The sequence below is a fragment of the Coptis chinensis genome, chromosome 3 (assembly GCF_015680905.1).
Source record: "Coptis chinensis isolate HL-2020 chromosome 3, ASM1568090v1, whole genome shotgun sequence".
NCBI classification, from domain to species: domain Eukaryota; kingdom Viridiplantae; phylum Streptophyta; class Magnoliopsida; order Ranunculales; family Ranunculaceae; genus Coptis; species Coptis chinensis.
Window position 1 is genome coordinate 121,942,116 of NC_141458.1, and position 108,365 is coordinate 122,050,480.

The window sequence follows — 108,365 nt, forward strand, 5'->3', positions numbered from 1 at the left end:
TATTTAAGCCCAACGTCTATTTTAACTAAATCAATAGTTATATAATTTATTTAAGCCAACGTCCGTTTTAACTGAATCTTGTTTATCCGCTAAAATTGGAAATTATAAAATTCATAAATTTAATTAGAATATATCGTAATTATTGTGGCATGTGGTTTTTGAAATCCTTAACTATGACTAAATTTTACACCTCAAATTGATTCAACTTTATTTGTTATGCCCATATATATATTGCATACAATACAATTTTATTTGTTTTTGGTGTACACTATTACTTATTTTATGATTAGTTTTTTTTTTTTTTTTTTTTTTTTTTTTTTTTTTTCCTTTTTTTCCAGTTACATGTGTGGTTAACAAATGCATAAAGTAAGGGCATGTTTGTTAAATTTTAACTAATGGAAAGGAAAGGAAATAAGTGGTCCACTATGGAAAGGAAAGGAAAGGAATGGAATGGAATGGAAACATTTTTAAAATTGTGTCTGTTTGGTAAACTGTGGAAAGGAAAGTAAATTGTGCCTGTTTTTTTCTTTCCTTACCTTTCCCTAAAATTTTTAGGTCTGGACCATGGACTCAAAACCATTTCCATTTCCTAGTTTTTGTTTAAAAGCGGAGCGGCCTTTCCTTTCCAGTGGGCAAACAAACAACAAAAACTATGGAAAAAGGTGGACCACACCTCTTTTCCTTTCCTTTCCCAAGCATTTCCTACAGAACAAAAGCAGGACCCTAAATGTTCAAGCAACTCAATTCATTTTTTCCTTTGTTCTTTCATTGTTTCATTATCATTTTCTAGAAAGAAACTTTGTTATGTTAAACTTCGTCTGAGATTAGTGTGGAAACTATTATTTGTGGCGTAAGGATTTTATGAAAATCGTTTTTGGTTGAAAATATTATTTTTTGCAATTTAGTTTCTTTTTCCCGTAATTAGCTATATGTTTTAGAAAAAGTTGGACATTTTGTGAAACTTTAGATGAGATTGTTTATTTATTTATATTATACTTTTTTATAATTAGTAATAGAGTTTAAAAAAAAATGGAGTCTCTAAAGTGCTCCAAAAAATAGATTTTGTTTTTTTTGTTTTTTTTGTTTTTTTTTTCCGTAATTAGTATTAGAGTTTAGAAAAAGTTGGAGACTCTGTAAAGCCTTGAAAAATAGAATATATCGTAATTATTGTGGCATGTGGTTTTTGAAATCCTTAACTATGACTAAATTTTACACCTCAAATTGATTCAATTTTATTTGTTATGCCCATATATATATTGCATACAATACAATTTTATTTGTTTTTGGTGTACATTATTACTTATTTTATGATTAGTTTATTTTTTTTCCCTTTTTTCCAGTTACATGTGTGGTTAACAAATGCATAAAGTAAATGTTCAAGCAACTCAATTCATTTTTTTCCTTTGTTCTTTCATTGTTTCATTATCATTTTCTAGAAAGAAACTTTGTTATGTTAAACTTAAATGCGAGATTAGTGTGGAAACTATTATTTGTATGTAAGGATTTTATGAAAATCGTTTTTGGTTGAAAATATTATTTTTTTGCAATTTAGTTTCTTTTCCGTAATTAGCTATATGTTTTAGAAAAAGTTGGACAATCGTGAAACTTTAGATGAGATTGTTTATTTATTTATATTATACTTTTTTATAATTAGTAATAGAGTTTAGAAAAAATTGGAGCCTCTAAAGTGCTCCAAAAAATAGATTTGGATTTTGTTTTTTGTTTTTTGTTTTTTTTTCCGTAATTAGTATTAGAGTTTAGAAAAAGTTGGAGACTCTGTAAAGCCTTGAAAAATAGAGCCAAGAGGGTATAGCTATAATATATATCTAAGGATTTCTAAATATATAGTAATTTCCGATGGTAAAAAATAACAAGTGTTTGGGATACAGCCAGCAATGTCATGGTTCTGGGCATTGTCACCAAATACGGCGTTTTTTTGAAAAAAACGCGTTTAAAACCCGAGATATTAGCTAGGCGTCTGGTTCCAGTTTAAAACCCGAGTTTTTCAAAAAAACGCGTTTTAAACGTTTGAAACCCGTTTTAAACTTAAAAAACGTTTAAAACCCGAGATTTTGAAAATCTCCGGTGTAAAACTTTTTTTTTTTTTTTTTCCTAAAAGAAAACGTTAGAAAAGAAAAGGGTTTTGGAGTTTACCTTTTTGAAGAGTGGGCGTTAGATTGACTTATTGAGACAGTTCTATTTTGTTTTGGACTATTAATAATTAATTGAAAATTTTAAAGTTATTAACTTATTTGTGGTACTTAATTATGTCATTATGGTTGGTAATTAGTAGTATCTTATTTTGAGTCGTGTTTTGGCACTGAATCTAAAACTTATAGTATTTGGATGAGTAATGATAATTTGATACTTTCATGTATTTGAATTTTCTTTCATTTGTATTATTATTATTTTTTATTTTATGTGTCTATTCTTTTTCCACTCTTATAAAAATCAAACTCCTTATATATTATATTATTTATCATCGGTTTTTACCGTTTATTTTACATATTATACGTATTATACGTTTTAAACCCGTTTTACCGTTTTAAACCCATTTTTTATGCCCCACGTTTTTTTACGCTTTTTTTTTTCCGTTTTTTTCCCGAGACATTCCATTTAAAAAATCTGAACTAAGTTTTTTTTCAAATACACCGCTTTTAAACCCATTACCGTACTTGGTGACAATGGTTTTGGTAATTCGGTAAGCATGAGCACATTAAATCTCTACCAGGACTTGGAACAAATCCACAGCAATGCTTCCAAGAGTTGGTAACTTTTATGGATTGGGGCCTAAGGCATTATGATCTTTGGGCTTTTTCCTTAACAACTAGCCTGCCATTAACCTCCTAAGGATGTTCCATCAAGCCTAACCTGGAAGCTTGTTAGCAAAAGGTTTGTCTTTGTTCCAATATAGATGCACTCAGAGCTAATTCATCCAACAACGGACATGTGGAACACCAAATGAGATCGGAATCTGTTAAAGCATCCATTCCGCGAGCCATGTGGTTAATATGCGTAGAAGAATAGCTCCACTTCCACCCTTGTTCAATCCATTTTCTGGAAATCTCAGTTTGTACGATGGCAGCATAAAAAATGGAAAGCACCCCAGAATTGCATTGCTTGGTTGGTCAGTTGCAGGAAGCATTTAAGAAGATTGACAGTGACTATGTTAGATAACTTCAAGCTGATGATGGTCTTCCAATGGTTTACAAGTCTTTCATAGAGGTGAACGAACAATATGCGAATGGCAAACTGGAACGTTTCACGTTTACTAGTTAGTGCAAGTTTCCTTAATTTTGTTAGTGGATACTAAATGTGGCAATTGAGTAGAAGCATGGGCATCCTTGGTTGTGAAAGACATGGCTAGATTTGAATGTGAGCCTGTATTTTATATATAATTTTTAGAAATTTCCTCCATGCGTTGTGTAGGACTGTAGGCTCATGGCAGTACAAGGCTTCTAAGGCTATAAATTACTTTTCATTTATCATGTGCATACAGAAATGAATAACAGGATGTATACCTTGATCACTTTTCAACCTCAACTGTTCTAAAGTGATATTCTGTTTTCAATGGCAAACTTGATTCTGCTAACAAAGTCGTCTATGCTCATGGTTCCAAGTTCGCCACCGAATCTTGATCTAACTGTAACAGAATGGGTATCCACTTCTTTGGGCCCAACGACTGCCATCAATGGAATCTTCAGCTTCTCAGCATTTCTTATGAGCTTTGGTAAGCGCTCTACATGAGAAACTTCTGCTCGAATACCATTATCTTTTAATGTTCTTGTGACTTGGTTGCAGTATTCAAGCTGAAAATGCATAAAGAGAATTGAGTGTCAAGATAAACAAAGGAACTTCAGCGTGAACTCATAAAATCGCAAATCAGAGTGAAATCCAACAAACCTGGGTGTCTGTGACCGGTAAAACACGGGTTTGGATTGGAGAAAACCACAAGGGAAAGTCACCGCATAGTGCTCTATATGGGACTCCAAAAAGCTCAAGGATCCAAGTATCGGCTCTATGAATCATAATAGGCGCTTCTTCTCTGAGTTCGAGTCAATATGCGTAATGTCAAGCGTTGTGGCAAATTAAAATCAACCTAGTCACATCATGAATTGACATTTGTTAGGCCAATAATCCATACATGATCCTCTTGCAATCAACATAACAAAAGGCGAAGACCACAATCCTTGATCAAATCCAATACCCGACTCTTGGCACACCCAAACTTTAGATTCTGAATGGGAGGAAGACCAAACACAGGAAGGAAGGACATGATTGAAAGACTCACTTGCCCTCCCAAACAAGTGAGAAAGTTACCACAATCACTCTTCTCCCCTGTGGTAATATTTGGCTAGGATATGCTCTGAGGACCCTCACCAGGCAAAGAAAGCAATCTCGGGACTTGTGGGAGGCTTTGCTTTTAGATTGTTCTTGTAGTAGGACTTCTCAGTCCACTGTGATTTATTAATGAAAATTCATCACATTACTTGCTCACTAGCAATAGAGATTTCTCTTGCCCGTTGACTAGAATAGCATACCTGCACAGTTGAGCATTGCCACTTTCTTCCAAGGGCATCCTCTATCTTAAGATCAATCTTGGGACCATAGAAAGCACCCCCACCTTCATCAATTTGGTAGTCCCAACCTTTGTCTTCCAAGGCATCTCTAAGGGCCCTTGTCGCTTTTTCCCATATATCATTACCTCCAACAGATTTCTCTGGTCTTGTGGAAAGGTTGACTTCATACTTGTTGAAACCAAATTGTAGCAAGATTTCTTCTGTTAGATCCAACACACCTCTAATTTCATCTTTGATCTGATCCTCTAAGCAGAATATGTGTGCATCGTCCTGCAATGAGTAAAAGGTGCAAATATGTTTAATTACGTAGCAGTAGCATAAGCCTCTGCTTCTTATCGGTAGCGACTAGCATTATCATATACCAGAAGCAAAACTAATACATGCGTTAGAGAATAATATAGACGATGCACAAGAAAGGATGGGGGAATTACTGAAGCTTCAGTCTAGGGTTCTACGCCTCTGCAGGATGTTACTCACTGATATTTTTGACATTATAGAGAATATATTTACTCAATTTGGCTCTTCAGTCTCCTTAGTGAGACCAGATAAATACTGAGGAGCCTAGACTTAATCACAACCCCTTGCATCTTGTATAGTGGCACTCTAATGATGGAAAATATATTGTTCCAGCATAGCATATCATATGATATCTCTTATGATATGATATGGTATCATATCATATCTTGTCTGCTTTCCTTATTAGTATTATGTCATGAGTTGTAAACAGTATTATAAATACAAGGTGATGGGAGAATGAACACTCAAGTTCTCTCCATCTTTCTCCATCTTCTTCCTCATTTGTCCATAATCTTTTTATTATTCTATTATTAAATAGTGGTGACAAGTTAAGAATTACAACATGGTATCGGAGCAGGGTTGCTCGTCAATCAAAAAGGTTTAGGGTGGGTCATCAAGCCCTATAACCACCACATAAATCTGTCTAGATCTAATGGAAGTCTTGTCAAAGATCTAAAGAAGTCTTATTCAAAGTCGGGTGATTTTTATTTCTTTAAGCAATGCCATCCACTGAGGATTTATCTTTTTCTTCTCCTAATCCACCAACAGACGAGGGTTTGTTGTCACATGGTACCCAAGCAGACCATAACCCACAACTATGTATCACTACGGTGAAGCTTGATGGGTCAACTACCTAGAGTGGAAGACGTCTGCCGAGATGTATATTGGCGGAAGGGGATTTGATGATTACCTCACTGGTGTTCTTTCTAAGCCAGCTCCAACAGATAAGTCATACAAGAAGTGGCACCGAGAAAATCTCATGGTGAGTTCCTGGCTGATCCACTCTATGCAACCTTCAATTAACAAAGGTTTCATGTTTTTGAAATCTGCAAAGGAGATCTGGGATGCATTGAAACAAACTTATTCCCAGGAGGGGAATTTCGCAAAACTCTATGATTTGGAGCAGGAGTTACTGGATATTCGGCAGGGGGATTTGTCGATAATAGCTTATTATAAGCCTTACGAAGCAAGTGGCAAGAAATAGATCATTATGACGACTATAACCCAGTATGTGCAGAAGATGTAGCCTCTCTACATTCTCAAACTGAGCGGAGTCGCATATTCAGATTTATTGCTGGACTTAACTCTCACTTTGAGCATGCAAGAGTGCAGATTTTAGAGAGGCAGCCAAAAACTTTGGCAGAAGTATATTCCTATATACAGGGGAGGATAGTCGACGTTCAGCTATGCGTGTCCGAGAAGAGACTCATGATCGATCTGCTTTTTCCTCCAGCACTACTCAAAAGACACCTTCAGGTTCAAAGAGATTTGGTGATGATAAACAGCCATACAAGAGTCAACGACCTAAATGTGATCATTGTGGTCGTAATGGCCACACTCGTGAGGGTTGTTGGGACCTACATCCTCATCTTTGAGGAACAATTTCCAAACACGGGTCCAACCCTAAACGAGGTTCTTCTACACAGTTTGCAAATCCTACATCAAATGTTGGATCACAAGAAATCACAACTCCCTCGCCAGATTCCAAGTTTTCTGTTTCAGACTTGGACCGACTTTGTCGAATGATGGCCCAACTTTCTGGACAGTCTTCTACACCCACTTCCACTTCTACATTTGCTCAAATAGGTATACCATCCGCATATAATGTCGCATCCACCTCATCCAACTCCTCCTGGATCATTGATTCAGGGGCGTCTAATCACACGACGGGTATGTCTTATGTGTTTTCTAGTTGCAATATCCTTTCTGGTCGTGGTACAGTAAGGATAGCGGATGGAACTTATTCCTCCATATCTGGGAAAGGCAATGTTAGGGCTTCTCCATCCTTGACCTTGGCCTCAGTCTTGCGTGTTCCAAAATTTGCCACTAATCTCTTGTCTGTTCCCAGTTCTGCAACTCGAATTGGAAAATCTCTGTAAGAATGCTGCTTCCGTTTGTAGATAAGAATATGGTAAGGGCAATTCATAGGCCGAAGTTGATAGAGCTCATCCTCAATCTTCATTTGCTCAAACATATTCTCTCTGTAAAAGTCCAGGTGACCACTGATCTTCCACAGATCCGCCTTTGCCACATGTGGAGTATACAGCAGGCCATAACCATGTTGAGTATGCATTCTTTTCCATGTATCTTCTATAATGTGTCTAACAATCGCCCCCTTGGGATGCCAAAATACTAATCCACCACCTGCTTCATCCTGCAAAAGGACATATTCCAATGCCTTGATATCTTGATAAAAGAGATGTTGTTGTTCAGTAGAGATTGCAAATAACTATTGAAGAATACTTGGACTGTAGTATTTATTTTTTTTTGTGAAATATTTAAGGCAGACCCACACCAGTTACATTGAAGGACCCTAGCCCGAAGGCTCATCAACCCCGAAGGCTCTTGCCGATGTGCCATTTTGAGTAGACCAACCATACTGTAGAACTCCAAAGAATCAAATTACCATTACACCAACCATACTGTATTAATACAGGGAAACAAGTAATAAGCCACAATTGCAACAAGAGAACAAGTGCAACTACCTGTATAGAGAACAGATCAAGATCAAGACCAATACGTCTATGATCACGGCGTTTTGCCTCCTCTTTAAAGTGAAGGTATGCTCTCAGCTGTTCTTCTGTCTCCCAAGCTGTGCCATATATCCTCTGCAGCATTTGGTTGTTTTCATCCCCTCTCCAGTAGGCCCCAGCAATGGATTCAAGTTCAATAGCTTTCTTGTTTATTTTCCCCGTTGAATCAACATGGGGACCAGCACAAAGATCCCACCATTCATTTCCTAGAAACGCCAAATAGGATAATAAGAGACATGCAGAAAGAATATAAAGGTAACAAAATGGATCGGAATAACACGCTTGATCGTCTGCTTACATAACAATTGTCCAAAAACCCAAATCTAATAAAAATCAATTACCTAGCACTTTACAATTATTAAAACACGTATAGCAAGAACCCCACACAAATTTAGTATAAGACAACAGAGAAACTGATCCAATCACAATTACAGTAACGAAAAACTTGACGAATAATGTACTCAAACTCAAATCAATTCGCTCCCAAACTAATTTGGTGAAAGGCTTACAACTCTTTAAATAAAAAGCAACTTCTAAATTGGACTTCTAACTAGACTGAAAACTCTCTAAATCTGATATGAAAAATCCCTAAATCACATCAGAAGCTTCTGACGAATTTTGAAAGAACATAAATTCTATAAGTTATATGTAACAAACAGGATTAGGAATTAGAGTTGTACGACCACAATATCAATATAAGGGGGATGTATGTACCACTGTACTTGTACCCCTACGAACGACAATCATTGGGTACCACTATAAGAGCCGGCCACTAATGAATGAGGGCTTGCTAGCCCTTCTGTGGCAGTCCCGCTTGTCTACTAATGTGGCATTTCGGGCATGCCCTCTATTGAAGCAATGACACTGCCCACTAATATGACACCCAAGTTATATATAGCAGGTCCGGAGATATGTCAAGGGATTTTTTCCATATGAAGCTTTAGGAAAGATTTCATACAAAGAGGGAAATATCTCGTCAAATAAGGAAAGGGTATTTTTAGCAATAAGATTCCTATAAATACCCAACAATCATTTCAAACAAAGAACTACGTGCATTTTTGAGACTTGATTCCAGAGAACAATTTGGATACGTAGGCAGCCATTGGTGATACAGTCTCTCTCACTCCATATCAACCTCTCCAACAAGATCATTAGTGTGTTTGCGTGAGTTCTCACCCAAACATAATTGGCGCCGTCCGTGGTCCTTATTGACGGGCTCTCTTCCACGTTCCTTCTTCCAAGCACCATTAATGGCAAAACTACAAGGTCTCGAGGGTGAACAAGAATGCAAGAACACAACAACAACAAGGCGAAAATCCGGAAATACTAATCAATCGGGGAGGTGATAGAACAACCGGCTGCAACAGATCTGCAAGATCAGCCTTTTCAACTCCCAGTGCCACGACAACCCAGATCTAGACGTCCGACATCTCAGGCTCCAGTAACTCACCTTCAAGATCTAGATGTTACAAATGCAAACGAAGTAGATCCGGATAACATGGAGATAGGAGATGAAGACATGCCGTTAAAGTCTTGCGTCGAGGGTTGAGAGAGAAGGAGCATAGCAACTACTTGCGTATAAATTTGGACAAAGGGAAGCAAGTACAAAGGGATGGCGCCCGATCTTTGCATCTTCCACACCGGCAAGAGCTCCCAGATCCGGTGAAAATCGGAGTGTATCCAACCGACTACAATTTAATTACGGTACATCCCGTCCATTGGAAACGGTCCCTGAGCATCGTCACCCAAGGTCAAACAGACATTCATCTCATTCAAGAAAGGCGATCCGGATCTCGAAATACCAACAACACTAGGGCGTATAAGTGGTCATAACATGACAAGATCATTGAATGTTGATCATAAGCGTATCGAAAAGGTGGACAACATCCACCATAAGGCGAAATCTTTGAGCGCCAAGATCGGGGACCTCGAGAGGCAATTGCAACATGACCTTAGACATGGCTTGAATGCACAAACCGATCTGAGCGGGTTAATGACGGTCAGCCCGAATATGGCCACACCAAAGAAATGGGTCCCCGGTTCGACCGGCTAGCCCGTTTTATCGGCATAGGTCTCTCGCAGCCCAAGGAACCGACCAAATATAGAAGCAAAGCAACAAGGGGGGGCGACAACACCGTGAGATGCAGCGTAGTGAAGTTACTCCTCAAGTCGTGAAGTCTAGAAGCCCGCGGGTGCACCATTCACGGAACAACAAATCAAAGACATCATCAAGAAAACAATGACTAATGTGGGTGTCTGAAGCCGCGATGGAAAGACCTTGCGATGAAATGAAGATATCGTCGGGGAGATTTTCTCTAAAAATACAAAATGCAGAGCATCAGAAAGGATTCAAACAACCAGACCTTCCTACGTTCAACGAAGCAGGAGGAGACCCAAACGATCATGTTATGGAGTTTAAAAGCAGGGTAATTCTATGGCGCAAAGATGACCCCCTACTGTGCAAACTTTTTCCGTCTACGTTAAAAGGAGAAGCTCTACGTTGGCTTTCGGTTTACCCGACTCAATCTATCAGCGTCATTTCGAGGAATTAGCAAACCCGGTTCCTGGATCGGTTTAAGCATAATTGGACACGCCCTAAGGATGTCAACATCTTGCTCAACACCAAGCGACAAAAGGATGAAGCATTGGCAAAGTTAAGTAATTCGTTTCCGCCAAGTGCAAGCAGAGGTCACCGATGTCCCGGCGTAATGATCATTCATGCATTCAAGGAAGGAGTCCATTTCGATAAAAGCGGAATTTACAACTCCCTTATGCGGGACCCCCACAATCAAAATCCGATTGTTTTTGCACGAACACGCCAGTTCATTGCGTGGAGGAAGATGTTAGATCAAAAGCCTCAAGAGACAAAGACTGCCGGAGTAAAGACTCAAACGAAGGTAAAGCCAAACGAAGCAAAACATATCGGAAGGACCACAATGAAGTTAGAATACAACAAAGGTTAACACGGTTAAGTGAGGAAATGAAGCTCGCTCCATTAAATGCCAAGTACAATGTGATATATGAAAAGATCAAGCGGTATAACTTACTTTTTCCACCACTACCCTTTGCACGAAAACACTAAGTCTACGCGTGACAAAAATCTTTGGTGTCACTTCCACAATGATTTCGCCATGAAAAGCGGGGAGAGTGCGAGATCCACCAAGGGAAAAATCTGAGAGGCTAGTCGACAAGGGACAATTAGATGAGTTTGTGCTTTCAAAAACGGTGAAACAAAATGTAGCAATGACTGGCCACAATGTCATACTAGCTGGTCATGCCAAAATCAATGATGTTTCACGAACAAGGCAAAAGTGTGAACAACGAGCAAAGTTTGGTTTCTTACGGGAATTTTATCACGTCAATAACATTGATTTTGTTGAAGGAATTCGTTCAGAAACCACAGAGCTTGGTCCCCTATGTTTTAGTGATAGAGATCTAATTGGCGTCCATCATCCTCATTATGATGCTTTGTCGTCATTTCAAACTTTTCGTTGGATTATGGCGAAGTTCGGTAGCATCATGATAGATCTTGGAAGCTCTGTCGGCGTCATTTTTGCAAAGTTGCTACAAGAACATGCGGTACCGCCGAAAATTTAATTACTACGAAAGTACTCAATCATTGGGTTTGGCCGGAACCGCAACAACTCCGGTAGGAAGAGTCTCTACCGATCCACGCATTTCATGGACAAGTCTATTGACATTGAATTCCTCGATGAATTGCAAGTCCCCGTCACAATGCAATCCTAGGAAGAGCGGCTCCACGGCATGGGGCGCGATAGTCTCTACCTTTCACCGGCGATAAAATTCCCATCTCGACAAAATTTGTAAGGTCTTGCGGTGACGGATGGCTTCCCATGGTATAACCGAGAAAGTCTTGGATGAATATCGTCGGTCGGATATGCGGGGAAATACAATTCTCGATGAATTCGCGAAGCGGTGTCTAAATCGAGTTAGCCGCCGCGGTATTTATCTTGCTAGTTCACAAAATGAAGGACCGCCGACTATCGACCGCCTCTTAGAAGTTCAAATTGGGAATTTAGGCGGACAAACAACTTTCATTTTTAACGAAGCCCGACGGAAAATGAACAAAAAAAATGGTAGCACTCCTCGGAAAAACAAAAAGATCTTTGCAATTGGTCGGCGGATGCCGTGGATCGACCCGAAGTTGCATGCCACACACTTGACATGGATCCTACCATCAAGCCGGTTCGCGAAGCTTAAAGCGCATGGCCCCGGATAGAAAACTCAAAGTCGAGAGGAAATTGATCGGTTACTCTCAACTTCGGTTCATCTGACCGGTTTCATATCGCGGTGGTTGTCGCGTGGTTGCGGTGCCCCAAGAAAGATGGTAAAATGAGTGTGCATTGATTTCACGAACCTTAACAAAGCTTGCCCGATTCATCCCTACCCTCTTCCACGAATATCGAATTGGTAGATGCCACGTCCCGGCTACCCACGCTTATCATTTATGGATCGTATTCGGGATACCACCGGATCCCGCTTAGGCGTTAAAGACCAAGAAGCAACCGCATTCATCAGCGACCAAAGGGATTTTTGTTACCAAGTTATGCCTTTCGGTTTAAAAACGGGGGCTACGTATTAAAGGATGATCAACACCATATTTCGGAGATATGTTGGGCAAAGACAATAGAAGCTTACATTGATGACATGGTTGTAAAATCCAAGCGATTGGCGATCACATCTCGACTTACAATCGTTTTTGCCCGGAATTGGAATTCAACATGCGGCTAAATCCTTTGAAATGTGCTTTTGGTTGATATCGGGAAAATTTCTAGGGTATTTGATGACTTCGTCGAGGCATCGAAACTAACCGAACGCAGATCCGATCCATTCAATCCATGCCCTCTCCAAAACAAAAAGGAGATTCAACTACTCGCGTAGGCGTTTAGCAAAGCCTAAATCGTTTCATCTCTAAATACTTTCGGACCGGTGTCATCCTTTCTTTCGGGCGTTAAAAGACTTCGGCAAAGTGGAATGATGATTGTGAAAATGCCTTTCAATCAATTAAGAACTACCTTTGTCGCACCACCAATCTTGGCGGCCAATTTCTGAGGCAACTGTTGGAGCTTACTTTGGCATTACTGATCTGGCGATAAGTGCGATCTGTTCATCGATGGAGAAGGCGGTCGTCCAATCTTCTTCATTAGTAAAACACTAACGGGCGGAAAGCGGATATTCGAGAATTGAAAAAATTGCTCTAGCCTTGGTTCATCTTTGCGGGCATACTCAAGCCATATTTCCAAGGAAGACCGATCAAAGTGTACGGAATATCCCTACGCAAAGTTTTCCGAAGTGCCCAGGAATCAAGTAGACTCGCGGAATGGGACATCTACTTAAGTGCTTATAGCATCAATTTTGAACCTCGCATTTCAGAAAAGGGTCATGCACTTGCATCCCTAATGGCAGATTTCCCTATCGACGATTTTGTCCCGAAGTCAACCAAGACGGCGGTATCTATAGTGAAAGCGGCTATAGTTGAGGCGAAGAAGCCAAAGCATATCCGACCCTTCATCCGATTCATGGATTGTTTACGGATGGCTCACACAACAAATCCGGCTCGGATTAGGATGTGTTTTATCAAGCGGATAAGTCAACCATTATTTCGGTTCGTTTTGGGTTCAAGGCCTCAATAATGTAGCGAGAATATGAAAAGCCATGTCATATGCCTTAATCTTGACTTTGGACTTAGGAGTTGAAAATTACAAATTTTCAGCGACTCACGGTTGGTGGCGAGGCAATTCTCGGGCTCTTTTGAAGCCCGAGAGGCGATAAAATGGCGGCATACCTAGACCTAATTCCGCGGACTTGCTCACCGGTTTGAAACCATCCAGATTATACAAAGGCCACCGGAATGATGTTCGACATCGAGGCGCTTTAGCATATCTATCCCGCGATGGACATTGATGGACCAAGACAAGTTAACGTTGATTTCCAAAGACCGAGCATTGACTTGTCCTTAGAACAACTCACGGACATCTACATCAACGGCGTGTTGCTTTTTCGGTATGGATAGGGAACATCTACCATCGGACATTAATATTGTCAATACGAGGAAAAGGAAGTATGATATTCCCTACAAGACAAGCCCGGTGAAGAAGACGCTTCCCGGAAAGATGGAAACATGACTCTCCAAGAAAATGATGCGGACTCTGCTTTCTATACCGAAAGTAACGATCAAGGTGACGACGAAATTACGGAAGATCCCGACAACTTCACTTACCCAAATATAAATTGGCGGACATCGGACGATTGGCGCACACCGGTCATTGCATTTCTCGAATGGCATAGTCCCCGCAGAGCCCAAGATCGCGAGATAACGTCAAAAGAGACTCATGGAAGTTTATACTCAGATCTTCATCCACGGGAACTCTGCGAATTGTACAGGAAAGGTAATTCATTGTCTCTATCTTTGAGGTGTCTCACAACACGGAAGGAAGACCGCGGCTACAAAGAAATCCATCGCGGGGATATCGCGGAAATCATTCGAATTGGTCGAAGTTTGGCTCATAAGGCAATGACCTTAAGGATATTGGTGGCCTCATATGCAATTGGATGCGAAAAACATTTCCCGGACATGTATTCCTTGTCGTAAAACACTATCATTTGGGTACTCTTCCGCCAGCCGAGCTAGCTACCCGATTTTCACCATGGCCATTTGCAAAATGGGGTTTAGACATCATTGGGCCCCTACCAGAGCTCCGGGGAATGTTCGCTTTCTCTCATAGCTACTGATTACTTTACCAAGTGGGCGTAGTACAACCTTTGGTGCACATACAAGCCGGACGTCGGGCGGTTCTATGGAAGGATATAATTTGCCGATTTGGTATCCCGTACCGAGCTAATATCGATAATGGAAAACAATTTGATGCGAAGAAAATACACAGGCTTTGTGCTAGTCTCCATATTCAACTGAATTTTTTCGCACCCTATCACCTGAGAAGCAAATGGGGGCCGGGCGACAAATAAATCCATCTTAGCAATCCTCAAACGTCGATTTCGAACAAATTTAAAGGCAAGTGGACAAAGGGAGTTACCAGCCGCGTTAATGGGTATAGAACAACTCCAAAGCGCCGACGGGAATGTCACCATTTAACCGGGCGTATGGAGCGGCGTATTATTACCCGGAATTTTTTTTGACGGCGACCCGCGCTGCTTTAAATGATGGCCATAATGACGAATTAGTAGCTCATTCAAAGGCCAATCTAGATGAAGTGCGGCGAGGAAAGTATTGCTCGTCTCCTCCATTACCAAAGCCATGAATGAAGAAGCAATATGACAAGAAGCTTCGGCGAAAGTTTTTCATCCAGCGACCGGGTCTCTTGTGTAGACAATCAAAGATCATCGGCAGGGGAAGCTAAAACCGGGAAGGACCTCTTATCATTGACCGTCTTGCCTCTAAGGGCGATATTTCCTTCAAGACAATTTGGGAACCCTCTCCCGAAACCATGGAATCGCGCTCCATCTTAGGCGTTTTTATCGTTAAATTGGTTTCCCATTAGTACAAATTGGTAGCTCGAAAGTGGTGACTCCTTAGTGTTTGTCCATGAGACGGACTAGCTATGTTGTTTCAAATTTGAAAGCATCAATAAAATTTCATTCTTCCATATTTGACTTCCATTCGACCAAGACACGCATACGGTGTATATAAATTCCTCAAAAGCAATGTACAAAGAAAGCACTCTAGTTCGATCCACCACCACCTTAGTTTAGGTGAGGTTGGTATTTAACCTACACAAATTCAAAGTCGTGGAGTTTTCGTTTGCAAAACCTTACTCCCGCGATCAAAAAGTCGTGGAGTTTGCGTTTGCAAAACCTTACTCCACGCATCAAAAAGTCGTGGAGTTTGAGTTTGCAAAACCTTACTCCACGCATCAAAAAGTCGTGGAGTTTGCGTTTGCAAAACCTTACTCCACGCATCAAAAAGTCGTGGAGTTTGCGTTTGCAAAACCTTACTCCACGCATCAAAAAGTCGTGGAGTTTGCGTTTGCAAAACCTTACTCCACGCATCAAAAAGTCGTGGAGATTGCGTTTGCAAAACCTTACTCCACGCATCAAAAGTCGTGGAGTTGGCGTTTGCAAAACCTTACTCCCACGCGTCAAAAGTTATGGAGTTTGTGTTTGCAAAACCTTACTCCACGCATCAAAAAGTTGTGGAGTTTGTGTTTGCAAAACCTTACTCCACGCATCACAAAGTCGTGGAGTTTGCGTCTGCAACACCTTACTCCACGCATCAAGAAGTCACGGGACTTGCATATGCAATATCTTGACCACGCACTGAGAAAATCGTGGGGTTAGCATTTACAATACCTTACCCCACTCATCACAAATCACATAGCAATCAAAGCGGGAATGACTATATAAATGCAAAACCGGTTTATCGTGTCTATCAACAAAATGAAATTTACGTTTTCCCAAATTTTACATTATCACCTAGGTGTTCTTCAAGATAAAAGAGGTTGTAACGATCGACGGCTTTAATTCAAAGCATTACGAAGTTAAGTACCTTAACTAAGTTATTCGCGTGGCATCGCGAGAAATTGTGACCACACTTTGTTTCATTCTTTTATAGTAATATGATGTCTATTCTTCGCCGTAAGGAACTAATTCCATCCAAGAAAGAGGGGGCGTGTATGTACCATCGTACTTGTACCCTACTTAACGACAATCATTGGGTACCACTATAAAGAGCCGGCCATTTAATGAGGCGGGCTTGCTAGCCCGCCATCGTGGCGACCCGCTTGTCTACTAATGTGGCATTCGGGCATGCCCTCTATTGAAGCAATGACAACGCCCACTAATATGACACCCAAGTTATATATAGCGGTCAGGAGATATGTCAAGGGATTTTTTCCATATGAAGCTTTAGGAAAGATTTCATACAAAAGGGAAATATCTCGTCAAATAAGGAAAGGGTATTTTTAGCAATAAGATTCCTATAAATACCCAACAATCATTTCAAACAAAGAACTACGTGCATTTTGAGACTTGATTCGAGAGAACAATTTGGATCGTGAAGGTGACCATTGGTGGTACGGTCTCTCTCACTCCATATCAACCTCTCCAACAAGATCATTAGTGTGTTTGCGTGAGTTCTCACCCAAACAGGGGACCACAACAAATCAAGAAAAAAAAATTATCGTAAAAATTTGCCTTGAAAAGCGGCGTGTGAGCAGAACATAGAATTGTGTCATTTTGACTTTCCCATAGAACTACACAAATCTTTCTGAATTCTCAGAACTTTGCGATGATTCTTGGAGAGCCTCTCTATATTCCTTCTTTTATCTCTCTCTATCTCTTCTGTTTGCTTTGAAGTCTAGAAGTCTATCTTCTCTTTCTCTGTCTCTAGAAGTCCAAACATTGAGCGGTAGATTTCTATGAAAATTTTACTTCTAAGAAGAATTAATTTCCTTTGCTTTCACTGTTGCCCCTATAATCCAATCACTGTATGAAAGATCATTCTGACAGCACATTTGATCCTACAATACATTATAAGCCTTTGGCGAGCCCTTGTGACCAAAAAAGATGAGCGCGTGTTGGCTACCAGTGGTCTTCGTCTATTGTTATCCATGTAAAACTGTCCCCCGTGCTCCAGCTTTTCATAGGTTAAATCTGGCGGCATTCAATATGTTCCGTACTTCCATAGATTGTTCTTCTTAGTTTCCAAGGGTCCAAGGGGAAGACGACCAAAGTTCAATTTTAGTGAAGAAACAAATAAAGTGGCTACAGTGTTGAAGTTCACTCGGTTTTATTCACTACCATCATGTTGCGTGATTTTTATTATTACTTTATTTTATTTTTTGACCTCTCTCCATTCTACTGTGTTAAATAAGAAACTGAAACTATACAAAACTACTTAACCGGGCGTAACAGTATAAGAAATAAAATGTTGTTACAAACACACCAAACAAAATGGGATTGCATGAAATTGTGTTAGATCACATACACAGCAATAAACTGAGAGAGAGAGAGAGAGAGAGAGAGAGCTGACCTATATGATAAATGGTAATGGGGTCTTGGTTGATACGATCCAAAATCTCCATTTTGTAAGGTTCATTAATAGCAGATATTCTCTTCTCAGCTTCATCTCTAGAAATTTCTTCTCTAACTAGTGGTAAATTGCGGTTTATAATCCGATCCTACATATTGATGTAAGAAATAAATTCTCTGTACCCTGAAACAATAAGCTAATAAATATACTTCCTCATCAACTTCTTCTATAAAAAAAAAAAAAAAATAGAAATGAATATAAAATTACTATCTCTTTCTTAATCTTTTTCAAGTCTTTATCCGACAAAGGTTCCATATCAAAATCATAATAAAACCCATTATCTATCCATGGTCCAATAGTCACTTTAGCCTCTGGAAAAAGCTTTTGCACTGCCATAGCCATCACATATGCACACTGCACTCACTCACATCATTAAAAACAAACTTTGGGTCACCATATATACATTACACCAACTCATTATAAAACAGTAACTAGTGCCCCATCCCCATAAGTAACAAATATACATTGACAGCTTAAACTTAGTATATACATGAACAAATAAAAGAAAGTGCTTACTGTATGTCGAATACGAAGTAACTCCTCAGAAGAATCATTAGTTGGAAGTACAACTGGTGAGTCATCTGAAGAGTTGTTTTTTCCCACTTGTTTAGTTTCAACTGAAGTTGGGACTGCTACTGAAAGTCCAAGTTTCTTCTTGGTTTGGTTCCTTCTTGAAAAGGGTATGAAGAGAGGGAGAAATGAGAGAGCTTTTTGAGGAAAGCGCTGCCATGAGGATATAATCTTGTTGAAATTTCGTGTTATATTTATTTCGGTGCTTTCTTTTCGGCTTTTCTCGCAATATTGACCAAAATCGAAATTTCAAGTGGCCATTACAAGTTCAAATAGGAAACGGAGACGTACATAATTCTTTTATTTATAGAAACACCAAGTGTCACCAACACAAAACAAAAAAACGTTAACTTGGAGCGCAAGGAGAAGGTAGATAGTACCGCAGTTGAGCTCGTATATAGAAATTTGGGGATAGGATTCACGATCAGGGTGAGAAAAAAAACACATATAGTTTTGAGAGATGGAAGAATTAGAATGGACGAGGGGAAAGAAACTGGGGAGTGGTGGTTTTGCCAGCGTTTACATGGCGACCACCAATCCAAACCAAACAAGTTTCATGCCACCTGTAATGGCTGTGAAGTCAGTTGTACTCACAAAGGCGCGTTCTCTTGAGCGAGAGAGTGACATATACTATCATCTTCAAGGCTCCTGTCCATATATACTTGGCTTTTTTGGCGATGATGTTACTATCGATAACGGGAAGGCATATTTTAATGTGTTTCTTGAGTATGGGCCGTTTGGATCCTTAGGTGATCGAATCCGACAGCAATATGGTAATTATCGTATTGGCTTACATGAATTTGAAGTTAATCGTTATAGTAAGGGGATACTTGAAGGGATTAAGTATGTTCATCAGAAGAACTATGTGCATTGCGACATAAAACCTGACAACATCCTGCTTGTCCCTACTCCATCAGATTCTGCTAGGGTTAACGTTGTGCCAAAGATTGCCGATTTTGGTCTCGCTGAAGAGGGTTGGGAAGAAGGTTGAGAATAAGAACGAGGATGGCAGAATTAGCATAAGGGGAACTCCAATTTATATGGCGCCAGAATCAATTCGTTATAATGAGTATGAGCCTCCTTCTGATATATGGGCTTTTGGACTTGTTGTTCTAGAGATGCTAACTGGACAAAAACCGTGGAATTCTGATTGCGACACTCCAGTAAATAGTCTCTTGCAGCGTATTGGTTATAGTGATGAACTGCCGTCAATACCAAGCTATCTTTCAAGTGAAGCGCAAGATTTTTTGAAGAAGTGTTTAGTGAAAGACGTGGCGTTACGGTGGAGTGTTGATAAGTTACTCAGTCATCCATTCGTGACTCGTTGCTGGTGACTACAACAAGGAGGTGGTTAAAAAAAACATAAAAAAGGGAAGCATCCGCAACAGAGGTTGTTCTGCCTCCAAGGTATCTTCTGCTTCCTACTTGCCTTTGCCAAAATGGCATTCCTATATTAGTATTCACTGCAGTAGCAGCATACAATGGCACAAAGAGGAGAAGGATAACAGATGAAGTTGAGGTGGTGCTAGTCAGTCGTAGTCATCCATTCCCTGGCTCTGACAACAACAAGGAGGTGCTTAAAGAACAAAGGAAATAGGAATCAACATTGTGGAATGCTGAGTATCCAAGGAGATGAGATGATATGATATGAGTGGAAGAGAGTTGAAATTGAGGAGATGATATGATTTTTTTTTCTTTGGCATGTAAACGTTCTTTTTAAATACGTCAATGCTCAATTGTACTAATTCAACAATTCATTGTAATTTTAACATTAATACAATCAATTGGTCCTCTGTTATTTTTATTACAGGACCTTTTTGTTGCTAACTACTTGTTTTTCCATATTGTTCTTTATATTTAAAATTATGGATGTGTTGTCTGATCGATATTTTTAAAACTTTTCCATATTCAGTTAATAAACTTTTCAGTTTATAGTGAGTAGTGTTGTAGTACCCCTGCTTGATTTACTAGTCATCATCATAGATAACTGAAGTGTTTGAGGGGAGCTTAATACTTTCAGAATACTATCCATTGGCCAAGTCCCAAGAGTGTCTGCAGTGTTCACAGTAGAAACAAAGTTGTTCAGTGTGTTACAACTATTTGGAATTTCCTTTATGCATCTTAATAAGATTAGGATGTTGATGTGCCCACTACATGATATAAGATTCTGAAATATATTCAGAACACTCCCACCCATTCACACCATTTTATGGAATACCACTATGTAGGGTTGCTCTAGACGGAAATAAATTCAGCAGTCACTGAAAGTGGCAAAGTGACTAGATTTCATTCTCTTTATAATGTTGGAATTGAGACATCTAAATTTCATTTTCAATAACATCCCTTGACAGCTTTAATTACATACTCCACAATCAGACTAACTGTTTACGGATCTCCAGTGCAATTAGTAGATAGTCATTTTGTCCAGAGTGGTAATCCAATTATTCTTTAACATAATCCGTCAAGTAAATCAAACAGTTTGATTGTATTGTATTTCCATTCACCTTGAACTAATATTTTTGAGGTTGTAGATTGTGGAAATCATGATACATTTCAGGTTCCTGCTGCAATCCCGCTTTTGATGAGTTCATTGCAGTGTTTATTCTCAAAAGGATGTGCTGCAAAATGAGGCTGCAGAGGTACAGAGGCAGAGATCCCGGTAATTCTGTATCTCTTGAGATGGCAAAACTTTCTTGTAGTTGAAGATTAGACTGAGCAACTTTAGGACTATACGTATGCTGGTGAGTTTAAGGAAAATGTAAAGTCATGTTGTTACTTGAATTTACCCCCATGGTTGTTAAAATGGTGGGATGAAGAAATTTAACATCAAATGCTGGAATGATAGTATTTATCAGGTAAAATTCGTGTCTCAGACCATCTTAAGCTCATGCTCTACCAAGAAGAATGTGTTTAGTTATTGTTGGTTCTTATACTTCCATATGAGTCGTCATAATGTCTTAAAGCCATACTTAGCTAGTTAGCTATCGTGAAATTCCTGTTAAGTTGTGGCTAGTTTTTTTTTTTATTTTTTATCCCAGTTGGATGAGTTGAAGAGTGTGGTCTCGTTCGTAACTCAGTTCTGATTTTCGAGATACATTTATAAGTTCAGGATAAAAAAAAAGGCCGGGAGAAAGAATAAACTACTGGTCTTTCACTCTTTCTAGTATATTTATCTGATTTGTTTTTTTTTTTCTTTTGTGAATGACATTCACTGAATGTTAAGTTGTACTTGGTCTCCACATTTTCTTTGAATTTGAAGTAGGAAAACTAAGATAGCTAATGGAGGGATGCATTAAGAATTTAGTTAAGCTGAAGCCACATGCCACAGTTCATATCTGTTTCCTCCTTAATTATTGGTCTTTTCCCCCTTCATAGCTGTCTTTGATCCATCTTGATCTCCTGTCAATCTCTCCCTCCTCTCTTCTTCTTGCTAAGAGGCCAGCCATACTCCCCATTGGCAAAGTCTCTTGACCCAAACAAATATCTCTACTAAGAGTTGATCAAAACCGTGCACGACGGGTCATTTTAGTCCGAGGAAACTCTTCAAAGGACTGCTTCTTAGCATTTGCCCAGAAAGACAAGTAGAGGATAAAACTGTATCACACATTCACACTATGACACTAGTAAATTCTTTGATCTTAATGTAATAGCCCTGGAAATATCATCTTTGAAATTTTTAGGTGTACCATGAGTTATGGCTCCACAACATCCTACAGCAATTCAGATTCTGCAGGTCCACACATCCACACACAACAACAGCACAACGACGCTAGTAGACTCGAACACACACACTTCTCACTAGGGGTTGGCCGCACATCTTGATGTTTATTTGTATTACAGGCGTTCACATTCTAAACTCAAGCAACTTTGCAAATTTTGAAGGAACAACTAACGAAAAAGTTTATATGATGAAGACAAGATATATTCTAGTGCGATACTCGAGCAAACCCACATAAGGAGAGTTTCACACACCAACTGAAAAAAAACAATAGCATTGTTGTTCAACATAATAACCTTCATACCAAATGAAAAACTCGGTCCTATAAATAAGTAATAGCCCATAAAATAACATTTACACAACTCTGCTATACAGTTTTTTTTTTTTTTTTTTTTTTTTTTTTTTTTAAATGCAAATCATACTACTATATATATTAAACCAACTTACACAAATAAAGGACGCCAGTTTGAAACCAACATACAACTTGGAAGATCTGAGTTTCCTAACTGCTGTTTTACCCACGCAGCTAGCAAATCAGCATCCCCATTAAAAGTCCTACTGATCCATCTAAACTCATACGACCTACACCCAGACACCAGCAGTTTAATATAAGTTCTGACAGCCTCTCATTCCCATCTACATGAGCTATTTTGTAAAGCTTCAATAACTTCCAAGTTATCCCCTTCAAACACAAAATAATGTCTGCCTAGATGCTTTGCCAGTATAGCTGCCACTTCCGTTGCTTCAAGTTATCCTCTCTCTCAGTAAGCAAAAAATTTTTGTATTGAAGAAAGAGGGGGAAGGGGAGAGGGAGTACCTAAGTACAGGAGATACTTACAGCCTACACATCATTGTAGCACCATAAAAAATTAACAAAACCTATAATAAACATGCTCTGGAACCTCCCATTTGGTTATCCATGCGGGTTTTACAAGAAAGCTAACTTGAACATTGTCTTGAATATTGGCTGCTTACTTTGCCAATTGGTCTGCTGTAAAATTAACTTCTCTTGAAACTAGTCAATTTGCAGTAGTCTAGGTGTTCTATGCATCTCTTCTATAGCTGCTTCATACACGAAGGTAGATTTGAGGCGCCAAAAGCATTAATCACAGATGTGGAATTTGACTCCACTCAAAGACTCTTCCAATTTCTTTGAATGGCGTACTCCACCGCCTCTAGAATAGCTAAACACTCGGTGATGAAATTCGACTGATGGCCAATATTCCTGCAAATAAACACGAGGAACACACATTCATTATTTCTAAAGCACGCCCCATAGCCAGCCCGGTCAGGATTACCCTGTGAAGCTCCATCTACATTAGCTTTTATGATCTCACCATCAGGTGGGTACCATTTGCGTTCCTTAATCCTAGGTAACTTCCCTAGCTTGTCTGGCAAACCCAATTCTTCAAGATTTGAGAATCACTAACCCCTCTATTCATCTGCCTTGGCGCAAAGCAGTAAGAAAAATGAATATTAGTTCTCAGATGTGCTTTTAATTAGCTGACATAGACTCAACTGTTCAACTTCAAAGATACATCGGTTTCTATTTCTCCAGATGTTGATCGTCGACTCCCACAACTGCTTAATGAGAGAACTGCTTCCTCTATGTAGCCCAAGAGCCTCTGAAAAATTTGCAAAGTTACCGTTGAATCCAAACTGTGATCCAGCCCATTCCCATAACTTCTTTGCCTCCTTACAGTCCCACAAAATATGTTGAAGAGTTTCAGTTGAGTTACATCCCATGCAACATCTAGAAAGGTAGTTTAACACCCCTCTTTTGTAAACCCTCATCAGTAGCAGCATAGTTCCTTAGTAGTTTCCAGGCACTACCCTAGACCTTTGGTTGCAGCCAATTGTGCCACACATTTTTGCACCACCAAGCACTTGCCACTTTTCTTCTAATAGAGTCAAAAGCCGAATGAACTGAAAATTGACCTTGTTGGTCCGGATTCCATATCGCATGGTCTGCTCCATTGATGATAGGCAGCTGATTTAAGTTAACACCTGCAATGAGAGTTTCTACAGTCTTTTTGAGAGAAGTGTGCAATTTCCGAGCTACATTGCCCGACAATATGATATGCCATGGTTCTAGCCATGGTTAGCTGTTGATTGTGGATAAGAATGGTACAGAAGATTGACTATTCAATCCATTCTGGTCGGATAATAACCTGATTTAGCACCCCCCTTTGAGTGAGATGGAACTCAGTACAAATGATGAAGATGATAACTGCAGGTGTCGACTAGCAAAGTCGGTAAAATCTTTGGGTGATGATACCAGAAGTCTAGGAGTTCGGGGTGATGATACCAGAAGTCTTGGGGTCGAACCGGCCAGCATCACAGAGTTACTAATCTCATTTAAAATAGACTAGCCAATAAAAAAAAATGAAGATGACGACCTGCCAACATCAAAGAGTTATTGATCTCATTTAAAACAGACTAGCCAATAAAAAAAAAATGAAGATGATAACTGAGATGAAATTTTTGTTATGCCCCAAAGCAGTTTTGTCTGCTGACCCATCATCAAATCCGAATTACATAGTTATGTTGATGCATGCTATTCGTAGAGAGTTGGTTTTTTTCAAGTCTGGAGACTTACATTGGACTTCCAAGGTAAAAGATAGTGGACACCACCCTTACAGATGTTTTCAGAAATATCGGAATGTTATTGTGTGAACCTAAATTCCACCTTTCAATCTTATTTGTATTTCTTTTGATCTCCTTTCTGGACGATGGTTGCGATCCCTTTTTCTTCCCTCCCCTCCTTTCTTTTTATAGTGCCCTCCTCCCTTTTTTGTTCGTTGATCTCCCCTCCTATCTTACTATTGCTTCCTTTCCACCTGTCACTTTAGAGTTCCACGGTCCGCTACAGTACTTCCTGTTCCTCTTTTCTTATTCTGTGTTCGGCCTGGTCACAGGAACCCTCCTGCCTCCTGGGTCATGTGCCTCTCTGAGTCCTATGTCACTTTAGGGTTCCGCGGACGGCTTCCTGTTACTCTTCCCTTATTCTGCCTTGGGGAAGATGACATGTCACCTTATAGGTCATGAATTAGGCTGATACAGTTATGTACTATAATCATAAACTATATGCTGTCAACTTCGACAAAGAACTTTTATCATGTGATGTGAATCACCCTGAACTCGGCATGTAAATTTGGAAACATGAACAACATATATCTTGTGGAATTGTCTGGGGACCTGTTGCTAATCACAAGGGAATTAGATGAGGACTCCATATACTTCGCAGATGATAACATTACAGGATATGCATTTGAAGGATGGGAACCAGAAGAACTTTATGACATAGGAGTCTTCACCTTGGAAGATGGAAGCGTTGCGAGAAATTACCCAATGAAGTACGAGATGAAGTTTGCACCCCCCCATGGCCCCATCTGGATCGAGCCAAAACTGCATCGGTATCGGTGTTTTGATTGAATTGTCTTTTTATGCTTTGGTACCGGTCACAGTTAACCTTAAGTGTTCTGAGTAAGCTTTTTTCCCGTGTTTGGAGATCTAATTACAGTTGCTGTGTTCTTTTATTGGATTATTCAGTTTTTCCTTCTCTCTCTCTCATGTAGAATCATTCGTAAGTTTTATCTACTTCTCTCGGTTTTGGATTTGAAGTGTTATGTGATATGGTCTGTTGACTCTGTTCTCATTAGTTACAGTTATGGTTTTGTTCTTTTGGACAAATATTTGGTGTCTTTTGATCTCGAAGTATACCTTCAAATGGTGATCGTTTTTCCTTTCGAGTGACTGTAATTCAAAATTATGGTACCAAGTTTCTCATAATCTCATGTACTTGTAGTGAAGTTAGAACATTTTAAGTTTATCTATTAATATATAACTATATTATCTACTTGTATCGAAAATCAAAAGAAACTTGGGAACTTGTAGGTACTATCGTATTCTGTAATTGATCGCATGGCCAGAATGCCCTTTTTCAGCCTAGATTCGATCGTAAAGAATTTTCAAATATCCTTACGCCTTCTCCTCAGGTTGATTACTTCACTGTAGCTCCTCTCTCAAGTATGCACTGAAGTGCACAGCTCAACAGATAATCAAAGAAGTATTTAAACTGAATCCAAGATGTTATGGATAGCACAAATATATACATTTCGCAGTCCAGCAGCGACAGTTATGTATTCTGGTTAGTATATAAAAGTGCACGAGTTCACTGTTTTTGCCAGCTTTGCTTGACAGAAAATTTGGAAATCTTCTAGTTATCAGTAATTTTCTTCATAGATCAGTTTCACAAAACAGAACAACAACAAACAAGGGGAATGCCTTCTGATCTGGGAATCCTCCACTGCAAATCACCGTTCTGAAATTTCACAGTTCTGAATCGCAAAATATCAACAGTACGTGTCTGAAATTTATGGGCAAGTAGCAATATTTGTGTACATAGTACATAACATAGTACATAACATAGTACAAAATATCAGGATATGGGTATTTATCGATATTCAATTTCTGGATATGTATCGTGAATATATTCTTTTCTTTGGGAATATTTGACATTGTTTCACATGCAAATATCATGGATATATCTAAAATATCTAAAATATCGTATATATTGTAGATATTTCTTGATATATCATAATATATTATTTATATTTATTTAAAATATAATGATAAATATTAAATAAAATTGTTATATACACAAAATATCACAAAATATCTCTAAATATCACAAATATTATCGAAATATAATTAATATTTGCAGTCGTATATATCTCTAAATATATCGTGATATTTAAATATCTTTTTCTGAAATATAGATAGATATCCCCAAATATTGTGATATATCGGAATATTTTCTACTATGGTACATAGTCCACAGACAATTGGCCCTTTCCAGGTCAAGTTTGGGCCCTATAATGGATTATTAGGTTTGTTCATCGCAATTCTCCCTCCAGTGAAGAGCAGAAGAAAGGAGTGAACCACGTTTCTCGCTGACTCAATGTATGTTCCTTTTTTTAACTTTTTCAAAATTATGTAAAACTGGATAAAGGAAAATGGATAAAATTGTTGAGAAGGACACAGAAGTGGTTAATTGGTTAGACCTTCCACTTGGTATTCTACCTCTTATTGCAAAGAAACTGATCAACATAAAAGATTATATTCGTTTCGGTGTCGTTTGTCGGTCGTGGCAATCCGTTTATATTGAAAATATGCGTCAGTATTGTCCACCACCTCAACTTCCATTTCTAATGCTTACTACTAAACTAGACAACGACGAGGACGAAAATCAAACTCCGAGTTTCTACAGTCTTTCTGAGAGAAGAGTTTGCAATATTCGGGTTACACTGCCTCACAATACGGTCTGCCGTGGTTCTAGCCATGGATGGCTGGTTATGACGGACCAGAATTATAGAGATGTTCGATTATTTAACCCGTTTTTGGTTGTCAATAATGAGATTAAGCTCCCTGAATTTAAACTTGATACGACTTGCCTATACAAAGTTGTTTTGTCTGCCAACCCTGCGTCAAATGCCAATTGTGTAGTTATGGCTGTTTATGGTGGTTGTAGTAGATTGGCCTTCTTTATGCCTGGAGACACGACTTGGACTTGCGACATAAGTTTGGATGGTTACCATTTGTCTGACTATGACTGTGTGTTTGAAAATGTTATATGGTATAAAGATCTACTGTATGTTGTCACTTGGGGAGGGACACTGTTCGCCTGTGATGTGTATCGCCCTCAACCACAGTTATCCCGGGTAGCAGCTTCCCCTAAGGCTAGATTCCCTTCGATGAGGATATATCTTGTGGAGTCATCTGGAGATTTGTTGCAAGTCAGAAGGAGATTGGACAGTAAGGGCTCAACTTACTTCACTGCTGAGTTTGAAATCTTCAAACTAGACTCGATGGCCTTTAAGTGGGATGAAGTGAAGAGTCTTTGCGGACGAGCATTGTTTTTGGGCGATAATTCTTCAATATGTCTATCTCCATCAGACTTCCCTGGATGCAAGACGAATTGCATATACTTCACAGATGATTATTTTGAAGTACATGACGTAGCCGGACCAGATGTATTTTATGATACGGGTGTCTTCAGCTTGGAAGATGGCAGCATTGAGAGACACTGTCCAATTCAAACCAATATGAAATTCCCTCCCCCCATTTGGATCGAACCAACTCTGCAGGGGCACTTTGGTTGAATTGTCTCTTTTGCGTTTTGGTGCTGAGGTTTGGACTACTTTCTTTGTTGTATTTTATTGTTTGTATAATTTAAATTACTATTCTAAGGAATGTGCTTCCTGTCACTGGGTTCAGTTCTCTCTCAGATCTGTTTCTAAGTTCTTAGATTCTCTTGTTATTAGATAAAGTGTATCTTATCTACTGTCTGTTCTTTTCATGTGATGCACTAGGACAAATATCTTTAATTTTGCAACTTTAAAATATTACCAGAAATGGTGATCAATTTATTTCTTACTGATGGTAACTAGGAAGCACCCCGTGTTATTCGTTAAAAACTAACCTCTACTATAATATCCAAGCTTGTTATGAACTAGGGAACCCGCTTGGTGGTGGACTATTATTCAAAATTTTGATGTACTTTTTCTGTTACCCATATGAAAGCATAAGACATCCTCTGGTTAGTATGCTATATTGGTTTAGAACTGAAATTACTTTTGAGACTACGTACTCTTGCTAGAACAATTAAACTTGTCTTCTTGATGAAGCAGAATACTGTTTCACTTACTTCGCGTGGGGAAAAACTGCTATGGTTATCGTTGCATCCTCCGCTAACTCAGAATTTATTATCAGAATTCATGTGAATTCGTTCACATATCCCAATTGCGTCCTAGTTCTAACAGTAGAATCACTCACAACATAACTCTAGGAATCAGTCCTAGTATAATCAACATCGTCACGCTACATCGCTATATGCTGTGGACAGTTAAATAGAGGAGTAAATACATGATCATTTTCTTTCGTGTACTTCCTTTAATGGGTAGTTTAATTACTATAGTGTAGTGAATTTGCTTCATGTGTTCTCTTACTGAATTTCCCTCCCTCTTCTCTGAGATTTGTAAGCCTTTTACAGTTCTCTTGTTTCTATTATAGGTGTTCTTGGGTATGGTATGTTCTTTTTTATGCAACACAGTGTGTTGGTTATAGGATAAATTTGACTTCAAATTATGACTATAAATGGCGATCATTGTACTATGAGTGATTTTACTAGGAAGACAACCTGGATAGGGATATCTGAACATAGATAAAAGGACTTCAAAATCCGTGGACCTGTTCATGCAAATTCTGCCTCAAACCACTGAAACAAAGATGTTGACGGTAGAGTTTTTAGCTGTATAGATTTCTGAATGCAACACCTACAGTTGTGTTCACCTTTTAATGGTGCTTTTTGTAGAAGTGCAATAAACCGCTGCAATTTGGTGCTTTGCTTGACAACAGCGAATGATTTCATTGAGTTTAACAGATTAATTGTATCAACTTCACCGGACAGAAAAGCACCACTACACCAGGTACCGCTCTGTGTGGATGTCTTGTGATCTCGGGCACCCCTACCAATTGCTTGTCTTTCAAATTGGAGTAGAATGTTTGCACAAATCTCAGTACAGGAATTGATATATTTTCTTTTTTTATAAATTTTATTTTTCTAGTTAGTTAGATCCTTAGTGAACTAGTAATATATACTTTTCGCCCTTTATGGGGAAAGGACCTTCTTGATCGCACCTGAGACCGTTTACGTTTTAATTTTGAGCAAGTCAGGTTTAGTTGTTCTATGCCGTTCTATGCCGGTTTACAGAATGACCATGGTTGAAGTTCTTAAAAGTTAAAACACAAATTAAGACCCACTTTCAAGTCACAAGGTAATCATGATTAAGCTCTTAAAACACAAATTAAGATCCACTCACAAGTCAGGCTTAGGAGAAAGTGCAAACTGAAAAGAGAAGGCCTCATCTGCTTTTGCATTCTGGCAGATGATGGATCCTTGATTTAGTTAAGTTAATAATATGAATTTTACTTATCAAAAAAGAAAAAGAAAAAGAAAAACTCAGAGTCGTTTGGAGCTCCATGGGAAACTCTCTGCATTGGCGTCATTACCTGATTGCTACCAAAGAGGAAAACATTAGAGAACAAGAAGTCATACTCCTGTCCTTCCTACAAAACCAAAAAGAACGCGGAACATATATATACACTCAACCTATATTCACTCAACCACTAAGAGCGAGTTCTACTTCTACAATAAAAAGGAAAACGCCCTAAGTTAATATATATATACGCGGCTCAAAACGTTCTTTTTTTGTTCTTTGCCACAGGTTAACCCTACGTTTTATTATGATGTTGAACTTGATGGACAGACAACACAGGGAGGAGGCTAATTGGTCGGACCTTCCAGACCATATTTTAGCTTTAGCAGCCATCAAGTTGATTGACACCAAAGATTACATTCGTTTTCGCGCTGTTTGTCGTTCATGGCAATGCGTTTACTTTGAAAATCTGAGTCACTACTCTCCTCCTACCCAACTTCCATTGCTGATGCTTACTACTACTGAACATGATGATGACAAGCATATTCACAGCTTCTACAGTCTATCTGAGAGAAGGGTGAGTACTTTTCGGGTACCACTGCTCCGTAATAAGAGTTTCTCCGGTTCTAGCCATGGATGGTTGCTTCTTATGGAAAAGAACGCAGGTGCTCAACTATTCAATCCCTTTTTGTTGGTCAATAACAAGATTGAGCTCCCACTCTTGGGAAACAGATGTGTACAACATACTGCGGTTTTATCTGCTAACCCGGCATCAAACCCCAACTTTTTAGTTATGGGAATGTTCCATCATTGCATTAACGATGATGTTCAGCCATTGGCCATCATCAGACCTGGAGAGAAAACCAGCTGGACACTGGTAAGAAAGGTGATAAATGTCGGCACAATTGAAAGTGCCATCTACTATGATGATCAATTTTATGTTGTGGATCGCTGCGGAAAACTATATGCATGTGATGTCAATCACCCTCATCCCAAACTATTGCATGTAGCAACAACCCCTAGAACATTGGTTGAATTGTGCGCACATAAGAGATATCTAGTACAGAAGATGTAGAGAAAAAAAACGTGATTTTTTCTGCTTTTCACGGTCAGAGCGCGCCCGCGCTCAAAGGGGGCGCGACCCGCGCTCATGGTCCAGTGTTTTGGCGCGACCCGCGTTCGGGCGCGACGACCAGCCAAAGGGAAGCGCCAGCGCCAGTCTTTGTTTGTGGCTTCGCTTACAAGAATCGCGATTTTTGGTTTTTTGGTATAAAAACAAAATCGGTTTTTGGAAAACCTAACTTTTCCAAAACAAGAAAAGAAAGTGATTATAAAGAGAACAATTCTTTGTGAGTTGAGTGTTCATTCTTTGTGAGTGAATTGAGAGACTTGTAATCTGTTACTCCGGACTTGTAGTAAAGCTTGGATCTCGCCAGTGTGGACGTAGGCAAATTGCCGAACCACGATATATCCTTGTCTTGTGGTTGGTTCTCTTTTGCATTAATTGTTTTACTTTATATGCTTGTTATTTGATATTGAGAAGTGTTGGGATATTGTTTGGAGGGTGTTGAAGTCTTGTCTAGTGTGAAGGATCGATCGTTGTGTAGGATTGATCCGTTTGTTGTGGGTAACGTTGTTTCCGCACTATTATATTCACAACAATTGGTATCAGAGCGAGGTATACGACCTAGGATTTTGAGTTTTGGTAAAGAACCATAGTGCTCGAAATTTATGTAGACAAGGTGTTGATAAAATTCCCCGAGTGAGATAATTTTTGGGTTATTGTGTGTGACTTGAAAAAGGGGCTCCCAAGATGTCAAATGCTAGATTTAAAGTAGAAGTTTGATAAAGAAGCAAAAGAAAAGATGGCGAGGGTGATGTCGAGATGAGATGACTTCCACAAGCAAGTGGAAGCGGTAGTTGAAGAAGCCTTTAAAACACATGTACGGTGCTACAATTGCAAAGAAAAGGGGCATTATCTATGTGATTGCTCTAGCCAAAAAAAGAGTAACAAGATGAGTGGTAAGTTTGAGAATGAGGATGTTAGTGAAGCAAGTCTTGCTTCCGCCCGATGGGGATGATGTAAGTCTTCGGGTGTCTACACAAGACGACCACATGACCGATACATGGATTCTTGATTCCGGGTGTTCCTACCACATGTGTCCAAATAGGAAGTGGTTTGCTACCTATGAGAACTTGAGTGGAGGTTCCGTTTTGATGGGCAATGACGTTGCTTGTAAGACGGTTGGGATTGGAACTATACGGGTCAAGATGCATGATGGTGTAGTGAGGACTTTAACCGATGTGAGACATGTTCCTGAGTTAAAGAAGAACCTTATTTCTCTTGGTACCTTGGATTCCAAAGGCCACAATTTTGTGGGAAATGGTGGAGTCCTAAAGATCCTTAGTGGCTCTCTAGTCATTATGAAGGGTCAAAGACATGGAAACTTGTATACTTTGTTGGGTAGTACAATGATAAGTGATGTAGCAGTGGGTACATGTAGTGATGATTCTGAGTGCACAAAATTGTGGCATATGCGCCTTGGGCATATGAGCCAAAAGGATTGTCCGAGTTGTGCAAAGCGAGGGACTCTTGAAAGACTTGGAGAAACCAAGTATGGAATTCTGCGAGCATTGTGTCTATGGCAAGCAGTGCAGAGTCAAGTTCGGTACAAGCAAGCACAAGACGAGAGGCATCCTGGATTATGTGCATATGGATGTTTGGGGACCTTCTAGAGTGGCTTCTAAGGGAGGTAACCGGTATTATGTCTCTTTCATCGATGATTATACACGTATGTGTGGGTATATATCTTGAAGTCCAAGGATGAAGTTTTGAGACATTTAAGAAGTGGAAGGCAAGGGTTGAGAATCGCACGGATAGGAAGGTGAAGACTCTACGGCCCCGACAATGGTGTCCGAGTATACCTATAGGCCTTTCCAAGAGTTTTGTGCAATGGAATTGCCGGACATTAATCGGATGAGGGCACGCCACAATGAGAATGGGTTAGCGAGAGAGAATGAATCGCGACGCCGCTTGAGAAAGCTAGGTGTTTGCTTTCCAATGCCAACCTTGGCAAAAGAGTTAAAGGCGAATGCAATGGCCATGGCGTGTTACTTGTATAATAGATCACCGGTTCCGTGATAGATCGCAAAACACCTTATGAGGTGTGGTGGAAACCGGTGATTATGGTACTTTGCGAGTGTTTGGATCTAGTGCTTACTACCACATGAATGATAGTAAACTTGATTCTAAAGCTAGGAAAGCAATATTCTTGGGCTATGCAAAGGGAGGAAAGGGATACGGATTGTGGTGTCTAGAGAACCACAAGTTCCTGGTCAGCAGTGAGGTTACCTTTGATGAGACTTCGGTGCTACTTTTTAGGCCGGAGAAGGCTGGAAATAGGGGTGATTCTATACAATCTCAAGTGATTGAGATAGAAGCGTCCCGAGGATGCTAAAAGAGTGAGGTTCTTAGTGAAAGAACTATTCAACAAGAAGTAGAGTTACAACAACTGAAGCAAACAAACTTTGGCTAGATCAAAGCCAAAGAGAAGTGTGAAACAAGTTATGAAATCACGGGCATGATAAGCCCGGTGAAGCATTATGGTCAACCGGGTTCGGTTGCCTACGTGAATATTGCAGATGATGAACCAGATAGCTTCAAGGAAGCTGTTAGAGATGCTCATTACAGAGATTGGTCGGTGGATATGCAGAAAATGGTGGAGGCTCGTGACAAGTTTTGTACTTGGCAATTTGTTTTATTGCCTAAGGGCAACAGGGTTTTGGGTTGTAGAAGGTTCTCTATGGAGTTGAGTTCCAACATTGGTTGGAGGTACTCCACAAATGGTGGAGGCTCATGCATTGTTGATTGATGCCTTTCGTAGGCATGGCCCTTTGTGGGCGTGATTGCTCTTTGTGAGCATGACTCTCTGTGAAGATGGCTCTTTGTGAGCCTGACACTCTTTGTGGGTGGCTCTTTGTGAGCAAGACACTCTTTGTGGGTGGCCCTTTGTGGGCATGACGTGCTCTTCGTGGGCATGATTCTTTGTGGGTGGCTCTTTGTGAGCATGACACTCTTTGTGGGTGGCTCTTTGTGAGCAAGACACTCTTTGTGGGTGGCTCTTTGTGGGCGTGGCCCTTCGGGGCGGTTGACTGCGAGTTCTGGATGGATGTGTTCTTGCTGGATGTGTTCGGCTCGGTTTTATGTGTTAAAACCTCACCGAGGTGGAGAATGTAGAGAAAAAACGCGTGATTTTTTACGCTTTTCCGCGGTCGAGGCTGGCCGCTCAAAAAGCGCGACCGCGCTCATGGTCCAAGATGTTTTGGCGCGACCAGGTGACCAGCCTTCGGAGTCTTTTGTTTGTGGGCTTTTTTCATAAGAACCGCGATTTTTTGGTTTTGGTATAAAAACAAAATCAGTTTTGGAAAACCTAACTTTTCCAAAACAAGAAAGAGAGTGATTACAAAGAGAACAATTCTTTGTGAGTTGAGTGTTCATTCTTTGTGAGTGAATTGAGAGACTTGTCGTTACTCGGACTTGTAGTAAAGCTTGGATCTCGCCCGGTGTGGACGTAGGCAAATTGCCGAACCACGATATATCCTTGTCTTGTGGTTGGTTCTCTTTTGCATTAATTGTTTTACTTTATATGCTTGTTATTTGATATTGAGAAGTGTTGGGATATTGTTTGGAGGGTGTTGAAGTCTTGTCTAGTGTGAAGGATCGATCGTTGTGTAGGATTGATCCGTTTGTTGTGGGTAACGTTGTTTCCGCACTATTATATTCACAACAGAAGAGATATCTAGTGGAATCACGCTCGAACTTGTTGATGGTGAGTAGGGAGATTGATTATAGGCACGGCATCACTACTGGATTCAAAGTCATCAGACTGGAATCCCTTGGCTGTAAGTGGGTTGAGGTTAAGAGCCTAGATACACAGGCGTTGTTTATAGGCAATAACTCCTCCATATGCCTATCTTCGTCGGACTTCGCTGGATGCAAACCCAATTGCATATACTTCATGGATGATATTCACATGTTACGTGAATTTCATGACACGGGAGTCTTTAACATGGAAGATGGAACCTTCGAGCGACATTATCCGGTGATGTCCAAGACCGAATTTCCATCCCCATGTTGGATTTTGCCTACATTACAAGGTCGCTCCGGTTGAATCTGTCTCTTACAAGTTTTATAGTTGGGACTTTTTAAGTAATTCTTGTGCTTTAGTTTTATGCTCTCTTTTGGATAATCAGCTCCTGGAAATATTCGTTTTTATGGTTTTCACAATTTTTGTTGGATCTAGATTAAAGTTGGCTTAGGTGTGCTCTGTTTACTGTTTGTCACTGTTCGTGCAATACCATAGGCCAACATGCATTATTTGAATAGATTAGATTTGGAGTTAAGGCAGAGTGAGGCAGACCCTACCTGTATCATTAAAACGTAGGAATTTACATATCTTCTCTAAGAGTATAGTCATTAGAAGAAGGTTCAACATACATCAGACTCTAAAGCTTCGAGCCTAACACAATTGAATCTTCAAAGCATAACAATACAATGGAAGTACTTCACAACTACTTCATTTTGTAAATTGTTTCACCAACGCCTGGTGATCTGCCATTCTGCCAATATGCATTATTGTTGACTGCACATGCAGTAAATTGCGATTTGGTTCAATTTGGTGCCAGCACATATAGCAGCTGTGCTTATACAATTCCATGTCTTTTATTCCAAAGTAATAAGCATATTTGTTATCCACTTATCCTTCCCTAATACTTTCACGTTCGTTTTTTTGCTTGTCTCGTGCTAGCTCCAATTAAGCTCACAAACGACTAAACTAGTGTTTTGCCCGTTCTATACTTTCCTAAGAACTTCAGTACTGTCTTGATTGATCCTAACGGTTAAACTAGAATGCACACCAACCCAAATCCAGTTTGTCCGGTCGGGACTTTAGAAGAAATTGACCAAAGTAGGCTGGGTAAGAATTTAGGACTGCGGCAGCATACGTAGTTCTGCAAGAACACAAGTATGCAACGCCCTTTTAAGTTGCCGCCTCAAAAAAAGTACGTTTTTATTTTCATCTCCAGGTTCTACCGTGGTCAGTAGTGATCGTGATCGTGATAAAAAACATTAATTCATCTTGAAGCGTGTCTGAAGGAGGATAGCAACCATGTAATTCGTTCAGAAATAGTAGAGACCATTTTGGGAACAAAGAAACTAGTACCTTCCTAGGAAAGTCACCCACAGATTAAGGAAAGTCGGTGCACTGGCGTTGTTATCTGATGCTAAAAAAATAAAAAGGAAACATTAAACGAGTAGAACTCGTGTTGAGTTCTTATATGTTTGATACTTGATTCATCAATATAAAGGAAAACCCCCTAAGTCGATCTACACATAATTCCGAGCATACTTTCTTCTAGACCTTTGTCAGTATGGTAAACAAAAGACAGAAAAGGGAGGTTAATTGGTTGCTCCTTCCTGACCATATTTTAGCTCTAATTGCAAACAAGTTAATTGACATTAAAGATTACATCCGTTATGGCGCTGTTAGTCGTTCATTGCAATGCGTTTACAAAGAAAACATGAGACATTACTCTCCTCCTACCCAACCTCCATTACTCATGCTCACTAGTGAACATGATCACAACCATCATATTCGAAGCATCTATAGTCCTTCTGAGAGAAGGGTGAGTAATTTTCCAGTACCATTGCCCCACAACAAGGATTGCCGCGGTTCTAGCCATGGGTGGTTGCTTCTTGTCGACAGGAATTTAATAGATTATCTACTATTTAACCCCTTCTTGTTGGTAAATAACGAGATTAAGCTCCCACCTTTGACTGCTTTTGAACTTGGTTTAGTTGATTTCCCTGACAACATAAGTAATGTGGTTTTGTCTGCTAACCCGGCATCAAACTCCAATTATGTAGTTATGGCAAAATGTGGCAATCATAGTCGATTGGTCTTCTTCAAGCCTGGAGACAAAACCTGGACAGCAGTTGAAGACTGGGATGACCCTTCAATTAAAAATGTCGTCTACTATAGTAACCGATTTTATGTTGTCGATTGCAATGGGGAACTTTTTGCATGTGATGTCAATCACCCTCACCCGAAGCTATTGCATGTAGCAGTAGCACCACCCCTTACAGCATCCCACACACCACCTTTGTTTCCACTGATCAAGAGATATCTAGTGGAATCATCAGGGGACCTGTTGCAGGTCTACAGGGAGATGGATCTTTTGCACCGCATCACTACTAGATTCGAAGTCTTCAGACTGGACTCCGTTGGCCGTAAGTGGGTTGAGGCTAAGAGTCTAGACGGACAAGTGTTGTTTATAGGAGATAATTCTTCCATATGCATATCATCGTCAGACTTCCCTGGATGCAAGCCCAATTGCATATACTTCACTCATGATACTTTTGGAGACGTGCGAGATAAATATGACACCGGAGTCTTTTACATGGAAGATGGAATGTTTGAGTGGCATTATCCAGTGAAGTCGAAGATGAAAATTCCCGCCGCCAGTTGGATTGAGCCAACGCTACGGAGTTGCTTTGTTTGCTAAAAGATATGTGTAGCTGTACTTCGATTACGATTAATGGTTATTGAACTTTTTTTCTGTTGTAATGTCTGCAACTTGGCTACAAATGGTAAGGGCAAAATCTTGTCACCGAAGTTGCGTGTACCACTCGAGTGTTCTTACGCTTTTTCTTTGATGCTAATGTGAGGATCTCCCACACTGTAAAGCATCAGTTTGGTCTAGGATGTTCTCCGTTTGTCATTCACTGTTTATGCAGTATGAATGTTGTCGAGGTGAAACATTGTAGATTTGGTATAAAAAATAAATGTCCCTTTTGTCTTCAAATGATTTATGAAAAAATTCGGAATCAGGATTCTGACCGTGCATTTACATGATGTGACTTACATTATCAAATTTCAATTATCATCAGTTTCAAATGACCTAAATCTTTAGCACGAAAGCTAGCCTATTGCAGTTTCGTGACAAAATACGTTAGGTTCACTCACTACTGATATTTGTCCAGATACAGTGGCCTGTCCGTTAACCAAAGGGAAAGGAGAGTAGAACAATGGCCGCACTAAGTTCATTCAATAGTGAAGTGCAATCTAAATACAGACTAGTGAAGCAGTAAAGCTACCACCACCACATCAGTACAAACTACACCCCTACTCGCTACAACACGACCATAATAACTATAAGCAAACTCAACAGACACAAAGTTAACAAACGCTTAAATGCATAAGCACATACTCATTTAAACATCTGCTGAAAAAGATATTAAGCATACAGTAATTAGATCAACAGACAGCAAAAAGAAATCTTAAAATTAGGCGATCAGCATTTAACCTGACGTACTATATACCTATATCCATATTATATGCTGCAATTGCAATTGGGTGTGTTATAAAATTCACCCAAAACATGTAACCAAAATAATCCACTCTCTTTCCAACATGAAATCATGTGACATATCCTCTTTAAAAGCTCTAAGTTTGGGGAGTACTATAAAAAAGATGGTTAATATACTGTTCAAATAGAAAGAAAGGAGTCAACAGAAACTGGTCTAGACAGAAGCCTTATTAGAAGAGCTTGGCTTCTTCACAGCCTCTTGTTTCTTATCTCCATCTGCAGCTTTTTTCTTGTCTTTCCTCTCTCTTTTCTTTAATGCATGCATATGAGCCTTAAGAACAGTCGCATACGAAGCTTGAAACCGTTGGTGATCCTTTGCTGATACCTAATATATCGAAATGGAAAGAAATTTGCCGAGAAAAAAGTGGTATTAGCAAGAGGGGCTTGAACTTCAAGCACAAATCCAAATAAATAAACAGATATTGACAGAGAAAAGCAGGATAGGAATGTTTTCATGTTAGAATTCGTGACAATTATCAAGCAAGACAAAACCAAAAATAGAATAAAACTATAACTGAAAAGAGCAATAACAATAATGAGGATCTCTGCATAATTTGTTCCTCTAAAGGCATTGCCTAGTTAGGTGCCTTGCCCAGCTAATGCGCTAAAAGGAAAATTATAGCAGTTATTCGTATAAATTCACCAGAATATGAGGCTTATATTCGTTTCTGAGGCGACTATACCACTAACATACAATATTTTCCCTATCTTGTTCTACTTTACATGTTGTGATTAGTCCATATGACAAAGGTTTAACAAAATTACAAATAGGGGCAAGAGTTTTAAAGAGCATGCGGCTATCTACTGCGTCAATTGTCACATTATGGTGTGCATTTATATGTAAAATATAAAGAGAAATAACTGCATTGTCCAGGACTTATTGGTAAGAAGAAAGACACTGACCAACTAATCCTGACTGTCGCCCACAACATCCTCGTGAATAACACACATCTCGATGGGTATTGCAGGAAACTATCATCTTTGAGTAGTACACTTATTCTATCTTACAATAATAATTGTTATACTTAATTTTTACGTAGAATTATACAAAAGAAAAGTATATAAAGAAGCAAGTCTAATCTACCGCAACATCATACGCTCATCCTTAAAGTGCACTTCCCTACTCCAACAACCGTTAAACCGCTCTAACTTCCAATCAGTAAGACTGCAAATCTTGTTGGTTTGTTGCATCAAAAAACATTTCTATCGTAATATCGCCAATGCCTTCCTTAAATATTCAGTCTTGAATACATTTGATGAGTATATGAACAAAAAAACAGTGAAATTAATGTATATGCACAACAATTACCACTATAGAAGTGCAAAGATAGAGAAAACACCCTTTCAAGCGTACCATGCATCAAACTAGTAACCGACGTTAACTCAAGCACATTATGTACATTAGAATCCCTCATGAAGGGAGGAGATTATGGTAATTGGTTTGTTTAGCCTACAGATCAAATAATGGGGATTGAAGAACAAGTGTGCAACTGGAGGGTTTTGCGTAGTTGATTTGCAATGGCAAGGGAAGATAAATAAATAAATAAACCCCAACAGACCCCCTAACGTCGGTCAATAAGTTGTGGTGAAAATATTAGCTATTGAATTATAAAAGTTGATTTCTTAAAGTACGCTAACCCACTATCCATCTTTTATCAGCTGTATTTTAAGGGGATGGTTATATGAACTCCACTAAAACGAACTCCAAATGAACTCCACCACTTAACTCAATGAACTAGAAGCTGATTTTTGGTGGAGATGTTTTCCACACAATAGAGATCATCCTCACAAAAAATCAGCTCATTTGAAGATGTACAACCTCATCAAAAATCATTTAGAAAGTTATGAAATTATCCAACGGTCCAGATTTTTTTAATTTCGATACAATTTTTGACAAGGTTAGACATATTCAATTGAGCTGATTTTTGGTGGGGATGTTCTCCATCATGAGATGTACACATCCACAAAAAATTAGTCCTCAGTTCATTTTGTAAGTTCATTTTTATGAGTGGAGTAACTTTGGAGTCGCTATAAGGTGGAGTTCATATAACCATCCCCGTATTTTAAATATATTAAATAAAAACAACGAGAAGAAAGTAATGGTAAGGCATATGTTACATACAGAAAGCAAAGAGAACAAATAGGATAGGTAACAAAACAGAAAACAGAATCTAAGGCATACACTACAACTTCCCAACAAAGAGAGAATATGGTGGTCAACTGGTCATTTGTTTACAGGCAATAAAATCGTTCAAATTCATTCCATCACTTATCCTAGTTCCATGTTCTGGATAATTAAGTACACTTTAGACAAGTGGCATTCTTATAAAATCTTACAATCTCTTGAATACAATGTCTTAGTCTATATACCCCATCTAAGAACCTGAAACTGAAACAAGTATTTTAATGCAATGAATTGATGAAGATGAAGATGAAGATGAAGAAGAATCTTCGTCTCTCAAAGAACTGCTGGAAAATAACTTTATAGTCTGGTTGCATACCAGACAGCCTTGATACAATTTACCTTGTACATTGCCCTAGTCTACATTATTGTTCATTGCACAGAAATGTTTTTCAGAAAGGTTTCGGGAATGGTTAGATATTCTGGGGAAAAGTTAGGAAAGATTTTAGTCGTATACTAAGGCGCTTAGACATCACCTCTCTATGGCCACACATACATCCTGTAAATGCATTTTTTAATTCACTACTAATCAACACTGTGGGTCGGGTTATTAACCTAGTGCCAGGCCCCAAAAATCAACGCTGCAATGTTAACACGATGCGATTTATATAGTTGTCAAGGCTAATACCAAAAACCTACATCTTCTTCTCTACATAGCAATCTTAAATCACGTATAGACAATAAAAACAAAAAGACGTACCGAAGTTGAGATGGTCTTTTTACCATCAGTAGCCCTAATAAGACATCTGTATTCAATGCTCTCCCCTTCAGTCGTCATTTTATTTCTCACTACCTTGGCCTTCATCGACGCTAAAAAAATATATAATAAATTCGAAAGTAAATAAAATAACAAGAATGAATCGAGTTGTTAAATAATAAAAAGAAGAAGATTAATATGTTACATCGTTTGAAGGTGACCCAAACAGAGCCTTTCTCAGTAGTTCTCTCGTACATGCTAGTAAGCTCGTTCAGAAACGGATCTGGTTGTAATAGTACCTATTAAATGACAATTAATAATAATTAATCTAAATAATAATTCGGAATTGGGATCAAGTAAAAGAAACATACCATGGTTAATCAATACAATTTTCTGATGATGAGATTTTGATTTTTAAATTTTAGGGTTTTATTCTAAAACTCTCAAACAACTTTTGCATAATAATGGGCCTCTACTACATCATTTACTTTGTGGCCCAATACGTAAGGCCCATTATATCTTGGGTTGTGGGCTGCAATGAGAATTGCAAGGCCCGTCCGATATATTTGGAATCAAATTAATACATTAGCCAACCCATTTACTCATCCAAGTGACTAATCCGATTTATGATGGTATTATTATCACTGTGTTTGTTTAGTGGCAAATGGGGTAGCAAATTTTTGGGTGCGGCCAAACATTCGGAAAGTTCGAAGTATTTTTCATGTCGTATTCCCCTAAAAACGATTTAAAATTCTAAGCCGTGACAATACATCACCATGTTCAACAGATGTTTTATCTTGGAGGTTGCGTTTTCCAAATGCTTTAAATTATCAAACATGGTGTTTCTCAACAAAATTTACAAATTTCATCGTTTGGCCCTCAAGTCATTAACAGTTAAAGAGGGAACCGAGGTATCGGTCAAAACTCAGAATAACAACTCTGGGCACTTGTCTTATCTGTATAACAATTACAGGAACTTCTACTGCAATATATCACCACGCCACCACTTCTGATCACAAGCTTTTCGCCCATCTCAGGAAGACCTCTGCATCCGTTAAGACTGAGAACTGGAATACAATAATCACCCATAGAAACAACACGCTCCTATTCTCTGCAAGGAGGAATCACCACAACACGCTTAAGGTCATTCCAGTAGTACACAACATTTGACCATTCATGCTCAATCAAACCTAGCGCTAAAGTTAAAATTTCAACCACAAGCCCCTAAGCTAACATCATTTTAAAGGACGTATTATATTACCAGGGGAGATCAATTTCAGGGGCTTTACAATACTCACTTCAATTAGGTCAATCTCCAATAACTTTTCGCTTCTTTGCAGTATTCATGTATGGGCGCGAGACCCACTCATCCTGGGCTATAGTCTCATCAGCAGTACCTAATTTGATCTGAAAAAACCAAGACAGGAATCAAATACTGCACAGACTACAATTATGCATTCAACAAAAAAAATTGATTGGACGGGTGCTGAAATACGCGTAGTAACAGGGTACACATTAGAACTCTTCTATTATATAACATACACTTAATAGTTTATGCAATGTGCACATTTGGCTTACAACCCAGGCATCCACAAAAGCATTTCACCCAGCCCCACCCCACCCTCCCACAATCCAACCCTCTTTATCTCATGTCTAGCATCCGTCAGTCTTTCCTATCCTCTCCTCGCCTCTTGCAAGTCGTCGAGAAAAGACTTATTCAATTCTTTCAAGACTTCATTTCAGTCAGTACTATTTACTCTCTTCTGCCACAAGTGTACTCAATGCAAGGACTATCACTGGAGCCGGCGCTTGAGTCTTCAACACAAGCAAAAGACAGAACAGAAATGAACTTTCTATTCCAGTAGGAAAGAGTAGACAACTAGTCAGCCTAAATCACACATTCCTGAGAACTCGACTAGTACTGTTGCCAATTACAAGAGAACTGAAAATAGGATTGATATTCTCTCAGCTAGCTATTCTTGTCAATAAAGATCCAAAGCAGAAGCAGTTGTTGAGGTTTTATGATATCATGACGAACCTGTATATTTTGATTTTGAGTAAATGAATTGTGCCTCTACGGAGAAGGTGTGCAATGTTGGTAATTATTAGATAATGGGGTTCTATAAAAAATGAGTAACTAAACTTTTTGGTATTAAAGTTGGAAACATCGAGTTTTTCTTGATCGAATCGTTTGTTCAAAACGTTCTAAAACTTCATCAAGTGCCCCATTCCTACAATAAACAGTGATCATGGTGTTCGAAGTAACAATAGTTCTTTCAAGCATTTCTCTAAACAACCTTTTTGAATCGTCGATTTCGACCACTCACTGCATATCCTTCAATCATAAGATTATAAGACACTGATAAACTTTCTTTGCATCTTTAATGGCATCACATCTTGAGTACAAGTCAATAAGCGCACCACCAATAGATTGATCAAATTCAAATTCAAAGATAATACAAAACCAAAAAATAGCAACTTCAAAAATTATCATCTGATGAAATTCTTTTATCTTAGGCCAACAAAGTGTACCAATGGACCTTTGTGATGACTCACCAAATCCAATGTCGACACTTGATCAAGTAACGTGTGGAATTAAAAACTGACTCTTTTATCGATCTTGCTTCCCTTTTGTATTACGTGCTTTGTTCAAATCACTTTCGCATAATTTTATTACATTGCAACATTTTCACGTAATCGGAATCTTCTCTGACACAAGATGGTTGTTGTTTCCCCATACCAGTATACATAGATTTTGTCCACGAAAAATAGTAAACCCAACCATGTGGTAAAGACGATGTTATTACTTATATTAGATACATCCAAATATAGGCAATCAGTTGCTGAAACATTTATGGCAGAGCACATTTAAGCAGACGAGTAAGCATTAAACAAAGTATACGTCCATTGAGCAGAAAAGCCAGATAGTCACCTTAAAAAGGCGCATTTCAAAACGTGGACCAACTTCCTTCAGTTCAAGTGATTTAGGACCTCCGTGTTTCTCATATACATGATGCCTGTATGTTTAAAAAAATGAAAAATAATGAATCAAGACCAAAAATTACTGCAGAGACCGAATATGTACATATTTTTTTTTTTAAAGAAAAAAAAACAAGGTTAGGCACTGGAAAACCACCTCACATTTAATAAATTAATGAAAAGAGAAACAATAGATATAAAGTTATAAACTACTTATAATTTCAGAGATACAGAGTTATAAACAACTAATAATTAAGAAGGTCATGTAAGAAGTTTCAATATCCTTCATCTTGTGTATACCATTTTCTGAAGGCTCAATCGGGGAACAAAAGAACAGGCCAAATGACTCAACCCATGCTATAGATGAGAATGGAGCTTAATGGGATAAAAATTAAAAGGGTTAACTAGTATTACACCCCCACTACATGAGCCAATTAGGATCCCCCCAAATACACTGGAAAAAACACACAGTCAACCCAATTTGGGGGGGGGTGTAATACTAATTAACCCAAATTAAAATGCAGCACGTTCCAAGCATGACTAAAAAAAAGTAGTAATCTTAAATATGCTCGTAGAATAACGACAAAGGATAAAGGGAATTTGAACGTCTGAAGGAAAATATGCTGAGATGGTTGCTGAAGCCTGAAGGCAATGAGTTGTTTTTATTTTATTAGTACACGGGCTCAAGGATAGAATAAGAAGATATTGCACTAAGAGGAACCATTTTGGTTGTAAGCCACAAGTGAAACTGGAAACAGAACATCCCAGAACTGTAAAGTGTAAACTAGAAAATATTTCGTAAAGCGAAAAACAACAGTTCATTCTTCAGGCAGAAACTAACCTAAAATTGGCCATACATATCTTGAGTCCATATATTTTAGCGTATGATATGAAGAACCCAAGCAGAAACAAACCTGAATGAGATGTAATCTGACTGGTTAGCGAAAGTAATATCACGTTTGAATCTTGTTTTGGTGCTGGAAAGAGATGCTTTAAGATGTTTGATGTCCTCTCACCGAGCTGTCATAAGTAGCAAATAAAGGGAACAATGTATCAACATCAATAGTTACAGATATTATGCCAATACAAAATGACATTGGTACCAACAAAAAGGAAAGAAAGAAATGAAAAAGAATAAGCACTTCCAAATTATTAAATATTAGAGACACTCTACATCATTCCCAATTAAAACATGCCCACTCATACCTTGGTTGTGAAATTGTTCAGGATTAAATGTGGATAAGCCTCAGACATTGTTCCTATAGACTTTTTGTCCTTAATCTCATGTCTCGTTACCTGTGGACCATTAACATATCAAATCATCAAGCCAAACAAAATAACCACATTAAAGAAAATAGAAATCAAAAATAAAGAAGCCAGACTAAAATAACATACCACATTGATCAATTCAAAGTATGCAGTTGGACCATATGGCAAATGGCAGATAGTTAAACCATCTGGTTTACCTCGATGCTCATGGACGAACAGAACATCTGTAAAATCATGTGCACGACATGTTCCTATGATTTCAGATACAACCTGCACAGCAGGAAACAACAGACAATACTCTTTGGTATCAAAGACAAAATCAAAATTGTGACAAACATATATTGTCTAGAACAGATAAGGTAAAGCTAAAAAATTGTGTATGTCAGCACAATATGGGCATATACCAAGATATGAATAGAATTTTCCTATTCATAACAAAGAAAAGAAACATTCAACAAGTCCTAATAGGATAACTAGAACACGTTCAAAAAGTTTTAATAGGATAACTAAAACGGGTGTTATATGACTCATATCGATATTGCTCAAATTCACGAGGTAATCAAACTTCAGTAGATTAAGGAACACAAAACTAAATAGAAGATTCTCTTGATAGAAATCGTCGAATTAGAAATAAATAGATAGGCCTATTCCTCAATTACAATTGATTCAACTTACTATCATATCTTTATTATATTAGATATTAGATATTAATATTAATTTTGACTCTACCTTCCCAGAGCTCATTCTCCAGGGCCCCTGTTTAAATCATTACAGATTCCTTTCAATATCCTTAATGATCTTACTGGAAATGATGTAAAGACAATTATTTTACGATTGTATTTTACAATTAAGAAGCAGAAACTAACACGATGTGAAGTCCTTCACGAATTTGAGCTACATGAGTAGTGACAGACTAACAGGTATAACCTCATCAAGATAATCAATTACTATAAAACTTGCCTCAAACGGTTTTTTTCTAATACTGACTTGTCAATTAAAACTTACTAGATTCTTTATTTCAACCAAAGTGTCACTTTATAAAGATATTTGATGACTCTCCCAGCTGTTAGTCCATAAGTAAACCTGTTGATGATTGAACTTAAGACAAACTTGGACTGATAGCTTGATTATGAAAGCAACAAACACAGACAGAAATGAGACATCAAAATATATTACGAACTAAAATGGAGCCATCAGCTCCCTTTCCTTGCCAGGCTGCTAACAACAAAAATCTTGCATTTATACAAGCTGACACATCAGCATTCAAGATAGCTTCGACGGAGAAAGTAATACCTCCCATTCCTCTCCATACCATATGTCCAACTGCTGGGTGCCATAATGCACATAGATGGCATCCAAACCCGAACTCACCTTCTAAAGAAACTTTTGACTTAAATATGGAGTTGGTGACACCTTACTGTCCACCATTACCATTTTAGGCATTTACCAACATCCAACAGACTGCCCCTGGTGAGTGGCGAGGATAGGAGAATTCTAAACACTACCACGCTTAGACTCAAAAATAATCAACAAGGGCATCCCTGTCGCAACCAAAATCAAGAGACCTAAAACAAGGATAATCCAACCAATATCGTTTCTCTTATATCAGTAAGAATAGATTTTATAAATTGGAAAGCAGAGTACAACGCACCCAATATGGAGGTGGTGGGAACATGCTCCCTTTTATCTTGCAGTACTATGGAAGGCTCCCTTAGCAAGGCACCAAGGACAGAAATATACCCCACAATACATGAAGTTATAACAGAATAGTTTTTCCAATTACACAAAATTTTGAAACTTCGGGGTGTGATTTGTAGGAATAATTCCCAAGACTCACTTATAGGCTAAAATGACATTGCCACATTGGTTAGTTCATCTTGATGGAAACTTTTCCACTCAAGAGCTCTAATCTCATCCAAACTCTTCCCTCCCCTAATTGACAAAATTTTTTCCACACAATTAAAACTGTTGTGAAATTTTCCAACAAAATCAAGAGGTTGATCCAAAATTTTCTACAAAATTGAAGTTCCTCGTGGGAATTATTTTAGCAAATCAAACACCCTTAAATTACCTAATTGTAAACAATATACTTCTTCATTAGGTCCAATAATCAACGACACTTTTATCATAAATTGACTGATAAAGAAGAAAGACAAAGACCATCTAGAGGAAAATTTCTCCACGGACTACCTAGACATTGACGTTAGCTCCATTTTGTACTGAGAAATGCATGCATCTAAACAGCCAAACCCACGTCATCAACCCCCAACAATTGACTAAACCAAGTTCTCAAGGCTGCATTATTTCATTTCAAAAATTCAGATGAAGGGATTCAAGTATTCAACATCAGAATTGCAAGATTATTTTAAGTTGGGAGTTTAAATCCAAGTTCATTGAGTTTCGTAAAGAGAAATAGGTCACAGAACTAGATAAAAGTCACTGCTTAATGAAAATATGCAACTAAATAAAATTTAGATACTATGCAGCAGACAAGTCAGTTGCATCCATGTAAACAAATAAAAAAATAAAGTAAAAGTAATCAAAACGAACCTGTCCACCACGATTCATCCGTTGTGCATTGGGAAAGACAATCTTAAGTTCCTAAAAACATAAAAGACTACATTCAAGATCCCAAACAAACAGAAAGAATCACATTTCCTAATAACAACCAACCTTGACAAATTGTGTAAGAGGAGCACTCGGGTCACGGGAAGTAGTTATCAATATTTTTGGATCCACTAGTGATGCATTCGCATACTCATCATCGATGTGAGTCTTTGGAACTATATTCACCAAATAAAAGAACAATTAAACAACATGTTTTCGTTTAAATGTGTGGCCTAATTAAGTGCTTTCAACATTAAGTCATACTCATATGGAATATTTCGTCAAATATTTCGTCAAAAGACAGTATATTTAAGGCAATATGTAAAGTAACCTGCTGTTTGTTCATCTTCAAGATCAATTTCTTGGCGCAGAGCTGCTTCTTCGTTTCTCAACTCGGTTGGAATTGGTTTTCCCTCTACAAAAACAAATATTCAGTAAACTGAGCACGTGTAAGTAGAGAGAAACAAATAAAAAAAAGTTATTATACCTTCTAAAGCTTGTTTAATCTTGCGTTTATTTTCATAGCGTACGCGTTCTATTCCTTCCAAGCTTTTCCTGTAAAGGTATTCTCTTTTTAGTCTTATGGTTCGACGCAACATCTCACCTTCTATCAACTAATAAGCCTTAACTAGTTAAACCACCGTTACTTCTCTCACTACTTTTCGAAATGAACGATAGTGTTGCTGTGTAGGGTTTTAAGGTTATTTTAAGGTTAGGAAACGATGATTGATACAAAGCCTTTTATGGGCCGGGCATCCATAGATAAGTTTCAAGGCCCAGGCCCAGATAATTCCGGTGGATATTTCGGTTTTTCGAAGAAAAAAAAACGAAACGGAATCGACAACGAAATCTCCAAATAAATTTAAAAGTAATCTCTATACTATAGTACAAAATATCATGATATGGGTATTTATCGATACTCAATTTCTCGATGTGTATCATGGATATATCTCCCTCTTTGAGGATATTTGACATTGTTTCACATGCAAATATTGTTGATATATCTAAAATATCGATAAATATCGTGAATATTGTGAATATTTTTTGATATATCATGATACATTATTTATATTTATTTGAAATATAATAGTAAATATTGAATAAAATTGTTACATACATAAAATATCGCCAAATATCGCTGAAATATCATCGATATTTGCAATCGTATATATCTCTAAACATATCGTGATATTTATATATTTTTCTCTTAAATCTCGATAGATATCGACAAATATCACAATATTTTTGTACTATGATCTTTACTACTTATAAGAGGTGTGGACAAGTGAGTTGTTTGAGCTGTAACTCGGTTCTAACTGTACGCACCTCCACGTTTGTACTCTGGCTAACGATTTCATTAGGGACTTAGTCTTTACATTAAGTCTAAGTAGCCGATCCCGATCGAAACCTTAAGTGGTTACCTGGATTCCAGGCAACATAGTGGACAACTTCACCAACTTCCCAAATTCTAACACATCAACCAGTTTCAACCTCCCATACGCGTATAGTTCCATCACTCAAAACCTTTAATCAGATTGGAGATGAACGTGTAATTTATGACATGGAAAACCAAATGAAGAGAAGAACTTAAGTACAGCTTTCCTTACTAGATCGAGGCTAGCCATTGACCTAACACTTGAACGAAAATTGACATGACAGTGCCCTTATGACCTTTATATTCAAGATAGCATGTGGAAGGATAAGGCTTTAGATCTTTCTTACTTGGTAACTTGGGCTTCAAAGATTCAAAATCAATGTTGATCTGGGCACAAACACGCCAAGTTAGCTATCATTGAATATATATTTCTTTATGTGGAAGAAAAGAAATTGGCTATCACTTGCTTTATATAGATACATATGGAATAAGTCTATAGTTTTAATTTAGAAAATAAACCACACGAGACATTCACTTACACGTTTCTTCCGGGTCTAGGACATAAGTACAAATCCAAACAACGATCAAAGGGTTCCTTGAGAGAATTAAGATAAGCTGGAACAGTTCTCAGAGACTCAAACCTAACACAAACAACATTGCCCAAAATGATTAAGAAGCCCACTATGAAAGAAAATACAAAACAAATCATACAAGCAGAGAGATGAGTTGCTTACCTTTTTGGGATAAACTTAGGACGATCCTCCTCATACAACAACTGATATTTATCAACCTCTTCTTGAGTAGGGATATATTCAAGTGAAGGATTGTAAGATTCCTCGTGACCTGAAAGAGAAAAGTTGTTAGTTTTAACTCGAAATTTTTGTTTAACAAAAGAAAGAAGGAATAAGAAGAAGATAATACCTGGTTATTCATTGTGTTTCTCACTTAGTAGCTTCAGATTAACTTGTAAGCCATACCTTACCATACCTGCTTCAGTCGAAAGGATAGCAAACTCTTTAGTGTGTCCCAATCATTCCTGAACACAAAGAAAACCATCAACAAAGCAATCGGCTTGCTAGAGACATTGATTCCATATTTAATGTCATTGGTTTTATAAAGAGAGAGATGAACACATAATTATAGGATGAGAAGGAGATAAAAGAGGGGGCCTTCCTCCGTGACACTTTCTTCTCGAGCTCTTCTCTAATTGTTTTTGCTATTTTTTTTTTTTTGTTACACTCAAATTACACTAAATTTTTGGTTATTTTTTTTATTTCCTTTTGTCTTTTTGTCTTACAGGGAAAACCCAAAATTAAAAGAATGAGAGTAGTAGTTTCATTGTGAGAAAAAAAAAATATATGAGAAACAGAAGAGATGGGAGAGAAGGGTAAAGAATCGGTTCGTATTCTCTTATTAGACTTTTTATTTTCTTAAACTCTTATTAAATAACCCAATTATTGCTAATTAAATGGCATTTATAGTAAGGCGTAGGCGTGGATTTGGTTTTCTAATATACTGCCACATGAAAAGACTGATTGCTCCTATTTAAAGGTGTTAAGCAATATTTTTATTTAAGGACAATATCAATACTGAAAATTTATAAAGGCATAAAAAGACAAAGTAGTCCTCATTAATAAATATCTAGGCATCTGATTTTATTATTCCTCAAGAGTATTATGTGTCATAAAAAGACCCGGATGAATTTAAGAGGCCACGATCATTATAGGCTATACTACTAGTAGAGATATAGTTTGGTGGACTTTAAGCCAAATATAGTTTAACAAAAATATTTAACTAATGCTCTATGAATTTTGGAAAATGAGTGTTCTTAAATGTAGGCTCTGGTGTTACATTAACTCCGGACTCTGTAAATCTGAAATTCATATTTGAGTTGGATATTGAGCCGAAGAACATGGAAAAACAGGGTATTGGCCCAATTACTAGGCCTTATATGATCTTTTTCGGTCCACAGACCAAATTAGGTTGGCTTAGGCAAAGTGGGTGTTCCGTAGGTTTGATATGGCATGATGAATGATTTCGCCCTAAGCTATGAATGCTTGACAAATGCGAGTTCTCCGAACCGTCTTCCACTGAGGCGTGTATGAAATCAGGTGGCCTTGGATGATAGTAGCTTCAGCTACATAAGCTTCGACTATCAAAACCAAATTGGAGGTTGTCTACCATGAGGATGTCCTCGGATGAGGTCTGCGACCGTTGACCGTTGGATGTATGATCCAACGGTCTAGAAATGCAACATCCTCTCACCTTCTCTTTCATCTTTTTTGTTCTTGATTTTCAGATTGTTGGATCACATATCCAATGGTCCGCGGACCCTCCCTATGAGGATATCATCGGGATAGCCAATCGGATAATCCCAAACACATGAAAAAAATAAAGCGCTCTCCCAAACCTTAGATTGTACCATTTCGTATTGATGGAGTCAAAATTTGTTCACCAAAACTTTTTCTTTGGTAGAATCCACCACAAAGTCCCCTAGTAGCCCGCGTGTCCAAAATAGATGAAAATCAATATTTCCCAATATTCTCCCAAAACCTCTGTTTTTGGGTTTTTCTGACTTGTCTTTCAAGCAGTTCTTTTTCTCTCTCCGTTCATTTTTCTACAAAAAAAACGAAAAGTTTTTTTTTTGCAACAGAAAGTGGTAGAAAAAAAACATTTCACTTCATACTAGCTAGCATAAACAGGGGCGTAGAAGTCATCTTTAAACTGTATCCTTTTTGTCTTTTTGAGATCCATCTTATACGCTCACAAGTGATTCGTAAGAGAATTTGAGATTTGCAAATTTGGAATTAGGATTGGGATCATTAGGGCCTTTGGTTGTATGCAATTTTTGGCTTTTGATCTGTAGTACGTTTGAACTTTGAACCAGATTTTGACGATTAAGGAATCTTACACATTAAGAGTTTATCTAATTTGCTTGAATTTTGAGCATATTCAGTAAAACGGTTAACATTCAAGTCATTTGTCACTAGTCCCGAACACAATGTAACTTCCAATGCATTGAAGTTTTACACCATAATGGGGCATCCCTAATAAATCAACAACAAGAACCACTTACAAGCTATGTAAGTGTTGGAATTGGAAACAAAGTGCCCGGAAGTTTCGTTTTAACTTTCCTACTTCTTGAAGTATTGTATTTTTGTTTACCACTTGCTAATCTTATTAACTGTGTCCAAAATCAAATTTCTCTGCAAGTTAGAGTTTTCATTATTTGTTGCCTACTATTATTTTAGATTATTCTTATATTTTATTATTAGATGAGATCGGCCGAAGAATAGGCAAACACGATTGTTTTTTAGAGAGGTCATTTGCCTCATTCTTTTGTCACTTCTTTTGTCCGGAAAAGAGGAACGGACAGAGAAAGAAGTATGTGAAAGAGAAGTCACAGAAAAAAGAAAAGTTTTGTTGAGAGTATCTTAGGAAAAAATGATTTTCTTTTATTCAATTATTAACTAATTGATTTGCTTAAAAAATAAATCAATTATAGCTTTTTTTGGACACGTGGACTACCGGGAGCGGCCGGTAGATTCTACCAACAAAAGTATTGGTGAATAAATTCGGACTCGATCTATTTCACTTACTTATAACATCTTTAGGATAGCAACAAAAACACCAAAATTTTGAACCAAACCAAACACCAAACAAAAAAAAAACACCAACCATCTTTAGGAGGAACATCAAATTTTCGACATCAAATGACGCAATTTTTAGATAAACCCATCTTATATATTTCCCACGATTTTGGGAAAAACGGCGCCAATATGTTGTACAATTTTTTTTTTTTTTTTTTTTTTTTCCTAATCTCTCATGCAGTTTTGGCAAAACCGCGCTATAGAAGCTTACTTAGAAGTCTAAGCCCATGCGGTGTTAGAAAAACCGTGCGGTTTTTTCAAAACCGCGTGAGAGATTTGATACAACACCAAAGCTGGAAGCAAATATTGGCTGATTTGGTGTTTGGTTTGGTATATTTTTTTTTGGTGTTTTCATCAACATGTGACTATCTTGAAATTGAAAAAACACAAAATTATTGGAAATTTGGTGTTTGATGCTAGGTTGATATCACTCCTAAAGATGCTCTTAGGCCCTATTTTGCAGCATCGATATGGATGTGGACCACCATAATCAGGAATAGGTGACGTGGCCACCACCGTTTATCTTGTATATAACAGTTTTAAGGACGGGAAGTAGGGCAGGGATCGGGTCGGATATGGTATATCCGAATCCGAATAGTTTTATAATATCCGAACTCGAATCCGAACCCAATTATATCCGAAATTTAATATCCGAACCCGACCGAATCTGATTGGATAACACTAAAAATAAAAAAAAATGCCAAAATTCATATCCAAATCCGAACCCGACCCGAATATATAAACGGATATAAAAATCAATCCAAACCTGATATATTCGGTAATCAGGTCGGGTCGAATTCGGATCTACCCGACCCGATTCCCTGCCCTAACTGGAACTAACTGGAAGTATCCCAATTCCCAAGTTCAAGCCTATTCAAATCAAACGCTGTTTACTTAAACCAACCAAGCAAGGGGTTGACTCGCCACATGTTCTCAACAAATTGATCATTCCAATTGGATCCTCAACAGATTTTTAAATCACCTACAAAAGTGGCGAGATCTGGTAAAGTTTAATCTATTGCTTATTCATTCCGTCGGTCGGTTGTTTGCGCACGTCTACGCAAGGACTTACATTTCTTTGATCACGTAGTTTGGATGACAAAGCTCGAATTAGGCTTATTAAATCAATATTTGTATCAAGTCAACTGTATAATTGCAATTATGGCATGAACTTATGTTTCTTTGATCACGTTGTTTTGATGACAAAGCTCGAATTAGGGTTAGGGTTATTAATCAATATTTGTATCAGTCAACTATATCAGTATTACACTATTACATATCCTCTGGAATCAGACGTCAGAAGTCAGAACACTGAACGCTAGATTTCTAAAGACAGTATAAGCTTCTCTCCTAGGTTATAGTTCCATGAAACATTGCACTAGTAATGCAATGACCAGTAGGTGCAACCAAGAAGGTGATGCCTCTAGCACATTTCTGTGCGTCTTCAATGAGACCATGAAAACCTTTTACATACACCCTGGCCTACATGGTTAAACCAGTTTGGGCCACCACCATGATCTTTGTGGGCACGCAAAGCTTTCGTGCCGAAAGGCTAAATAAGTGTCACCTACTCATCCAGTTTTTGACATATTTAACCTCGATATTGATCTAAGAATGAAGTTTTTCACACAGGAATGACTGGATACAAAGCCAAACAGCAACTGAAATTAAACCAACAATCCATCATTTACATGTAATCATTGAGGGGTGAAACATCATTTTCATAGACTGGTGTCATTGAATAGTGCTGAAGCATATATACATAAACTAGAAGCCCATAAATACCATAAATTGACCATACGGCCAGACCCGTATTTATTTTATATTTTATATACAATGCCTTCCTCCAAACTCCAGAGAGAACCTTCAAAAGAATAACAAGTTCCCCACCCCACCCCCTCTCTAGAAGTGCTAAACATAACAATACAAAAAGTGCTAGAAGGAAAAGCAAGAATAAACAGAACAAAAACAAGAAAAACAACCGAAAACAAAATAAACTGGACATACAAAATTACAAACTACCTATAGTTCCTAATCTAATCTTCCCTGCTGCAAATTCTATAATTTATCCACCAACCCAAGGTTTGTTCTTATTATCCACCACACTTTTTGTCTCTATCCTTCTCATTTATTACCACCTCAATCCTTCTTTAAATCTTCTCAGTACCCCGTCAATAGCAACATCAAATGCATCTTTAGTATTCTCTAATCCTTCAATTGGTTCAGCATACACAAACTTAGGTATATACTCAATAACTTTCTCTCTCATTTTCCTAATATCTTCTCTACTAAACTTCTCAAGAACCCTCTTATAGACGTACCATTTTTCACATCTCTACGGTCTATAAAACCGAATAACTCTCCGGTTCAACCGGTAAGAACCACTCGTATTGAAAATAAGCGGTTCTTCTCCAAAAGAAAACCGGGATTGAACCAGCAACCATACAGTCAAAAATTGACCGTCTAGTAAAACTATCGCCTCTTGGCTGTAAACAAAAATCCGAGTCAAGAAACGTTTCAAGAATCGCTGAGCTACCATTTGAACATCGGGTTCGACCACAGTCCACAACTCGACACACATCCGATTCGTTATAACAATGGCTCAGCAAAAAACCTCTAAAATCTTCTTTAATCGTGCCACGTGTACCTCCAGCAAAAGAGAATGGTGACGTGCGATTACGCGAACGGACAAAATCCTGCCACTCTCTTACATCAGAATCAGTTCGAGGATGGAATCCAGTAGGGTAAGGTACACCAACATCAAAATAATCCCAAGGATTTCTTTCAATCAAAAGACGTGTAACATGTTTCATCGCCTTGATGTAAAGAAAACTAGACCCCCAATCTTCATCTTTTGATCGTCTAAAATCCCATGAGATTCTACCTAACATCATAAAATGATCCCAACCATTTGATCTATTCCAATATTTTTGTTCTTGCACCCACTTAACCATAGTTACACAGTGAAAATCACGTTCTTGAGCAGTATAATTAGTCCATAAAAACTTACCCACAGCGAGTCCGGCATAAAACGGAATGTAAAACGCTTGAGCCGACTCAGGATTTTGAGTCCTACATTTATGCCCCAAAATTCGATTGTGGAAAATAATTTCCGAAGCAAATTGATCTGTCCAAAACCATGTCGAAACCAAATTATCCGGTACAACTCCATTTAGCCCGGTCGCGTGTCGGCCCAACCCATCGTTAGAAAGCGCGTCGCAACGAGACCCCCAAGGGTTTAAATCTTGACAATTCTCTACAAGATCTTTATTCAACATGGGTGGAAGATCGTAAACATAGAATTTCCCATATTTACAATCTCGGTTTACTAGTGGATTTGAAGAAGGGGACTGTTTGGACTGTTGTTGTTGTTGGTGTAAAAGGAAAGTAACAGGAAGAGAACGAACCATGAAAACAAGAAAAAATTGTAAACTGATAACACTGAGAAAAAGCCATGTTCTAGGGTGAGTAGAGAAGAAGGAAGGTATTGAGTGAAGTGGGTTTTTTGGAATTGAAGTGAAATCAGGGGTTTTGGGTTTTTTAAGACATTGAGATTCTGGTAAAGAGAAATTGTTGCATTCGGGAAGCATTACAAATATAGGTTCTGTTTAAGAGTAAAGGTAAGGCGTTTTTCAGGGAGAGAAAAATGGTGGTTAGTTGCAGAGAGAAAAACGAAAGGTGTGGAGGAGAGAGAGCAATTAAAGCGGCTGCTTTATTTAGCTAGAGCAGAGAACAACAACTGTAGATTTTCTTTATCTTATTACGTGACCGAAATTGCTGAATGATTGACAGGTGCACTTTTTTTAGTTAGACGGCTTTGAGAGGGCAACCGACCAGTTAAGTAATGATTTTTTAAGTGCAGGTGTCAGTAGTTTTTAACTTTTTCTTTGATAAAAAGGTCAAAGTAAACCCAAGTACAGTACAAAATCTAGTGGAACATCGTGATACATGATACATCATATACGACAATATTTTCTGAAAACCTAGGGAGAGGCACAATTCACTGTATGCTTACACTTCCAACTTTGTCTATGGCATTATTATCGATTCAACATAAGTTTATTGAGAAATTGATTTTGTCACAAGAGTAACTTACAAGAATCTTGTTAAGCACCAGGCGAGATTTATCCCAGGGAAGAATCAAGTCCCGGAAAGAGTAGTGTTCAATATTGTGAATCAATTTACTATTTCAAAAGATTGGCATTGAAGTCGTTTTCAATACTTCGAAGTTCGAACCATTAGTTTTGAATCTAAAATCGATAATCTTTGTGAAGTAAATGGCTGTTGAATACCCATTTTTTTTTAAGCTTGAATTTAGCTGACAAACGTTTGTACATAATGCAGATAGAACAAATGTGGAGTAGCAACTTGCATCATATCTTTCGTATTTTTCAACATGAATACACTGTCATGTTCTCTGTTGTTGAGTCTTATTACAATAGACACAACAAATGGTTTGTTTCATCGCAATGAACAAGACAATGCGGCATGTGCGTGGACAAACAGGGGGTCGAATAAGAGGGGTGTTGCAGCTGTACTGATTGCGCAAGCTACGCAAAATTACGAACCGCGCACTAAGCCACTAACTGCCATGGTCCGTCTTGCCGACAAAAACGTTGACAGAAATAGAGGGGGGTCTTCTTGTGTAGTCCAGTAGTACGTTCACTAATTTACTCCAACAATCTTCGCTCCTTTTTTGGAGCAACACCAAAATTGGAAATTTGTCATCCTTGCATAGATTGAACCTTTTGAAATGCCCATTGTCCAAAATTAGTCCATTTTTGAATTTTCACAATGCTAAAGGTCTAATTTTGACTGAAATACATACACTCACTTTATTACAATTTTTTGGTAATAGATATTCATCCATTTTTGGAATAATTTTGTGTTGCATTTTTTTTTTGGCTAAATCTATAGTGCGCACGTCATATGGTATGCTATCAAATCTAGGCCACTCATACTAAAGGGTGCGTGTGTATTGCATGACAAAAGTACTGATCTAAAGGCCCACATTACCTGCGCACTATACATCTCGCGCACTGAAGACATGCTTTTTTTTTTAGGGAAGCAAAGTATCAAACCTTTTGCCAAAATTTGAAGAATTTAACAAAATTTTGTCCATATATAGGGTTGTCAATAGATCGGTTTGGGTCGGATTTTGGAAAATCTGAACCCAAACCGATAAACAAATTAGGAATCCAAAACCGAATCGATAATATTATATTTCATCTGAAATCGAACTGATATGTTGCAAAACCAACCGATCAACTGAAAACTATAAAATTAATTAAATCATAAATTAAATCAATTAATTTCAGCCACACAATTGATAAATATATACAAAATTAATCATAAATATTACTAATTGTCATCTTATAGGTTCGGGTTCATATTAGAGGGCAAACCCGAAACCAAATCAATATCTTTTCGGTTCGATTTGGTTTCGAGTTGGTAGAGAGCAAATCAAATTACCAAAATCCAAACTGTTTTTTATCGATTTGGTTTAATTTAGGTAGGTTATCGGGTTATCAAAATCCATAACAACCCTATCCATGCCATTGCCAATCAAACTAATAGATTTTGAGCACAATTGTAGTCTTAATGGTTGATCCAACGATAAGTCAATAAAGACACTCTTGTAGTACTACAATGAAGTTTCTCAAAGAAAAAGTAGTACTAAAGTGAAAAATAATGAAATTTGCCGTTGATTATGGACTAGAATGTGATTCTAGATTGAAGTGATAATGTACTTTTTATTGCTTCAACAAATCACGTCCCCGGTTCATACATCAATGGATTCCATGTCATTTTCTTCGCAATCTTTTCTCATAAATCAGGAAACAGTTTATGCCATCAGGAACAGTAGTCTGGGATGTGCGTTTAGGCTATTCTTACTTTCTTCACTTTTGAAATCCAAATTTGCTTTCGTGTTATTCTCCTTTCCAAACTCTCCTCCTCCAAAAATCCCTACCGTCTCTTCATACTCGAACTAGATCTTTCTTCTCCACTATCACTTCTCCTCCCAAGTGTTGTATAAGGGGTTAGAAAATTGAAAAGACATAAAAAACATATGAAACAAAAACACTCAAGGCGTGCGAATACAATTCTTTAGAAGAAATTCCGGTAAAAGGCTTCACAATCGTCTCTACTCACAAAATTCAATAACTAATAATAAAGCACACTACGCTACTAGAATAACAACACAATTCTCTCTAACGGCTTAATGAAGAAGAGAAAGAAAATGTTTTAGGTCTCTATAATTGAGTAAAAATATCTGGACCTGAGTCCTTTTTAAATAGAGATCAAAAGTCGGCTTGGTTTCTAAAACATAGATAGAAATCTACTGTAAATGGAAAACCAGTAACATGGTGAAGAAACAAAAAAAAAACAGTTTAGGAAATTGGCCTGGCCAAACCCACTAACACAATAAGCCCAAGCCCAACCTGAGGGTGTGTGTGGCTTTTGTGTGCGTTCATCTCCCAACACAAAAACATTTATACACTTTTAGACTAAAGATAGTCTAAATATACTCACAAAGTTAGTGACCAGTAGTTAACCAATGTTGGACCATTACACAAATACAAAGTAAAGAGGAACACTCATTGTTCTTCTTCTCCACTTTACACACACAAATAGTTTTTACACACACAAATAGTTTGAAATATAAATGAGAATTTCAAAAGTAAGAACAACGGTTTCATCTCTAACAAAAAAATGTACAAGAATAAAGATTATTAAATCAATTTCTGGTTCTTTTTAAATCAAATCTAATAAAAACAAAAGTTATTGTATAATCTTTTGGTAAGCGTTGTTGGGATGAGGAGGCGTTGTTGTGAACTACGAGTACGGAGTAAAGTTGTTCTTTATAACCTTTTCGAGTGAAGTCCATTTCTTTGTTTTTGGTGCCTTGGAGAGTTGGAGTAAAGAATGTAATGTGTTATCTACTTCTCTACACTTATTATAGACTTATATAGTGCTTTAAAAAACTTTTCACCAAGGCCCTAAGCATAAACGTCTCACATGTTGTGTTTGATTTTTCAGTAGTTTTGTTGGAACAGAAGCGTTAATTGACTTGATTCCAAATTAGGCTTCCCCGTTCCTTTATACGTCTGGTGTTCTGTAAGACTGAACCTGAAGTTTGTAAAGAAACAAAAGGACGTATTTTAATGCATTTTGCAAGCAACTATTTTAATTCTTTTTTTCTACAAGTTAACTCAAAAAATATCTATTAGTAACTTAAACGCAATTTTTATTTTTATTATGGTACAGAACTTAAATGCAATGGAAAACTATGGAAACTATAACCACAGTACCACACTCGTTAAGTCCTAATTTTAAGTTCAAGTTTTAGCCTTTAATTGGTCCCATCAGCGATACAAGTTCAATTTTGATTTTTAACTAATCAGTTTTTTTGGTAATTAATCAGTTGAGTTCACGGTTGGGCTATCTGCCATTAAGGGCATCTCCAATGGGGTGTAAAATTACACCTCCACATAGACTCCACATATGTGCCATTAGGATTTTTCAACTCTAATTGCATACTACTGTATAACTTATAAATATCCACACTCTATACTATCCAATAGAGAAGTCTCAAAAAAATTGGATTTTAAACTCGGAAAAGTGACGTTTCTTTTTAATTCAAAGTGGGACGTCACTTATTGAGTTAAAAAATTACAAATTATGACTTTAGAACTAAAAAGAGACGTGACTTAAAGTGACGTCCGAATTTTTTTTTGTTCGGACGATTAAGTGTTGCCCGAACTATTTATCAACTGATAGCGAAATGGAGAATTCTCCACCTCCTCTATACTATTTATCAATTTATTGCGAGACGGGGAATTTTCCATCTCCTCTATCAACTAATAGTTCTACGGCATACCACATTACCACTCTCATTGGAAAGAGTTATTTGACACTTGAAATGCAAACTTTACACTATACGGTTTACACCCCCATTGGAGATGCCCTAATGTTGCAAATCTACCATTCCTACCAAAACAACACCGAATTTTCATGTCCATTTTAGCTCGTATAAGACACAAACAAAATTCAACATAGACATTCCAAAACAAAAACAAGTTAAAATGGCAGAAGTGCAGAACGAGAAAAAAAATCTCTGTAAAACACTTGTTATTTTTTTTTTCACGATTTCATTACAGTTTCCATTATCCACACTGTCCTCCTGGACCTCCATAGGTGAAGACGTACCCCCTGTCTCTTGTGAACCCTTCATTCTTTATTTGATAACAGCTTCGGGTGTCTACAAAAGTATCAATTTTGCCATATGGTTGAACTGGTTCATGCAGGGCGTTGAAGACTTTGATATGTTGGAAGTAACCTGAACGCCTGTAGAAACCATCTGGAAGATTCCCAAATCCCATTGGTGGGCTAAGGATCCCATCTTTAGAAACTCTTGTGAGTCCTCCCCATCCAACATGGTCTGCCCCTACATACAAACGAGGGAATATCTCGTTTGGCCAATAACCAATTTTAATAGAATCAAGTTCCACCCACCAATTGTTGTTATGATCCTGAAAAGAATGAAAATGTAAAAAATATAAAAGAAAAAAAAATATGAAATTGGGTGTAATAGTGTATATCACTATCAAATAAAGTCCTTTTTGTTATTCAAGAACTGGTCACAGTGCAAATTGCACAAGAGATGATCCTTAAAACTTGCATTAATACTTACTCTGTCGAGCAATGTAACGTTCAAACTCAATCCTTACGGTCATTTATCTACAAAAAAATGTGGTATTGGAGGAATGATATATGATGAAGGGAATGAAGTGCTAGCATATACTAATTCCACAAGTATGAGCTTAGTCATTTTCAATGAATTTAGCAATACAATAAGGATTAAAAGGAGGCCTAATGCATGACTTAAAGAAGGTGGTTGTTGCAAGTTGTAACAAACTCTCTAACAGCTACTCGGATACCTATAGGTACAGAAAAACCACCATGGCACTGCCTAAACAACACAAGAACCATACAGGGAATGATTAATCTGTTCATAGATATCACTTTGTGCATGCATATAGGAAAAGGAACGGAACTGCTGACTACGTAGCTAGTGTTCCTCCTCTACATGAGCTGATGAGCACCTACCTACATTTGTTAAAGAGGGCAAGTGTATATAAGATTGCAATGCAAGATTCTCCAAGGGGTGTAAAGTTTACACCCAAAACTCAAAAAATACCCTAAAAAAAAACCTCCCAATGGGGATGCAAACCATAGATTAACTAATAAACCAAATGGAGAATTCTCCACCCATATACAAGTTGGTAAAAGACGCACCTATAAAATAAGCTCAGACATCATGCACAAGTGAGCACAAACGTCACTTGGAGTGGCGTTTCTCTTTAATTCTAACTTGGACGTCACTCCAACTGACGTGTAGTTGTAAAATTTCCCCATTAGAAACTATCTAGTGTGGATATTATACAATACATCATAGTGTATAAGGAGTTGAAAAATCCTAGTGGCACCAATGTGGAGGTGTAACTCCACAGTCCCCAAGTTTCACCTTTGTGACAATGGGTAAATTCTCACTCTAAATAAAACCAAAGTCTCATGGTCTTTAGCATCTAGGTGACTTATCCTTGTAATGAGGTGAGGTGAGGCTCGTTACGTCCCCCCAGCTTTACCTTTGAATTTTTTATAACAGTCTGCCTAAACCCCCTCCCCAATGATTTTTTTAGTTATTTATTTTATTTCAAAGGTAGATTAACAAAAGTATTGACATTCAATTTTGTGCTGACTTTTCAATTGCCATCAGATTTCACATTATTTAGACTTTCAATGGAAAAATTTGGTCTAGAAAACGCAAAAACGAAAAAAAGAAAAGAAAGAAAGAAACATAAAACAATAAGAAATATACTGGCTAGTGAGTAATAACATACAGTTTGTTGGAATAATAACATGTTTTCCTGGTATACCTGGTAAATGGAAAACTTCCTCTCAATTTGAGGTCCATCATAAACCGAAACATCGGAAAAGGGGACTTGATCGACAGGATAGTCATGATCTACTTGGACAAAACCAGGACAAAGAAGATTGAAGCAACCGCCTGTCTTTCTGCCACCAGCAATTGTCTGTTTTACAGAGAAATAATAACATAGATAAAAAACAAACATAATTAAGTAAGCAAATGAAAAAGATTTACTTAACTGTAATAATCAAGCCAGACAAACCATACTATAAATATTAAACCATCTCAAACTTACCTTCCAAAATGTGACAAAGTGAGTCTTGTCGTCACCATATAGTACTGGGTCTACCTGTCAACGGACAATTCTTGTCAGAGCAACAACTTGGAGTAAGAAGATAATTTGAATAGCGATTCTAGAAACACGACTTATGATAAGTAAATTTTCCAAAATGCATTTCTTTACAATTCGCATGTAATGATTTGAAGTAAATGACTTTAACTTTCTGAGAAAAAACTAGTATTGAAATTCAACTTTTTTTGTTTTCCATTGATATTCCGTGGTACCCTGCCATATTAGATTGCTAAGGAAAAGGAATGTAGTTTTAATAAAAAAAAATCTATATTTTCTTTTCAAAACACTCATTCTCAAGCCTCCAAATATATAATTGTTCATTTGAACATTTTCCAAAAAAAAAAAAATTTTTTTTTTTTACCAATATAACAATAATTATATTAAAATTAATTTAAAGTGACAGTTAATGCCAGCTAGCTTAGTGGCAGAACATTTGGGTGATGATACCAGAGCTCTGGGGTGCAAACGCCACCAGCATCCGAGTTACCAGAGTTACACACCGCTTCAATAGACATCATAAACCGATTCAGCCCTCTGATTCTCTCTCTTGCTACCTGATCTCTTATCCTATAACCATCCATTTGAACATTTTCAAAGTTGACATATGCGAGAGACATAGTAAGAACAACATTTTCCACCAGTACGCAGGATTGGATTTCACTACCTTGTGTCTTGCCTTCTTGGCAAGGACAACTCGCAGTATAGTAATGGATTCATTGCACATTCGCACCTAGCTGTCCTAGCTGTATTATAGAAAGTAATGCCTACTTTAACTTTGGTTGGTCATCCCATGTTGTGTCCTTTCTGTTAAGGTCTAAAGTGGCCGGGTGCATGTAGCTTACATGTGTTTGTAATATCTGAGTACGTACATATTAGGCAATTCTAGTTGCTTGTAGGGATTTTCTCTTGTGCTCTAAAGCTCAATGAATGTAGTAAGAGAAAAAGGTTATTCGGATAATCGGATGTAAAATTTATATGTCATGAATACAAGTTCGGATCTGTCTAACCCTACATCTATTCAATAAATAATCGGATGTAAAATTTATTACTTCAGAATTGTTACGTAAACTTACTGTCCATCCTGCTATAACTTGGTCAACATCTCCTACAGCAATTGTACCACGCTCAACCCAAATTAGGGACGAACTCGATTGACCGTCCTCAGTTACTCCTGGTCTAATCACATTCATTAATGCTTCAGTTCCATGAAATTGTTCAAATTCTCCGTTATCCAATTTGGATCTTACAATCGCAAGCTGTGTACCAGACAAATTTGAATAGTAAAAAGCGTAAATTAATTACAACAATATCATAATTATAAATGTAATAAAAAATCTAAAGCATGTAAACTTATTAAGAGAACAAAAAGGAGAATGGAAGTACATGTTGACCAGGTCGAGGAATATCTGCACTAATATCAGTAAAGCGTTCTTCCACTAAAGCTTTAGCTCTTATCAAGTCTTCCTTTCTAGTCCTGCGAATTGGTACGGTTCCTTTTGGGCAGTTTATACTTTTCAGTGTCGTCCTTGATCCTGTATCTGATGAAGCTTTGTCCAATACACCATTTGGATCCGGAAGGATAGTTGGTTTCATCTATTTAGATATAAATAAGTTGGAAATGAAAAGGAGTAGTGAAGAATGACTATGACAATGAGTTGACTTGCCAACTTAGATGATATTGATTAATCAAAGATCTAACAACTAAATCCTATACAATACATTTTTGTTGGTATGAGCAAGACTACTCTCGAGAAAGAGCAACATAGACAAAATACCTGAATTTTGTGATCTTTGAGTAAGGGATGATCAAGTGCTGGTTGTTTGTTGATCTCGATGCAGTCAAATACATGACCCGCTTCAACCTAATAAGAAATTGAAAACACCAATTTATTTTTCCTTGTAAATCTTACTTGGCTAGCTTCAACATAATTCTTCCAGCAAAATATAACAGGATCTTCTCATGATGATCCAATTTTTCGAAAAATTCACATGAGGCATTCACATTTCATGAAGTGGGCCTCCAAAGATGCTCAAGGAAGCAACTATTAAAGGTAGAAGTGGCTTCTGAAAGCCATACAAGGCACTAGAAGAGTGGAAGAGCCACAGGTAGTTGGTAATGCCTAAATGTCCTAATGGAGTACGCTATATAGACCAACTTATTCCTCTGTTTAAGGTAGTTGAATGGCTGCAGATCATTTAGCCTCTCTTAACGTGATCTCTACAAACATTGTAGATAGTTTTGAGATGTTTCCATTTGATGTAAGCTTTTAATAATATTGTAATGGGGATTGGCAAGGAGAGTGTATTATAGAGCTATCAATCAAAGAGAAGCTAGGAATGCTGTAGTCCCTTACTCCCTTTTAAATCTCTAGAAAAAAAATATATTTTCTTTAACACTTTGCTTAACTGGCCTTTCCACTATTCATAAATCAATATTGGATTCAGTATGTTTAGAACAAAAACTTGGATTGTGGCAATGATATGTTTATTCTATATGTTTATCTTGACATTTTCTTTAAACACGTTGTTACCTGAACAGACTTGACGAATTGTTTGTTGAGTATCTTTAGTTGCTCTTCCAACTCCAGGTCTTCAAACCATGTTAAACTTCTATTTCCTTCAGCTCTTAAGTGCTGCAATTTCATAAACAACACTACCAACAAGGTTAGACAAACCTTTAAAGCCATGATTTGAAGTACTTATGTTTCAGATACAGGCAATTACTAGACCTCTTTTATAAGGAACGACGATATTGTTTGGTAACGCAAATATGAAGAAATATATTTTTATTTCTTTTTAGTCAAATATTAGAATCTTACATAAATATATAATCTTTGATTAAGCAAATATATAATCTTTCCTTTTGAAATTTTGGTCAATCTTTTTTGCCTTTTTTTGCTCCTTGATCAGTTGGCTCCATAGGACATATGATTAGTAATATGGTATTTAATCATATGAACATTGTATTAGTTTTCTTTTCTGGTCAATAAGAATAATCGATTAACTTCAAATTTCTCTGCCACTCTCGAATATGCAATCTCCAGCAAGGAGAAATCCATTAGTACATGTTGGAATCTCTTGATGATTAGTATTTCATATTACTATTCCCAGTATGAGTCATTATCTGATTTGGATACCGAGTGTATATTCAAATAGGAGTCTTTATTTGTTTTGGAAACATACGAATTTACCTCTATATAAACAAGGACTTTGCGTCCATAAGAGGTAAGGCATGGAATCCGGTCAGGTAGACCCGAATCCGACCCGACCCGATTACCGAATACATTGGGTTCGGGTCGATTTTTATATCCGTTTACGTATTCGGGTCGGATTTGGGTATGTCGGGTTTGGGTTCGGATTCAAATATAATTTTTGGGTTTTTTTGAATTTTTAGTGTTATCCGATCGGGTTAGTCCGGTTTGGGTCGGGTTCAGATATTACATTTTGGATATAATCGGGTTCGGGTTCAGGTTCGGATACTGTGAAATTATTCGGATTCGGATTCGGATATAGCCATATCCGACCGAACCCAACCCGATCCCTGTCCTAATAAGAGATATTCAAGAGAGAAAAACATCTCGCAATTCTAAACCCAAGCTACTGTTGTTGCCCTTCTTTCTTCTTCATTGCTAGTCAGAGAGAGAGTTATCAATCGTTCTAGAGGGTAGTTTGTTCTAGTGCAAGTCAAACTACCGTAAACCATTGAATCCTGTGAAGAAGACGCCAATGTTGCCACGCGCCTTGGTTGTTCCATCGTTACTACATTGTTCATGTCATCGCTGTTTTATGTTCTACTTCTAGTTCTTTGTGTTATATACAACTATTCTAACAATCTTAAAGAAAGAATTTGTAGTAGAACAAAGGAGAGTGCTTTAATACGGCAATCAAAAGATCAATCTTTTACTTTGAGTTATTGTTTGTGTTATTGAGGTATGGCTTTAGATATCACTGGAAGGAGCGAAATCTTTCTTTAAGGACAGCCTAATATGCGCTTTGGTTGTTCCATGTTACTGTTGTCATTGTCTACTGTTTTTTCTGTTCTACTCTAGTTGCTATGCTCATATAACTATTCTAACAGTACATACATCTAGAACAAAACCCTTGAATATAGTATGATTTTATCTAAAGGCAAATACCATGTAGTCTAATTTTGGAAATGTAATACAGCTGGAACAAAATCCTTCCATTTAGAAAATACTGTTATTATGAGACTGTTTGGATACTATGACAGCTAATAAATTACAAGATCCTCAGGAAGTTGAGCGCCCGACTTAATCAGTGCAGTTGGACAATAAAACTTTGTTCGGTACTGGTACGTGACTACAGTGTGGTACTGGTCAATTTGAAATGGTGATTTTTTATTGGAATCAAATGGACACTTCTTAGGTTCTTAGCAGCAAAAAAGCAACACAATATAATCTAGGCACTCTGGCGCTATTTCCAGATGGATTGGGTTCTAATGTAACTGAAGTCATTAATGTGGTGAACAATAGCACTGAAGCTCAGGACTCCGATGTAATTTCTATATCACCAGAGAGCAACCTAGTAAGCCAATTGTGCATAACGTGAATTCCTTTCATATGATTGAGCAAGAAAAATATGAGGGGGAATTAAGTACACCTACACAAATTAACTGTCAGCATCAACATCAAAGTGATGTAAGAGGAGATACTTCTGCAAGAAAACATTTTAAAGGTGGCTCTGCTACTAAAGGTGGGACATCCCCTAAAGGGGGTTCAATGTCTAGAGGTGGACCAACTGTCAGTAAGTGTGCTTCTAATAGAGGAGGCTCAGCCGGTATGGCAGAATCATATGAAAAGGATTCTATAAATGTCACGGCAGTTGGGACTCAAGAGAGGAACATTTTTGAGTTAGCTAATGCGAGTGAATGAGGACTAGAAGATGACCTCCTTGAACCCAAACAAGAATATTTTGTAGATCATGTTCCTAAGAATACATCAGGGTATACAACACCGTCTAAGGACCAAAGCAAACGGAGAATTGTGAATCCAAAAAGAAGTAAGAGATTACAAGAGCATTCTTTAGAAGAAATAGAGCCTACTCTTGCAATGATGAAAAATGTAACTGTTTCACAAGATTAAATAAGATATCGGAAGTTAAAAGATCGCCAACGGTGGTGACTCGTGATGAGAATAACTAACCGGTTTTTCGTTATAACAAATCATGTGCAAATCGGTTTCAGAACTAACATTATAATCTACAAGTATAAATAGGTACTAATTGTACAATGAACAATTCAAGAAATGAAAAATAGATTGAGTTCTTTCTATAGTTTTATCTTGGTATCGAGCCAAAATCACCAAACGGTGTTGATCTCCATTAATGTTCATTTGAGCTCAATCCTATTTTCTTCAAATCTATCTTCTTAATCAAATAGAAGTCATGGCTAGAACAAATCAAGTTAAAGAACCTTCAAATCCTAATTTTCGTGATGAAATCTTCTTTAAAACCATCCTTCCAACAACAACAAACAATCTAAACTCAATACCAATTGATGACAACATCAATGTCATCAACTCAAATCGCGGTAAACTCTTCCACCGATGCTCTAAATCCAATTGAACAACTCTTCTAATGATCGCAAAATCGATCAATTAGGTTTCAAATCGAGTTACGATGATTTCAATCTTCCTAATCAAGGTTTTTAGTCTTGAATCATGGATTCAATCTACCTAATCAAGGTCTCAATATTCAAACTCATGGTTTTAATAATCTTAATCAAGGCTTAAGATCTTTCAATCAAGGATTTCTTGCTCGAATCACGGGTTGCTTTGTTGAATCACGGTTTCAATTCTTTGAATCAAGATTCACGAGAGGTTTTCAATACCAACTCAAGACTTTAATACTCCAAATCAAGTTATGAGTTCAATCAATCTTCCAATGGTCGCACCACCACGTAACACTTTATTCATTTGAGAATATTTCTAACATGGTACCAATCAAGTTGAAACGAGAGAACTATCTGATGTGGAGGTCTCTTTTTATTCCTGTTCTTTATACTTATGATCTCAATGGCTTAATTGAAGGTACAGATCTGTGTCCTCAAAAGTTTATTAACTCTGATAATGGTACAGTTGTTGTTAATCCTGCTTATGTATCATGGATGAAACGCGATCAAATGTTATTAATCTGGATTAATGCTACTCTGTCTGAGGATCTATTACCTTATGTTGTTGGGATTCCTACATCAAGACAATTGTGGTTTACTTTAGAAAAGCGGTTGTCTATAATCTCTAGAGCGCACACCAGCCAACTTAAGACTCGATTACAAAGTCTTAAGAAAGGAGCGTCTTCTATGCCTGAGTATCTTCAACAGATTAAAATGATAACTGATAATCTTGCTGCTGCTGGTGAACCTATGAGTGAGGGTGATATAATCTTTAAGATTTTAAGTGGATTGCCTAATGAATACAAACCCTTTGCAACTTCAATTCGTACAAGGTCAAACAATGATCCAGTCATGTTAGATGAATTACATGGTCTCATTCTCAGTGAAGAACTGACAATTGAAGACAGCAAGGGTACTTTGAATTCTGAGCAGATACATCAAGCATTTACAGCAATGAGTTATTATAATAACTCAAATAGAGGTTCTTCTGGGAACAACAGAGGTTCTGGCAGAGGATATCAGAGAGGAAATGGCAGAGGCTATTATAGAGGAAATGGTAGAGGCAATAATCATAGTGGACGAGGAAATTCATATACCAATGGATATCAACAGAATTCTGGTTCCAACAATGCTTCCAGCTCAAATGGTTCTAACTCAAATGGCACACGACCTCAATGTCAAATCTGTAACAAATTTGGTCATGTGGCCATTGATTGTCACAATCGAATGAATCATAGCTATGTTGGAAGGATACCACCTGCAAAACTAGCTATGTTGGCAAGTTTTAGTGACACCAACAATCAGATCAACTCAGATTCACAGAATGAACCTATACAACATGATTCTTATACACCTGATGATTCCTACTTTGGTATGCAGGGGGCATCAAATCATATTACACCAGATCTGGCCAATCTTTCTCTTCATAATGATTACAAAGGAAAAGATAAGGTCATGGTAGGAAATGGTCAAGGACTACCTATACAAAATTCAGGTTCTTCTTTATTCCGTACTTATCATTCTTCACATCAATTTAAAATGAATGATATATCGCATGTTCCCCAATTACACATAATCTCTTAAGTGTCCACAAGTTTGTAAATGATAATCAGTGTGTACTCATTTTCACTCCCACTTCTTTCTTTGTCAAGGACATTGCATGGGGAAGATGCTTTTCCAAGGGCCAACTGAAAATGGTCTCTATCCCATTCATTTCAAATCTCATTCAAAGACAACATCATGCATTCTTTACCAATAAGGCTTCATCAGCTACTTGGCATATGAGACTTGGCCATCCAGCACTACAATCCTTCACAAGCTTATTCAAGAAAAAGCATTCAAGTAGAATCTTCATCAAAGCTTCCTTTTTGTAATGCTTGTGCTTTAGGAAAAAAAGTACAAAGCTTCCTTTTAATAATTCTACATGTAAAACTACTCGCACCCTTGCAAATTATACATGTGGATCTTTGGGGTCCTTCTCCCATTGCTTCTTTTAAAGGATTCAAGTTCTTTGCAACTCTACTAGATGATTATACTAGATATACTTGGTTCTTTCCTCTTGTATTCAAGTCGATTTTGATAAAGTCTTTCATAATTTCAAGTCTTTTATAGAAAATTTTCTTAATTTGAAAATAAAATGTGTTAGGTCCGATAATGGTGGTGAGTTCACTAGTAATAGTTTTGAAGATTTCTTATACACTTCAGGTATCAAACATCGGGTTTACTGCCCCACACACACTGAACAGAATGGTGTTGTGGAACGGAAACATAGACATATACTTGACATGTCTCGGACTCTTATAGCTCAATCATGCATTCCTTCAAATTATTGGGTAGAAATTTTTTCAACATCTGTTTATCTAATTAACCGACTTCCATCTCCTTCTTTGAATCATATTTCACCTTGGGAAAAACTCAATAAACAAACTCCTGATTACTCTATGTTAAAAACTTATGGTTGTCAATGCTTTCCTTGGTAAAGACCATATGTTTCAAACAAGCTTGAGTTAAGATCCAAGGCATGTGTTTTTCTTGGATACTCTCTTAATCACAAAGGATATAGATGTCTTGATGTAAACACAGGTAGAGTTTATATCTCACGTCATGTTATTTTCAATGAGGCAAATTTTCCTTTCCAAGAACATTCAGATTCTAATACTGTCCTGTCTATTTCTCAATTCATTTCACATTTTCAAAAGTCTTCTCCATCTTATTCTACGTCTGATCTCACTTTACCTCCAACATCTTCAGAAATGCATATTGACTCAGTCATTCCTTTACCTCAAACATCTTCAGAAATGCATATTGAATCTTCCATTCCTTCTGAAATTTCTTCCAAACCTCATTCAATGCAAACAAGGTCTAAAAATGGCATTTTCAAGCCTAAAAGCTTTAACGTAAATAGACACCCTTTACCACATGCTCTGCATGCTTCTTTATCTCAACTACCTCCCACTCCTACTTGCTTTACACAAGCTGTTAAAGATCCAGACTGGAGAGCTGCCATGGTATCTGAATTCAATGCACTACTTAAGACAGAAACATGGATTTTAGTACCTCCATCTTCATCTCAAAATGTTCTGGACAACAAATGGGTTTTTAGATTAAAACAGAAGTCAGATGGCTCCATTGACAAATATAAAGCTCGACTAGTTGCTAAAGGCTATCATCAAAAGAGTGGTATAGATTTTGATGAAACTTTCTGTCCAGTGGCAAAACCAACAACTATCAGACTCCTGATTTCTCTTGCAGTTCATTTCAACTGGGATATTCGACAATTAGATGTATCTAATGCTTTCCTCCATGGTCACTTGAAGGAAGATGTATATATGAATCAGCCAAGAGGATTTGTTGATACTATGAAACCTACTTATGTTTGTAAATTACTTAAGTCCTTATATGGTCTTAAACAGGCTCCTCGTGCCTGGTATGAAGAATTGTTTCAGGCCCTATTAGGCATTGGTTTTCATACTTCTGAGGCAGACCATTCATTATTCATTCACAAGGAAGACTCCTTCATCACATATATTCTTGTATATGTGGATGATATCTTGATTACAGGAAGTTCTATTCAGAATGTTCATGATACAATCAGTCAACTCAGTTCATGTTTTGCAATCAAAGACTTGGGTTCACTTCATTACTTTCTGGGATTAGAAGTTCAAAGGAACTCAAGTGGAATTTTTCTTTCTCAAACAAAGTATGTCTATGATCTTCTGCAAAAGTCAAATATGGTCAATGCCAAGCCTTATCCAACTCCAATCTCCACCACTTGCAGATTGGATAACCATACAGGTGAACTTCTAGCTGATCCTACTTCTTACAGATCATTGGTAGGAGCTTTACAATATCTTACTTGGACTAGACCCGGATATTTTTTTTGTTTGTTAACATGAGTGCCAATTCATGCACTCTCCAAGAACTACACATTTGTCGAAGTAAAGAGAATATTAAGATACTTAAAAGGTACAATTGATTATGGCATTTGGTTCAAGAAAAGGAGAGTTACATATTCAAGCTTTTACGATGATCTGGATGGGTCGGTTTGTCTATGGATAGAAGATCCATAACTGGATTTTGTGTATTTTAGGCAATAATTTGATCTCCTCGATGACAAAGAAACAACACACAGTTGCTAGATCTTCTACAGAGGCGAGTATAGGTCTTTGGCACATATTGCTCTTGAAGTTTATTGGATTCGGGTACTCTTGAGAGATATGCATATACCTTTGTTGAAAGTACCATTCATTCATTGCGATAATCTCGTTGCTATTTCCTTGGCCAAGAATCCATTTTCCATGCTCGTACAAAACATATTGAAATCGATTACCATTATGTCGAGAGCTAGTTGTCAATAAAACAGTTGAACGGTACTTATGCACCAAGGATCAAATTGCAGACTTGTTTACTAAAGGTCTGTCATCACAGCGTTTTCAATACTTGATATCCAAGCTTTCGACCGCTCCTCTCCCTTCAAACTTTGAAAGCTTGGGGAAATAAGATATCGAAGTTAAAGATCGTCAGCGGTGGTGACTCAAGAATAGAATAACTAACTTCGGTTTTTCGTTATAACAAATCATGTGCAAATCGGTTAGAACTAACATTATAATCTACAAGTATAAATAGGTACTAATTGTACAATGAACAATTCAAGAAATGAAAAATAGATTCAGTTCTTTCTATAGTTTTATCTAGATTTGCCAAAACACACCAGTTGAGGGTTGTGAGTAATGATTTTTGGAGATGGTGAAGGAGATGGTGATTGGGGAAAGATGAGACTGGACTTCGATTTTGAAAGTTGCCTACGTACCCAAAGATATTGCTTGGGATCAAGTCTCGATTGCGTAGTTCTGGAAAAATGACGAAGGTTGGATTTTATAAGTAGCATTGGTGATAGTTACTTCCTCGTTCTCCAATATTCCAATCGTGGGAAGAAGTTGGAGAACTGGCCTGTCCAATCATGGGATGAAGTTGGAGAGCCGGGCGGAAACTGCCATTTCGTGGGATGAAGTCGAGAACCGGCGGGACATCCGTCATTTCGTAGGATGAAGTTGGAGAACTGGCGGGAGAACTGTCAGCTCATGGGATGAAGTTGGAGAACTGGCGGGAGAACTGTCAGTTCGTGGATTGAAGTTGGAGAACTGGCGGGACATCTGTCAGCTCGTGGAATGAAGTTGGTTTCACTGGCGGGAGAACGTGGGATGAAGTTGGAGAACTGGCGGGACATCTGTCAGCTCGTGGGATGAAGTTGGAGAACTGGCGGGAGAACTGTCAGCTCGTGGGATGAAGTTGGAGAACTGGCGGGAGAACTGGCCGATTCGTGGATTTGAAGTTGAGAATGGCGGGAGCTGTCGATTCGTGGATTGAAGTTGGAGAACTGGCGGGAGAAATGTCAGTTCGTGGATTGAAGTTGGAGAACTGGCGGGACATCTGTCAGCTCGTGGAATGTAGGCTTTGAGCATGGGCTTTTTCATAGATAAGGTCTGAGCATGGGCTCTGAGCGTGGGCTTGTTTATAGTTGGGCTCTGAGCGTGGGCTTGTTTATAGTTAAGCTCTGAGCATGGGCTCTGAGCGTGGGCTTGTTTATAGTTGGGCTCTGAGCGTGGGCTTGTTTATAGTTAAGCTCGAAAGCATGGGCTCGGCGTGGGCTTGTTTATAGTTAAGCTCGAGCATGGGCGGCGTGGGCTTGTTTATAGTTGGGCTCGAGCATGGGCTCGGCGTGGGCTTGTTTATAGTTGGGCTCGGCGTGGGCTTGTTTATAGTTGGGCTCTGGCGTGGGCTTGTTTATAGTTAAGCTCGAGCATAGGCTCGGCGTGGGCTTGTTTATAGTTAAGCTCGAGCATGGGGCTCGGCGTGGGCTTGTTTATAGTTGGGCTCTGAGCATGGGCTCTGAGCGTGGGCTTGTTTATAGTTGGGCTCTGAGCGTGGGCTTGTTTATAGTTGGGCTTATATTGGGCCACATTTGTGGGGGCCGGAACAGTAACGTCAATAATTAAAAACAAAGGATGAGAAATCTTGAGGACTACACCAAAGAGTTCTGGAATGACACTCTAGGACTCACTTATGTGTGTTGTACTTGCGAGGGTTTCTTCTGTGATCATGAGAAAGCGTAAACTCATCTTTAGGAAGGATCATCTAAAGATAGTGAAGCAATTCATGGACAAGAAGCAATTCACACCTATTTTATTTACGTGAGCGAATTGGTGAGCATGAGAAGTTTTATAGGGATTAGATTCAGGATTTGATCATGAACTAATAACATAATGGTTAGAACTTAGAAGCAGCATCCAGCTAGGGCATTGAGGTAAAGAAGATGAAATCGGTTACTCTTTGGGACATTGAACGATTGGAAATCATTTTATAGCCGTCAAGAGACTCGTGAGTACTACTATACATCATTTCATCTCTTCATTGATTGTTTCTTTGATATGTATTCAAAATTATCCAGGTAAGTTGGTAGGTAGGCGACGACGTAATTCAGGTAATTGAGGTTTTAGACTTCCTTCCATCCTTTGTAACTCCAAATATATTTGCACCTTCATCCCCCACGTTAACAAACACTCGGGATGACAGATTGGCACCAGGGTATGAGGATATAATCTTTCAATTCAGTCCAGTTCAAGTGTAAGTTCTGATTCCAACTTGCTTTCAAAGAAAAGGGAAAGACCGTTAACTAATACCCAAGTGCCCATAAAGATAGAGAGAGACTGGGATTGAAGGCGAACATCTTTAGCAAGTAATTAAGATCAGAAAATGCAGAATACACTCTTGTTAGCAATTCGCCGAATTATTCGCGAATCGAATTTTTAAAGGGTAAAACGTATAATACTTTCGAATGTTTGAAAAATTCGCAATAATTTGCGATTTTTTGTTTTGAAACGAATAATACTGACTAAAAAATTCTATTCCAAAAAAATAAAATAAATAAAAATTCGGTTGCGTTTTTGTTATTTTTTATGTACTTTATGTCCTCACTCTTATTTTAAGTCTCTCACTCTTACATTGTTAGTGATAAATTAATCCAAAAGTCTTGCTTTTATATTTTTTGGGCAATATTTAAATTGTCGTGTCATGGTGTGTGTGTATTTTGAAATTTGAACATTAATTTCAACCCAAGAAAAAATAAATGAAGGTACCTATATGGACCATTCAATTGGTTTCAATGTTTTTGTAGCTAAATTGTTTAGATATGTTTGTTATGTTGTAAAGAATGGCAACTATTATTAATATTTACTAACATAATGTCACAAATTTTTTACTTCCGAATTTTTGTAACTAAACGTTTAAAACGCGTATTAATTAAACACCGCATAATTGCCGTATTGCGAATTTTTGACCGAATATTTGACCGTACCATTTTTTTTGAATCAGCGAATAATTCTCGAATTATTCCCGTACCGAATTTTTGTCGTATCCCGAATTGCTAACAAGAGAATATACTCACCCAAACATTTAATTATCAATGAAATGAAAGGACCTTTCAATAAGTAGCAGAAGTTGAACAAATATCAAAATAAAGTTACCTGCAATTAGTCGTAAGGGGAGTTTAGAGAGTTCACTGACGACGACAGAATCAACCTTTCCAATTTAAGCTCGTGGACCTTGTAACCTTCAAAATCGTGTGAGAACACTTTGACTTTGGAGTTTCACAAAATCAGAAGTGGTTGAGAGATTAATTCCAACATCCTCACATGGCGCGTCATTCATCTCATACTCAATTGTCTATAAATTAGGAACACACTACACATAATCTTTTCAATTCTCATCCTTTGAAGTGCCAAAACTTGTCTTTCAACGTTTCAAGAAAAATATGTCTCATTTAAAAGCCTTTTTTGTTATGGGATTTTTCCTAGCTGTTGTTCTTCTGTTTACTTCTGAAGTAGCAGCAGCTGAGACTCAAAGTGCTCAAGTAGGTGGTGGATATAAGTCATATAACAGTGTCACCGTCACCGTCGCCACTGCTATCTCGGCCCCGAGGCCAGCTCCAAGCAAAGATTGTTATGATTACAGCCACACGACCGATCCATGTATTACATTACTTTCAAGAATTTTGAAGACCATCATCTCAGCCTTTTTACTACTTGGCTAATATGATCTGTTGCTACTTGCTAGTCTTGCTATTATCTATACATAGTCAGCATTACGAGTTTACATCATTCACAGTCTAGTACTCTAGTTATTACTATTTAGTAATTGTAATAATTTCAGGTCGTTTGTAACTACATATTATTTTATACATGAAAGAACTACTGTTACTGGGTGTAGAAATTAAATAGTAGTTTATGCATTTCTACATGAATTTTCAATGAAATCTTGAATGAAAAACTAAGACAATGAAATGGAATTAGTCAATATCTATTCCTTGCCAATTCAGAGATCAGAGATGGGTCCAACAGCTTTAATTTGTTGTTTTCTTTGTAAGTTTGTTCGGCCCGGACTAGACCCGGACTAGACGAAACCAACCTCAAGTTATGGAAAACATGATCGATGTCTACTCTTGTTAGCAATTCGGAATACGGGAATTATTTGGTACGGGAATAATTCGATTTTTATTCGTTTACATGTTAGAAACATTCGGTCAACAATTCGATAAAAAATTCGCAATACGTTAATAATACGTAGTATGTTTTATATGAGTATTAAACGTTTTGAAATAAAAATTCAGATTTCAAAAATTCGGTAAGAGAAAATTATAATATATATTTGTCAATATAATTAAAATATTCCACTAATTTTATTCAACTTATTATAATTTTACTCTAACTATATATTATAATGTTCTACTTATAATTTTACTTATAACTATATATTATAATTATAGTAAAATGTTCTACTTATACTTATGATGTTCTACTTATAACTATATATTACAAACATATAATGTTCTATTTATTATAATGTTCCACTAATTTTACTCTAGTATAATTTTATAATATATATTTGTCAATATTTTTTTATCTTCTATATTTACATCTCTTTTAGAATGTAGATTTATAAATTATATAGGAAAATAAGAATTAGAAGCAACACATTCATGTCACTATATATTATAATTATAGTAAAATGTTCTACTTATGATGTTCTACTTATAACTATATATTACAAACATATAATGTTCTATTTATTATAATGTTCCACTAATTTTACTCTAGTATAATTTTATAATATATATTTGTCAATATTTTTTTATCTTTTATATTTACATCTCTTTTAGAATGTAGATTTATAAATTATATAGGAAAATAAGAATTAGAAGCAACGCATTCATGTCATTATGTTAGTTTACTCGATCATTTGATTTGCAAAAAGAAAAAAGAATGTCTTTCATAGATATACAAAAGCTTTTAAGTCATGGTCAATCTCATATCTCTTTTCCCTCTATTTTTTGTTTCTTATTTATGTTTTTTCATGCTACTCATCCTTACAAGAATTTGTTTTTTAATTTTTTTTTATATGAAGTATTTTTGAAATAAATTTTTGAATAATTTGGTAATTCGTGTTTTATACGTTTATAATGAAAAAAAACGTGAATTATTTCGAATCATTAAAAGGTTCGGAAGTATTAAACGTTTATGCCTTCAAAACTTCGCTTCGTGAATTATACGTGAATTATTTGGAGTATTACTAACAAGGCTATATACTATAGAGCATAGCTAGTAAATTCATGGAAGGTGAAAATTCGGTACGGAAACTATTCGTCAAAAATCCGAAAATTTAGATTCTAATTCGTTTAAAAATTCGGCCAAAAAAAACGAAAATAATGCCAAACATATAATTCGTGTTTTATACGAAAAAATTCGGTCATATTTTATTGCATTATCAGTTTAGAAGGTAATATTTTATCCAAATTTTAGTATGTTTTTTTCATTTAAAAAATACGGACCTTATTATTCGGCAATTATAAGCATGGATCATAGAATTCTAGTATTAATCCTTAGGTTTGAAACGTTCGCCTTATTATTCGTATTATACGGAAAAACGTATAAAACGAGTATAAAACGGAGTATTACTAGCTATGCTATAGAGAACTAGGCTGCTGGGTTGGGACGGGTCGGATGGCTGAAGCCATGTGCTTTTAATATTAAGAAAAGGTCAGTCCAAAACACTATTCTTCTTTCTCCAGCTATAAAACATTTTTCGCATGGATTGTGGATTTGTGGTACCACGGTAGCACCTATGTTGCTTACTGCTCATTACAGAATCAGGCGGTTTGGCAATTATTTTTGAGAAATTAGAATTGTGGACCACGCACTTCGCTATCAACCTTCGACGCTGTCTTGATCTCGTGTGAGTTTGTCTATTTCAATTTTCAACCACTGGAGTTCACTTGACACTTCCCTTTATGCCATTTTGGTTATTTCATTCGCTGATGGAAAGAAACCAATTAATCGAATTTGTCATTTCTTTGCTATACTTTTTATTCAGCAACTAGCCAATTAGCCCGCCTGAGGCTGGGCTGCTACATTGATAGTTCACAATGAATTGTTTTAACTCTATCATATTGTCTATAACACAATCACTTCACCATATATGCTCATGCCCACATGTAATGCAATCTGGAACAAAATATTATCCAAGTTTGAAAACTATACTTTGGTGAGGGCAATTCAAGATCAAAAGCTATATAGAAGTACTAAAATTTAAGACTAAGATTTCAAATAACATTATAGAATGCTTTAATAGAAGTTTCCACTGCTACATTACAACATGTTGGATCAGTTATAAACCTGCAAAGATCAAATCTGCCCCACAATGGAAATACTAAATGAAGCAAGACCTCCACTATTCCACTGAATATCCAAAATAAAAATTACAAAACTCACACGGAAACATTGTTGAAAGAACTAACAAATGTTAACAATTGAACTGCTATATTTTCTTGTTGATCCCTATAACATATGTTAAACTTCCTTGAAACCACCCGTTCAAGCAATTTACACTCCTAATAAGTTTCCAAAACCATTTCTCCTTATAGATCATCTGCCACTTCAACCGCATTTGACCCATATCTCTGCAATGGAATTAGTAGGATTGTCAAAGTTTTGCCAAGGTCCTCAACTTTCCAAATGCATCTCTCATCCCAATACTTGAATGGTCCGGAACAACCCGTTAGCAATTCACACTCTTAATAAGTTTTCAAAACCAATTCTCCTTATAGAGAACTTGTGCCACTTCAAGCGTATGGCTTATATCTCGCAATGGAATTAGTAGGATTGCCAAAGTTTTGCCTAAGTCCTACACTTCCCAAATGCATCTCTCATCCCATGTTGAAATTTAAGCACTCTGGTACTGTGATTTTTGTTCAATTTTCTTGAATTCAAACAAAGACCGTTGGATCCGCATCAATTGGCCTGACCTTGGTCTCCCTCAATGTAGTCTTCAACCTCTTCCTTGATGTATATCATGTATTGGTCCTTCCATGTATGCCCTGTTCTCCATCTCTTTTGCAAAAGAGATACCATACCCACCTTTCACAATCTGCATATAATTTATAATTTAGATGGTCAACACATGGGTATGTCAAAATATAGTCAAAATTGAAATTTGGATCCCATTTATGTTTTTTGGAGGTGGACTCCGGAATCTTTATGACTGGTATATTGTAGAGCATCTAGACATATTAAGCACGTACTCTTATTTCAATTTTCGATAAAATCGATTATCTTAAATTTAAACATACAATTACACAATGTCGTTGTTTTCTCCCATCATCTTCTTCAAATAAAAAAAAATCATGGCCATAATTGGACCACAACCCTCACTTAGATTCATTAAAAGATAAGATCCCAAGTTTCTAATTTGATGAAAATAGACACATTGATCGGTATAGGCACTTAGCCACAAATCTAAGTGTTCGTCCCCAAAGCGATCGATGATTAACATCAGATGCAATTTAAATACTACAATTACACCACAAAGTTGCACCCACGCACTGTTCTATTTATGGGTGTCCATATTGGCAGTAAATCTCCATCTCTGGGGCGTCAGGTAACCTGTAGTCATATACAATTCCTTATGAAATGAGGTAGCTAGAGTAGAATTAATGACAACGAATTCCAGATACCTAATAGAGTGAACGCTTAGGATGGCATAAGTATCTACACATTTCACCTTATTATTTGGTTCGGTTTTCTCTAACCCTAGCAAGTCAAACTTTAGACGACTAACATCATTAGATTGAGATAATTCCTAATGAAGAATAAATCCTTAGTAAAAGTACCTTACAATTTTAATTTTAAGGTTGGAATTCCATTGACGGTAGGGCTTCGAGGAGAGATAGCTCCATGCATGTACTGGTACCTCGCTTATGACTACATTCCTTTTCCACTTCTTCTATAACAAAATTTTAAACAAAATGCAGTGGGAATTGGGAACTTATTGATTAGATCTCCGAGCAAAGCCTAAATTCACATACTTAATTCAGTGATGCTTGATGACCGCTTATACAGTTATACTTCCAAAGAATGTGGCAATTGAATAGCATTGATGTCGATCAGATGGGTGTTCGTTATGTTCCTAGAGATGACATGCTTGCATTAGTGAAGATCAACACAGTGAAATTATGGGGCAAATCTCCCCATGGGACTATGTAAGTGTTTTAATGTTAATGCATATGATTAAAGGCAGTGATTAAACATAAGATGCACAATGAATTCCATGTTTAACTAATTTTAAAGATCATATTTTTCAAAACAAATTATTGAAAAATATAAGCATGTACAAATAACAATATGAATATGCAAATAGTAACATCGAAGGGATTGTAGCAAACCTTCAATTGGAGATCAGCCCTGGTTTAGATAATTAGCAAATACTTCGATTGATTCGTCAATGAACTCGGCTCTAGTCTCAGGCACAAAGTTTTCTTTGGAATCCTAAAATATTCACAAAGAATGTTAGTATTGCATACTAACATGTAACTAAAATACTAACAGGACCCACTTGTTAGTATAATATTACTTACAAAATATGAAACAGAAAAAAGTAATATGTGAAATGCAAACAATTAAGATGCAGGTTTAAGAATAGTTGATAATGGGATTTCTCCTTGGGTCCTTTGAATTTTGAATATTTAAGGATCTGCTTCAATCAATGTGCTCCAATAGTGCATTGCCCACAAACACATCTAACATTAACCCTTTGAATGCTCATGTTTAATGCTTTTTGACATTCCCATCCCCAAATCCCCAATCAAGCAATGCATCAATCTCAAAGCAAAAAAGCAAAAATCATGATAAGTACACTTAAAGGCACCTTCAGATTTAATTACAAATTAATTTAATGTATCTTACATGCTAACTAATGACCTCTTAAAGTACATTTGAGTTCTTATTAACTGGAATAGAAAACCTAACAGAGGTCACTTAATTTAACTCATATCATTAACTTATCCAGCAAGTCTCAAGACAGAGCTAGTGGGAAGATGATCATATATAGCCATATAACAAAACTTAATGATGCCAACATTACAAAATTATATATATCTAGTAGCTTTTAGAATCAATTTCCATATAAGTATGCCTCGGATAATCCAACGCATCAGTAGCTTATTTATATGCCTGGCCACACTTCTTTGAGTAAGTGTGACACTTAAAGAACGAATATCAAACTACAAAACTTCTAAAAAAGCTTAAGTACAAAGTCTAGGCTCTAGCGAAAATCTGTAGTCAATGCCTACAGAAAACTGAAGTCCTTATAATAAATCAAATAATGCTACATGCTAAAATGTTAACCTTTACGCATATCATATAAGAAAGATCTGGCTTGATCGAAACTGTTCAACGGTGCTTATTCTTATTCTTCAAAATCTTGAGTGACCAATGTTCCAATATACAGAAAATTACTCAGGAGATTTATATATCATATGGAGTGTCCTTCGTTTCTATGTGTACCCATTACTAAACCATGTTGCTCATAATTATGGAGATTTAGATTGTTTGTAAGCCATTACAAAACCATTTGAGATGCGACCCGGTGAATGTTGCTTCTTCCATGGCATCCATAACCCAAAAGGGTGAACTTTCAATGTATTAAATTTTAACAAAAGAGATCACATAACCTCAATCCATTTTTTCACCTTATCAATTGCAAAGAGAAAGTATCATGAAGCATAGAAAAAACATTGTCCAAAAGTAAATATTTTGTATCATTGGAGTTTTATTTTGTAAAATCCAACCGCCCTAAAATGACTCTAATTCAAGTGAGTGATTATAACATACAATACTCTAGTTGAATTCTTTTTCAGTTCATCACTCGGCGCCTAACTCACCATACACAAACTTTCAATGCAACTCAGATTTGGAGATTTAATATAAGCTTTCATAAGACATTTGAACGTTTTGTCGATCACTTAGTTCGATGCGAAGCTATTAAATAATCCTACTAGTATCGCTTTTATCATCTATCGTCTTACAAAGAAGTTTTACTTTTATCGAAGCTATCTCCCAAAACACAAGTATAATCCATATTGTAGCAAGTTGATTTAGACTACATATAATTTCAAAAGAATTAGCTTATTTAATTTAGAGACATAATGTACTGATACAAAGGGTATGCAATTTAATCATACACTTCTTATGCACCTCTATCAAAAAAAAATTATATGTGTGGTTGGAAAACACACCTTGCCCTCTAGGCTCTTCTTCATCCTCTGAAGAACTCTCTGAAAAAAATGGTCTTCCAATGGTTTCCCAAGTGAGTGCCCAACCTGCTAGCCCTCTTGTAATAACCAAACCCCACGGAAGAGATGAATGCTTTAAATTTTAGTAAATGTCCGGTTCATCACTTAACTTCCTAGAGTATGGAATTTAAAGGCTAGTGAATCCAACACCAAGTTAACCTAAAATTCATTATCTTCACAAAAAATAAATGACTCAATCATGTATCGAAATTGAGGAATGACAAGAGTAACCAAAATTCAAAGATTGTTCAAGCAAGTTCAAGCAAATGGGTTATAAAAAATCGCTTATTGTATGCTCAAGAAAGAAAACGATGGAATTTTGAGCAACAACAATGGTACTCAAATTAATCAATCATCACGTAAATTGAGCAACAACAATGGTACCCAAATCTCTGTCAATAGAAACAAAATCAGACCTTTCTTCTTTTTCTGGCATTTTTCAGATTATTATATTCTTCTTCTTCAGAGAGATTTTGAGAGAGAGAGATTTGAAATATGTTAATCAACAAATAAGTAACTTAGTTTTGTGGAATGTCAAGAAGTAATGCTGAACAAAGATGAGATGAAGTTTTTGGGGGGAAAATCGGGACTTTTGTTTTGTTTTCTGTTTTTGTTTTTTGATTGGTTTTAATAGGATGAGAACGGCGAACAATTGAAATTAGGAAAAGAGGACGTAGATTTCCCTAACTGATATTTTTGTTCACATTAACAATTAGTTCTCCTTCAGTTGATTTTTTTTTCCTAATATCATTTACCATTTATTCTTCTTTGATACTTAGTGAGTTTGACGAATTAGAGGTTGTCCCAACTATGGCTGTGATGGAGGGCCCGCTGGAACCAACATCGTCAACGTCCTCTGCCATTGCAAATGTTCCCGATGATTCTCCCTTTGTGAATTTCTTCAGAGTATGTGCTTTATGCCTCTAACTTGCAACCTTCACACTTTGAATACATGATATTCTTGGTTATTATTATGAGCGTATTTCTAAATGGCCTGTTATGGCACCGCAGCTCTTCCTGGCAATTGATAATATGTTTTGAAATGTTGGTAACTTGGTATTCCACTATTTTCCCTCCATGTGTTTTACTTAACTGAGGCTTTGCGAGTCCCGACCATTGATCCAAAACTCACTATGTGCCATTACCTCTCGAGAAGCACTCGTCATAAGACTCATATATAGAGAAAATCTAGGCCTAATGATCCAAGACTCTTATCTCGCATCTACCTAATAAGAATCATGTTAGGGTCATAAATATACCCTCCTTTATTATTTGATTTATTTCTGGTGAGAAGTAGCCTTAGGGGAATTTTTGGGAGTACGCAATAATTAGCAATACACAATCAACCCAATATAACACTTAAATATGGGGTGTAGAAGGCTGGAATCTGTTTGTAATGTCATGGTGTTTTTTCTACAGGCGTCTATGAATATCGGGAATACTTCAAATGCAGTGATTCCAGGACAACACCAGCATCCTCCAGCAGCGGTTCCTCTGCCTTCCCATTCCCCTAGTGTTCTACCATCCCGTGTCATCCCACCAAAGTCCATCTCCTCTTCCAGTTTCTTCTACTCCTAGAATGCCCCTTCTTGATATTCTTGTAAAGCCGTCTTCTTTTTTTGCACCTCCTCCATCCTCACCGGCATTGATGGTAGCACAAACATCATCCTCGATGACACCTTCTATTCCAAGTGCGGCTCCTATGCATCCACCTATGAATCTTCAACGGTGCTCCAATGCTGCAACTTTTTCCACTACCCACTCCATCTCCATCACTCACCCCTGCCCCTACCCCGAATTATGGACTTGTTATAAGCAAAGATAAAGTTCGAGAGGCAGTTATGAGGGTTCTTCAGGTTTGTCTTCAGTCAGTGTGCTCTTGTACATTCGCTGGTTGAAGTGATGTGGCACTAATTGATTTCATTTACTGAGTAGATTTATGTATTTGTGTTCTTACAGAAAGATGAATTCATTGACATGTTCTACCAGGAGTTACTGAATGCCCCATTATTCATGACTACAAAAGTTTCAATCTCAGTTTTCTGTTTTTGTAGTTCTGGTGGAATTATTATACCTAGGAATAAATGTGATAGTTATATATTATCTCGAAATCTAACCAACCTACTCTTCTTTGGCTTAGCTGGATTTATACTTATCGGGATCATTTGACGAAATTCCGAATCTTTCCTACTTTTCTTCACTATTCATGCCTTTCGGTCAGCTAACACTATTGTTTTAAATTCTACTTTTTGGATGAAATTAGTGGATTATTATATTATTATTGTTTTTGAGGAGGCTTTTAAGAAGAGCAAAGAACAAATGTCTGCCAGGTGGACAACTGTACAAGACTGGGACATAGTATGAACTAAAAACGGGTTTTTTGGGTAACAACAAAGCAATACCGTTCAAATGAATCCAAACACTTGATTTAATAAGTATGACCACTAACTACTTCAGAGGTCAGACAATGCAAAGTGCCACAAAGCAAAAGCATGACTAGTTATGCATTAAACAACTGGGGGTATATATATAGGGTGATGAAGCCAAGTAATGTTGTGAAAAAACAAAATCAAACTCTACAGCGATCAGGAGGTACAAAGCCAGAACTGCTGAAGAAGTAGAAATGGTGGTGGCAAAGATTGCTGTAATTTTGGCTATTTCATCTGGATGGAAAGAAATCAGATTTGAAGAGGATTGCTCAGAAATAATCAGAGCTTTGTCTGGCCATACATGTTTATGGGCCTTGGAGAGTTTGAGAACTTTAGTAAATAATCCTTTGTTGTCTTTCAATTCTAGTAGTTTTAATTGAGTCAGTAGGGAATTAAATGAGGATGCTCATAAGTTGGCAAGATGGCTCACCATCAACTAAATATGAATAATCTTCCGAAGTGTATCCTGGAATAGAATCTGGTACCTATGGTTTTATAAATTAAGTAATATATGGGAGATGTTTATCGAGAAAAAAAAAAAAAAAAACTCAAACTCTGCAGTATGTTGCATTAGTGTTAATCTTGCCAAACAGGTAATAGATAGTGGCAAAGTGCGGTCCACTTAATGGTATATATTAGGGAGACTGTAGGGAGCAGTGACGTATGGTTTGCACCAACAAAACCCCTGTTTCCTAGGGATTTGCATGATGCATTTGCACTTCCAATTCATACAGATCTAATATCCAACCATTGCGATGCGATATGAACATTGTAAGCAAAAAAATGAATGTTAAAGAAAACATGTCACCAACCAATCACCCTTCAAATTAAAAATCTGGCTATTCCAAGTTTCCAACTTAAGCTCACTTGTCTGTAGCATGCCATAGGAATACATCTAAAGTACATAACATACTTTAAAATTTGATAATCCACCCAAGAATTGACTCATTAACAGCTCAAACAACATTGACAATCATTATGTTCGAGAACCCTAACATCTGAAGTAATTAAGTAAATCAAAATGTTGTAAAACCAGAACCTTAGGAAAAAAAAAAAATGGGAAGGGATGGAATGTAAGAAAAACTTCTTCCCACGTTCTCTTCAAACCATTAAATCATTTGAGAAGGGATAAGGTGGATAATCCAGCTTTGGCTTGGATCTCTAACTCTACCATTCTTTTGTGGATAAGGTTTTGGCCATTGTTAGGATCTTATTTGTCCCAATTCGGCCCGTTGCCTTTTGCCTCACGCTCGGACAAAGTGGGCTCAATACAAAAGCGAACCACCGGTAACAACCGAAGCCCTCTCAACCACCAATAACAACAATCAAACTTTTACACGATTTGTGTACTTTCAATACTTGGAGCAGGTAAACATGAATGGTTATAAATTTTAGACATTGGAAACTCAATGGGAAGTAACATTAGAGAAAACACACTAAGCTTTCATAGGATTAGTATAACACCCGGCTTTTTCTTTTGTTTTCCTAGTATAATAATAATAATAATAATAATAATAATAATAATAATGAAAATAGATAAAACATATATATGATAACTATCACTTAGGGATAAAAGTCCCGTAAATAAGTAGATAAGTTTCAACCCTTGTTTTAGGTGAGGTTTGAAAAACTAAAAAAGGGGATTCTCATTAGAGTTTTTAGGGGAAAACAAACGGAGGGTTTTAGAAAAAAAAAAAAATGGAGTTTTTTACCGAAAGAAGAAAAAGGAAGAGTTTTTACGTTAGCTAGCCGATAATCGAGCGCTTCTGGTGAGTAGATATATTATGTTTTGATAAAGTTCTCGTTGTTTCTTGTAGATTGCATGAGGATGGAATCAATATGATTTTTACTATTTATATACTGTTGTATGAGTCTGATTATACTGTATACTGTGTAGTGTTAACTACGTATACAACTTTGAATAACCGTCTGTTCCGGAAAACTTAAAACGAGGGTATTAAATCGATGAACGCTGCTGAAAAAAAAACAGTGGTCGACTTATGTATTGGCTATGCGCTTTCGCCAAAAGCCAAAAGAACCAACTCACACTATTTTGTTTTGTGTGAATGTGATTGTTTATGTTTACTGTAAATGTTCTGGTGGAACTAGATAAGTATCTATGCGTCTAATTGAGTGTATTGACGGCGGTTGATGGTTGTTGGTGTCGTGAGATGGAGCTTTTGCAGAGCAGTAATGGCGTCCAGAGTTTTGGTGTTGTTTGAATTATTGTTTTGCTTGAATATTGTTGTTGTGATTGTTGTTGTTTTGATTGACGGAGGATTAGTTGTAGTGGAGTGCTGGAAATTGGGTGTTGTTGGAGCTTAAATGGTCGTTAATTAATGGCCGAACGCCATTGGTGAAATGAGGAGGGTTTGGGTTTTGAGTATACCCTAAAGCTTTGGTTGTCGATGGGGATCAAAACCCAACGGGTTTGGTGGTGATTGTGAAATCGGACAAGAGGGCGGATTGAAGCCTTGAATCCGGCGTTAATGGCGGGCTTAATCGAGATCTAGTTTGGATTAGGATAATTGACCTAATGATTTGTGGATTTTGCTTTCATTAAATGTTGTTGGTTTTTGATGGGGAGTATTTTTGGTTAGGTTTGGAAGATGGTGGTGGTCGGAAACCGAACTGGTGTGGTGGAGGGGATGACTGCGATTTGGATCCAGTGCTCCCCATCTCACCAGTGCAACTCTATTTTGGTTGGGCCTTGGGCCGAAATCTATTTGGTTTGGGCCGGTTTCAGTTTTGGACTTTAGGCCAAGTTTTTAGTTTTTAGTTCATTTTGGTTCTATTTTGTTGGGGCAGTTCTAATTTTGTTTACATGGGCCGGTTTTCTTTTATTGTGTGGGCTGGTTTTATAAATCCAAGTGGGTCAAGTTATAATTTATGAACAGTAAGTTTAGATTGGGCTTGGGCCGACTCAGGCAAGTGGGCTTGAGTGATTTTTTTGGGTATTCACTCATGGGTTTAAGTTTAGATTGGGCTTGGGAAAGGCCAAGGGTTTTGGGCCTTAGTCTTTGGGTTTTTGGTTAGATTGGCTTTGACCAGAGTTGACTTTGACCATAGTTGACTTTGACTGTTGACCAGGGTTGACTTTGACCAGTTGACCTAGTTTGCCTTTTAACTCGGATTATGCTTTGGTCTATTAGGAGAGGTCTAGTGCTATAAGCGTGCTTGGCTTTAAGCTAAGACCTTTTTATATATACGTGTGCTAACTACTATGTGATATTTCAGTTTTATATACGACGCTATGACACTTAGACATTGATATTAATAACACGTAAACCAAAAATATAAGAAGCAAGAAACTCCTTCGTTTTCTGAAACAATATACTTATGACTGAAGATGTCATGTGATAGGTGGGCATTTATTGAATGTGCCATAAATGGCCCGTTAGCATTATAATTGGGTATTCATTGACTGTGCCATGAATGACCCGGGTATTCATTGAATGTGCCATGAATGACTAGATTGTTTGGACTGCCCTAGAGAGGAACTAAGGTATTCGCCTTGCGGGTTAGTTGTATTTCTTGAATGTGGCGGGAATGACCTAAGGTACATGGGTACTAAAGGGTAGGTGTATAAGAAAAGAAATTGATTAATTGATAAGAGAAATTGATTTGATTATGCGAGTGTGTTTGGGCTTACTTTTGAATACCTATAGGATATCTATATATGTTATATAGAAGTTCTAACTTTCTTTTGCAGGAGGGTAGGACTTAATAACATTTTGTGCAGGGATGCGGTCCTACCCTTATACAGCAGTGGATATCGGTAAGTTTTAATTCAATGACTTAGTTATTAAAACAAGTTATTATAATGAGTTAATAAAATGGAAGTCTTGCTTGGGAAGAAACCATGCCGATTGAAATGACGGAACTACCTATCTTCCAAACTGAGAATGATTAAGTTAGGATATATTTAAAGTGATAGTTTGATAAGTAAAGACTGAAAATGTTTATATGTGGTTAGTCTACTCATACCAAGCAAATTCCATTTTGCTGACCCATGTTTGCTTTGTTTTGGCAACGTGGGTGTGTTCTTGGGAACATAGGTGGAAGGCAGTGGAACCATGGCGTGTGATTTGGATTCTTGCCTGGAGCAGTCCGTTAGTTCTTTTATTAGGTTTGATCTTTTTGGAAGTATGTAATAACGTAGTTTCATATTCATATAACATGAGAATACGATGTTGAAAACTGTTTTTTTAAGTTTGTTTGATGTTTTTATTGGGATGGAAGAAAGTCTTTTAATAAAGTGATGGTTGAGGAATTTTGGAGTTTTTTTGTTGTTAAGTTGATCATGTTATGATGTGGGTTTTCGATTTTGGCATGTGTTGTATTCACCCCGTCATAGCCTGAGTTTTACACAATTGAACATAGTGATGTTTGAGATATTTATATTTCAAATATTCATTTTTTTTTAATTGTTTAGAAATTCGGGCTGTGACAATTAGTGGGTGATACAATAGTAAATAACAAAGGACGTAAACTATTTCCACTTAGACTATAGTCTCAACTCCCTAAAGTTAAAACAATGGGCAATCCATTCCAATCCTTTGTTGGTTCAAATAAAGCTCAATCTTCCCAGATGAAAATTATTATGCCATGGGACTCTCTAATCTTTGTTGAGCATACCCTAATAAATTAAACCTTTTCGTTCTAACATGTAAGGCAAAAAGAAGTTGCTACATTTTTACGTTTAACACCCCACTAACGCTTACACGTAATATATCATGTTCACACAATACACAAATTAGCAAACGCAAAAAATAATTTGATGAATTAAGTATCAAAAGAAATTTTATAACGTATGACATAAACAGTCTAATGATATTTCTACTTACCTTGTTCACACCATCTGTATTAGTCAATACCCAAGATTTCAAATTCTAACAATACTGCCATCAAAACCCGCATTAATCAGAAAAAAAAATAAAAAATGAAATTAGACCTATAACACTGCTACACAAACACCACACATTACGGTGAAAGCAGCGGAACCTTTCCTTGAAGTCAATGGATTCTTTCGAACCACAAACACATATTACACATGGTTAATATTGAAGAATAAAAAGAAAAAATATTGGGCATACATATACGAAGGCACTTACCTTTCTCTGGCATCTTTTCAAACAACAAATATCACGTTTTGATATTTTCTTAAGGACAAGCATCAAGATAAGTAATCAAACCAACACCACCAAAAAAAATCCTTCCAATTCTACTACAAAGTTGTAGCACATAAGCATAAACCTGTCAATGACGTACAACAGAAACCTTAATAAGATGCATATAATTTTTCCACATTGGAAGAGTATAATCAATTGTTAGTACCTTATGTTAGTTTCATACATGTTTCATATTAAATCTTGTAAAACAATAACCATTCGTATTGACATTGTAGAAGATTTCCACATCATCAAATACTAAGTTCTAACATTTTCATCTCATCAACAAAGTAAAGCACCACCGTAAGGCAGATAAATGAACACTTTGCCCCATAAAAATGAACCATGAACAGATAAAAAATGAATACAATCAGTCAAATGAAAACAAATAAAGTAAGATAAGTACAACCATGAACAGATAAAAAATGAATACAATCATTCAAATGAAAACACATAAAGTAAGATAAGTACAATTAATATTATGCGGGCAAGTACAATGCATGTACCCTAAAGTTTAGAGCTATTGAGCCGGACTATGATGTTGTGCAAAAATAAATTTTAATCAAAACAAATAATACAAAGCCTGAAGTATATCATATGTGGAAGAGGACAATAAGTAAAGAGATGGCTTGAAGAGAAAACCTTTCAATTATATCCATAGTTTTTGTCGGCCTTCAGTATGAAAATGTTTTAAGTGTCATTGAGGACCGTACGAAAAAAAAAAACAGACATACACTTTTTTTTTTCCTTATTTTTTATTCGTTTCTCTAAGAAAAAATGGAAATGCATGAAAAAAAAGGATTGATTGGTGATTTTCGCACACAGAAGTTCTAGAAGCTGGAAGATATATATCTGTACCTTAGAAATGGATCCTAACGTGATAGCTTGGTTTGTTTTTTTTTTTTTTTGGAACGGTCGAGTATAATCACACCCACCACAGCCAGTACCTGTAATCCCAAAATGCAGTATGCACTTGATTTCGAACACGGAAAATATACTACCGGCAAACGACTTTACATTATAACTTGGTCATCCATGACTTGTAGAAAGAGGAAAGATGAGGCATGTACCTATTAGTTGAGGATCAATCCTTGTGTTGAGATTAATTGTGGGAGAAGCTTTTTAATGGTGGAGAAGAATGGTTATATATTGTATTAGTTCGTGGAGCTCAAAAACTGGAATGATGATTTTAAATATTTTTCCAGTTGGCGTGTCAACGTGTATAGAGAGCATAATAAAGTTAAAATCATAGCAAGTAAATCTTGATTTGCTCTTATGTTGAGTAATAATTAGCTTGGTAGCGTTGGGTTTCTAGCGTATGCAGTTAATCTAATTAATAATGAAAATTGAAAACTGCAATTACTCCCCACTATTACCACATACAGGGAAACTGCACTAAGTCAACTCAAAGAGACAGAAAGAATTGAATGATGAATTAATTATAGACACTATGTGCAGTAGAAATTTTAAAGGACTTACGGCGAAGTAGACTTGGAAGTTTCTGCATAAAAATGTTGCATATCTGCAAAGCGAGTATAGAACAGATCATTTTACCGCCTATATTATGAACCATTTAGTTGAGCAAAAGCAATTTAGTTTATTTCTAGGAGTCGCAACACATGCTAGCTACATCCCATGGCTCTAACCAAATAACATATTATTGCATAAGGATGAACAACAACAGCTACATAGAAGAATGACATACTCACATTCCTGAGCATCTTCCAATCGTATATAATTGATTTCAAAACTCGAATGCGCTATTGAAGGGGTAATATAAAGCATAGGAACCGCTGACCTAGGCAAAAAAAGATTAGATGAAATCAATGAGTGTCCCGGACTTAAAAAGTTATATTTCCGAGGTTTATTTCATCAAATCCCCCCCAAAAATTCTTGAAAAATCAAGAGGTTTCCCACTGATAACCCAAAGAGAAAAGAGAGAGTGCATGCCTTCTCTTTCTTTTGAGGGAGAGGTGTGAATGTGTTACTATTGTAAACAAAATCCATCAAGAAACATTCGATCAAATGTTAACACAAAATCATATATGTTGTCAAGTTAGTGCGTACAAATGCAGGAACAAATGTTAACAGCTTCTTTGGGAATACTCATACGTAAAAAAAAAATCTACAATAATAATGTCTAGAAAAGGAGACCATTGAATAGGTATTTAAAGGTGCATATTGGTTGTTCTTATTAATATTTTCAGATTACATTGCTATTCTATTTCAACCACCTCTTCATTCCTTTCTAATATGTGTGAATGAATGGAATATTGCTACTTAAATAACAATGATCTAGTTCATCTAGTTCAGTCTTTATATCAACTCTTGAGGGTTCCTTTGCACCACCATATCACCTCCTTGCATTCCTATCTCATGGATCCAAAAGTTATTTTGTTCAAGTTTGACAAAGCACGACATCACTACTGTTTCTTAGCAAGTGGTTACATTAAGGATATACTTATTCCAAAGGTGTAACTAATAATGTGTCGGTGGTATAAGCATGGTACACAATTGCATTAAGAAAAAGAACAATAGAAGAAAAAGGTACACGAATGTAGGAAGCAAATAAAGAAACAATAGATTCTGTTAGAATGTCGCATGGTTATTGTATAAGAATATTCATCATTCTTCAAGACACAAACCAAAAGTTGGAAAATTAATTGTACTTCTCTCACCAAATAATCCAATCCAAAAGTTTCTCATAAACTTGAATTAACTACAAAATGTAAAAGATGATAAGAATAACAGAATCACATACCCAATATATAGACTCTCATTAACATTCATTAATGCAATTTTGTGAGAAATTTTAAGATTCTCATTCTCATCTAATAGGAAATTCTCTGGCTTCAAATCACGGTGGGAAGCACCATGACTGTGTGACAGAAATCGACTGCACTAATCAACTGTTGGAAATACTTTAATTTGAAATCAAGGGTTTCCTGACTTACTACTTTGGAGAGCTCTCACTTTTCAGGTTTCCTTTTGTTTAAGAATAGAGATAAGAGGAAGAGAAAGGTTTTTCTTTTGGACTTTCTATTTTTTGGTTTTTTTTTTACGAACAATTGAAAATAGCGTGTAGTTGATTTTTTTTCCTACGGAGAGTGACGTGTCAACATTAGAGTAAAAAGGGGGCTGACGTGTTTCACTGGGAGCATTCTCAACTACTTAAAATGTGTAAAAATATTGTTGTTCATAACATTCACTTATTGGTAAAAAAAAATTAAAAGGCTAATAGAAGTCCATCCAAATTTTCAGCTAGTTAAAATTTCATGGCATTCTGAGATTTGAACTATGACCTAAAAAATTTAGCGAAAAAAGGGACCTCAAAGGGCTGTCAACGGGCCGGACCTGAACAGGACACACCTAGGTCCAGGCCCGGCCCAAATCATATTTGATATTTTGAGTCCAAGTCCAGCCTAGGTCCTATTGGGCAAGTTCGGATTCGAGCTAGGCCTAAATCTGTTAGCAATACATGAGAACTGTTATTTTTGTCTAAAATTTATTCTTGTGTGGCAAACACAATCTATATATATATATAAAAGCTCGCAACACATTCTCTCTCCTCACCATATCGCTCTATTTTGCACTCCCAGTAATATTAGTGGCTCTTAAAAAAGAGGAGGTGCTAATAATTAGAAACACCTCCCCAGATTTGTTTAATTCTCCTTCTTCTATTCTCAAATTATAATCACCTCCCTAATACATAAAAGTTTCGGCCAATTTCAAACATATCGAAGAAATATTAGAAGTTTCACCGTTTTAAAACACAAAATAACAAAAGTGTTTTAGAAATAAAAAATTCTCCCAAAAACCACCATCGAAGGGTTTTTGACCCAACCCCGGAAGCGGCAGTGCCAAAGAGAGACGCCCAGCCCACCCGCCTCTTTGATAGTCGAGCGTGGGTGGAAAGAGTGTCGCAAAAGACCGACTTGCCTTGAGAAGCAGTTGGGTGGGCGTGCTTGCCCAGAAGCAATACTTAACACCATGGAAGCGTCAGGCAAAACAACAAATCTACCCGATATCTTCTTCCTTCCAGCGCCGGGCAGAACTGCTCACTTATTTCAACCACCCCACATTAGCGATCACCGGCCAAATAAATAATAGTAGAAGTGCTTACACGCCATGGTTTTCATCAAAATGGAGGCGATTTGTCGAGGCAAGATGATGGCTTCGGAATAAGCGAGATAAGGTTAGGTCATGACTCTATTCCTAGTGGCAGAAAATAAGCACATCTTCTTAATGTCTATCTCCAAAGACAACATCATAGTAGTAACTAAACTATGAAAAATTACCTATCCCCAGTTCAAGAACGAAGACAACAACTTCTCCGAATCCCTCACATTCTTACAAATCTTTACGCCCGGCATCATTAGGCCGGTACTCCCATCTTTCCAACCAAGTGGATCATAATAACAATCCAATATCCTTAACCTACATAAAAAAATTGATCCAAACCCATTCAACATTACACAAAAAAATCATTTTCAATCTACTGAAAACGAATCTCCTCTTACCAATTCTTCATTGTATTGATATCAACTCCTTTATTTCTCAGCAACTCATAATATAAAGATAGACTTCTATCAAAAGCAATTAAGACAAGACACCTATGTAAAACATAAAAAGTAACATATAAGTTAACCGGACAAAAACAAGTTAAATATTGAAGTAAATTTAGGGTGTTAAGGTGAAGTTTACTTAGATTGTGACTTTTTGCAGATAAGATGTTTGATGAAAGGCTGCAGAGAACATGAGTTAAGGCTTGGAAACCGTATTGAGGACGGTAGAAGGTAAGTTTTTCTTGTTTTTTCTTTGTTTTGTTTCTTTGAATCAACTATCTCTACTTTTTTATGTAAGGTATATGATAATTTTAGCTTGCTTGGAATTGATGCTAAAAACCTTACTTCATTTCATTCCTTATTTGATTTTTTGATTGAAATTTCTTTGTTATGAAAATTTATTCTCTACATGAAATTGGTTGTACATATTGATTTTTTTATTTTAATTAATAAATTTCATTATCTAATTTGCTTAATATAAAGATTGATCCAAATTTTCGATGAATAGCTCATTTTGAAATTATCTTATCTAGGTGTGAATTATTTGTTAAGATTACCGAGGAAGAAATGGGAAATATAGAAGTTGTTTTATATACTTAAATTGCTTTAATATACTAATAGATCAAACTAAGCATACTGCCGTCTTTGATAAAATGTGTGAAAGACATAGTAGTTTGTGATTTTTGTATATTTAGTAATGTCCACCTAAATGTGAACGTTTATCGAATTAGTTAAATTTCATATAGTTTATCATGCTCTTGACCTCTATCAACTAATTAGCCAATATGCTTAATTTGTTTGTTTGCAATGGGAATTTCATTTGCTATTTAGGAATGGTGGTTGTTATTAGCTATGATTAATGCAAAAATGTAGCTATGTGTGTTCTAATTACTTTATATTCTTCTCTCGCTTCTAGCTCTCTACTCCTGCACAAACCGATAAGATTAAGTGAGATTAGCACCATTTTCTTTATTTTATCATTTATCTTATTTGTTTAATTGCTTTAGTAGTTTAATCAAACTCTTGTTGTTGTTGTTGTTGGTGTTAAACTTGATTGAACTGTTGATCAATTTAAATTGGATGGTACGATTTAAGTTTATTGGAGTTCTTGACTTGAGTTTACAAAAAATGTTAGTATTCCACACATGATATAGAATTGTTTGTTCTTGATTAAATAAAGATATGTTGGTTTCTTTTTTAGATTTACAAATTTAGTATGTCATTGTTGGTTGTAAATTCTTGGCGACACTTTAGTCTTTGCCATTTTCATTGAATTTATGGCATGTTATAATGTTATATCTGAGAAATACCAACCTAAAAGTCAATTTTTGAAAAAAGTTAGTGTAATGTTTGGGTTCTCACATTTCATGTCATGTAGGTCAAATATTGAAAATAATTTGGTGTGACATTTTGTGTGGTTCATTGGTTTAAGTATGACATTTTCAATTAGTTTTAGGAATTAGTTCATATTTCAATATTTTATTTCTTAGTTGATTTATGTTTTGGTTGTATTGAGTATTGGAGTGATGGGAAGGTGGAAAGTGGTGATAACTGATAAGGACTTGCCAAATCAATTTTGGGAAGGACGATCATTTGAAAATATGCATGGAGGTCAGTTGTTAATTAACCTTTGTACAAGAGGAAATAGGTGAGATAAATTATACCAAAGTTCAGATTTTTTTTTTTTTTTTTATTATTATTATTATTTTATTCATATTAGATTTTTTTCTTGAGAGAAGGTGAGGGAGTATTCCAACAATAGTTATGTAGAAGACCATCAATAATCCGAGATGAAACATTAGGTACACCATTAGTGTCATTGAAGCTTGGAAAGCTTATGAATAAAATTCACTTCTTTGTTGATCCTCATATCATATTTAGGAAATAGGTTTGTCGTTTGATTGTTATCATAGATTTTTTTTCATATTGCTTTCATTAGAAAGTAAAAAGTCGTTTGTTGAATGTTGGTTCCTGCCCATTGGCATTGCTTTGTTGAGATTGTAATATGATTCTTTTATTTTAAAATATGGATCTATGAGAGAAAGGGTAAAATATGGAGGGCTTAATTTCATAACTATTTCTCTCAAATTGCTACAATTTGGCCAAGTATATCTTGGTTATTTTTGCAAGCACATTTTGATCATAGGCATTTGTCTTATACATCCATTACAAATAACATCATGCAATAAGACAATTTCCCATCTTCCTTGCCATAAGGCTACGTTTGGTTTATGAATTTGGACTCCTGGAAAGTGGATAGTTGTTAACCACCTAAACCGCCATGTTTATATTAGAAATTAGAGTATCATCGCCATGTTTATAGGAGTGAGAGGGAGTATTGTTACCATATCTTCTGGGTGTTTTAAGGAAAACTTCTTTTTTGAAAGATGGGAAGTTGATTTCCTCCAAAACAGCCCAAAAAAATCGCGATAAACCCCTACTCCTCGTACAAATGTGATGTTTCTCCTATTATCTCTCCAATTCTCATGAATTTGGTTTCCTTGAACCAAACGAACATAGCCTAAATCTCTTCACTTATATGTAGTAAGTCTTTGATTTCTTAATTAGTTGACGGTCCGACTTATGAGATTTAACCATTTTAGTATTGTACCCTCTAGGCCTCTATGTTTCTTACACAATGATTAGCCGTTTTTGTATGAGTTAGCTAACATTACCTCTACTTACTTGACTAAAGCATGCATCTCCTTAGATTTTGCTATTTACATTTGTCAATGCTGATATTATGTGTTTGTATGTGTGCTATACCATTGAATTGACTTAAGGACAAGAAGAACATGATGTTTTACGCTATCATAAGCTTGGAAGGCTTATGAATAAAATTCACTTTACTATCGATCCTCATATCATATCTAGGAAACAGGTTTGTCATTTGATTGTTATCATAGATTTTTTCATATTACTTTCATTAAAAATTAAAAAGTAAATACATTGAATGTTGGTTCCTACCCATTGTTATTGCTCTGTTGAGATTGTAATATGATTCTTTTATTTTAAAATATGGATCTATGAGAGAACAGGTAAAATATGGGCGGCTTAATTTCATAACCATCTCTCTCAAATTGCTACTGCTTAAGCAAAGCGTATATCTTAGTTATTTTGCAAGCACATTTTGATCATAGGTATTTGTCTTACACATCCATACAGACATCATTCAATAAAACAATTTCCCATCTTTCTTGCCATAAGGCTACGTTTGGTTTTTGAATTTGGACTCCTAGAAAGTGGATAGTTGTTAACCACCTAAACCGCCGTGTTTATATTAGAAATTAGAGTATCATTGCCATGTTTATAGGAGTGAGAGGGAGTATTGTCACCATATCTTCTGGGTGTTTTAAGGAAAACAACTTTTTTTTTGAAAAATGGGAAGTTGATTTCCTCCAAAACAAAGGCCCAAAAAATCATGATAAACCCCTACTCCTCGTACAAATGTGGTGTTTCTCCTATTATCTCTCCAATTCCCATGAATTTGGTTTCTTTTAACCAAACGAACATAGCCTAAATCTTTTCACGTATATGTAGTAGGTCTTCATATTTCTTAATTAGTTGACGGAGATGCATGCTTTAACCATTTTCAGTATTGTACCCTCTAGGCCTCTATGTTTCTTACACAACGGTGTTTTGTTTTTGTATGAGTTAGCTAACCTTACCTCTACTTAACAGCTAAAGCATGCATCTCCTTAGATTTTGCTATTTTCTGTTGTTAGTGTTGATATTATGTGTTTGTATGTGTACTATACCATTGAATTTACTTAAGGACTAGAAGAACACGGTGTTTCGCTATGAGCAGTGGAGTTCTTGGTAATAGAAAAAGACTATTCGATTAATAAGATTACAAATATCTATTTCATATACCAGTTTTTAAAAACTTATCATGACATATTTCTTATGCCATGGCTATACTTATCAAGAGTTGATGGCGGCTCAATAAAAGATATGCTAACTCTTTAGCGTCCTGGAGGCACTGAACTTTTTTTTTACAATTAAATTTCATTTGTATCGTGCACAGGGGCGGATCCAGGACTTGCAATCAAGGTGGGATGCTACTAGAAATTGTCGCTACAAATTTTTGCCCCCGATAAATTGCACAAGTTGTGTTTTGGGATTTATGCATAACTTTTGAAGGATGAACTTTGAGATGCTTTTGCATGCATTATTCAGAGGAAGAAAAAATGCATGAATTCCATTTTTAGTTTAATTATTGATCATGGATTCCACTTATTTCAAAAGTTAAAATTATACATGTTTTGGTGATCATAAAGTAGATTATAAAAATTTCAAAATGTGTGCCATGATTTTATAATCTAAATATACCATTATAATCAATTCCAACATCTAAGTTTGCTTCATGATCCATTTTTCTTATATGTGCAAGTCAAATAACAGTTAGCGGTGAATATTCTTAATGTAACTTCTTAAAGATTCTGATCCAAAATATTTCAGGTAAGCAGTCAACTGAATTTAGTGTCACTGCATGCCTGCAGCAGCATTGTGAGAAATGTTGGTTTTAACCTTTCTTTGTCATCTGCTTCTAAATATGATGGAGAACCCATATGGGAACAACTCGAACATATCCCCGGCCCAACACCTAATGTTTTGTGTATTTACTGGGACTTGACTTTTTTGCTATGGGATCTACCAATGCGCACTTACTATGGTTTGTAGCAATTCTTTTGCCGTTAAATTTTTTTTAAACAGGTCTGTTGATCATCATATTTTCTGTTTTGTTTTGCTTTTATATTATTTCTACTTGATATACCCGTCTCTTCATGTCGGACCAATTCAGAATAATCATTCAAAAAGCTTCGACTATTATACATAGGTATAAGATATGTAGTGACATACTTTAATTTATTGTAGCTCATATTATTCTTTCTTAATACTTTGAGAATATTAATTGCACCTTTTGCAACATAGATGGCCAAGTCAGATTACTACTACCAGTTGAATACCGAACTCAAGTTACTTACAAATTAAACAACTTTACTTTGTTATTAACTATTTGTTCCTTTAAGATGGATACATTGGGAATTCTCCAAAGGTTTTCATTACTCTCATATTGAGTTTGTCCACTGCATGCTTGGGGGGTTATATCTGGGTCACTTTCATTTGGTGGAATCATCACGTGCAAGTAATTTCCCTTACTTTTCTACTGTTTTAATTTGGCTGTTTTGTTCATGTATGAAACTGAAATTTTACTAAAAGTTTCTCTCTGTAGTCTTTTTAAAGTTTGATTTGTAAAGAATATGAGGTTAATTTAGTTTTGTGAAAGGATACTAGCCTTATAGAGCTGGATTTCATTCTTGGTGATATTTGAAGGGCTACATATCAACTCTCACCCTGAGGTTAGTATTGATGTTCTTAGAGATTGTTTGTTTTTAAATGTTTGAATAGTTTAATGAGTTTTGTTGAGTGTTGTGTTTGAAATGTTGAATAGCTAAATGGGTTTTGTCCCTTTATGTTAGAATTTTTTGTGAAATCTCGCGTCTTTGGATCAAATAAGCAATATGGAAAGTCGTTACATCTTGAATGCCTCTATTTAGATTACTTTTAGTTTTTACTTGGATTGTTGGAATATGCATTTCAGTATTCTTTGTGGAAGCTTGCATATTATGCATGGATGAAACTAAAAGGGGAATTCATGTTACCCTTGAATACAACCATTCCCATGGATAATATAGGAACCACACGTGCATAAAAGGTGGAATTATTGATGTTTCTATGTGATTGCATGAAAAAAATGCAATTGTTCTATAAACTACAAACAAACTTAAAAACTATATGAGAGTTCATAGTCAATTCAATAAATTTTAAAAGCTTTTGCATGTTTTAATTAAAAACACAAATATATGGTCAATGTCCTTGCTACTTACCAAATATTTAGACTAATCCTTTTTTTAGATCACCAAGTGAAGGACTTGGGTATCTATTACAACTCGGTCTTAATTTGCTTTTAACATTTTTTTCGTTTTACCAAGTCACGAGAAAAACGCCAAAAAAAAAAACATCTAACTTGAATAAAAATCAGTATGTCTTCCCCTGTTTTCACTTTCGAAAAGTGAAAGCATTTGCCCTAAAGACTTTAAAATGTGTTAGAAATAAAGTATTGTACTTACTCAAATATATTAACAGGGTGTATCTTAGGTCATTGACTTCATTGCCACAAACCTGGAGAAATGGAAGAGAAGGAAAGAAGTCGTTAATTCACCAAGTCAATTCCATATACGACATCCTATTGTGCCTCCCCATCGAAGATATACTATGCCCCCTAATTTGGTATATATATGTGCCTCCTAATCAAAGATTTACTCTTTCTCCATCTATTGTACCTCATTTGCCAAAACCTGGAGAAAGCAAGAATAGAGATTATTTCTTTTTGAGAACCATCTCTTTTGTAAACAAAATGCTAAATGTATCAAGTCTAAAAAAATCATGTGTATGTGGTTTGTTTTGCAGGTACCAAGTTAAATTGCCGGAATTTTTCAGCGACATGCTTGCAGTCATTGCTCCATGACACATTTATCTATAGGGTAGTAGAATGGTGTGCAACCATCATAAGTTGTTATAGGAGCTCTAATCAATTTAAAGTTGGTGAGTAGTATGCATAGAGGGGGAGAATGAGATAAATGAGGAACTCAATCAGTGGGCTTGGAGTATTTATTTTATTTAATTTTTCTCTTCGTTACTAGAATTAGTCCTAAGTGAAAAAATTATGCAAAGTCTTCTTGAATGTTTAATAAGTTGTCTTTTAGTTTTAGAAGTAATTTGTGTTATGTATAAATATGAAGTTATATATCTTAGTATGGTTGATCTATGAGAATTGTATTATTTTGATTTTCAGGTTCTGACAGGATTTAAAATTGGGGTTTTTAGATAAAACCCCCAAAGTTTGGTACACTTTGTAAAAACCCCCATGATTTGAAAACTCACACTTAACCACCCACCGTCCTAATTCTGTTTCTCTCATATCCCTATTTTCGTTATTGACAACTCTACCCTTTGGGGCCTCTATAAATTCCACCCTAAATTCCCCAACTCCAAATTCCAAATCAAGTGAGAAATTTAGGGTTTACGCATAAGATGAGCAAAATGGGTGGTACCATACTATGTAGCATACCATTTTTTAGATAATACATATTATATAACATCCTGTTGAGCCCCATTATTACTTGGTTCTCACTAGAAGTTTTGGACTGCCAAAGTAAGGATGACACATATTATATATCATCCATTATTTGGAATGCTACATACCATATACCATTCTTTTGAGCACCATTATCACTTGGTTCTCACCATTCTTACTAGATCGATAAAATGATATACCCATATTCTTGTAGGAGCAATGATATATATATTCATGTATACTTCTCACAGTCCTTGATTGAATTTCAATAGCATAGAAGCCATGTTACCATGATAATTGCATCTCCATTGGGTACATTGTTTTATAGGGACACACATATAGGGTAGTAGATTTGTTAACATCTTAGGAAGGAGTATTATTTGTAGCTATATCTAAACTAGAGAAAAGTTTAATATTGTTTGCTCCGTCAGTATTTTTGCTTTTTCTTCAACAAGGCGGCTTAAAATTTCATATTCTAATTATGAATTGTTTCCTTGGACTTGAATACCTTGGACTTTAATAGCTTCACAATTCTATGGGAAACAATATATATATTATGTCCTTTCTGCATCACAATTGTTGCAATATATATATTGAGTTTAATTAAAATTAATGCTTAAAAAATATCCATTTTCTGGAAAACTTGAAAGAAATTATTTTGGAAAAAAATGTTTGTAGTATTGAGTTCTTGGTTTGATATATTTTGATGGGGGTTTTATGTTAGCGTTTGTTTCTACAGTTCTTCTGCATTGATTAAGTTAAGTTTTATTTTTGTTGATTCACTATTTTTTTTGGTTATAAGATTGCTATAACTTTATGGCTATACTATAATAATCTGGCCATTGCAAAAAAAATGTTTAACTATTTTCATATTTCTACTAAGTTGTAAGGTCAAGATTTATGCTCGCGATCAATAGGAAGATTAGGTCGTGCAATAACTATACTACACCACTAGCATTATGTCTTGATGTATTCTGCTTTGGAGAGGAATCTTAACTACATGGATGGAATTTGAAGGGTAAAAATTCCGAGTAATATTACGTCTTTACGAAGTGTTTGCATGAGTTGGTTTGTCCATCTTCATGAAATCAAATATGACCATATGACATAAGATTTTGTGTTATTGAGTATTAATTTGCACAATTGTTTTACTTCATATGTATTTTGTGCATCTTCTACAATCTTATAATATGCAGATTGCATTCTTTTTAATGATTGTGAGATTTTTGATACATAATAATAAAATGAAAAAAATATATATAAAACGGTCCCGTTCGTTGAACGGGTCAAAAAATCTAGTTAGGTTTAATAATTGAAGTTTGATGAGAATGCTCAATGTGAAGATGATATTGAAACTACTTGAATAGCAAGACACTCTCAATCATAATAAAATAATTATAATAAACACAATTTAAAATGTAAAACTATACTTGTCGAGACATTATATTCCCCTACAAATAATAGAAATATGTTTTGAGGTTAGTTCAATGCATTTACATCAAGTTTCGATTTTACATTAATTATTCATTGAGGTTAGTTCAATGTAGTTATTAAATCTAGTTTCCGATTTCGATTAATTATTCTTTGAGGTTAGTTCAATGCAATTCATCAAGTTTCGATTTTCCGTTAATTATTCTTTGAGGTTAATTCAGTGCTTGATTTGCATCAAGTTTATGAATTCTCCTTAGTTATTCATTAAGGTTAATTTAGTCTTGTTGCATCAGGTTTTCGATATTTAAGTTAATTAGTTTTTGAGATTAGTTCATTGCATTTCCATCCGAGGTTCAATTTCTCATTAATTACTCTTTCATATTAGTTCAATACATTTGCATCTAATTTCTGATTTTCAGTTAATTATTTTTTAGAGGTTAGTTCGATGTTCAATGCATTTGCATCTAGTTTCAAACTTATGGTTATTTATGCTTTGAAGTTAGTTTGACCCATTACATCGATTTCTAATTTCTTGTTAACTATTCTTTGAAGTTATTTCAATGCATTTGTATCAAGTTTCTGATTTCCGTTAAATATTTCTCAAGATATTGCATCCAATTTCTAATTTACCATTAGTTAATCTCTTATTTTAGTTTAATGGGTTGCATCAGGTTTGATTTTTTGTTAATTATTTTTTTGAGGTTAGCTCAATGTAGTTGCATCAATTTTGATTTCTAGTTAATTGTTCTTTGAGGTTAGTTCAATGCATTTTACATCAAGTTTTCGATTTCCATTAATTATTTTTTTGAGGTTAGTTCAATGTAGTTGCATCAAATTTATGATATCCCGTTAATTATTCATTGAGATTAGTTCAGTGCAATTGCATCCATTTTTCGATGTTTCGTTAATTAGTCTTTGAGATTAGTTCATTGCATTTGCATACAGTTTATGACTTTCCGTTAATAACTCTTTGACGTTAGTTCAATATATCTGCATCTAGTTTTTGATTATTTATACTTTGAGGTTAGTTCGATGCAATTACATCCGGTTTCTGATTTTTTCGTTAACTATTCTTTGAGGTTATTTCAATACATTTTGCATCTAATTTCTGATTTCCGCCAATTATTCTATGAGGTTAGTTCAACTTGATTGCATTAGGTTTTGATTTTACATTAATTATTTGTTGAGATTAGTTCAATGCATTTTGCATCAGTTTCCGATTTTTACATTAATTATTATTTGAAGTTTGTTTGATGTATTTGCATACCGTTTCCAATTCCCGTTAAATATTTTTAAAGGATTTGCATCAATTTATAATTTTCGCTAGTTATTCTCGACATTAGTTTAATGGGGTACATCCAGTTTAGATTTTTAGTTAATTACTTTTTGAGTCTGGTTTTATTGTATTTGCATAAAGTTTTTAGATTTCCTATTAATTACTCTTTAAGCTTCAGTTCAATGTATTTTGAATCTAGTTTCCGATTTTCTTTTAATTATCCAATGTGGTGTGTAATACCAACTTCAAACGAGGACATAAAATAAATTATGTTTCATTTACTATGTGGGATCGTCATAAGAAATTATCCAGTTCGATTTCCGTTAATTATTCTTTAAATTATACATGACTCACTATGTAGGATCTTCAAAGATTATCTGAGCGTGTGATGTTATATTAATTATTTGAAAAATATTTTGCAACTATATATCTGAGAACTATTATATATGAATATTATCTTGATCACTCATCCAAATTTCTTATAACATGGAAACCCCGGGCTATCCATTTAAAAAAAAAAAACTCACCCTTGATAAAACATTTCAACTTCATTTTGTTGTTTAATAATAGAAGTTTGATTGAAGTTTTTGAGATTGCCCTAATAAGAGAAGTTCATTGAAGCTACTTGAATAGTAAGGTTCCCAATCATCGAAAATAGATAAGATAAACACTATTTTAAATGCAAAACTATATTTATTGAGACATTCCAACAATATATAACACAACTATGTTTTGAGGTTAGTTCAATACATTTGCATCCGGTTTGATTTTCAATTCCGTTATTTATTTATTTTATGTTAGTTTGATGTTCGGTTGCATTTAGTTTCTGATTTCCGTTATTTATATTTTGAGGTTAGATCAATGCATTTTACATCTAATTTCCTATTAATTGTTCTTGAGGGTAGGTTCAATTCATTTTGCATCTAATATTTGATTTCCCGTTAATTATTCTTTGAGATTATTTTAATGCATTTGCATCCAGTTTTTTATTTCTTCTTTATTATTCGATAAGGTTGCATTTGCATATAATGTCCGATTTTCCGTTAATTATTGTTTGAGGTTAGTTTAATGAATTTGCACCCAGTTTTCAATTTTTCGTTAATTATTTCTTGAGGTTAGTTCAATGCATTTGCATCCAGTTTATTTTTTGAGATTAGTTCAATGTAGTTGCATCCGGTTTCCAATTTCCCATTAATTATTATTTAAGATTAGTTCTACGCATTTGCATCATGTTCCCAATTTATAGTTACTTTTTCTTTGATGTTAGTTCAATGCAGTTGCATCTAGTTTTCAATTTTTCATTAATTTAATCATTGAGGGTTAGTTCAATGCATTTCCAACCAGTTTTGATTTCCGACAATTATTTTTTATATTAATTTGATGTATTTACATCAAGTTTTGATTTCCGTTAATTATTCTTTAAGGTTAGTTTAATGCGGTTGTATCCATAGTCAATTTCCCATTAATTACTTTTTAAGATTAGTTAGTGTTTTCATTTGCATCAAGTTTTCGATTTTTCCATTAAATATTATTTGAAGTTAGTTGAGATCATTTGCATCAGTTTTCGGTTTCCCATTAATTGTTCGTTGAGTTTAGTTTCATGTAGTATTGGGTGTACACTTAGTTTCATGTTGTAAAACTTAGTTTTGGGTGTACACTTAGTTTTTGAGTATACACTGTTACTTATTTTATGATTAGTTGACTTTTATTTTTCCTTTTTTGTCCTAGTCACATGTGAGGTTAATAAATGTAGAAAGTAAATGTTCAGGCCAACTCAACTCAATTCATTTTTTTTCCTTCGATATTTTCATTGTCTTTTACGAAAGAAACTTTGTTATGTTAAATTTCACCTAAGATTAGTGTGAAAACTATTCTTTGTGGAAGAGTTTTAGAGTCGAAATAGAGTTTAGAAAAAAACTGGAGTCGATGTGAGTGCTCAAATTATCGATTTTTCCATATTAGTCTCTACTTTTTCATAATTAGCAAAAAATTTTACAAATATTAGAGACTCTGTGAATGTTCAAAAAAATAGAGGCGAGAGACAAACTATAATATATATTTTACAAATATTAGAGACTCTGTGAATGTTCAAAAAATAGAGCCTAGAGAGTACAACTATAATATATATCTAAAGAAGTGTGAGAGTTTATTTATGCATGACAATCACATCACACTTCTGGACAAATGATGAAATGGGATCTGAATGAATGACTAATTGGTGACAAATCCGACGGTGTATACATTTAAGATCTGACTCTTTTGCCATTTTGAATTCCTAGTCAAGAGTAATGTGAGTGTTCGAACCATTCAGTTAAGCACTTAAGCTGGACTTCCTCTGCCAATTTTTTGCCACGACTCTCTATGAGGAAACATCAAGTTGCCAGGAAATACAAACACCCAACCCATTAGCAGGCAAAAAGAGATCATTTTTTCTTCTTGTAGGAACTTGAGAAGGCGCTATTGAACAAAATGGCTTATACGCTCGTACGACAATATTCGCTATCATCTTTGTCCACGGCGTTTAGAAGCTGAGATCTTCCGCTAGTTCCCACTCTGGTACTAAAACGAACATGATATCAAGCCA

General features: G+C 36.5%; 9 protein-coding genes and 2 pseudogenes across 15 annotated transcripts; 6 read left to right on the forward strand and 5 right to left on the reverse strand.

Annotated features, from left to right (window-relative positions):
• Window positions 1-3,451: 3,451 nt before the first annotated feature.
• On the reverse strand, window positions 3,452-18,562 carry LOC147513909 (threonine--tRNA ligase, chloroplastic/mitochondrial 2-like; annotated as a pseudogene). The gene is made up of 9 exons (XR_015216119.1): window positions 18,551-18,562; window positions 18,216-18,422; window positions 17,907-18,053; window positions 17,640-17,787; window positions 7,583-7,836; window positions 6,841-7,251; window positions 4,542-4,850; window positions 3,904-4,099; window positions 3,452-3,809 (listed from the first exon to the last, which is right to left on the reverse strand). The product of XR_015216119.1 is annotated as a threonine--tRNA ligase, chloroplastic/mitochondrial 2-like (transcript).
• Window positions 18,563-18,729: 167 nt separating this feature from the next.
• On the forward strand, window positions 18,730-19,260 carry LOC147513910 (mitogen-activated protein kinase kinase kinase 20-like). The gene has a single exon (XM_086598980.1). It carries the CDS (start codon window positions 18,730-18,732, stop codon window positions 19,258-19,260), a length of 531 nt encoding a protein of 176 aa, XP_086455106.1.
• Window positions 19,261-26,843: 7,583 nt separating this feature from the next.
• LOC147513911 (F-box protein SKIP23-like) lies at window positions 26,844-29,622 on the forward strand. 5 transcript variants are annotated; one of them, XR_015215747.1, is made up of 3 exons: window positions 26,844-28,179; window positions 29,062-29,286; window positions 29,432-29,622. XR_015215747.1 is itself a non-coding variant. In XM_086597234.1 (2 exons), exon 1 carries the CDS (start codon window positions 27,006-27,008, stop codon window positions 28,149-28,151), a length of 1,146 nt encoding a protein of 381 aa, XP_086453360.1. In that variant the 5' UTR covers window positions 26,844-27,005; the 3' UTR covers window positions 28,152-28,179; window positions 29,432-29,622. The 5 variants fall into 5 exon arrangements, 3 of the variants coding, with proteins under 3 accessions (XP_086453360.1, XP_086453358.1, XP_086453359.1); XR_015215746.1 differs by lacking the exon at window positions 29,432-29,622 and adding an exon at window positions 29,363-29,403; XM_086597234.1 differs by lacking the exon at window positions 29,062-29,286.
• A 121-nt stretch (window positions 29,623-29,743) lies between these two features.
• Window positions 29,744-35,235, forward strand: LOC147513912 (putative F-box protein At1g65770). Its single transcript, XM_086597235.1, has 2 exons — window positions 29,744-31,058; window positions 34,783-35,235. Exons 1-2 carry the CDS (start codon window positions 30,295-30,297, stop codon window positions 35,156-35,158), a joined length of 1,140 nt encoding a protein of 379 aa, XP_086453361.1. The 5' UTR covers window positions 29,744-30,294; the 3' UTR covers window positions 35,159-35,235.
• Window positions 35,236-36,405: 1,170 nt separating this feature from the next.
• On the forward strand, window positions 36,406-37,581 carry LOC147513913 (putative F-box protein At5g55150). The gene has a single exon (XM_086599579.1). The coding sequence runs from the start codon at window positions 36,417-36,419 to the stop codon at window positions 37,548-37,550; it is 1,134 nt and encodes a 377-aa protein (XP_086455705.1). The 5' UTR covers window positions 36,406-36,416; the 3' UTR covers window positions 37,551-37,581.
• A 643-nt stretch (window positions 37,582-38,224) lies between these two features.
• On the reverse strand, window positions 38,225-41,762 carry LOC147513914 (Signal recognition particle, SRP9/SRP14 subunit). The gene is made up of 4 exons (XM_086597236.1): window positions 41,665-41,762; window positions 41,499-41,592; window positions 41,297-41,406; window positions 38,225-38,739 (listed from the first exon to the last, which is right to left on the reverse strand). Exons 1-4 carry the CDS (start codon window positions 41,665-41,667, stop codon window positions 38,569-38,571), a joined length of 378 nt encoding a protein of 125 aa, XP_086453362.1. The 5' UTR covers window positions 41,668-41,762; the 3' UTR covers window positions 38,225-38,568.
• Window positions 41,763-42,102: 340 nt separating this feature from the next.
• Window positions 42,103-48,842, reverse strand: IMP4 (Ribosomal RNA processing Brix domain protein). Its single transcript, XM_086597237.1, is given in 11 exon segments — window positions 42,103-42,404; window positions 42,592-42,700; window positions 44,226-44,310; window positions 45,187-45,235; window positions 45,238-45,292; window positions 45,479-45,568; window positions 45,668-45,811; window positions 48,092-48,142; window positions 48,215-48,324; window positions 48,480-48,563; window positions 48,636-48,842. Coding segments are annotated over 10 exon segments (879 nt in total). The 5' UTR covers window positions 48,748-48,842; the 3' UTR covers window positions 42,103-42,404; window positions 42,592-42,601.
• Window positions 48,843-54,955: 6,113 nt separating this feature from the next.
• LOC147513916 (xyloglucan galactosyltransferase XLT2-like) lies at window positions 54,956-56,978 on the reverse strand. The gene is given in 3 exon segments (XM_086597238.1): window positions 54,956-55,477; window positions 55,480-55,521; window positions 55,524-56,978. Coding segments are annotated over 3 exon segments (1,455 nt in total). The 5' UTR covers window positions 56,764-56,978; the 3' UTR covers window positions 54,956-55,304.
• A 4,206-nt stretch (window positions 56,979-61,184) lies between these two features.
• On the reverse strand, window positions 61,185-66,187 carry LOC147513917 (protein neprosin-like). Of its 2 annotated transcripts, none has more exons than XM_086597240.1 (7): window positions 65,991-66,166; window positions 65,235-65,321; window positions 64,843-65,052; window positions 64,533-64,715; window positions 63,403-63,456; window positions 63,115-63,270; window positions 61,185-61,707 (listed from the first exon to the last, which is right to left on the reverse strand). In XM_086597240.1, exons 1-7 carry the CDS (start codon window positions 66,144-66,146, stop codon window positions 61,342-61,344), a joined length of 1,212 nt encoding a protein of 403 aa, XP_086453366.1. In that variant the 5' UTR covers window positions 66,147-66,166; the 3' UTR covers window positions 61,185-61,341. The 2 variants fall into 2 exon arrangements, with proteins under 2 accessions (XP_086453366.1, XP_086453367.1); XM_086597241.1 differs by lacking the exon at window positions 61,185-61,707 and adding an exon at window positions 61,719-61,915 and having other exon boundaries at window positions 65,991-66,187.
• Window positions 66,188-69,409: 3,222 nt separating this feature from the next.
• Window positions 69,410-72,984, forward strand: LOC147513918 (uncharacterized). Its single transcript, XM_086598981.1, has 2 exons — window positions 69,410-70,583; window positions 71,672-72,984. Exons 1-2 carry the CDS (start codon window positions 69,410-69,412, stop codon window positions 72,982-72,984), a joined length of 2,487 nt encoding a protein of 828 aa, XP_086455107.1.
• Window positions 72,985-83,759: 10,775 nt separating this feature from the next.
• On the forward strand, window positions 83,760-86,577 carry LOC147513919 (mRNA-decapping enzyme-like protein; annotated as a pseudogene).
• The last annotated feature ends 21,788 nt before the right edge of the window (window positions 86,578-108,365 follow it).

What these genes read in the sequence shown, in the direction of transcription:
- LOC147513912 (XM_086597235.1), top strand. Translation starts at nt 30,295, where the DNA reads ATGATGTTGAACTTGATGGACAGACAACACAGGGAGGAGGCTAATTGG. An exon ending in AGATATCTAGTACAGAAGAT is followed by an intron (nt 31,059 to 34,782) that starts GTAGAGAAAAAA and finishes ACAACAGAAGAG; the next exon opens with ATATCTAGTGGAATCACGCT.
- LOC147513913 (XM_086599579.1), top strand. Translation starts at nt 36,417, where the DNA reads ATGGTAAACAAAAGACAGAAAAGGGAGGTTAATTGGTTGCTCCTTCCT.
- LOC147513917 (XM_086597240.1), bottom strand. Translation starts at nt 66,146, where the DNA reads ATGGCTTTAAAGGTTTGTCTAACCTTGTTGGTAGTGTTGTTTATGAAA. An exon ending in AATTCGTCAAGTCTGTTCAG is followed by an intron (nt 65,322 to 65,990) that starts GTAACAACGTGT and finishes ATTTCTTATTAG; the next exon opens with GTTGAAGCGGGTCATGTATT. An exon ending in TTCCTCGACCTGGTCAACAT is followed by an intron (nt 64,716 to 64,842) that starts GTACTTCCATTC and finishes TCTGGTACACAG; the next exon opens with CTTGCGATTGTAAGATCCAA.
- LOC147513911 (XM_086597234.1), top strand. Translation starts at nt 27,006, where the DNA reads ATGGATAAAATTGTTGAGAAGGACACAGAAGTGGTTAATTGGTTAGAC.
- LOC147513914 (XM_086597236.1), bottom strand. An exon ending in TTGGGTCACCTTCAAACGAT is followed by an intron (nt 41,407 to 41,498) that starts GTAACATATTAA and finishes ATATTTTTTTAG; the next exon opens with CGTCGATGAAGGCCAAGGTA. An exon ending in AAAAGACCATCTCAACTTCG is followed by an intron (nt 38,740 to 41,296) that starts GTACGTCTTTTT and finishes TCGATATATTAG; the next exon opens with GTATCAGCAAAGGATCACCA.
- LOC147513918 (XM_086598981.1), top strand. Translation starts at nt 69,410, where the DNA reads ATGGTACCAATCAAGTTGAAACGAGAGAACTATCTGATGTGGAGGTCT. An exon ending in ACTACCTATACAAAATTCAG is followed by an intron (nt 70,584 to 71,671) that starts GTTCTTCTTTAT and finishes ATGTAAACACAG; the next exon opens with GTAGAGTTTATATCTCACGT.
- LOC147513910 (XM_086598980.1), top strand. Translation starts at nt 18,730, where the DNA reads ATGGAAGAATTAGAATGGACGAGGGGAAAGAAACTGGGGAGTGGTGGT.